This window comes from Gossypium raimondii, chromosome 10 (genome assembly GCF_025698545.1).
Source record: "Gossypium raimondii isolate GPD5lz chromosome 10, ASM2569854v1, whole genome shotgun sequence".
Classification (NCBI taxonomy): Eukaryota; Viridiplantae; Streptophyta; class Magnoliopsida; order Malvales; family Malvaceae; genus Gossypium; species Gossypium raimondii.
This window is the reverse complement of record NC_068574.1, coordinates 7706910-7829130: the sequence shown is the minus strand read 5'-3', so window position 1 is coordinate 7829130 and position 122221 is coordinate 7706910. Positions and strand designations below refer to the sequence as shown.

The 122221-nt window shown below is 32.0% G+C and overlaps 9 protein-coding genes across 9 annotated transcripts; 7 read left to right on the top strand and 2 right to left on the bottom strand.

Annotated features, from left to right (window-relative positions):
- The first annotated feature begins 28151 nt into the window (after positions 1-28151).
- On the top strand, positions 28152-32613 carry LOC105776327 (ADP,ATP carrier protein 1, chloroplastic). Its single transcript, XM_052622616.1, has 5 exons — positions 28152-29165; positions 30477-30731; positions 31298-31441; positions 31543-31890; positions 31979-32613. Exons 1-5 carry the CDS (start codon positions 28413-28415, stop codon positions 32306-32308), a joined length of 1830 nt encoding a protein of 609 aa, XP_052478576.1. The 5' UTR covers positions 28152-28412; the 3' UTR covers positions 32309-32613.
- Positions 32614-33436: 823 nt separating this feature from the next.
- LOC105776328 (root phototropism protein 3) lies at positions 33437-35486 on the top strand. The gene is made up of 2 exons (XM_012598920.2): positions 33437-34357; positions 34810-35486. Exons 1-2 carry the CDS (start codon positions 33623-33625, stop codon positions 35338-35340), a joined length of 1266 nt encoding a protein of 421 aa, XP_012454374.1. The 5' UTR covers positions 33437-33622; the 3' UTR covers positions 35341-35486.
- Positions 35487-54889: 19403 nt separating this feature from the next.
- On the bottom strand, positions 54890-55507 carry LOC105775231 (uncharacterized). Its single transcript, XM_012597761.1, has one exon. It carries the CDS (start codon positions 55505-55507, stop codon positions 54890-54892), a length of 618 nt encoding a protein of 205 aa, XP_012453215.1.
- Positions 55508-63004: 7497 nt separating this feature from the next.
- Positions 63005-64748, top strand: LOC105777036 (molybdate transporter 2). The gene has a single exon (XM_012600080.2). The coding sequence runs from the start codon at positions 63057-63059 to the stop codon at positions 64464-64466; it is 1410 nt and encodes a 469-aa protein (XP_012455534.1). The 5' UTR covers positions 63005-63056; the 3' UTR covers positions 64467-64748.
- Positions 64749-65598: 850 nt separating this feature from the next.
- LOC105777037 (putative disease resistance protein At1g50180) lies at positions 65599-67196 on the bottom strand. The gene is made up of 2 exons (XM_052622177.1): positions 65864-67196; positions 65599-65784 (listed from the first exon to the last, which is right to left on the bottom strand). The coding sequence occupies exon 1, from the start codon at positions 67191-67193 to the stop codon at positions 66567-66569; it is 627 nt and encodes a 208-aa protein (XP_052478137.1). The 5' UTR covers positions 67194-67196; the 3' UTR covers positions 65599-65784; positions 65864-66566.
- A 6722-nt stretch (positions 67197-73918) lies between these two features.
- Positions 73919-77652, top strand: LOC105777141 (uncharacterized). The gene is made up of 2 exons (XM_012600225.2): positions 73919-74068; positions 74171-77652. The coding sequence occupies exon 2, from the start codon at positions 74343-74345 to the stop codon at positions 77529-77531; it is 3189 nt and encodes a 1062-aa protein (XP_012455679.1). The 5' UTR covers positions 73919-74068; positions 74171-74342; the 3' UTR covers positions 77532-77652.
- A 6549-nt stretch (positions 77653-84201) lies between these two features.
- On the top strand, positions 84202-91460 carry LOC105778108 (pleiotropic drug resistance protein 1). Its single transcript, XM_052621616.1, has 24 exons — positions 84202-84944; positions 85056-85176; positions 85274-85362; positions 85460-85544; positions 85623-85782; positions 85893-85969; positions 86144-86197; positions 86301-86391; positions 86482-86783; positions 86874-87155; positions 87243-87559; positions 87678-87838; positions 87939-88042; positions 88132-88288; positions 88390-88461; positions 88558-88709; positions 88801-89133; positions 89320-89610; positions 89697-89780; positions 89885-90018; positions 90112-90339; positions 90430-90601; positions 90701-90955; positions 91037-91460. Exons 1-24 carry the CDS (start codon positions 84622-84624, stop codon positions 91292-91294), a joined length of 4302 nt encoding a protein of 1433 aa, XP_052477576.1. The 5' UTR covers positions 84202-84621; the 3' UTR covers positions 91295-91460.
- Positions 91461-102188: 10728 nt separating this feature from the next.
- On the top strand, positions 102189-103543 carry LOC105775888 (probable inactive 2-oxoglutarate-dependent dioxygenase AOP2). Its single transcript, XM_052622870.1, has 3 exons — positions 102189-102602; positions 102687-103011; positions 103101-103543. The coding sequence occupies exons 1-3, from the start codon at positions 102229-102231 to the stop codon at positions 103341-103343; spliced, it is 942 nt and encodes a 313-aa protein (XP_052478830.1). The 5' UTR covers positions 102189-102228; the 3' UTR covers positions 103344-103543.
- A 3360-nt stretch (positions 103544-106903) lies between these two features.
- Positions 106904-108207, top strand: LOC105774933 (probable 2-oxoglutarate-dependent dioxygenase AOP1.2). Its single transcript, XM_012597499.2, has 3 exons — positions 106904-107341; positions 107423-107744; positions 107840-108207. The coding sequence occupies exons 1-3, from the start codon at positions 106968-106970 to the stop codon at positions 108086-108088; spliced, it is 945 nt and encodes a 314-aa protein (XP_012452953.1). The 5' UTR covers positions 106904-106967; the 3' UTR covers positions 108089-108207.
- The last annotated feature ends 14014 nt before the right edge of the window (positions 108208-122221 follow it).

Below are 122221 nucleotides of genomic sequence, written 5' to 3'. Positions count from 1 at the left end.
ATAAAATTTATGCGCATTCGAATTCGTTTGGATGTGATAATTCTGTTGAAAAGAAAGAAAAAGATTCAGATTGGCAAGGACTAGACTGTCTATGCTCGTTTTCAGTATGAGAAACTTAGTTTATTTTTCTTTATTTGTGGTAAACTTAGTCATGGGGTATTTCATTACGTGCAGTGGTGCGACAGCGAAACGCAACTATGAGCAAATGGCTCCATAAAGCAAACGGTTCAGAATGCAGACTGTTAGATATGGAAAGAGACACTAAAGGCCGAATTTCAGGAGAAGAGAGGGATACTAATCCTAATTTTATTCCTTTAGGATCTGGACAAAAGATACTAAGGGGATTGACAATTGGCGAAACATAGACAGTAGGGAGTTAAATGGGGCTGGTAGTGATAATGGGCCTATGGATCTGGTGTTGGCTGAGGAAAATGATCCACTACTTTCTATGGAAGGCAAGAAAAGACAACGGGTAGTAGGTGATACGATAATTTCTTCGGGGAATAACATTGAAGGAGGTCTTCATGATATAATTGCTAGCTCTGCAGGGTGGAGCAACCAAATGCAATGAAACTTCTAAGCTAGAATATCCGTGGACTGGGAGACCACGAATTGTTAATACGCTTAAAAATAAGTTGAGGGCCATTATTCCCCGAATTTTGTTTCTTATGGAAACAAAATTAAATTTAAAAAAGATGGAAATGGTTAGGTTGAAATGTGGTTTTGAAAACGGTATTAATATAGGGGCGATTGGATTAAAAAGTGGTTTATCTTCGGTTTGGAAAGGCAACTCTTTGATTATATTTAAAAGTTATTCTCATTACCATATTGATATTGATATTCATGATAATGAATGTGGAGAATCTTGGAGGTTATCGAGTTTTTATGGGAATATTGATGAACGAAGTAGGCAGAGGTCATGGGAGCTGCTTAGACAATTGAGACATAATCAAATAGTCCATTGGCTTGTGATTGAGAATTTCAACGAAATCATAAGTTCCTTTAAAAAGAAGGGTGGACGTCTTAGATTAGAATAACAGATGGTTAAATTTTGAAGCATTTTGGATAACTACGGGCTTAATGATTTGGGTTTCATTGGTAGGTGGTATACATAGGAGAGAGGAAGATTCTTGCTAACTAATATAAGGGAAAGACTTGATAGGGGAGTTGTGACCTTGGAATGAATGAATCTTATTTTAAGCTATCAAGTGGAGCATTTGAGTCATACCTTTTCGGACCACCGTTCGGTTTTTTTGGACACAATAGGAAGGCGAAGGATGATAAGAGATATGGGACTTGATATGGTGTTTAGAACAATCTTTCAAGGAGAAAGTAAAAAGGAATTGGGCTGATTCATCCGTTAGTATTTCGGTTAAGCTAGCGAAAGTGGGACAACAGTTCCAACAATGGAGTCGCTTAAAGAGCCGGAAGCAAAGGAAAACCCAAATGGATTTAAAGGAACAGTTGCTTGAACTTTATGGTAGGGATCCATCTGATTAGGTTTTGGCCGAAATTACAGATGTTCAGTTAAGCCTTAATTTGGAGGCTGATAAAGAGGAGATCTTTTGGGAACAACAGGCTCAAGTCAACTGGTTGAAAAATGGGAATCGAATACAAGTGTCTTTCACAAAGTAGCTATTACTCACCAAAATCGTAGTCGGATAACTGGATTGGAAAGGAAGGATGGACGTTGGGTTTCAAAGGATGAGGAGATGTTACAGATTGCTTTAAAGTATTTTGAAAACTTATTCTCGGCCTCAAAGACAGGTGATGATGAAAGGTTGCTTGGGTTAGTGGAGAAACGGATCACAAAGAGCATGAATGACGAGCTGCTCAAACCTTTCACTAAGGAGGAAATTGGGCATGCAATTAAGATGATGGCACCCATAAAGGCCCCGGGAATCGATAGTTTTCCAGCAATATTTTATCAAAAGTTTTGGCATAGTGTTGGACTTGAGATTTCTAGTTATTACTTATCTGTTTTGAAATGTGAGATTGAAATGGGTGAGATTAATAAAACCCATATCGTTTTAATTCCTAAAATTGAGAAACTGAAAAATCATTCACATTTTAGAGCTATAAGTTTATGTAATGTGGTTTACAAAATTATTGCGAAAGTCTTGGTAGAGCGTATGAGTGTAATGTTGGGATGTTGTATTAATGAAGCCCAATGGGCTTTTGTCCCAGGAAGATATAGTTCGGGTAATGTTTTAATCGCTTATAAGGTCTTACATTCCGTTAAAATGAAAAAGAAAAGTAGAAAAAATGGAATTTTGTGCTTAAGCTCGATATGAGTAAAGTGTATAATCGTGTTGAGTGGGATTTTTTTGTTGGAATGATGCTTAGGTTGGGTTTTCATACTAATTGGGTTGTTCTCATCAAAAGGTGCACTTATTTTGTTTCCTATACTGTGGGTATCAATGGGGATACTAGCGATTGGTTTTCACCTTCGAGAGGGTTGAGACAAGGAGATCCACTCAGTCCTTATCTATTCTTAATGTGTGTAGAGGGTTTTTCTACACTACTACATGAGGCAAAACAGAAAGATCTGATGCGGGGTGCTTCAATTGGAAGGGAAAAGCTCTCGATTAATCATCTGTTTTTTGCGGATGACTGTATTTTTTTTGGTGATGCCTCGTGTGAGGGAGCAAATACAGTTTAAAATATTATTTTTAAGTACGAGCAGGTTTCGAGGCACCATGTTAACTTTGATAAATGACTTATTTATTTTGGTGCAAGTGTGAAGTCTAATGTAAAGGAGTCAGTTACCAACATTTTGGGTGTCTGTATATCTACAAACCCCGATAAGTATTTGGGTCTTCCAATGATGGTTGGAAGAAAGAAGAGGTGGGCTTTTGCAAATTTTGTTAATCGATTCAGAAGAAGAATTGATGGGTATAGTTTGCACTATCGATTCAGAAGAAGAATTGATGGGTATAGTTTGCACTATCTCTCGATGAAAGGTAAGGAAGTATTTATTAAGTCAGTTTTACAAGCAATTCCTGTATATGTTATTGAGTGTTTTGCTTTGCTGAAGATTTTATGTCGTAGGTTTTGAAGATGTGGTTGAAAATGTGGTGGACGAGGATTGGATTGCTTGGCTTCAACATCGTTGAGAATTCTTTGTTAAGCTTTGAAGATGGAGAAGGTTCAGAGGAATTTCCATGGTTGGTTTTCAAGGCATTATCCTTCTACCGGTTTGGCTATACGGAGTAGTTGTTGTGGGAGATGAGGACAATGGCTGGTATTCTCTGATGAGTTTTTTTAGTGTTTGGTTTGAGGTGTTTTTCTAGAGTTACTGGTTTTCTGCTTTCTGTGTGCTTTATTTTGCTTTGATGGTTGGTCTTTTGATTTTATGTCTTTTCATTTCCTTGTATGGTGTTAATATGTCAAACTTTCTTGAGCCAAACACCTATTAAATGAATATCAAATTTCTATGCAAAATAAAAAATAAAATAAAATATATTTGTAATATTATTAGTATTTATTTTAAAATTATATGTTATTTTAATTTTTCTAAATATACTGTTATTTTAATTAGGAAGTTGAAGTTTTTAAATTGTTTTAATTTATTTCATAACTTTATAATACAAATTAAATGAATTAATAATCCCAATAGTTGTTTCACTTATGAAAAAACTATTATAAAATTGATATAATTTGATATTTGTTGTAAATCATTTGATAAAATGGATGTCCATAACCCCCAATTCCATCCTATTGTAACCTCTAAAGAATGAATGACCATAGCCCCATAAATTTATTATGTTGTAACCCCTAAATCATTTATAGGGTACCTTAAATATTGGTCCTTAACGCCTTGTAACTTATGGTTCTTAAAGCCCTATAAATAGAGGGCATGTACAAGCTTATATACATCCTAAGTGAAAGTTTAATCATCTTTTATTCATTTGTTTGTCTTTCTTTCTTAATATTTGTATTCTTTTTAGTTTTATAAAACGTTATCAACACAGTTTTGATTAAAGTGATAGTTCCTTCTATCGGCAATGAAAATGATTTTACATCATCATCACCAATTCATTAATCTTCAAACCCAAGGTATGTTTTACTTATTCAAAACCAAAGTTTAGTTTACAAAAATATATAGGCATTTGCTAGTTATGCCATCAACTTTGACAAAAATGCACCTAATTATCCTAGAGTTATCCGGACAAGAATGAGACTCGTATATATCTTAAACATAAGTTATTTTGAATTTTCCTGTGCATATTTTTAGAAGTTTAATTATATTACCAAAAGTCTAATAAGAACAAGAAGTCTTAATTTACTTAAATTTATTGTATTTTAAGTGGTGATATGTTGGTTAGATTTTGTTTTAAAAAATAAATTTGGTTCTCGTTTATTTTATCTTCACATATTCCAACTTAAATATGCCATGGCAGGTAATAACTATTTTTAAATGTATTCAATGGTATGTCCATTTGAATCAACCAAAAATTTCACAAATTCCCTTTGCAAAATGCTTACTAATGTTGGGTTGCATTTAGGTGAACACGGTAAGGATTCCCACCATCATGTATATATCTTAATACAATGATTAATTTACGAGCATCCTATGCTAATTTTTCATTTTATCCTGATTATTTTCCCCTAAATGTTTTTCTCTGAGCTCCGAGCTGCATACTTTGAGAATATCGTTTTAGTACTTTGTTATTCATTGCGTTTAAGGTTGTAATTCGTTTACAGATAAATGCACTGCCCATTCAAACTAAACCTAAGTCTTAGAATTTCAACATCTACAAATAAATATATTTAATCTATTATATATTAAAAAGATGTAAAATTTCAGTGGATAATTAATGGATAGTTTTTAATTTATTAAATATAAAATAAATTATTATATAATATTTAATGGTAATTAACCAGATTTTTATTTTAAGTTAAAAGATATTCGTTTAATACGGATTTAAACCGTATCACCCAGCTCTAATATAATATAAAAAAATAAAATGATAGAATTTAAAGTTATTTTAAAAAAATAGCATTTCAATTTCAACATTGGGATGAGAAATAGCTTTAAAATAAGGGTGGAAATGATGAAAAGGTGTAAGAAATTTGGAATTTTGCAACGTAGAACACTCCATTAAGGAAAAAAGGTATGAAATTTGAAATTTGGATTCCAAGTTCAAATTCATCTTTTCAAGGCGCTAAATTGCAATGCCAGCATGGAATTTTCACTGCCCTATTATTTGTGGATTTCTTTTTTCTAGAAAAAAAAAACCCCCTTTATGTTAAATCTTTTGCAAGAAAACGAATATTTTTCCCAAATGAAAATGGAAAGCAGGGTTGAGTTTAGGTTGGTTGGATTAGAATTTTTAAAACTTTTCGAATATTTCTTCGGTTTTTTCTGTTAATTTAAATTTTTTATGAAAATAAATTCCATTTTATGATTCTTGGATATGATTTAAAGTAATTTTTTATATTAAATTTTTAAGTAAATAAATGTTATTGGATTTTTCCATATAAATATTTTTTTTTAGAAATTAAAAAAATTATCTCTTTAATTATTTTAAATATTAGTATTACAATTTTTAACATATTTCTTCTATGTAGGGAAATAATATATTATGATTTTTTCTCTCTCTTAAATCTGGTTAAAGAAAGAGAGGTTAAAGCTGTACAGCTAGGAAACCTACAAGTGTGAGGTGTCATAAATTTGGTCATTAAGCCAAAACTGCTGTCCAGATAGGCCTACTTTATGCATGTGGAAGAAAAAGTGCAATACAACAACATTATCCCCTCTAATCATTACCCTACCAAATGTTTAACTCTTTCATTTCCCCTTTTTTAATAAATAATGTAAATCGAATTTTAAAAAAGAATTAGAGAGTCAAATCATAAAATTGGTAGATATCATTTTTGAAAATAATTGCATAAACTAAAAAATTTTGGGAGGTTTTTTTTATTCTTTTCTTTTCTTATAATAATCCACATTTCTAATTTGATAATTATTAAAATGTTGGCAACTTGGAATTATGGACTGTCCCTCCACCAACCTTGATAATATGGACAAGCATCGCACAGACAACATATCTACTGCACTCTTTGGAAACTAAATAATTATGAGTTAAGTACCGAAACAATGTCCAACTTTCTACAGCATGGACTGTCATACTTGCAATGAATGAATCATATTCCTAGTTGCCATGGTCGTATGACCCACAAACACTGCCTTTTGTATTCTAATTTGGCTTCAGAATCTCTTATTTTGATGATTGATAAAAGCTCTCCCATTCATATATACCTAACCTTATTAAAAACTATTTTATTAAATGTCATTAAAATTTTAGATGGACTAAAAAAGGTACCTTATATTGACATCTAGATTCATAGAAATTATATAAATATTAATACCACCATCAATCAATATTTTATTTAGTTAAGTTATAGGTCCCTTTTATTTTGAAAAATGACAAAACGGTGCACTTGAAAAACGAAAAGGTACTAAAAATTATGAAAAACCCAATAAAAAATCATAGCATAAAAAAGAGAGGGGGGGTTGAAAAATGAAAATCTTTGAAAAAAAAATATGAAATCTATCTTATTGGGAATAAGAAGAAATTATCAATATGTGTGATTCGAATTCTCGTTAAACAAATAATACAATGGTAAAGCTAGGGGATCTGTAGTGGGCTTAAGATCGAGGGCCGAAGTAAATAGATGTAGAACTACACTATATGTTGCATAAGTAGAATTTGTATAGAACTACGCATCCTCTATTTGACTTTGATTAGAATAAGGTTTTTCAGTCTTTAAACAGATGTAGTCGGAACTCTTCTTATATAATTCGATTTTTCAACACTAGTGAATTTTTTTCTCCTCTGCCCGTGATTTTTTCCCGAAAGAGTTTCCACGTAATTTCTCTATGTTTTATTTTTCTTTCTTGTTACTTTGTAATTTTTTTTTATTGCCATTATCAACATTTATGTGTACCAATCTTGAAATCTATTTTCCAATTTCAATGGGACATATGTGCTTCTTAACAAAGGCATTAAAGCTTGAGTATGAACAGTGGTTAAGATATTGTTTTATTATATTGTCCTTTATGAAGATCTTCTTGTGTTGTGTGGCTTTCACTCATTTTTATAGTCCCATTAGAAAGAAAATTCCAACACATTTTTACAATCCCTTGCACTCTAGGGTTTCCATTCCCCCTCCTAATGGGGTTGATTTGAAGTGATGCAAAGTTTGTGAAAAAGCATAAATGATGGAACCGTTTTGTCCTTGGGAATGGGTTGTTGAGAGGTATGTGTTGCTTGGTGGGGTGGATTTAGAATGTAAATGTAATGTTAGTATTTCAATGAGTAAATTTGAGAAGAAACCTTGGAAAATAATGTATCATCATTCATAGAAGGTTAATAACTGTATAGTGTTGAAGTTTTAATACATGTATTTTCCTACCTTCATCTTTCACGTATTATATTTAGGATATTTTATATTCATATAAATTTTGATATATTCGTGTCATGTTATGTCGTATTTGTGCTATATTTGATTTTCTTCTCCTTTATATTGTATTTGTATATTATGTGACCGTTTCTTATCTGTCATCACCAAATCTACTATGCATTCACAAAAATGTGGTTGTAGGCGTCTTGCGAAGTGAGGCTTTTTGTTGTATACTTAGGGAAAGAGTAGTCTAATGCGCTGGGTTTGGTACAAAGTAGTCGAATGTAGTAATTTGATGCTTCTTGTTGAGGTTGAAGTTATTATTACTGAACATTGTTTAAACCACTCATAATTTCAAATATCTAAAGTGATGATATTATATTCGAATTCACATCTTTTAAATTATTTTAACAGTAATCATATCGATTAAATTAAGACTCAATCAACATAAATAAGTATAATAATAGAAATTGGGCTAAATTTCTCATCAAGGGTTGGGCTTCAACGTGTACATATATTCAAGAAAGGTGGTCCATTTGGGTTAGAAATTAGAATAATGTGACCAAAAAGTTTCTAAATTCTCAATGTTCAAAAAATTGATGTGGCTAATATATGGATACTTTTCCCCTGCTTTAACTTTCAACTATGAACCCAACTAAGATATTCAGTCTGCTTGCTAAAAAGAACAAGAGGAACCACTACCATGCTAAAATAAAAGGACAAGAGATACCAACTTATTATTTGAAGCCACAAAGTTTGATGAAGAGGAAAAAAGAAAAGTAAGTTCATAATGATGCTTTTTTTTTTGTTCGTTTCTATTCTTTGAGGGTGGGAGGGTTGACAGATTTTATTTTCCTCAAATTTGGTTTGGGCCTGGCTTTAAGCCCAAATTATTATCTATAAACCGTATTTTTATTTTAAAAATTATACTTTTATTAATACATTTTTATAATTAATTTAAATAAAAGCTACTTTTTTATTGTCAAATAGTAACCATAATAAACCTGATCATGGTTAGGCCACTCATTCAAGCTCAAAGATTCGTTCAAAATGTGAGAGGATTTAAATAAAAATATAGGCTTGAAAAATTAGTTTGGACAAAAAAAGCCTCGTTTTCTAAACAGACCGAACCTCAGGTAAAATTTTTTGGCCTGGGCCCTGCTTGGCTCAAATTTGCCTAATTTTTTTCACTGTTGTTTGCTATCATTTTGATGTTGTTTTGTTATCATTTGCTATTATATTATTACTATTTTGTTATTATCGTTTAGATATTGTATAACTCTTGTTTTATTATTGATTTTGTTACTAATTTAAATACATTTGTTTGTTAAGTTGCAACTATCATAGTGTTATTTAAGTATAAAACTTTTCTAAATGTATTTTCAGTTTGTTGGTAAACATTTATTTTAATATTTTGAGTGTATTTGATGTATTATATTTTTTAAATTTGTTTATAAAAAAATTTAATACAAGCAGGCCAAGCTCGGGTTTAGCATTTTTTTATTTGGGTTGAGTTTGGGTAAAATTTTAAACCTAATTTTCGAGTTAAAATAACCGATCTTTTAACTCCTAATAATTTTTGCTACCTTAAAAAATTAATATGCGTTTTATTTTTTGAATATTTTATTATACTCATATAAGGTACTTATAATCTTTTGATATTGTTTGTAAAGTTTAAAATTTTCATTTATTGAATATTTTCCTTAATTTTTAATGTTTTGAGTCATTATTCTATCTTCTTTTATCCTTCCCTTTAAAATATTTGTGGATATTAAGTGAAGTATATTTTAATTTAAAATTGATATGAATAGAAAAGTAAAATATTAAGATATTTACTACACCATCTTTGATTTTGTCAACCTAAATGAAATGGATTAAAGAGAAATGTTTCTTTGTGCTACATGTTATATTGGAGACCATACCTACAAGAACCCTTGGTGAAAATATCAATTAAAAGACTTGTGTCTGAAACAAGCCATCTTCCAAGGTGCAGAGAAAATGAGAATAAATATCCCACAAGAAAGAAAAAGAGGGGGGTGGATGACAAAATCTTGAAGGTGTAGAGAGCCAAAAAGTACAGGCGCAGAGGGGTAGGCCAAATGCCCTTTTTAATGATGAGAAAGGTGAAGATTGATTGGTTGGATGTTGGATGGAGAGTGCAACAAAAATAGTTAGACAGCCTGAGTGACGTTTGCGGTGTTTTAGAGGTGAGTGGATTGGGCATCGTGGTTTAAAATATCAAGGCCCCCATGATATTTGCCAAATGCCGTAGCCGTCCCTGTCATTGCCAATCTGCCACTTTTTAGCAACGTGGATGGAGCAGCATCGCTGGTTTGCACTGGGGATTTTGGGAATATGGAGACTGTCAGAATGGCTTTCTGGTTAGGAGGGAGGGACCCTTCATGTCAACTTGTAGCCTCCATTTCCATCCCTTTGATTTTATTAGCATGGAAGTTGGGTATGGTTTGGCTGGTACTTAGTCGCTTTTTTGAATTCAAACGTTTTAGCTTCAATTTCTGCCGTTAAATGTTACAAGTGCAAGTCCCAATGGGATAAATCTAACCGTTGGCTTTAATATACAGCAAATGTATTGAGTTTGAGTCTCATATACAAAAGTAAGAAGTAGAATTAACATGTTTAAAAATAAAATAAATCTAATTATTTGCATTTTAACAAATACAAAATAATGCCGCATAAAAACGATATTAAGTAACGTTTGGTAGTTTTTCATGGTATAATTACAATAGATATAATTGTCGAAAAAGTTATTTTATAACGTTTGATATGCATGAGAAGGTATTGAATAAAATCTCGAAAAAGTTATATTATCATGTTTGATTTATTAAGTACTTTCCTAATGATATAATGATAATTTACTTAATTTACTTTTATTAAATAAAATAATGTTCCTTTATTTAATTTTATAATAAACTTTATTCTTAACAAATATTTGGATTAAATATTTTAATAATAAAAATTAATTGATAATTTTAAATTATTTTTAATTGATAATTTTAATCAAAAGAAAATTCATTTTAATTTTTCTTGCTTATATTTTCTAAATATATTAATGCATATATAAAATTATGAATATATAAAACTTATTTTAAAATTAAAACAAAAACTTGAAATTACGTTTTGTTTTAGCTAATAAATAAATAATTGATTCTAGACATTGCTTTTAGCAAAACTACAAATAATTAAATCGTAGAAATGTAAAACTATAGGCGGTCTAACCCACAATTCCTATACAACTTAAATGAAACAATTCTACCCATATTCTACAAAAAAAAAGTATTTCATACAAATATAAGTGTTAAATCAAATTTGTAGCTCGAAAAAATTAGGAAAAAAAACTATCTGCAAAAAATCCGTTAAGAAATAGAGAAAATCAAGTAGTAAGAAGGAGGAAGGAGGTAATAGTTTTTTTTCTTTTTATGTTTATTAATAAATTAATAACCTAAACCAATATAAAATATGATTAATTTTGTCTTGATGTTTTTTAACTTTCCAATCTACATGTTAAAGCAATTTTCTCACCATTTCTCATGGGAAAGTGACTAGGAGCTGGATAACATTTTACACCTTTTACTAAAAAAGGCAAAATAGTCCGTTAGATAAAAAAACAATCTGGTTATTTTTGTTAAAATGTATTTATTTCTATTATTAAAAATAGTCTTTATATGTTTACATGAGATATATGTGCCACATGTTATTTTATGGTTATTCCGTCAACCATACTAATTTTTAACAATATAAATGGATGAAAATTTTAATAGAAATGATTAATTTGCTTTTTGATTTAATGTACAAAGACTAATTTACCCATTTTTAAGTGGAGAAAGCAAAATACAATCTAACTTCAAATATAATGACCTCTATGATACTTTTACCTAATATTAATAGTTTATGAAAATTGAACCAAGAGTAAAATTTTTGTGTCAAATTACATCAAATCTAAAATTTCATGTCACATCTTATTTACATAAAATATTTAAAGCCAATGCTTGAAATATAATCTATTTGAATAATCTTGATTACAATACATGTACAATCTTAAACAAAGATATGCTATATATTTGTATCGGCTAAAGTATTACATGAAATTAGTCACTCTATTATTAAATAAATTAATTTAGCCCATACATTATTAAAATTAATTAAAAGAGTCCAAATTATAATAGAGTTAACATTTATTGTATAAAAAATGTCTTAAAATTACTTTTTTCGATCACGTTTAACTCCAAACAAAAGATTTTATTTACGAACTATAAAAACTTTAAAAATATTAACTCAATTAAATAGTAAATGATATTTTTAAACAACAAATGTTAACTCTATTGGTCTTATTTGTTTCTTTTTAATAGTACAGGATTAAATTGATTCATTTAATAATATAGGTACTAATTTAATTAGGTCCCTATAATAGCAGAACCTCCGAGGTACATTCACCTATCTATATCTATATAACTGCTTTCAGTATTATTTGATTTTTGTCTTTTCTTTATTTTTTGGATTGCTGAACTATTTTTCTAGTCAAAGGATTTGAAGTTTGATTCTAAAAGTTTGTGTTTTTAATTACAAATACTCATGTATGTTGAATATTGCTTATAATATTAGATATTTTTCTTGTCAATTAGAGTAGTTAAATTTGTAGTTTTAATTGATTCTAATACTCATGATGAATAACATGATTGAGTATAAACTATGTATGCAATTAATGTGATATAATTTAAATGAATCTCGCTTTTTGCATTTGTTAGTTAGAATGAGACCTCTCTCGTTCTTAATGCTATCAGCAAGCTAAATCTTAGGCATAATCTAAATTTTAAGTACGAAGTTATAGCATTGTTTATTAACAAGAGGAATAATTTCAATGAGCTTCTTGTTGGTTATTGACAAAGTAAGGAGAGATAGGTTGGTGGGCACGACGTTGACAACTGGGGATGAATCTAGAAATTTTTTTAGAGGGGGTCAGAATTGAATAATAAAATTTGAAGAGATTAAAACATAATGTATTAATTTATTATTTTCATCATTTTTGAAGGGATGAAACATAATTTTGGAGGTCAAAGTGTGGGTGGAGACCCTTACTTACCTCCCTTCGTCCGTGTTGGCAGCCAATTTATTTTTGTATTGATAATCAAACTTAGAATAAAATGATGATTTTGTCTTTATCTAGAACTCAAACCAATTAATTGTTGCCTTCTTTCTAAAAACCCAATCATATTTAATATACTAAATTTATATCTTTTGAATAAGATTTTATTTTTGTAGGAGTAAATGATAAATAATGAAATTAGAAATTAAAAAGTTAAAAGGAAGACTGAGAAAACTTCGATGCATGGTATGGAAAACGAGGAATGGAAAGAAGTTGAGAAAATGAAGATTGGGAATACGAGTTGAACCCTTGTTTTATTTTAGATGAAATTTACATGTTCCACATATATTTGATGTTTAACTTCCTTTTTTTTATCGCCATGCTGAAATGGATGAAAATTATTTTATAAAAATTAAAATTAAAAATACATTGTTAACAATTGAGTCTCAAATTTAAAATCTACAAATTAAAAAAATTAAATTATTGAAAATAAAAGTACATACATTAAATTTTAAATTTATGAAGAATATATATATATATATATTTATGATATATTTTAACCAAAATAAATTTTTAAAAACAAATCTAAATTCAAGTATAATTTCCCATTTATTAGGAAAATATCTGCGCTTGACTTTATTTATTTTTCCCACTTTTATCACATTTAATAAATCTTACGAAAAGCTGGACAAACGAGGACGATACCAACGAGGGGGGGTGGGGGTGGGCATGGGGCGTCACAGTCAGCGGTGACCATTAACTTTAAGCAACGAACTAATAGGCATAGCTACAAAAGGGCGGCGTTGCGTCCGTGACCACAACAACTTTGGAGTGCGACAGGCAGCCTTATTCGGCGTTGCCATTGCCCATCCCACTTCATTGTGCCATCACCGTCCACCCTATTTTGAAGTGGAAAAGTTGCTTTGAAATTTGCACTTTTATTTCTTCTTTGAAGCTTCTGCTTCTTCAGTCACGTGTTGCGTATACATTTATTTAAACGCGGGGAAGATGAGTCTTCGTCCCCAAAAAATTGAAAAAATTGCAATTTAATCCTTTAAAAAACTTGTTCAACCCCTTTAAAAATAATAAAAGTTCCAATGGGGCCGGCCTAGCGAAGGAGATCATGTCCCAGAGGCACCAGACAAATTATGGAGTGCTGTAACTTGCTTGCCTTGGAACATTGAGAGGGACAACACCCGTGCCTTCTCTAAACTCCTTTAATTTTCTCTTTCGGGACACTTGTAGTTCATCACATCAACTGTCTAAAACAAGCAAAATGCTCGCATTTCGTTTGGATTATAAGAGTGATTGTTATGGAGAGGCTGCATATTTCACAAAATTTAACCCTATACACTCATTTCAGTAATGTTGTAACTAATTGAACTAATAATCCATACATAATTTTTCGATATACCATCAATAATGAAGCAAACAAATCCCTCTACTTAAAAAACGAGTAAACAAATAGTTTTCGAATCTCTAACTTTTATTAATATTAAATAGTAAAAGGGGATGTAAGGAGGGTAGTTGACCAAATCACCTATAACCGATGAAATGAATTTATATGACATCTTTTGTCCCATATAATAATTTAGCAGGTGAGTTTTTCTTTTTGGAAATCAGGTCTTTTGCTGGGTTTTTATCAATATTTTTGAGTGCCTCTTGGTTCTTCTCCTTATGTTTTATTATTTTTATATATATTTTAATTTTATTCAAATTTATATAATAGAATTTGGAATGTGAAACTGCGTGCAAGCCACTTATTTTGACCAACAATGGTGGTGTTCATTTTGAAATGTGAAGCTCAAGCTTAAAAGAAACCCATAATGCACAAGTTTGATTTTTTTTACTTTTTCAAAAAGATGAGATGAAGGATTTATTTGAAAAAGAATGTTTGTTTGAAGATAGAATATTAATTAAATTAAAGATTTTAGGCTGGTGGCTGGTGGCTGGTGGACTGCTAGTTTGGTAGGCTCATGGATGTTAAGGTGACATCTCACATCATCAAAAGCCAGACTAATTATATGATTCACATAAATGGGATCCCTTCTGTCTTCACCCGTCTCGCATTTCACGGCTATTATTTCATGTACTTTGCTCCCATCATTCGTACGTTTAAATTTAGTAACTCATGTATTTATATTATTTTGAATTTAATGTATTTTATATCTATTTAAACTTCCATTAAACTATAGCAAAAATGGCAAAATACTTGCTTTAGATTTTGGGTGAACAATTATTCCGGATTCTAATTTTTACATATTTGTATATTCATATTTTACTTTAAATATGTCTATGAATTAAAAATTATAAATTTATTTCTACAAAAAAAAAATTGTAAAACTATCTGAACTTAAAAAAAGAAAAAAAGACGACAAACTTAACTAACTAAGAGAATCCACACATTCTTACATAAGGTAAAGACTAGAATTTGGGACCTCAAAGATCCCAAGGTCTCAACCTTGTTATTGGCATTATTATTGAGTCAAAGTCTCATTTTTTTATACAATAAAGCTCATTAAGTATGCAATTAAGATTTAACTTGCACTATTAGCAGGTAAAGTGCCAATGTTTGCTGCCCAAAATGGTCGCAAGCCATCGGTTGGCTAATCAAGTACCACAATCCAAATTTCAGAGCCCCTCCCAGCCTTCGATAGGTAGTCCGCACAACCATTTAACATTCACCTTGCGTGTAGGAACCAAATATGCCAATTCCACTTACAACGACCTAAATCTGTTGAACCTCTGATATCAAGTTGGCCACCTCATGTCTAATAAGCACCAATTCAATCAGCATTTCATCCTTATATTCCACCTACATTACCTTATACCTTCTCGACCATACCAAAAACATCCATTTCAACATCAGCCTCATTTCTGCTTGAAAAACACCGGCATCACCTATATTCTACATATATCCAATAATCCAATGTTCAGCTTCATCTTGTACCAACCTTTCAATGGAAGCAACGCCATCAAGAATCCCAACAGAAGCATCCAAATTCAACTTCACCCACCCGGCTGGAGGTAACCGCTATAGATTGGGTAATCCGTATTGGATCGACACATTATCTTTCAACGCATATATTTAGATATCATGTGCCCAAGTTATACTACCCATTAAAATCTTTAGAACAAATCCATGACCATTATTGAATACCCAACCATTCCTATATTGATAACACTCTAGAATAACGTATTTTTATGTATTAATTATGTATTTATTCTGAGTATGATCCTGCTAATTTGAGCTATTTATGATCTTTTATCTCATAGGGACTAAATTTGAAGCAAAAGCAAAATTAAGGGCCAAAAGCGTGAATTTAGAGATAAAATGGGCCAATGTGCGACACAAGGAAAAGTTGGTGCCAAAAGTACAAGCATGGAGGACACAAGGGTTGAAATGCAAAAAGAAGAGATTTTATTTTATTAAACTCTATTTTAATTATATTAGGATAATTAATATTGAGATAATTATTAAGGATTATTTTTAGGATTTTATTTTATCTTTATTTATCTTCAATTAAATGTGTTTATCTTTTAGGAATTTAAGTAGAATTAGAATATCTCCCAAAGACTATAAATAGGGGTGAAGTGACTCAAAAGGAGCCCATCTTTTCTTTTTCTAGAACACTCTCTCCCAAAAGTCTAGGCTTTTGTTCTTTTCATATTTCTTTTCAATAAAATCTTTATTTTTATTTTATTTATTTTCTTTTCTACCACAACCATGAGCCACTAAACCCATCTAGCCGAAGGTTGTCAAAAATCCCCAAAAGGGTTATTGAGGCTTAGAATCCGTACTTAGCCTTCTCAACGAGTATTCATCGTTTCTCCACTACTGAGTGACGCTTCGTCCATGTCCCTTAAGAATTAAGCTTTTCAACGTATGCAAAGGCGGCCGCTTTGTATGTTTTGGGAAGGTTGCACAGTCGGTTCGTTAGCTTATTGCGTCAGAGGTTGGCGAGCCCAAGAGACAAAATGGCGTGGGATTCGCCATTGAGAAGCGTTGATCTAGCATAAGACGATCCCACGAAGTGATTGTTGGCTAGAGTCGTTCCACCAAATTGTAAGTCTAAATCATTGAGCTGGTGGTCGAGGCGTCCTCTTCCACTATAATCGGCTTATTCGGTTTGGGAAGGATCATCTAAAAGCCGAGGATTTAACCCAAGGCGAACGAGACAACCGGAGGTGGAATCTCCCATATGAATTTTCTTTCTCTCAACTCTATTTTTATTTTTTCTAATTTTCAATTCAATATTCAATATTCTGCTTTTATTTTATTTTTCGTTTCTAGATCCAACAATTTAATTCTTCTATTGTTTTATTTTTTTAGGAACGCAGGTTGTCTTGGGCAAGACTCTGCCTGGGATATCACGAAACAAGATATTTTGCAAGTCCAGTCCCTGAGGATTTGACCCTACTTCCCTTTTACTATTCTTTTCATTATTTATTAGGGATAAGATATTTTTGGTGCTTTCAACGACCGCATCATATATTTCTAAAGATGCCAACATAATATAACAAATAAATAAGACCAAGTCGTACCTTCAACCTCAATATGGCCTTCATTCTTTAGATTCCAAATCACCCAAGGAACTAGAGATAAAGAAAAAATGCACCTTGCAGTTGTGAAGGTAACAACGAGTGTCACATACCTTGAGAGGACACGCAATCTCAAAGTACATGAGGCCCCGACTTCTTTACTAGATTGCACTGCGAACACACAACCTGCTGTCATATCCTACGGTACCTCTATGATTAATCAAGAAACACTCATTAGAAAAAGAAAAAAAAGATAAGATGAGTTGATATCAATTTGTAAATTATTGTTACAACTTTATATGAAACTAATTAAGAATATCAACAATAGGTAAAAAGAGAACAAAGTCTTATGATTGCTACAACACATAATATAGAAGTAACTTATGATGGCAGTTCACATCGTAAGGGTGTGAAAAGTCGCTTTATTAATAAGATTACAATGAGTTTTTATAGAATAATATTTCAACCTAGGGCACTATTGGAGCTAATTTGGATGAGAGGAGATGAAGTGTTTACCAAACGTGATTGATTGACAAATGTTATAGCACTCCACACTTGACCCAATTGTCGAGCCGAATGCGTGACACCACATTCGTTGTTGAAGTAACTTGAACTAGCTTCTATTACAAGTTCAATACTACTGTTTATTTTTTACAACTGACTTACTTGTACTAATACATATGATCCCTTGTACCGGTAGAAGTTTTTCAGGACCCAAAACTGACCACCAAACACATATAATTTGGCTGAAAACAACACCATTTCAATTCTAAGCATTATGAAACACCAAATACATGTTTTTAACCTCATATTTGCATATTTAAACACATACAAGCATAATATTATTATCATGGTCATAACATTCCCAATTTCAAACATCAATTTCACCTTCAAGCTATGATTGCAACAATGAAACATAGTATAATCATTAACTTGAAATCACGCATCGTAACATAATCATATAATCATATAATAGAATGCTTATATGTCTATAAAATAAGCTTACATTACAAGTTTCAAGCATAGAAAATACAAGGCATCAAAATTGACTCAAAATACAAGTTTTGACACTAGGTGCATGACATTTTTTTCCACAACATCAAAAAGTACTAAATCATCATTGTTGAGCTGAGAATTGAAACTTGAATGCTGTTGACTTTCCTGAATCCTTAAGACCTAAACGTCACTTGCGTATGAAAACAAACAAATCCATATGCTGAGCAAAGAGCTCAGTGGTGCTAGCATAATTTGAAAGCAATGTAATAAACAAATCAAGTAAATAATTTAGCCATTAAAAACATTTGTAACATGCTCATATCATTAGTTGTTTGTCTCATTACCGTTTTATTCAAGTTATCATATTATTCATCATTCAATTTAAGTTTTAAATGCCAACTTATCTTTTTTGCATTCAAGACTTTATATCTTGATATTTACTAGCTATACTTGAATTTAAATCATATTAACAATATCAACTCAATATTTTTTATAACCATACGACATTCCCATATCATTATTGATATCTCAATTTCATGATACATAAGGCATTCATATATGCATTTTTGTTTTATTTCCCAATTGAATCTATTGATTTGTTACATAACATCATCGACCCTCCGAGCTCGTGAAATCTAAATTGCATGATCTTTCACATGCTATCTTTTAATATTTTAGCATATTTATAGATTACTCAATCAATATGCTATGTTCCACATCCAATGTCAAATATCATAATAAATCATATGTTACACAATTTTATAACCATTATTAACCAGACACGAACTCAAGACGAATACACGAATTGACTAAACATCACATCAATATAATATACATCTTGTGCATTATCGGTACGTCTGAAGTAATATGCAATTCGCACCTCATCGATATAAACTAAAGTAATATATGTGTGTGTAACAATTCATCGGTATGTTTGAAGTAATATGTGCTCTGTGCCTCATCGGTATAAATTGAAGTAAACCATATACATTAATCCTATGGCATGTCAATTATACCAAATTTTATTCGAGACTATTTAATAAAATATTCAATGATTCTATTCATACATGTCCACATATCATTCATATTACTTTTAATCACATTAACATTAGCATATCAGTACCTTACTTTCACATTCCATTTATACATTGTATCACATTTCACTTATTATTCATTTCATGCTTATATTTTCACATCTAAACACATATGCATACAATCACATAGCATTTTCATATCATTTACATTTCTTCATCATGCTTTTCGCTTCACTTGTAACAGCCTGTCCAGTATAGACCATATCGATATACTGTTTCGCGTATAGTAGATTAAGCCAAAGGTAGAAAAAGGAATAGACTAGTGATTTATTCGTTAAATGTTTGGGTGGCGTATTGTATGGATTCAATAGCATACCCAAATGAGGAATGTATCACTAGAATTCACCACTTGGCGGACTCTAGGGTTTGGAAAACTTTTTTATGAGATAATCCGTCAACCCTAAATACTTTGGGAAAACTTGTTAGGTCACGAATCGATAGACTTGTTTTCTATACTTTAACGTGAAAACGATAGCTCAGTGAGTATCGTCAGAGTTTAGTTGAGACCTAGATGGAATTGATTTAGAGTACTGTAGATGACAACTTGATGTGTTTAGGTAACTGAATGACTTATTTAATTGGCTTGTTTTAGTGTATAAGTAACGGTTCACAACTTATTAGGGTGATTAGTGGTAATAGTTGTGTCTGGTAGAAAAGATTGTCTATAAAAGTCATGTATTGCTTTGATAATGGGAAGGAAAAATCATTTTTTTTCATTCCTTGCAAGCACGTTTGTGAGCAAGCTCTTAAGTTCTTTATTCTTTATTAGAGAAGGCGAGGAAGGTTTCTAGTAGCTAGTCAAGACTCCATTATTAAGTACCAACTTACTGGTAATTTATGGAAAACCTTTAGGTTGTTATTGAGGGGGATTTATGTTTTTGCATTAGTGCATGTATAGATTTTTAGAACTGGTTCGAAAGGAATGTGACTTTCTAATTATGGGTTGCATGCAACCGATTCATGCATGCATGATTAAATTTTAGTAAATAAATATCTGATGGTTATAATTGTTTCTTATTTTGCTCAAGAAGCTAGTAAAGGTCCGAGTAATCGAGGTAAAGGACTAGTAGAGTAAATTCTGTTCTGGAGTTTGCTGGTGAGTTCCTTCTTACTCCCTTTAAGTTATGAAGCTTCCATAGTATGTGAGTTCTGTATGGTAAGTTGTCTTTACTGTAAATGGGTCGATATATTGTGTATGAACTTGTGAGTAATAAACCAATGTTGTATGCGTGAGTATGACCATTTTCGATGATAAACACCCTTCTTGTACGAGCCCAGTACCAAACAATTTGTAATATGTGAAAGTGTGGAAAAGAGATTTGTTTGTGGTGCCTTCGATAAGGCAGCTATATTGCAAACTAGACTAACAAATCATGGTTCGACTTTACGGGAGAACACGTTTTCAACTTAACAATGATGTTATAAGGAGTTATGAATATAAAACGAATATGGTTGATATGTGATTCTGATTTCGAAAACATGGGTCTAAGGATGGCATAAGGATGGGTCATTGGTAACATGCATGATTGTGAGAGATATGTATAGGTTGGCGGAATGTGTTTGCATGGGTATTATATACGTTATGTTAAATTGGCAAAGTGTTGCCACTAGAGAACTGTGGATATAAAGAGGCGTTTTGTGTCTGCATGACAAAACCTCGCGAAAAAGTTTTTTTCTTTTCTTATGGGTACTGATGCTTGTTGATTATTGGTATTCTTGTAAATTATTTGTTTCTATTTTTGAAACTCACTAAGTTCAATTGGACTTACTCCGTTACTTTTCCTTCTCAGGCATTTTGATAATAGAAGAAGAATCAGTTGAAGAGGACTATGCCAGAGCTGCGTTTGTGAGTGGGCCACTTGTTTATTTTGTATCATGCATGACTATTTTGGCGGGTGGCATATAAATTTGTTTTGTATTCAACGTGTGTAAATAACTTCGTCATTTATACTATTCCATTTCTGTTTTAAAAAGAATTACCCTTTTACTCTGAAAGTGTACACCTAACCTTGGTGATTTGTTGATTATGAATTTTATCATCTATATGTATACGTCATAGTTGAGCAACAAATGAAAAATATATTTTCCTTTATAATTCCTAATAAATTTCTTTAAAAATGCGTTACAAAATGAAAGAAAATAATAACTTTTAACAAAAAGAGAAATATTCAAAACTATTTTTCTAAAAATTTAAGTTAAGTCGAAAGGTTTGAATCCACTGATAACGACTCAACTTGTTGGGCAATTTGTCTGGATGAATGTTATGCGCCATGTTTTCCTGTAAGGAGTATTACATCACTAATTTCCTTCTCAAGTGCATTTTGTTAACATGCTTACTTATAAAATATAATCATTCACTCATATTATCTAATAACCTTTGTTTGATTCAATTACTTATCATAATCTTTTGTTATATCTTAGTATAAATTGAATCAAATACATATTAACAATAACTCAATAATTCATCAAATCACAATTTCAATTAAATACCAAGTCATAAGTAAAACTTACCTTTCATGAGAAAAACACTAAATATTACCTTATTCAATTTAATTTTCAATCAAGTTATGAATTAAAAATAAGTCATAAAAGCAAAAATTAAATTATGACTACTCCAGACTACCTTCACTTTTTTTTTACTCCTCGACGTCCCGACTTTTTCATTAACTACGTATGGTAAATCCAATCATAAAAAACAATATTAGTTTCACTTGAAACATGCCACTAATTCATAAATTTCAATATATTCAATTTAGTTCCTTTAAGCCTTAATGTCTTAAGCGCTTGTAACTTTCGATGTTCAATATCGAATGAAAATCTGATTTTATATTATTTCATTAGGGACCCCAAACTTTCAATTATTGACATAATTTCCTAGCAACTTTCACTTTATTCAATTTAGCCCCTAATGATATAAAATCAACTATAGAACTTAGTTTAATTCCTAGTTAAAATCAACACTTTTTACTACTTTCTAATATAGTCTTAACATAATCTGAACTCATCCTTCATAAATCCATTACCACCAAGCTTAAATCTCAACAACATCTATCAATGGTTACTTGAATTAAATCACACAATAGACAATATTAATCAATGGGTTAGTTTAACCAAGGTTTCTACATGAAAAATCCTAAAAAATTTCCAAAGAGAAAACTTACAGTTACCATGAATTGTGGTTGGCCGTGGAAGCAACTTCAAGCTTTTTTCTTTTCTTGTAAAATCTATTTTGGATGAGAAGAAACTGATGGAAAAAAATGTATCTTCTCTCTCCCACTAACATATATATAAGCATGTGATATATATAATTAACTAAGTAAAAATTTAATGAAAGACCATGATCTCATTTAGCTAAAATAAATGGAAATGGACGGCTGAGATGATGAATGACCATTAATCACCTTTTAATAATGGTCAAATTACAATTAAAACCCTTAATTGGTTTGCTAAATAAGTCTTTTGCATTTTTCTAAATTAAAAACTCTATAATGATTATATTTTATAATTTAGTCTCGTACTATAATTAATGACTTTCTCAACTTAATTACTCGACCATCTAATAATATATTTTCGTACTAAATAAGTAATTCCATCCATTAATAATTTCACTAGCTAAATTTACAGAATTCAATTTCAAAATAGCGTTTTTTAACACTAGTCAAAATCAGGTTGTTACAAATATTATAAAAACTCTTCCTAATATATATTTTAGGAATTGTGTGTGTCCCATAAGGATGGCATAACTAAGAAGTTATAGTGATTCTATGCCTTGTTAGGTCCTTGTGTTGGTCAACAGGTTTAGTGAGAGGGTTTAAGGTAGAGATATAACAATTGTCCCCATTAGATGAAAGGTAAGTTATAAAGTGGTTTTGATTAAGTCGTCTTTTCAAGTGAAGGTAATGGTCACCTCTCGAGAAGACTTCCATTTTTAGGCATCAACATCATTCCTTTGATAATCTCATCTTTCACTTTGATTATTTTTGAACACATGGTTTCCATTTTTAGGCATCAACATCATTCCTTTGATAATATCATCTTTCACTTTGATTATTTTTGAACACATGGTTTTCATTAATTGATGTTGGGAGGAGGTGTTGTTTCAATTACCTATCATTTTACTTGAAGTATATACTCATTTTCCCACTTCAATGGCTAAAAATAGGGTGTACGATATCTATTCATTTTCCTCTTCGTTTGTTGTCATTTTCCGCTGCACAATTTATAACACCCCTAACTTGTCTTCGTCGCTGGATTAAGGTTACGGAGCATTATTGTACAATAAAAAACATTTAAACATCATAACATTCAATAATCTAAATATATCATACACCATTCATTCTCATACATTCGTCCCTAAATTGAGCCCATGAGGCCCTAAAATAGCTTAGAAGCGATTCGGGACTAATTTGAAACAATTTAAAAAATTTAAGGAAAATATGCAAAAATTATGAAACAGGGGTCACACGAGGCAATGTAACTTTCGAACTAGGGACACACGGTCGTGTCTCAGCTTGTGTCCTCACTTGTGCAACTCTCTAAGTAGGGTTATATGGCTGTGTCACACACCCGTGTGCCAGGCTATGTAACTCACTGACTTGTACCCTTTGAAATCCTCAGATGACAAAAGGTCGTGTCTCCAGGCCGTGTGCCTCACATGACTGAGTCACACGCCCATGTCCCAAGATGTGTGAACCCAAAATTTACCTAAAATCAAACCATTTCAAAACCATTTCATGCATAAAGATTAAATCCAATTATGCACCCTTTCAAGGGACCAAAACATCATCCAAGCACACCTAGAAATGCCATTTTCAAAACCTTAATTCAACTAACCAATATGCCATTCAAAGGCACCACAATTATAATAAAACAACACTTACCAAAACATGTTAACATTACCTAATTCTATGCATAAAGACCTCATTCTATTATGTGCATAAAATACATCATAATTGACCATTTCCAAACCAACATCTTATGCCAAAATGCCATGTACATCAATTATGAAAAAGTGACCAAAAGGACTTACCTAAACAAGTATTATAAGTCCATCAACCATGCATAAACATCAAGACACAAACATACCAAATTATCGTTTATATATTTATCAAAACGCCATTATAAATCACACTATACATGCCATTATAAACCTCGGCCAAAATGCTCAAAAACTATTGAATTGACTGTTGAATAGTGTGATAGGTTTCTGACGAGCTTCCAACCAAATCGAGCTTCCAATGATCTAAAAAAAACAAGAAAAATAATTACGTAAGCAATGAATGCTTAGTAAGCTCATATAAACTTAAAACATAACTTACCATTTCAATAATGTTATTTATAGAATAAGTATAAACTGTTACCAATGACATAAGCTTAGTAAAAGCCTAAACAACATCACCAACTCACAAGTTAGTACACTTGTCTATGATATCAATGAAATCAACCATAAAACATATAAATTTCCTTATGAACAAACATCATTAAGTTCATAAAACCTTTAATAAAGTCATGATTTAATCCATTTGCATACTTACCATTCGTTCCCTTTTCTACTCGTTAAACTATCTAGAATTACATTGGATACTCGGGAAAGCTCACACGAAGTGTGCCTTTACATATAATCGTAACCTTTCCTCTACATCAATGCTCAAATTAAGTGTGTCTTTACATATAATCGTAACCTTTCCTTTACATCAATGCTCACACGAGCTGTGGGTTAGAATGTAAGCTACACGATGCTGCTCACACAACCTGTGGAGTATCTACAATAGATGCAGGACCTCAACCCTCAGTAGGACACTCAAGACCAACACTCGAAACATGGAATCCTTAAGGACATGTCATTCGTATCCTAAGAATTCTTAAGGTTCAATCGAGACTTAATTTTCGTCAATTCATCATAGCATTAGTACATTTGTATATTGATTGATTTACATTAAAACAACACAATAAGAATTCAATTTAAACAACATTAAACCGAATACAGTTCATACGAACTTACCTCGATGACTAGGGGTGTAGAAGTTAAATCGAACTAGTCGAAGCTTTAGCTTTTCATCGATCTAAGTCTGAACGTGACTTTTCTTGATCTAAATAAGTAATTTCAATCAATTAAGTACTTCTAATATTCAATTTAACCCAAATTTCATATTTATGCAAAATTACCAATTTGCCCTTAACATTTTAACTTTTCACAATTTAGTCATTAAGCTCATAACTTAAAATCTAACCATTTTAAACTAAATCCACGTTAACCATATATGCAAGCGGCCTTGATATAACCCATATTTACCATCATTTTACAATAAAACCTATAGATTTATACTTTTAATAATTTAATCCCTAATTTCAAAAATCGTAAAAAACCACTTAACAAAACTTGTTTATTTTTCAACAAAGATTCATAATTTATCAATTAACATAAAAAAGCATTCATGGTAAATCCCCCAACCTCTAATAGTTTTGCAAATTAAACCCCAGGCTAGCTAGGTTCAGCTAAAACGATCTAAAAAATATAAAAATCAATAAAAACGGGGCTTGGATTCACTTACATGCACACTACTAGGCTAGCCAAGCCTTCAAGCCCTAACAATGGCTATTATTTTCCTAACTTTCAGTTGAAACAAAGAAGAAGTGAGGAAGATGACACCTTTTCTTAGTTTATTTGAACTTTAAATATTAATTTACTAATTTACCCTTAATAATATAACTTAAAACTAACATAATTGTGTACAAATTTGTCCATGAACATTAAGGATGATATAATTACAATTTAAGTCCATTTACTTTAAACTTTCATAGCCATTTTACCCTTTTAACTAATAGAACTCAACTTTTACACTTTTTTATGATTTGGTCCTTTTTACCTAATTAACTATTTAAACATCAATATTTCTTAATGAAATTTTACTACGACCTTAATATAATCCCGTAGAAACTAAATAAATAGTAAAATAATAATTTACTCATCAAAATGGTGGTATTGAAACCACTGTTTCTAATATCACTGAAAATGGGTTGTTACACGATTGGTTTTTTGCTTCTGTTTTTTTTCCCTTTTGTATTTGATGCTTCTTTCTCTAAAATGGTCAATAATTTTTTGATAGATATATCGTAGTGGAAGGTGAAAACTTATTGTGGACCATGACAATGGAGGAGATGGTGGCTATGTTGCGTTTATGATGTCTACAACCAGTGCATTATAAGTATGGATTTTCAATGGTGCTGGGTTGTCACTAGATGAGTGACGATACAACATGTTGAATGAGCTTATTCTTGCCATTATATTTATTCGAGGCAGACTTTTAACTAGAGGTGTGCATGGGTTGGGCCAAGCCAAGCTCAACTAAAAATTTAGGCCCGTTTGCTAGGCCCTGGCCAGAAAAATGGGCCTAAAATTTTGCCCAAGCTCGACCCGGGTAAAAATGTTAAAACCCTGGCCCGACCCTGATAAAAATGTTAAAACCCGAGCCTGACCTGGCTCGCCCATATTATTTTTTATATAATTTTAAAATATATATAATACATTAAAAATACTAAAAACATTAAAATAAATATTTCCCAACAAATTGAAAATAAATTTTAAAAAATATGTATACTTAAATAACACTAAGATAGATGCAACTTAACAAGCAAATGCCTCTAAAATAATAACAAAATTAACAGATGTTTTTAAAATAATAACAAAATTAACAATAAAATAAGTTTTATACAATATCTAAACAATAACAACAAAATAGTAGCAACATAATAGTAAAATGATAGCAAAATAATGAGAAAACAATAAGAAAATAATATTAAAAAACAAAAAAAACATATTTTTTTGTCCTTTAGTGAATTCTGGCTGAGCCGGGCCCGGGCCAAAAATGCCTTACTCGAGGCCTGACTCGTTTTTTAAATGGACTTTATTTTTTTGTCCAATCCCATTTTTCGGATCTATATTTTTGTCCAAGCCTCACATTTCGAGCGAACTTTCGGGTTGGATGGCCTGACCCATGAACAGGTCTACTTTTAACTACCACTTCACCCTTGATTTGTAAGGATTTTTTGAATTTACCACACTACTTCTGGGCAACTGTAATAGACATTTTGGCTTTTACTGGTGCTATATTTCTTGGTTTGTATGAAGCATCAAGAAAATTCTTCTACAAGCATATTATCACATATGTAATACCATTTTAACTTTTTATTTTTACATAATATTCAAAAGAAAATCCCATCATTTTAGTTGATGTATTTAATGGATATCATTTGAGTTAGGATTGAAATTTTAAAAGTAAAAAATACAAGGACTAAAAAATTTAAGTTAGAGAGTAGAGACTAAATTTACAAATTACACATACTATATAAACTATTAGCAAAATTTGACCTAATGTTTTTAATCGTTATGATTTGGATCAATATTACAATTTAAAATTTTGAAAATATATAGACTAAAAATGATCAAATTGAAGAATAAAGACTAAATTTATAACTTAGGCATAGTACATCAACTTATAATAAACTTCGACCCAACAATTTAATGATTATTGTTTAGATAATGTCTGAAATTTTAAAATTTAAAAATATAAAAATTAAAATTGACTATGATGTTGTTTGATAAATTGCAATATTAGGTACTGAAAAATTAAGTTATAAAATTTATTTAGTATATTATAAAAATAAAAATATCAACTATTAAGTGATAATTAACTCTTTCTCTACTTATTTAGTACAATATGAATTATCAAACTCATTTAAAAAATTAAATTCAACATATTTGTGATATTTAAAACCCCAAGTTTCATCTGCAGTAAACGATGGAATTTACCTCAGTAAGGAACTCTGATAACGTGGTCTAGAAATGCAATGGAGGAAAAGTGGAAATATCTCAAATTTCTAAAAAACCCAAATTGAAATTTTTAATAAAAAATGGCAAGTTGGTCAAATCTTGGCTTGCACACAGCTTGGGTAGTCGTGTAGTGGAAATTGTAATTGTATAAGATTCTTTTTCACAGTTCCTCATATATCAGTCCATCACTCTCCATCTCTTTCTTCTAATCTGCAAATTGTGTTATTATTTAAACTCTTCTCTTTACCCTTTCATTTATAATCATCTGATTTTAAAAGGGTACTCCTTTGGTACCCATTCTCTAGCTACCCACCTTATCCCTCTTATCTTCCTTCCTCTCTTTTTCTTTTAATTTTTACTTCTCATGTTCTGAAAAATTTCAAAACTTTTTTTTTGGGGATTGATTTCTCAATTCTTTTGAAGGAACCTTACGAGGGACATGGAAGCTGTTTTACAAACCAGAGGGCTACTTTCATTGCCACCTCATCCGACCAGAGTTAGAAGCCTTTTGAACCCATCACAAGGCTTAAAGCACAGGCTTTTTGCCTCAAAACCCTTAGGCCTTAATGGGTTATCTCTGTCTTATAAAAGAGTTCCAAGCGTCGTAGCAAAACCAAATGGTTTATCCCCTAAAGAAAAGAGCTTTATTTGCAAGGCTGAGGCTGCTGCAGCAGCTGATGGGCAGCCTTTGTTCGGTGAAACCCCGACGCCAAAGTTCTTGGGGATTGAGCTTGTGACTCTTAAGAAGATTATCCCACTTGGGTTAATGTTCTTTTGCATCCTTTTCAATTACACAATCCTTAGGGATACAAAGGATGTGTTGGTCGTGACAGCTAAAGGAAGCAGTGCAGAGATTATACCATTTTTAAAGACATGGGTTAATTTGCCTATGGCTGTTGGGTTCATGTTGTTATACACAAAGTTGGCTAATGTGTTGTCAAAGAAGGCTCTTTTCTACACTGTTATTCTTCCTTTTATAGCCTTTTTTGGTGCATTTGGGTTTCTATTGTATCCTCTCAGCAATCACATCCACCCTGAAGCACTTGCTGATAAGCTTCTTGCGGTGCTTGGACCCAGATTTCTTGGTCCTCTTGCTATTATGAGGATATGGAGTTTCTGTTTGTTCTATGTCATGGCTGAACTTTGGGGCAGCGTGGTCATTTCTGTTTTATTTTGGGGGTTTGCCAATCAGGTGATTTATATTATATTATGGAATTGAATGTTTGAATTTTTTTATCTGCATGATTGTATAAGTGTTGATTTTATCTATATGTTGATCTTGTGTCAGAAATTAGTAATTTTTAATAGGCTAGGATTTTATTTTCATCCCTTAACATGCAGATCTCATGATAGAGACTCTTTAAATCATTCCTAATCCATAAGTTGGGATAATTTGAACTTGTTATAATCTCAGTCATCTGTTTCTTATATTGGTTTAAGCTTTTGTCACTATCACTACACATCTAGCCATCTAGTTTGCTCGCTTTCTGTTTTTCAAAACTAGTTAGCATCTTCATTGATATGTTTGCATAAATGATTTTGCTTCTTTCTTTCACTTCTAGTTGAGTTCTGTAATTCAAAAACCAGTTAGCATGTTCAATGACAAATTTGCATCAAAGATTTTGTTTCAATTCTTTAGTTTTGGTTGTATTTCGTTTCTACATCGGCTGCTCATGTTCCGAAAATTGTTTTCTAAATCTCCTTACTCTGTTAAAGTTCAACATTTCATGAATGCCATTATGCCATATAACTTTTGCTTGTTGATGCAGATGAGAAAATATCATTTAAATGTTTTGCTGTCTATATAATTAAGCATTGGCTTATTGAAAATGATTATGGACGATAGTTATGCTGATTTTATTTTGATAAAGTTGTGGACATCGAAGATCCTGTTCCTTTTTCCCTCGTCAAATTCATGCTTTCTCCATATTCTAACATGTAACCTAAAAAGCTTTCTTTCCATTTAATCTTTTAGTGAATTAAGTACACATTAGAAACTTTGGATTTTTTTAAGTATAATCTTATCTTGGTTAATTCTTTAGTGGTTCCATATGTAAAATTATTCTACCTTCTATTTGAAACTTCTACTTGCTGGACCGCTCTTTGTTTGCTAGTGCTAGAAATGAGGAATTGGAAAAGAAAGTTCCATGAGACAGTTGAGAAAAATAAGAAAGCTAGCCGAAATTTCATTAGCCTGTATTTCAAGTTGTAGTGAGATTATTGCTCTTTCGGCATCTCTTGTGGAAAGAGCAAGGGCAAACAAGAAGATAATTGAATATTACTTCTAAATTCCAAACTTCAAATGTCTTATTTGAATTTGCACCTTGTATTTGGCTACTTATTCAGAACTCAAGCAGTCATGATTGTGGCAACCTATTACTTGTATTTCTATGCTTTCTTTTGGCGCATTTTATCTGTTTTAGTTGCATCTCTCTGAAATGATCTTCGCCTGATTTTGAGACTTAAAGCGATATTTACCCACTGTTGCATTTTTCTTGTGCAGATAACTACTGTAGAGGAAGCAAAAAGATTCTATCCTCTGTTCGGTCTTGGAGCCAATATAGCCCTCATTTTCTCTGGTAGAACTGTTAAGTACTTCTCCAATTTGAGGCAAAATTTGGGTCCTGGAGTTGATGGTTGGGCCATCTCCTTGAAGGGAATGATGAGCATTGTGGTGCTAATGGGGCTTGCCATCTGTTTCCTCTACTGGTGGGTGAATAAGTTTGTTCCTCTTCCCACGCGTAGCAAGAAGAAGAAGGTAATCCATTGTTTAACTATTTCTCTTGTTTGGCATATTTGTTTCCGTAGATTCTTAGGCTCCAGGATTTGCTTATTTAATCTCGAAAGTTCATCCCAAACCTTTTGAGTTGTTGACATATTATGAGTTTAAAAGAAAAAAACTTTTCACCAAGTGTCTTGTGATTTACCTATCAAATTGTTGGTTAAAGAGATAATTTTCATAATTCAGTCAGTTTGGGTTATTAAGCTGGTTAATTTGTTCGGTTCCATGCCGTTGTATTTGTGATGGACCAATTATCCATTTGTCTTACAATGACATATAAGTTCTTAACATGGGCCAGGCAAGCAAGATTTGCTTTTGATTGCATGACATCTATTATGCAGAAAAGCTTTTGTAGTTTTATATACAAATTATACCTGCTACTATATCTATTTTACTTTTGGATAATTGGTACATGGAACTGTATCATTTCACATACAGAAGGGGAGTTCTCCATGCTTATGTTGTGTACACATATGAGTGAAGTTGTTTAGGTCAAAACATATATGAAGCCATGTTTCTTTTTATTGTCAATTGGTTTGCAGGAAAAGCCTAAAATGGGAACAATGGAGAGCTTGAAATTCTTGGTGTCTTCAAAGTACATTAGGGATCTTGCCACTTTGGTGGTTGCATATGGTATCAGCATCAACCTTGTTGAAGTTACCTGGAAATCAAAGCTTAAAGCTCAGGTAACATTTTTTTATTAATTTTCTGCTTCTCTGTTGCGTGCTCTTCTATCTTTTATACCTTAACTGGCTTAGTAACTAATGGTTCTTGCTCCATATTGCAGTTTCCAAGCCCGAATGAATACTCCTCTTTCATGGGTGATTTCTCAACTGCCACTGGAATTGCGACATTTACTATGATGCTACTAAGTCAATTTATATTTGACAAATATGGATGGGGAGTTGCTGCTGGAATTACACCCACTGTCCTACTTCTGTCTGGAGTTGGTTTCTTTTCCTTGATATTATTTGGTGGTCCTCTTGGACCAACTCTTGCAAAGTTTGGCATGACTCCTCTTCTTGCAGCTGTATATGTGGGTGCCCTGCAGAACATTTTCAGCAAGAGTGCAAAGTACAGTTTATTCGATCCTTGCAAAGAAATGGCATATATTCCTTTGGATGAGGACACCAAGGTTTGGAATCTTTGCTCACAATTCGAAGTTTTGATTTCTTATGCAACTTCTGGTCATTAACTTGCAGCCTATTTGATACTCTCTTTAGGTTAAAGGGAAGGCAGCCATTGATGTTGTATGCAATCCACTGGGAAAATCAGGGGGTGCTTTGATTCAACAGTTTATGATCTTGACCTTCGGATCACTCGCGAATTCAACCCCATACCTTGGAGGGATACTTCTGGTGATTGTTCTTGCATGGCTATCGGCAGCCAAGTCTTTGGATTCGCAATTCACGGAATTGCGTAGGGAAGAAGAACTCGAGAAGGAGATGGAAAGAGCAGCTGTTAAGATCCCTGTCATGTCTGAAAGCGGAAATGGCTCTCTTGCAAGCGGTTCAGCAGAAACATCAGAAACATCAACTCCAAGCAATATCTAAGAAAAAAAAAACAAGCAGAAACATCAGAAACATCAACTCCAAGCAATATCTAAGAAAAAAAAAACATTCTTCCATTTGTTGCCAACAGGAAGAATAAGAAGCTGATAAGAAACCAGTGCTAGGCGACTGTTGGCTCTAGAATTTTGCTTTTGTTCATACAAAGGATATTAGCTAAAAACGTAAATGCTCGACTTTATTATAAGTCCTCCATTTCTTTAGATGTTGAGCTTAGTGTTTGTTTAGTTATTGTGCTCTTTAGAATTGCATTTGGATCCACACCAATTGAAACCCTTTTTTGATCAAAATTCTTTTTATATATACATTAGAAGACGCGGGAATTAAGCCCAAGATTGATTAGTTGGCCCTTGTGGGAAGGCTGAGAAAAGTTATGCTTCCTTTGCATATTGGTTTACATGCCCAAAGCAGAGTTGCAGTTTTCTATTTCTCGAGAACCGAGGAAGCATAAAAACTAAGGTTCACGTGTTCACTTTACCATATGCAGAAAGTAGACAAAACTTTGTTCTTTGGCTCATGTATATGTCTCATTCTCATCATATCACATATGGACTATTTCCCAGCAAAAGGTTCTTTGTTTTTGGTCCTCCACCTTCGTCTATATTAGCTTGCTTTAATCATTTTCATTAAGAAATATAGACCCAATGGATTCTGATGTTCCCAGGTAAAAAATTGCGTCACAACTTTTTACCTTTTCCCACAATTCATTTTCATCATCTCCATATATCCAACACTTTCTATAGAAAACAAAACCTATTAATTAATTCAAGACCCCAAAACTTAACTTAATTGGTTCATGCAGCAGCATGTTTGAGGTTCGAAGAATATTTACAATCCTTTCTCCTATACAAGAAATTATTTAGACATATTGGTAATGGTATGGTTTACGGTTGGATGATGGTAGATATTGGGAAGGTTCGGAGATTGATGTCATATAGGGCGTGAGTGTTACGTACATAATCCAGCTGCATCCCAAAACATCCATGATAAGGTATATCAGTTTAAGGTCACTTTCACTCTTAAGGTATTGGTATTAATTAACTTTGTTCTCCTTAGGCTGGAGCAGGGAATAAGTTCATGTGGTGTCACACTGTCCCTTGATGTGGCATATTTTAGCATTTAAGCTAATTTGTCTCTACTCTATACCTCTCTTATCCATCTGCAGCCTCAGCCTCAGCCTCCCAAATGACACCAAAGTGAATCAACCCTCAATATCAAGCCCCTCAAATCTTCTCAATTTGAAGCACATCATAGAACTGCTCCCCCTTGGTTCCACTCTTCTGTTACTGTTGAAGGGTCATGTTGAATAAGCTAGCCTTGCCAGAATCCAGCACTTTCCCAGGAAAGCCAATGCCACCCACAGCTGAATGCTGGTTTGATGATGCATGCATCCTTGACATGGACTACTTTGTGAAGACCATCTCAGGCATAAAGGCCAAGGGTGTTCGTCCCGACTTAGTAGGCTCAATCATTGCACATTATGCATCGAAATGGCTACCTGATCTATCCGGCAATGACACCGAAAAGGGTCCTATGAGCCTCCAAGAGTCATCGCCGGAGAGTGTCACAGTTTCATGGATGAAAAAGAGGTTCTTTGTTGAAACCTTGGTGGGAATCTTGCCACCTGAGAGAGATTCCATCCCCTGCAACTTCCTCCTACGCCTTCTCCGGACGGCCAACATGGTTGGGGTGGAGCCTTCCTACAGAGCAGAGCTGGAGAAAAGAATTTCGTGGCAGCTTGACCAAGCATCACTGAAAGAGCTCATGATTCCATCGTTTAGTCACACTTGTGGCACTCTGCTAGACGTTGAGCTTGTTATAAGGCTGGTTAAGAGATTTGCTAGCCTTGATGAAGGCACTAGAAGCGGCATTGCGGTGGTTAAAGTAGCTAAGCTTGTGGATAGCTACTTGGCAGAAGCAGCTTTGGATACCAATCTGAGTTTGGAGGACTTTATTGCACTTGGTGCTGCTCTTCCTAGCCATGCCCGAGCCATGGATGATGGCCTCTACCGTGCCATTGACACTTATCTCAAAGTAAGTTCATATTATTCCCAATTCTTTCTTGTTTATGATATCAGTAGTTAAATCAGCTTCAGCTATTCAATCCCATGTTTTGGAAGTTGGTTCATTCTTTCACTGTCTTTCAACAAGTCCAAGAATCAAATTCCAGTGACATAATTGGACAAGGAAATACCAGGGACATAACAAGGCCATATGGGCCCGTAGAGAAATTGAGGTTGTTGATGACTAGTTCACCGACTCACCAGTAAAAAGATCGTTCATGATCAGAATTTAAAGTGTTAGGTTCTACAGTAAAAGATTCTTCACGATCTCTAGTCCTGTAGTCTCGTGAAGCCTATTATGTAATTGCAAAACATATCTAGGTTTTGGAGTCTTTCGGCACGCAATTTAGGGGCAGCGATTCATGGGACGACGACCTTGTCTTGTTTTAAATAATTAAGAAAACAGTATATTAATTAATGCAGGCACATCCAGGTGTTTCAAAGCAAGATAGGAAGGTTCTATGCAGATTGATAGACAGTCGAAAACTGTCACCAGAAGCATCCCTACACGCTGCACAAAACGAACGTTTGCCAGTTCGGGCGGTGATTCAAGTGTTGTTCTGCGAGCAAAGCAAGCTCAACCGACATGTTGATTGGAGTGGGTCGTTCAACGGAACCCGGAGTCCTAACCCGGCAGGACTGGAAGCCCCGGTTCGGTGCATGTCGAAACGTGAAATGAACGCTCAACAAATGGAGATAAAGAAGCTGAAGGAAGAACTGCTGAGGGTCCAAAGCCAATGCGTAGCGATGCAAATGCAAATGGAGAAACTAGTGGATAAGAAGAAAGGGTTTTTCAGGTGGAAGAAGCTGGGGATAATGCCGTCGCTGAAGAGCAGCGTGAGTGTATTTGAGAAGATTGAAGAAGAAAGAGAGGCTAACTTTGGGAGGCAAACCCCCATTGATATCAAACAGAAGCCTGTTCGTCCTCCCAAGTGGAGAAAATCCATGTCTTGACTTCATTATGCAGGGGTTCCTAATTAATTTGCTGCTAAATTTAATGTTTTATATATATATATGTTCCTTTTCCTATGTTCCATGTCGCGATAATAATGTAACAATAATAAGATTCGTATTAAATAAATGTAGTTTTTCTTTTTGTAGATTATAATAACAGAGAAAATTTGAACAATAAACGCGACTAGCATAACTCGAACTCAAGTCATGCTTAAGGCAATAAACACCCTTAACTATCAGGTCATCACAGCAAACCTTAGGCGTAACAAGTGAACAATTTCAATGTTACATTTATATACAAACTAATTTTGCAGTTTAAATTATGATTTTATATTTAATAAATTTCCAGTTGAAAATTATGGGAAGATTGGAAACTGGAACTTCTACGGAAGCCATATATAGAACGGTCGATGGAGGAGGGTATGTGTGTTTGTATGTTTCATTGTGCCATACCTGCATCTAAAGAGAGATACGTGAACTATCTTGGATGATATAGTTATTATGCAATCCAAACAAAATAAAGTATGCATCCTAATCTATGTAGCATATGAAATTACTAAATCATCGGTCCTAATTAAGCAAGACTTGAATGATAGTAAATAAATATTATAAGTCGTAACAGACAATCTACTAATAACCCATAGCACAATAAGCATTGAATGTTATGCAATCTTAAGAATCAAAACAATGTGGCATGTGTAGTGAATTGAATTATAGCATGTCATCGTGCATAATTAGTCTATATGGTTATGTACAATGCTTGCCATGCAAGAAAATGATTGAATCTTACTAAATTTGCAAAGTTTCGGCTAGGGTTTCTGGGAGGGGTATAGGGATTGTATAGTTTTTGGAGTCCAGTAGGAGAATTTGGGCTTCAGATTTGCTCGGAAGAATGGGTTGTGGATGAAAGATATGAAAGGGGAAAAAAGATCATGTTCTAAATTAGAAGAGGGTTTAGTACTGTTATACCCCTATTTGGTTGGGACACATGGTACCATGAGAAGGTACCAAAGAGACATCCATGGGTGGCCTTCCGCATCACAACACTTAACTCCCCACCTGAAGAGTACCTAGAGGGCATACCATCTTACATCACTTGGCTGGTCACACCCGAGTACCTCGTCCTCTATGTCACCCACTTTTAGTGGGAACACACCCATCTCTATGGGGGAACCACTAAGGGACCATAGAGGTATAACAATCTTGTACTACCTCAACTAAAGAAATGTCAGAACAATACTATGCATGAAGACAATCGACGATCACAACCCATGGATTTATGTACAAGGAACGAATCTGAGTTGTAAGAAAGGTTCAAAATTATACCTTCCTAATATGAGCAAGAAAATCGATTTTAGAAGTTGATGTCCAAAGCAAAAAACAAACCACAACCACAACGTTTAGTTCCATCCTCTAAGGGATGCATCTGGTGTGAATGGTTGGAAAACTCCTTTGAACTTTTCAAAAAATATTTAGAAAAACCCTTGCTAGACTAGGGAAATTCTTATTCAATAGCCATGTAACAACCCGATAGTCAAGGGTATCGGAAAGTGTATTTTCGGGACTCCATTTTCATAAATCGGACTCGTAAATATTTATTAAAAATATTTACGAAGCTAGTTGTGTAGTTAATTAGGTTTTGGTTAAGTGAAATTGTTTGAATTAAGAGTAATTAGGTATAAGGACTAAATTGCATATAGGGTGAAAGTTGAATTATAGATTAAAAATAATTAAAGGGACTAAAAATTAATTATGCCATTATTCTTTAATGAGGCGACATAAGTGTAAAATTATATATATTAATAATTAAATTTAAAATATATATTATAATATGTTTTACTTAATATTTAAGTAAATATATATAATATAATAATAAAGTAAGTATAATAAAAGAATGAATGAATAAAAAGAAAAACCAAGAGAGAAAGGCAACGAAATCAGAAAGGAAAGAAACAAAAGAAAAAGGGAAAGAAAGAAAGAAGCACTCACGGTTAAGGGTTTCAAAATTTTCAAAGTTTAATTGGTTAGTTAATTTAGTCCATTTTTCTTGTAATTTTTATGTTTTTGGAATCTCGGTGTTAAGTACTACCCGACTCATGTCGAAATTTTAGCAATTATTGAGTTTTTAAGTGTTGTTAATGTTGAATAATTTTAGTATTAGGGATTAAATTGATAGATTTTAAGTTAGAAATGAAAAAAGATTAAATTGTAGAATGAATTTTAAATTTTGAGTAATAGGGACTAAATTGTGAAAAATTTGAAATTTAGGGATTTAAGTGAAAATAGAGAGTTAAATTTAGTTTAAAGTGGAAATTGTATGAAAATATAGAAATAATTGTGAAGAATAAAAATTAGTCTTGGTTTAAGGACTAAATTAGAATTTAGGAAAATATTGAATAAAAATTGAAATATTTAATATGAAATTGAATTGTGTTGTGTTGTATTGATGAATTTTAATTGTTTTAATTCCGTAGCTAACGTCGTACCAGAATCTTCAACTAAAAAGGGGAAAGATAAAGTTGACGTGGAATAGCTCGAAATTCCTGGGTTGTATTTCTATAATCCGAACTTAATTGTTAATTGTTGTAATTCAATTTAATGCATATGGTAAGTGTTGAGGTGAGTAATTGATATCTGATAATTGATTGAAATGGATTGAATTGGTAGATGCATATTGAATGTATTAATTATTGAATTGAAATGAATATATGTGTTAATGTGAAATTTGGATATTGGATATTTGTTGTATTTGGAAAGTGAATTGAAACCCTATTAACTGTGTTGGGCTGAGTCGGATATAGATGGCATGCCATAGGATTGGAAGAGTTTAGAGATTTCTTCGACTTCGAGTTGATGAGGCATTGGGTGCCAATTTACTTCGGTTTAACCGATGAGACACTGGGTGTCAAATTTATATAGCGCTGGGTGCAGTTATTACTTCAGATTTATCCGATGAGGCACTAGGTGCCAAACTGGTGTGTTGGTTGGATCTGTGTATTCGTCCGAGTTCGAGTCGTGTTAATAGGGGTAATTAAATAGAGCGGTACTATGATTGGTATTGAATGATATTGTACATGAATTGAAAATGGGATAGTGAATTGAAACATGAAAATGAGACACATGAATTATGTATTTATGAATTGGATATTGTTATTGTTTCAAATGATATGTGGATCAAATTGTGAAAAGCTATTATATAGCAAGTGATGAAAATTGAATATGGTATAAAATGATGTATTTATGTTTTGAGTATTGAATGGTTAATGTTATTGTATGAATAAATGTGGTCTTAAATATTCAAATGTGCTTATAATTAAAATATGCATATTATATTATCATGTCTTTAAATATTCGGATTATAGAAATACCACTGAGTTTTACTCAGCGTACGGTTTTGTTTTCTGTGCGCAAATTAGGTACAGTGATTTTGAAGAGTTGTAATTGAGGTTGTGAGCATCTATCTCATCACATCTCCAAGTGCCAAGAGGGTATAGTTCAAAATTTTGAGTAGAATGGCATGTACTTAGGAAGATCAAGTGTGTTCCAAGCAGTAGGGACTAAAATATAAGTTATGAAAACTTTATTTTTTTTAATGTTCAAATATATTAGTGATTAGCTAAAATCACTTTGGCACCAAAAGTAATATCCCTATATCAGGTTCCTTGGTCGAATCGGGTATAAGGGTGTTACAAGCCAAATCATGGAGAGTGATTTAAGGGAATATTGGAATAAAACGTGATCTTGTTTCCAAAACAATATCAGTTTATTTCCACCCTTGAACATATCTTTTGACTGAAATTATTAAAAACCCTACGACAAAGATATACCTAATTAAAATTATATGAAACCCATTTCATGTTTAAACAACATAAAATAATTAAATGAAAGTGCAATTATTGGGGTTGTAATTATATCTCTTGTAATTACAAAAATTGTAATTCCTAGACGTGTTTGGCTAATATAGTGTAATTTCATTATAATTCTCTATGTTATGTTTGATAGTTAAATCGTACTTACACAGTTACATAATTTATATTTTTAAAATTATTAATTACAATAAAAATTTCTAAACAAGTAACAAAAATTAAAATCAAACCATCATATGTAAAATGTTAGTCCAATAATAGTCGATAATACAATTACTAATAAAAATAACAAAAAGAAATTGAACATCATATGTAATTTTATCTAATTGCACTAACATTCTGTAGTTGTTGGGATATTCCTCTTTAACACTTAACATATACTTCTTATCATCATTTGTTGGTCCTTGATCGAGTTATTCATCATCTAAATCTGTATCATTAAGATTATCAAAATCTTCTTCTTCTATGTACTCTTCAAAGTATGGATAATCTCAATTTCACTCACAAATGAAGTTTTGAAGTAAGTAACATGCTAGTATGATCCAACATTGTTTTTTTATGGATAAAAAGATCTATCCCGTCCCTTTCAATTTTGAAATTAAGCAAATTAGCCCTTCTAAAAAAATGGAACAAATTAATCCACATCTTCCATCAATTGTACATAAATTTGATTGGTACAATAACAAATTTAGCCTTCAATGTTTATATATTTTGTCATTTGGGCCTTAATTCTAAAAAAAATCAACAAATTTAGCCTCAACATCTGTACATTTACACAAATATTGTGGGATAAATTTGTTAAATTAGGACCAAAATGACAGAATGTGTAAATTTTGAGGGTTAAATTTGTTATTATACCAATCAAAATCGTGTATAATTGATGAAAAATATTAATGTCGTGATTTATTATCTTTAGTTGCTCACTTTTGAAATTAGCAGGAGTTAAATTGATTTGATTTTTTTTTAAGAGGGACTAATTTACTCAATTTCAAAATTGAGGACTGGAGAGGTCTTTTTACCTTTTTTATGCTATATTGTGGTGATGTTGTTAATATGATTTTTTTTTAAAACAACAAATGTTCTCTCAACCACATTTTAAATTTCTCAAATTAAAGAATTAATGAGTTGTGTTTAGTACTTGTGTTTTACTCTATTCTCTCAAGTGATATCGTAGGGATTTTTACTAAAATAATACAAAAGAAATAAAAAAAATACCAAAATAATATACAAAAAAATTTATTTACCAAAATAATACAAAAAAAAGACGGCTGAAGGAGGGCAATGGAAAGGCGGCACCAAAGGTGCCTTTCCCATAGGCGGCACAAGACTAAAATATAATGATCTACAGTTTTAAGGACCTGACATGCAAATTTACCATTTTGAATTTTGAAAGTAAATTGGTGCCGCCTGTGGGTGTGGCGGCACTAAAGTTGAAACATGGCTAATAGCCTTCTAAGCCCTCCGTATTTATTATTTTCTTTTTATTCCCCTTCAACTCACTTTTTTATTTAACAAACAAGCCCTCAACCTATTTTTGTAGTTAAATAAGCTCTTAATCTATGATTTTTACTCATAAAAGCCCTTTTATTTTATTATTAAAGTAAATATATTTTACCTAAAGTAAAGCTATTTAAAAAATATATAAACTAATTCGCATTTTATGTATTATTTTAGTAATTTGATGAGAATAGTTTATTAAATAAAAAATTTATGTTTACCAAAGGCTTATAGCTATAATAGTCCATTAAGAAAAACCAAAAAAGTTACTAAGCCCTTGACTTAATTTGAACCTAGTTGATCCCTTATCATTAACCTGAAAAATTAATTAAGCTCTTACATTAATAATTTTCACATTTTGTTACATTAACCATTAAAATCAATTAACGGACCAATTAGATGACGAAATATGACAGTGTGATTTAATCTTTCATATCTCCGATAAAAATCCTAAAAATATCTATCTATAATATATATAAAAGCACGAATCTCAAAAAACTTTTGAACTGACAAAAATATCCTTTATTGTTAATTATATTACTAAACTACATTAGAATAATAATTTATTAATATTATTATATAATAATAAAAAGTAAGATTAATTAAAATAATAATATATTAATGTGAAATTAATTAATTTGGTCATATATTATAAAGGCTTTACTTAAAAAAACATAATATATTATTAATTAATAAAACTATAAATCTATAAAACCATTGAATATAATTGGATGAATTTAAAATAATAAGAATTCAAGTTTTTAATTAAATAAAAATATTTTTATATATAAATACTTTTATAAATTTAAAAATAATTATAATTTAATAGAAGTTGTGAGAATTATATATTTCAAAATAATTATAATTTAAACTGCAATTATTATTAAAAATATTGTGCTAATTTTAAAATAGAATTGTTATTTAAATAGAACTCTAAGCATAAAATATAGGAAAAAGACAAAAAATTGTGATAATTATAATTATAATTTATTGTTATTAGTTAAAAATTTGACGATGCTACTTTTATTAAAGTAAAATAGAGTTATTACTTAATTAGAATTCTAATTATCTTAATTATCACTTAACTAATATTAGATTTAATTAAAAAATTAATAGAAATACCGGGCATGCTTTGTTGAAAAACCAAATGTAATAATAAAACTGATCACCCATAAATATAACCCAAATAGAAAAATAAATTATAATTATAAACTATTCTCATCAAATTTAGTAAATTTTTATTTAATAAACTATTCTTATCAAATTACCAAAATAATACATAAAATGCTAATTAGTTTATACTTTTTAAATAGCTTTACTTTAGGTAAAATATATTTACTTTAATAATAAAATAAAGGGCTTTTATGAGTAAAAATCATAGATTAAGAGCTTATTTAACTACAAAAATAGGTTGAGAGCTTGTTTATTAAATAAAAAAGTGAGTTGAAGGGGAATAAAAAAGAAAATAATAAATAAAGAGGGCTTAGAAGGCAATTAGCCACGTTTCAGCTTTAGGGCCGCCACACCACACCCGGCGAAACCAATTTACTTTCAAAATTTAAAATGGTAAATTTCATGTCAGGTCCTTGAAACTGCAGATCATTACATTTTAATCCTATGTCGCCTATGGGAAAGGCACCATCGGTGCCGCCTATGGGAAAGACACCTTTGGTGCCGCCTTTCCATTACCCTCCTTCAGCCGTTTTTTTTTGTATTATTTTGATAAATAATTTTTTTGTATATTATTTTGGTATTTTTTTTATTTCTTTTGTATTATTTTAGTAAAAATCCCGTATCATAATATTTAGGTTAATGTAGCTTTCACTATAAAAAACTTATATATAAATAATAATATAAAATTTATAATACGAAACATTTATAAAAAAAATTATGAAGTGTGGAATAACATCCATTAATGTGTTTGTAAGGAGCAAGGGAACCAAGACCAGCCTAAAGTCTGCAGAAATAATAAAAACAGCTTGACCGCAATATAACTAATGGTCACTGCAAATTTAGCACCCCACATTGATCCCCTTCTTCAATTTCACACACTTGAGTTATTCTTTCTATCACTCCAGTCCAGATTTGCATCCCCAATTCCCATGAATAATTCATCAATACAATTGAATATATTTTAAAATTGAATTTCAAGTTGAGGGATTAAGTGTTCATTTTTTCCCAAATGGAAAAGTAATAAATTTCTCATCTAAAATATGTGGTAATGATAATAAATGTACCAAATCACGACATTCATAAAAGCAATAATGCAGAAAACGGAATCCCAATTGCTTAAAGTAGAGGAGATTAGATCAAATAGAGATGGGAGCATTTCTTCAAAGCATGGGCAGGTTGCTACAGAAATTGATTAATGCTATTTCTTGTTTCAGCTTCTCAATCTCTGATGTAAGGTGAGCAAGATGTTCATCCTTGTCATTTCTCACCATCTCATTCTCTGATCTAAGCTGAGCAACTTCACCTTTCAACCTTAAATTTTCTTGGTTCAGCATTTCGATGTAACGATCCTTGGACTGCTCTTTTGCTTTGCGACGCCTCCTGTACTTTTGATCTTTGCTTAGTGGTTTTTGCAATTCCTGCTCGGATTCTGCTGCATCAATACCAAATGCTTGTTGATATTAAATAATTTACTTATAACTAGCGGTAAATAGGTGGGTTGGTGCGGGCTGTGTTCGAATTCATATTATTATATGATACGCATATAAATTTTGTATTAATTTTATTTCTATTTTATTTTTTAGTATAACGACTATTTGAATTTAAATTAATTATAAAATAAGTGAACACTCGATGAATAGGTCACACCTTGATATTCATGTAATATTTTTACTTATTTATAGCTAATCTACACTATAAACTAGTGTGTAAGTAACTGTTCTATGCATGATTCTTAAACTAATATATATACACTTTATTATTAATAAATTTATTTTAATGAGGATTTTTTATGTACTCTAAATCGTAAATTAGTGTATTAAGTTATCAAAATTTAAAACTTCAATGTTGAATACATAATGTTCTTACGCGTGTAAAAATCATATTGTAAAACTTTTAAAAGAACCTATTGTGTATTTAATTATTATAATTTTATCCACAAATTATTAAAATGCCCAAATCTTATTAGAAGAACTCAGAATTTAATTACTTATTTGTACGTTAATATACTATATTCTAATTGAATTTATTTTCATAAGTTGAGTTGATTTAAAGTTTAAATAAGTAATGAAAATTACATAATTTTATAGAGAGAGTTTAATAGTTCTAGCATAAATAAATTGTAGAGATAATTTTATTAATTTTAATATAATCTAATATCATGTGAACTATATTTTTTAAATAATAAATTACATATTTAAATAAGATAAAATTATTAATTTATTCGTTCACTTTTAGTAGCTTTGGACTTCATACTACACGATATATATGTTCAGTTTTTGGTGTACACAACCAGATTAAATACATTAATTTCATTGTTTGAGGACATACCTTGATGTTGGTGGCTAACATCCTCATTTGGCTGCAGGAAATCACCATTATACCCCACGGCTTCTGAACTTGAGGATGTAACCACTAGCTGCTCTGTCAATTCAAAATATCACCCAAACTCATAAATTAATTTCTTTTATTTAATCTAATTTTTTAACCAAAAAATTGAATAAAATAAATAGGTATTAAGTTTATTTTGTTTTTTTAAAATTAATATATATTTATTTTTGTTAAAATGAAATCTTCAAATTATCTTGAATTAATACATACTCTAACTATTGATTAAATGTTTAATCTTGAATTGATGACCTTTACAAATGTTATATTATTATTATTCTGAAAAAAAATTCAATAACTTAAATCAATCTAATTCGAAATGATGTGAATAAAAAATAATTTAAATTCGTGTAAATTATACTAATAGTCATTTAATTTTAATGCAGCTGACAAAACAGTCACTCTGGTTGCAATTTAGTCACTTAACTTTTGAAAAATAACAAATCAATTACCCATTAACAAGTTCTGTCATAGCTTTAACGAGACAGTTACATCAAAGTTGAGTAACAAAAATGACTTTCGGTGTAATTTACCTTTTAAATTTAATATAATCTTAAACTCAAAATGTTTTTAACTCAGGATCACTTAACCCAAATGACTAGGGCTTCACTAAAGTATATAATTAGAAAAAGAAAACATTAATTTAATATAAATAATTTCCTACAATATAATTAGTTAATTTTTTTTTAATTTTATAACTTGTAATTACGATTTCGTAGTGTGATCAAATATGCAATTATTTACCCACGTATAAAATATTCTTTGAAATCTATAATTGTAATATTTATAAATTTGAGAAATCAAAGTAAAGTGTGAGAAATTATTATAGGAACACGGAGTATATTTGTTAAATATCAAAATAATTCTTCAATATACAAAATATATGGTTGTTATGATACAAGTTTTAGGCCGGATTTTATTAACATCGTGGACAACTGAGCTCGCAAGATAATAGGTACCTGTATTTTTTTTGATGTCATGCGTGAGCCTGTGCATGAGGCCGCATAAACATGTGTTAGATCTAGAATATAATACTTTTTGACATATGGATGAAACTTATTCCACCTATCAAATATATACTCATTTTGTTAAAATATACAAACTTCACCACTTAAAAACAAATATTTGATAAATACCTGGAAATTGATCCTCGTTTTCCCAGTTGTCTCCCATGATCTCAGCCTCAGCTGTCTATCCAAATCACTCTGTTGCTCCTGTATTTTACTATATTTCATCAAACATATGGAGAGATTAAATCTACTGATTATTAAGGATGGGAGCATCAAATGTTGCTCTTATATTGTACTTAAAAAATCGGCTGTACGTTTCACCCACAAAAAAAATGGCTGTACATGACGACATCGACCACATTGAAATCGACTGATTGACAAGGACGTGTGTGTGTATTTTCGGTCGGAACTTCATCGACCGATATCTGCCATCATCGACCGATAATTATACTTACATCGACTGATGTCACATCTTTGTGAGTACTTTTCTTTGTCACCTTTATCGTTTCTTTTTACAATTGAAGAAGAAAAATAAAATATTGAATTTAATTTTGATGCTTACAATATATTATTTTTGTCAGTAAATTAATAGATTATTGGTATTTTTAATTTTATTTTGTTAGATAATATTTATAAGGCAAAAACATAAATTTTGTTTTAATGTTTATCCATTTTACTACTTTGACTATTTTTTTATCATTTTAGTCTTCAACATTTAAAGTTTAGTTAAATTATTTTTTAATGAAAAAGGTGATTGAATTGTTAAAATTTTAATATTATTGACGTGAGAGTGGCGTGGCAACCTTCATGTACTTCACTTATTAAGACAAATGATTCTCTTTTAAAATCATAGAATTTTTTAATTTTGTTAAATATTCTTTATTGATTTTAAATTTTCATAAAATATACATGAACTCCATGCAAATTACCGCATCAGTACCATTAAAATTTGAATAGGTTAGTTAACTTTTTCATAGAAAGTAATTTGATTAAAATTAAAATTTAAAGGTCGAAATGATTAAAAAGAATAAAATTCAAAATAATATTAAAAATTAAATTTATGAATATGCCTATTTATAACTTTTATAAATATTATTGCAAGTATTAAATATTCCTTGTATTTTTAATTTCATTGTATATTAATTTAATATTCTTAATAATATTTTATTATTCTCACATTATTCTACTCTTTTTTTAACACACCTATTTAATGCATCACTGGTTAGTTACTGGTGATTTTAATTTGTAGGAAGCAAGGGACCAAGACCTGCATAAATAATAAAAAACAGCTTGGCCGCAATCTAAATAATGATCCCCGCAAATTTAGGACCTCCACATTGATCCCCATATTCAATCTCTGATGCAAGGTGAGCAAGCTGTTCATCCTTGTCCTTTCTCACCATCTCATTCTCTGATCTAAGGTCAGCAACTTCCCCTTTCAACCTTAAATTTTCTTGATTCACCATTCCGATCTAACCATCCTTGGACTGCTCTTTTGCTTTGCGATGCCTCCTGTACTTTCCATCTTTGCTTAGTGGTTTTTGCTATTGCTGCATCAATACCAAATGCTTGTTGAGATTGATATACTTGGTTAATCCCACTGATTTTAAATAATGTATTTATAACTAGTGGTTCATGCGGATTGTGTTCAAATTCATATTATTTTGTATGTAGTATTTTTTTATAGTATAATGACTATTCGAACCTAAATTAATCTTAAAATAAATAAACACTCGATCAATAGGCCACAACTTGAGATTAATTTAATACTTTTTACTCTTTATAGATAAACTACACTATAAACTAAATTCTATACATTATTCTTGAACTAATAAAAATATCTTTATTATATTACCACATTTATATTTGAATTATTTTTATAATTAAGTATTGAATATTAAAAATATTTTATTAAATTTATAAGCTCTAAGCCTCTAGTATTTGCCTAAATTGGTGAGCAAAAGTTTATTGAAACTGACTTAACATCTTAAAATTTGATTTGGTTAAATTAATTTCTATTTTAGGTTGATTAAAGAGATCGGTTAAATAAGATAATTAAAATATTGATATTATATTTTTATATATAATGTTATTCCGGCTAATTATAAAATTATTTTAACATTATTAAATATTATCATATTTATATATAAAATTATATCTATTTAATCAAAGTTTTTATTATTTTAACATATTCAATGATATTATAGATTTACAATTTTATTAATTAATAATATATTATGTTATTTTTTAAGTAGAGCTTGTAAAAGATATGATCATATTAATTAATTTCACATGAATATATTATCATATTAGTTAATTTTAATTAATATTATTTTATTACTATCACATAATATTAATAAATTATTATTCTAATGTCAATTTAGTAATTTAATTAACAACAACGGATATTCTCGTCAGTTTAATTTTTTTTTCAAACTCGTGCTTATATATACATAGATAGATATTGTATAACGAGTATTCTAATACCCTCCGGCTTGTGAACTTGAGGATGTAACCAGTAGTTGGTAAATTGTCGAAGGCTCTGAAAAATTAAAAAGAATTCAAAATATTACTACTATCACCCAAAGCCATAAACCAAGAATGATTTTGATAAATTATTTAAAAATTTATATCATTAAAAATGAAAATTTTTAACATTAATATTTTAAATGTGTTTTGACAATTATTTTAATTTTGGTTCAGTTGGAATCGATTGAACCTCCATCTTTTGTTTCAGTTGGAATCGGCTCCGATTCAATTGGAAATAAAACTGGATCGAAATTGTATACTCGTAAGTAGACGGAAATCCGACTAGAAGTTGAGGCTTATTTTCATAGTTTTCTTAAGACAGATTCGGCCGTTCCTTTAGTGCTGGAGAAACGTTGATCAACTGTTTCCTAAAATACAATAATGAGATAAACACGACAGTAGCACGGCTGCAATAATCAACGAACTATAGTCTAACTTCCTTCTATCACCGAAAACAGGAAATTGATAAATGTAAAACAAATGTTTGATAAATATCTCAGCCTCACCTCTCTATCCAAATGACTCTCTTGCTCCTATATTTTACTATATTTCATCTAACATATGGAGAGATTAAATCTACTGATTGTTAAAACAAAAATTATGTGGGATGGGAGTTTAAAGTGTTTGGGATTTAGAATGGGTCAAATTCAGTTATTAGAACTTGTATTTTTATGTATTTTTGGATTGAGTATCTATACATTTAAAATTTTTAAATTTTAGTCATGACCGAATGGTAGTTATTATATTTATTAATTAGATTCATTATTTTTAAAATTTGATCGTTAGATATATTATCACATGTACAATGAAATGTCAGCTTGCTATTTCCACATATTACTTACACAAAAACTAATTAATAATTATTATATTCATTAAGTTAAATTCCATTATTATATTAAAAAACTATAAAAATTTAAAATTAATTAAATTAAAATATAAAGACTAAATCCACCAATGCAGATTACAAAGTCTAATAAGGAGTTACCAATTAGAATGTAAGCTTTTGAAAAAGCTGGAATGAGGTCAGAATGCAAAGATTCGGGCTAGCTAGTTCTTCATTGCTTAAAAAAAGCACTTTTGGAAGAAAAGTTATAAAGAACAAGCTGTTTTTTGCTGAAAATTTTAGTTTTTCCTCTCCCAAAAGTACTTTTGGTGCTTAATTACTTTTTCACCCCTCCAATAACATAGTATTTTCCTTTTTTTTCTTGGTGTTTAATTACAAATGTGTTAAAATCATTAATTAAAAATAAAAAATATATTTTAAAAATACTAATTACAAATATTTAATGGTTTAAAATATAGTTTATATATTCTAATTAAATTTTATAAATAATTAATATTTATTGCTTAAAAATATTTAAAATTTATATTTCATATATTAAAATATTAACAACAAGTTATAATATTTTTTTATATTCTTACTAAAATATAATAATATTAACTAATTTAAATAATATTTAAATGCATATTTATTACTTGATAATAACATGTCTAAAATGAACATTTTATTTCTTAAAAGCACAAACACTTAAATTTTAAACAAAATTTCTCAAAAATACTTTTCCACAACATTTTTTAAAAGCACTTTCCGAAGTGGTTGAAATGCGGGAATGAATTTTGGTGTTTGGCGTTGGCGTCATTGATTGACTTTTATTCATCGCTCACATTTATTGATGCTTTGTTACAAACAAATCAAATTAAATATTCAATCCTGCAATACAATTCCTTGGGTTTGGATGGAATTTTGAAATTCAATTCAATATTCAGTTTTATTGCCCTACAATGTTTCACTTCTTTTATCCTCCCATGGAAAAGGTGTAATACATTCGATATTCAGTTTTTGTTTTATATACTTTTTTTTAATAATTGAGGGAGGGGAATGGAGTTACTTAGAGTTGAACTCAAATTCTCTATGCTCTTATCACTAGGTGAAGAAATTATTACCACCTTTAACTTTATATTTGCTAGTTAATATTTATAAGGCATAAACATAAATTTAGTTTTAACGTTTATCCGTTTTACTACTTTGGCTCTATTTCTTTTTTTTTTAATCACTTTGGCCATCAACATTTAAAGTTTAGTTAAATTGTTTTGTTTTTCTCTCGAGCTTTACACGATTGGTTCACTTCTAATCTTGGTTGTCATGTGAGATTATCTAGTAGAGGGGTTATTTGGTCTTATTGTTTGGCGAATTTAGAAGAATAGGAATTTGTTTATATTCCAAGACATAAATTGGACGGCTCATTAGCTTGTCAAGGTTTCCTTTAGTCGGACACAACAATATGAGTTAAGTCTCTGTGGGGATCAACGTACTAGCCATCTTTCTGGTTCCCATGTAACCTTGGAATGAACGTGGATGCATTTATCCACTGATGGTGCACTGGTAAGAGATACTGGGGATGCTTCAACTGGTGGTTTGTTGAGAGATCAATATGGAGATTGGATCTTGGGGTTTAATCATTACTTGAGAAGATGTACAACTTTTGAGGTTGAATTATGAGGCATTTTAGATGGTTTTCTTGTTTTACTCAACAAAGGTATTAGAAGGGTCATAATTCAGACAGATAATCTGGAGGTGGTCAGAGCTTTACAAGACAATCCAATGGTGGACTCAAGAATCATTGTGCTTAGGAGGATCCAACGGATTATGAGAGCTGAAGGTTAATGGCGAATAAGATATGTTCCCAGAGAATGTAATAAAATTTATACCTATTCATTTTATTTTTATATGAATAAATAAAACTTTATTTAAAATAAATTAAGCATTCATTAAGGTTATACAATAAAATGATTATATGCTCCTGAAGAGCTAATATTGTACCAAACTGTAAAAGCTCTTTAAGAGCTTATATTTTAGCTCCTTGTGATGCAAAATTTTGTAAAATATAATTTTGTTTTTCAGATCAACAAGATTTATGTTGAATAAAACCTTCATGTGTTTTACATTAAAACCATATATATAAATAACATAAGATTCTTATATATTTGTATTATATATATTCCCCAAAGGAATACATTACACTATATGATTGAAATATCTAATTTACTCCTGCAGTAGCAATATTGTGAAAATGACTTTAACAGTACTTTCAAACGATCTCATACCTTCTAGTGGCTAAGCAAAATAATAAGTTACTAATGAAAAACTATGAAGTTCTTCCCACTAGTTTTACTTTATTCCCTGAAGTGAATGTAACAATACATAACAATTATGAAAAATAAAAATATAGAGACCATGATTGTTGTTGTAATTGAGGATGTGATTGGAGACTACATGACAACATGAATAGATAGATTTTGATTTGAAATCCATGCATGTTTTGCATTGGTGATTATGAAATAAAGAATCAATGGAGGCATTTAGAAGTCTATCCTACTAGATTTATTGCATTCTCTGAAGTGAATGCAAACATAAAGAAAATACAAGATATAATCATGGACCACTAAAAGTGGGAACATAGTAATAAATAAGAGAACAATGAGAGTTCTCAAGATAACTCTTCAAAGGGTGAAGATAACTTATGTTATCAATGTAATATGAAAGATTATTAGCCACATGTGGCATATGCCCAAATATTTTGTTTCATTAATATTCTTTGAGGAAGTATATGAGAATGTAGTAATAAATTCTATCATTATAGATAGAAAATATTTATCTTATTTGGTACTAAAACAAACAAATATTATTCCAATATTTGATAGTACAAAATTAGTCGAAAGCTCTAGAAGAGCTAATATATTAATATCTTGTGATGGTTAATCCATTGGTTTTAAAAGATATATAATATATATTATATTGAGATTGTGAATGAAGAAAATATTATATTTCATATGAATCACTATCGTTATAAATATCTATTTTGAATGGATGAAAAGAGAAGATTAGGTTATTAATTTATATTTATGTTATAATCTTTGTAATATTCTTTTGTCATAATCCCCATTAAAGGGTTGGAAGCAAAATATTTGACTGTGAAAGGTCTATTTATGAGTTATAAAATATGATAATTCTATCTAAAGCTTGTTATGGTTGGATGCACCTGAAGTTGCAATTTTTTTTTAGATATTTGAAGATTTTGGCATATTCCCTGAAGCGAATATTGCATATAATTGTTTGGAAATTATATTTATTTTGTTGACTTCGTGACGTTATAATATTCACATTGATTTAGACATTTTCAATAGTAAATGTCACAATTGTACTTATATGTGGATACAAAGTAAAAAGAATGATAGTAAAATCATTAATTTGTTACAATTTAGTACAATTGAAACACATGTTAAAGTAAACTAGAAATTTGCTAATACAAATGCATTTTCTACTTGGGGTGACCAGTTTGACCATCTTGTACCATCTTTATCTTCTTCAACAACCCATCATCTTCCAACTATGTTAATCTGATCAGATCAAACATTACCGGTTTACTCTCAACTCAGCCAAAAGACTTCCATCATTACTAATACTGAGCCGTGCAAACATTGCTCTTAATTCTATTTCAGCTTTTCTACTTAGGGTAAGTTTGGATGGGCGGTGCGTTTACCTGCGGTTAGTGTAAAAACAACGGTGGTGGTGAGATTAAATACTGTAGCGTACTATAGCGTGGGACAAAAAGTAAGCTAAACGCACCGCACCGCACCCAGTCGCCCATCCAAACCCACCCTTAGTGCATCAACTACCACGTTTGCCTTTCCCGGATGATAATCTATGACACAATCATAGTCTTCCAGAAGCTCGATCCACCGTCTCTGTCTCAAATTCAACTCCTTTTGCGACAGAAGGTATTTGAGACTTTTATGATCGGTATATATATAACATTTTTCACCATAAAGATAATGCCTCCAAATCTTTAATGTAAAAATTACAGGTGCTTGCTCCAAATCATAAGTCGGATAGTTACGCTCATGTGGTTTCAATTGTCGAGATGCATAGCCTATTACCTTCCCGTCCTGCATCAAAACATAGCCCAAACCATTTAAATAAGCATCACTGTATACGACAAAATCTTTACCAGATTATGGTAATGTCAGAACTGGTGCCTCGATTAACATTTGCTTCAATGTTTCAAAACTTCTCTGGCACTAATCATCTCAGATAAAAAGAAAATTTTCTGTAGTAACTTAGTCATCAACAAAGCTATCTTCGAAAATCTATTTACAAATCTTCTATAATACCTAGCCAGACTAAGAAAACTGTGTACCTCTGATACATTCTTCGGTGCTTTCCACTAAATAATTGCTTCAATCTTCTTCGGATCAATTCTGATTCCATCTGCCGATACCACATGTCCAAAAAATACAACTTTCGATAACCAGAACTCGCATTTGCTGAGCTTTCCATATAAAAGTTTCTCCCGTAATATCTGTAGTACAATCCTGAGATGTTGATCATGCTCTGACTTTGACTTCGAATAAACCAGTATATCATCAATAAAACCACCATAAATTGGTCTAAATACGGCTGAAAAATACGATTCATAAGATCCATAAAAGCGGCTGGGGCATTTGTCAACCCAAATGGCATTACTAAGAACTCATAGTGGCCATACCTCGTATGGAAAGCTGTCTTCGATACATCACTTTCTTTTACCTTCAACTGATAGTAACCTGACCTTAAGTCATTCTTCGAGAATATAAAAGCTCCTCTCAACTGATCAAACAAATCGTCGATACAAGACAATAAATGTTTATTTTTTATTGTTACTTTGTTCAACTGCCGATAATCAATACATAATCGCATTGATCCATCATTCTTCTTAACGAATAATATCGGAGCTCCCCACGGTGATATGCTCGGTCGAATAAAGCCACGATCTAACAAATCTTGCAACTGTATTTTCAGCTCCTTTAACTCTGTAGGTGACATCCGATACGGAGGTATAGATATTGGTGCTGTACCCGGATACACTTCTATAGCAAATTCAACCTCCCTGTTAGGTGGTAAGCCCGACAGCTCTTCAGGGAATACGTCTGGAAATTCACATGCAGTCCTAATCTGACTACACTGATTTCCGACTGAATTAGAATTAATAACATATGCTAGATATGCTGTGCAACCCTGATGAAGCAACTTATTAACTTTAATTGCTGATATGATTCGAGCTAACCCACTGGTACAGATTCCATTTACCTCAACACTATCACCATCTTCAGTCTGAACATTGAATTTCTTTTTATAATAGTCCAAAATTACCCCATGTTCAGCTAACCAGTCCATACCCAGTATAACATCAAAATCCCAAAAAGACATTATTAATAAATCCACCGGAAAAGTTTTATCATAAATTATTAGCGGGCATTTCAGGCACACCTGATTAACTAATATTGTTTGCCCCAATGGACTTGATACTTCTATTGAGACTTTAGACATTTCTGTTTTCCATTTCCTCGACTCTACTAATTTTGAATTAATATATGAGTGTAAAGATCCAAGATTAATCAAAGTATAAACCGGCTCAAAATGCAATAAAAATATACCTGTCACCACATCGTGAGCATTACCCTCTTCTCGGGTTCTAACTACATAAGCTCTAGCTGAAGCTCTGGCTTCAGATTGTTGTGTTGCTATATCACTGCCTCTACCAGCTCCTCCTCTCCTCAAAATAGAACCTCCTCTGGACATTCCTCTACCTCTGGCAGTCGATATCGATCTCTAAGATGTGACAGGTGTACTATTCTGAGTTTTCAAACAATCTTGTGTTCAGTAGAGCCACAGCAGAAACATCCTCCGATTTTCTTCCAGCATTCACCAAAATGTTTTTTCCCACAATAATCACATTCAGGATTTTCACTTTCTCGGGGCGGAGCTTTTACACTACCAGTGGAAATAGTAATTTGTTTTCCTCTACTTCTGTCACCCCTATCAGACGGAAAGATTAATCTCCAACCACTTCTTGATTCTCTGGATCTCTTCGGTAATGGATTAGAACTGGTAATTCCCATACGTTTCCCAGCTGATTTACCCATTTCTGACTTTTTATCCAGGCCCAATACTTGTTCTATCATTTTTGCTCGCTCAACCAGATCAACAAGTTCAATAATTCTAAGACTTACCAATTGAATCTTGATTTCATCTCGCAGTCCCCGTAGAAATCATTTACAACTATCAGCTTCGGTTGGAACATATTCTGAAGCATACTTGCTCAGTCTAGAGAACTCTCGCTCATAATCCAGTACTGACATATTACCATGTTTCAACACTAAAATCTCTTTCTTTTTCTCTTCAATGTACATTTCCCCAATATACTTATTCTGAAATTCTTTTTGAAACAAGTCACAGGTTACCTGATCATCCGGCAAATGCCTAACCACAGATTCCCACCAGAGATACACTTCTCTTAGTAACAGTGATACAACACATATCAGATTCTCTCGGGGAGTGCAATCTAATTGTTGCAAAACTCTTTTTGTTGATGGCATCCAATTTTCAGCATCGGACGGATTAATTCTTCTTAATCCCAAAAACTCCGTGGCACCATATTTCCGTAGCTCTTTAATCGGGGCCCGTCTGACAGTTGGTACTGATGTAGTAGCAGGTACAGTTCCTGCTACACACAGTAATGCATCGGCTATAGTTCTTAAAAGTTGTGAGTCATCTCTTTCTCTTCCTACGTTAGGAGGTTGAATATCTAACGGATTCACACTAGGTGTAGCAGATTCAGTTTCTTCAAATTCTCGACTTCCAGTATACAATTTCCTGTTCAACATCATAGATTCTTTTATCTGACATTTTATCTATAAAAAAAATCAAATAAATATATTAGCATCCAAAAACTCGACTCAGTTTCGACTTAAATGTGGCATGTACTTCTAAACTTATTTACGAGCTTGATTTAGTCTAAGAATCGGTTAAATCTGCATCTGATACCAATAATTGTAACACCCCCTAACCCCAAATCGTCACCGGAACAGGGTTACGATGCATTACCAGACCTATCAGACAACTTACGAATAATTCATAATTAAAATAACATTCATAGTATAATTTAATAATTAAATCCCTATAATGGACTCTCGAAGCCCAAAACATGTATTAAAAGTAGAACGGAACTTGTTCGAGTATTCTGAAAAATTTTCATAAATTTTTTTTCTTTTTTTTTAAAAAATTTCGACAGTATTTCTACTTATTTTCACATAAAACCCCATTCAAACAAAACCGTATCCATTTCCAAACATAACCAGTTCAACCAATTCAATATAATATCAATTTAAATTTATCAATGTACTAATTAAATTGAAACGGATAAACTTCTTTCATTATAATTCTTAGACTTGTACTACTAACATTTTTAACCATTTATATTCAAAACATAATAACCTTTATATACATCCTATATACATGCCACATTACCAAAAGAAAATATACATAACCAAAAGTTTCTTTGAAGTCGGTTCGACTTTGGATCTTTGATTCGATGATTTGACTTCTACAACTGCATGCGGAAACAACTATACGCTGAGTATGCATATACTCAGTGGTATCACTATAATACAATTTATTTTTAAATACATTAAATCACACACATACTTTTACATTACAATTATCATCACTTAATGAACAATCCAGTCTTTTATATTATCATTTGTTTATACATATATCATTCTTATTTCTTTATTTCATTTCTCACCTTTCAAATGCCATATCATTCAAATTTAGTTTTATCAGTAAATTTCTTTCATTTTCCCTTATTAACTTGACTCGAACTCGGCGGATACACGGATTCCAACCAACATACCAGTACGGTACACAATACCTAAACGATGTCGATAGCGGTAGAGTAATGATTCAACACACAAAACGCTGAATCATGTGATGATATTGGTAATGGTGTTCGACACACAAATTGTTGAATCGGTAACAATAACAGTAGTCGGCACATAAATGCCTGATCAGTAAGCCAGCAAAAAAAACCCGTACTCTTCCATATCCTATGGCATGCCAACTATATCTGACTAGCCTGACTAGTTAATAGAGTATTTAATTCACTTTTCAATACAACTTCCATCTTAATTCAGTATCAATTATAATTCCTTATTGCAATTAGTTTCACAGTATTGCAGTAATTCATTACTTCACTAATTTCACAGTTCAATGCAGTACACATAACAATATTCAGTAACTTCACAATTCAATTCAGTACTCAAATCAATATTTAGTATTCCATAATTCAGTTCAGTATCAGTCTCAATTTCAATACCCAATCATAAATTTATCATTTTACTAAACACTTACCTTAAAATACTTACCACACACAATTAGTAAATTAAACACATAATAATGATAAAGTTTGAATTATAGTGATACAAACCAGAATTCTCTTCGGATTTAATCCTCGATGATCTTTTCTTTTCCTTTTTAGGCCGATGCTTCAGGCTCGATACTAGCTACGAATAATTAAAATAATTTCACAATCATTAGCACAACATAGTTTAATTGCTGAAATTTTTATCTAACTTTTACTTTAATTCCAATTTGAATCCTAACTAAACCTATATGTTTGTCTTTCTCAATTCATACCCTTTTGCTACTCAATTTCTTGCCAAACTCAAATTTAGCTATCTAATTTTATCATATTTTCATAATTTTGAATTTATTTCAATTTAATCCTAAAACTCAAAACTTATAACTTAGTTTACAATTTAACCATTTTATCAATTCTAACTAGAAATTCTATCAACCAAATCCCTAATTTAACAATTTGTTCAATAAAATTTAATGTCTAAAAATCTAATATCTTCCAAAATTTCGACACATACTTGATAGTATTTTGTTCTAGTTTCATAAAAACTCAAAATTACAAGAAAAAGACTTAATTTGACTTACCAATTTGAAATTCAACCTTGAAAACCCTAAATTTCTTCTTTTCTTTTCTTTCTTTCTTTCTCCCTGTTTCTTCTCTGTTTGGTTTCAATTTCACTCTATTTCTTATGTTTCTTTACCTATTTATATAATATAATATAATATAATATAATATAATATAATATAATATAATATAATATAATATAATATAATATAATATAATATAATATAATATAATATAATCTTATTTATTAAGTAACCATATATATATATATATTTTAATCATAAAAATCTTTGATATTTTTATACGTATACCGCCTCAACTATAAAGAATGACATAATTGCCTTTTTAGTCCCTTTAGCTTTTATTTAATTTATAATTAAACTTTCACTTCTATTGTAATTTAATCTTTTTGCTAATTACTCTTAATTTAGCTAAATTCACCTATCTAAATCTTAATTAAACACACAACTAGTCTCGTAAATATTTCTAATAATTATTTTCTAACTCGGTTTACTAAGACGAAGGCTCGATAACATACTTTTCCGGTGCCTATGGATTTTGGGTTGTTACAGAATTCTCATATGTTGCTTGTTCTCAATGAAAATTGATTATTAGAAACTCGCTAGCTAAAAATATCTTGCATTTCTGAAATGAATATGGGCATATTCATCTATCATATGGATGGTTTTGATATTATATGATTTTGAAAGATGCATCTACAAAATAATCACCTTTGTGTTATCAATTTGCAACATGTCGTTTATAATATTGTTTGTTTAAATAATTAATTTTAGATAATGCAATTAAGACAATTCATCTTGCTAATATTGATGAGTTTATATCTCAATCTTTTATTGATTGAGTTTGAAAAACTTTTGTAAAATTTTGTGCATAATGGTTTAGATAAATTATTGATTGAATACCTCTGATTAATGCCTAAACCATTACTTATGACACTACACCAAAACAGACTTTTAGCGGCGTTTTTAGTGGCGTTTGGATAAAAAACGCCGCTAAAAATCAATCATTAGCGGCGCTATCTAAAAAACGCCGCAAAAACCTAAACCTAACGTCGTCTTTTTTTGGGATTTAGCGGCGTTTTTTAAGAAGCGCCGCTATTGCTCTAGTCTTTAGCGGTGTTTTTGAAGAAGCGTCGCGAAAGACCCAAGCATTAGCGGCGTTTTTGAAGAATCGCCACTAATGCTCTGGTCTTTAGCGACGTTTTTGATTTAGCGGTGAAAGACACAACTTTCTATTTCAACATGAGACTATGTTGATTTACGAGTTGTACGCATTAAGCCAATAAGTTATAAATACTCCCCATTACAATTGGTTTTTGATCAAGAGCCAAATATTTCTCATCTTTGAATTTTTATATGTGCGTATATGTTTCAATTGCTCCACCACAACTCACAAAGATAAGTGAATCCTCAAAGAAAGTTAAAAATATATATTAATTACAAGTTTCTTTATATTATTAGATGTTTTGAATGTATTCGAGATTCAATTATGACATGATTTGTGATTACAATTTTGATTCGATAGTTTTCTCGACATTAGGGGGAGAGAAATAATAACTTGTAATGAGTTAAGGGGAGAGAAATAATAACTTATAATGAGTTAGGGGGAGAGTAATTTGAACCAGAAGTTCAATAAAGATAACTCATTACAAGTTAATTGTTAGATGTATTTACAAACTTAATAAAAATAACCAAGTGTTATACACTATCTAATATTTTAATTTGAATCAAAGTCCTAGTAAGACAATCAGTTAGAATAAATAATAGATTGACCGGTTCCAAAGATAAAAATTCTTCTAAATAGTCATATAGTGGAGGCGGGTGCTCCAGAAGAGACCCAAGACATAACTAATAAGTAAAACTCCATAAGAGATTCAGGTACCTGAAACTGAATTTTAAAATAATGAAAATAAGAGATCTCGATAAGTTATGTCAATTTGAGAAAATGTGGAACCAAATAATAAAAGTGGTCGATGATGATTTTGCATGCAATATTATTATTGAAATAATGAAATAAAAGGAAGATCTTGAATAAATCTATTGAGAAATATAGATATGGAATAAAATGATCAAAATAGAAAAACACAACTCAAGTACAATTAAATTTGTAGAGTTTTTGGACCAGTAGTCCAAATATCTAAAAGTATAAAGCCAATGAAGGTGCAATTGAAGTAGTTTTGCAAAAGTGAATTAAAAATATGATGTTTTCGCTAAGTCTTGGCATTGATTACGAAAAGATATAATATTCTTTTGTGGCGGACGCAATAACCTTTAAATATATTATTAAATTGACAATTCATAAAATATTTAACCTATGTCTAATGGTTATTGTTACAACCTTTTATGAATCACTATATAGTAAAGTTTATATTAAAATCTTTGATTTGATTTAGGATGCTAGAAGCATATTGAAATTCTCGAGAAATTGTTCATTTTATGAATTGAAATAATTTGAATATATGTGGTAAATTTGACCTAGTGAATAGTAGTTGAAGGAGGATTAAAATGATCCAAAATACATATTTGTGTTTTATAAAAGAATCATGATTAAAGTTTGTTATGATTATTGTTGAATCTCTTGAAGAGATCAAAATATATTTCCCCAAATTTTCTTCACTCATGACTTTTAAAAGAATAGTAATATGAATGCTTATCAAATACATTCAAATAGTTATTTGAAAAACTAGTATTCAAGATTGAATACGTAGAATATGAGAAAATATGTAATGTTTTCATGATGGGGAGTAAATATGCGTTGCACTCTTTTTCCCTTAACCGATGTTTTGTCCCATTGGGTTTTCCTGGTAAGGTTTTTAATGAGGCAGCATATTATGCGTATAATAGATTGTGTACTCTTTTTCCTTCATTATGTTTTTATCCCACAGGGTTTTTCCTAATAATGTTAACGAGGCACATTATCTAGCAATTGACATCTAAGGGGGAGTGTTATGAATGTCTTATTAAATAGATGTCGATCATGATCAAAATAAAGTTTTAATGTACTTTAAATTCTAATAGTTATTAGAATTAGATTTTCAGTTCTTTTATACTTGTTATGCCTATAAATAGAGAATCTGATGAAGCATTGTAATAATCCCTTTTGATCAATAAAATACATTCTCTATTGTTTTCATATTTTATTTGTTTTTTATTATCTCTATCTCTCCTTATTTTATAACAATTTCATCATTTATCGTATATAATTTTTAAACACAAATTTATATTTACATATAAATAATTTCAAATATTGCCCGAATAAGTAATTTTTGGCCATACAAATGAACAGTTTGAATGCCGTGTCACTCTCTTCGTCTCAAAGTTGTAATTAGACAGAAAAAAATGTCAACAAAGCAAGACAGCAAAATTTACTTGAATAATACGTAGATACGTCTCAGCTATTGATTTATGTGAGTCTATAAGAAAAGTGTTAAAACTTAGCATGCGCATATTCCCTCACATTATTCCAATTTCCATGCCTTTCATTACTTGGAAGGATAAATTCACCAAATTTGAGAAGTTATTGATTTTTTTTATATTTTGATCTAATTTTTTGATGACGCGACACATTAATTTAAATGGTTAATAATCAATTTAGTCTCTAAAATATCTATTTGATACTTTTAAAGTTTTTTTTAATAATAATTTTAAAAAATTTAAAGAATCCAAGCTTTAATGGATTACTATTTTGTTCACCAATTTTATTTTTGTTAATTTAGTCACTTCTATCAAATTAATTGTCATTTTTAATCACTCCACTGTTCAAATGCCTTGGTCACCGAATAAAATACTAACATAACAGTCTTTTGATTGGTATAATGACGCTTTACACTTTTGTAAAGTTGGTCCTAATTCTAGAGGAATTCAACAAATTTAACCCTCAATGTTTGCACATCTTGTCAATTTAGTCCAAGTCTAAAAATTCAAAAATTTTATAATTTTAAAACTAGAAAATATATGTAACTTACTATAAAAAGACATAAAAATATATATAATTACATAAAGACTTAATTTACATTTGGTCATAATTCTAAAAATTAATAAATTTAACCCTTAATGTTTGCACATTTTTTCAATTTAGTCCAAATTCTAAAAATTCACAAAAAAATAAATAAAATATTCAAAAATATAAAACATTCAAAAATAATCAATCAAAACCAAAAATCAAAGTAAGTAAAATTTTCCTAGTTATAATTCAAAAACATGAAAAACCCATAAAATGCTCCTACATTTGATATATGCAATCGCACAACATTGTGGTTAAAAAATTACAAGAAAAAATTTTCAAAATTTTCATTCTTGTTACCATATTTTTTTATTCAACCAAACAACAGAGACATTTTGCAAAACAACATTCATCCCTTCGTTCAGCACTCACCCTTAAACCCACACCCAAAGTCGGTTTATTTTACAGACACACCCAAAATTAATTTCGCATTTTCTTTTAATGAGAAATAGCCTTAAGCATTTGAATCCCTCAAAGGCCTACACTTTACCATCGAAATGGAGCCAGAGATGTTTCTATAAGTAAAGGCTTTCTAATTTGAATCCCTTAACCAGTTGTTTGATCATGGTGCTGGTTGGATTTTGTAGTGATTGGTTCAAAAAATTAATTCAAATGACTCGTTTAGCTTGATGGAGTTTAAATAATAATAAAATATTGATTTAAAAATTTCAAGAAAAATTAAGGGTTAAACTTTTTAGAATCCCTAAATTTTTTTTGTTAAAACTCAAGAAATATTAGTTTGAACCCTTCAACCAAATTCATATTTAAGCCTTTACGTAATTTTATATATGTTTTAATAATTTATATTTTGTCTTTTATAATAAATTTGATATATTTTCAAGTTTTTAAAATTATAAAATTTTTGAATTGAGACTAAATTGACAAAATTTACAAATATTGAGGATTAAATTTGTTAGATCTTTTAGAATCAAAACCAACTTAACGAGAATGTATAAAGTGTTAAGGGTTAAATTTATTATTATACCAATCAAAAATTGTCACATCAACATTTTCTTTCCTGACCAAGGTACTTTAATGGTGGAGTAACTAAAATGTCAATTAATCTAATGGGGACTAAATTAACAAAAAATTCCGTGAACAAGATAGGAACAATATAAAACTTGAGTGACTATTTGAATAGTTTAGCCTTTTAATTTTTAGAATTATTATTAAAAAGATTTTAAAAGTATCAAATTGATATTTTAGTTATAGTTTAGGGGCTAAATTGGCAACTAATCCTAATGAAAATTAACCTGATGAGTGACCAAAATATAACAATTCGATAACTTTAGTGACAATTATGTAAATTTTAAAAGTTGAATAACTAAAATATAATTTTAATGGTAATTGGTGTCGTTTACGCTACTTGAGAAGGCATTTCATTTTGGGATAAAGCTCAAGCAGTCCTAGCTCGCTGAAGTAGTGCTTCGATCATGGAGCAACAATCTCCTCCCGCCTCCTCCTCCACAACCGTCACCAGCACCACTCCTCTCCTCCCCCAAAACCACCCATGGTGGCATCGTCATTTCCACATGAATAATTCCCTCTCCTCCGAACTATCAGGAGCAGTGGGAGACTTGGGCACTTTCATCCCAATTGTCCTAACTCTCACCTTGGTTTCCCACTTAGACCTCTCCACAACTCTAATCTTCACTGCCCTTTACAACATAACCACTGGCCTACTCTTCCACATCCCCATGCCTGTCCAACCCATGAAATCCATAGCTGCCGTTGCCGTCTCCGAAACCCCTCACCTTACCACCTCCCAAATCGCCACCGCTGGTGCCTCTACTGCCGCCGTCCTCTTCTTTCTCGGGGCTACCGGTCTGATGTCGACCCTTTACCGTCTCCTCCCTCTCCCTGTTGTCCGCGGGATCCAGCTCTCTCAAGGCCTCTCCTTTGCCTTCTCAGCCATCAAGTACATCCGTTACAATCAAGATTTCGTAGCTTCTAAAGCTACCACCCCACGGGCATGGTTGGGCCTTGATGGTCTTGTTGTGGCCCTTTCAAGTCTCCTCTTTTTAGTCATCTTCACCGGCTCCGGGGATCATTATGATAGAAATGGATCTGATGACGACCAACCTCGTCGCAGAAACTCAAAGAGGTTGAGAATTTTGGGTTCAATTCCGGCTGCTTTGATAGTGTTCCTACTTGGATTGGTTTTATGTTTTATACGTGATCCTTCAATTTTTGGTGATATTAAGTTCGGCCCATCAAAAATTGGATTTTTGAGTATAACTTGGAATGATTGGAAAGTTGGGTTTTTGAAAGGAGCAGTGCCACAAATTCCACTGTCTGTATTGAACTCAGTTATTGCAGTTTGTAAGTTGTCTGGTGATTTGTTTCCAGACAGAGAGCTGTCTGCTGCCAAGGTTTCAGTTAGTGTAGGGGTTATGAATTTGGTGGGGTGTTGGTTTGGGGCAATGCCAGTGTGTCATGGTGCAGGTGGGTTAGCTGGTCAGTATAGGTTTGGGGCAAGGAGTGGATGGTCGGTGGTATATTTGGGGATAGGGAAGTTGATAATTGGCTTGGTATTTGGGAACTCCTTTGTTAGGATTTTGAATCAGTTTCCTATAGGGATTCTTGGAGTTCTTTTATTATTTGCCGGCATTGAGTTGGCTATGGCCTCGAGGGATATGAACTCAAAGGAGGAGTCTTTTGTCATGTTGGTTTGTGCTGCTGTATCTTTGACAGGTTCTAGTGCTGCATTGGGGTTCGTGTGTGGGATTTTGCTGTTTTTGTTGCTGAAGCTAAGAAAAATGGAGTATTCTGGTTCTAATCCTGGTTTTAGCAAATTCAAGTTTGACTCTACCGTTGATGCCGAAACTAGTTCAATTCCTTAAAACTGCATTTATTTGGGCTGGATGCTGTATGTCGGATGATTAAGCTATGCAGGGTAAGTTGCACTTTCAAATGCAAGTATAAGATCATATGTGTAGATTCCTGTGCAGATTTGATATGTATGTTCTAGACTAGCAAAATACTACCAGAATCATATGATAGAATATAAACCACTGTGATGTATTTAATTCTGGCCTAGCAGTTAGTACATTATTTTATCAGTGCATATTGCCCGATCTGTTGCGACAATAATTGAAGTTTAATGTATCATCTTCCTTGGAAAACTAGTTCAGGTAAGCCAAGTTTCTTAAAACTTGTATCCTAGGTGAAGTTTTCATTTTATTTATAGAAATCATAGGTAGCAGATCATTTGCTTCTATGTTGTTGAATTCGGAGTTCAGAATCTATAGGGACTACCTGCTTTTCCAATAGTTGAAAGGGTAAGAATATTGTTGTCAGTTGAATGTATTGATTAGAAATCTCAAGTGACAAGAATGAATAGTTTTTTACTAAAAGTGAAAGATGATGGTATAACTTTCTGTGGTGGATCAATTTTAAGTTTTCTGTGGGATGCTTCTGCGGCATTAGAAATCAAACCCGAGTTGAATGAGATTCAACGAAATTTACCAACAAATGAAGTGAAAAGTTTTCAAGATTCAGCGATTCCTGAGACTTGATGGAGAGCAGAATGTAGTTATTAGCTTTTGTTGGCAAACATGCTGGGTTATAGCCGTAGGTTATGTTTGAACATATTATGGCTCTGAACTCTGTTAAGCTGAAGCTGAAGTGGTATGACGTAAAATAATTGAAGCTGGAAATCAAGGATAAGGAAGCCATTGCCTGAAGCTACATTTCTGCTCTATATTATGGTATTGGGATGTATCTCACATGGGTTAGATTCTACATTGTTTGTACATCAAAGGTATTTTTGTTGAAGTAAACATCAAAATAGATTAATAAAAGGGAGAGCAGGCAAACGAACTTAAGCCAAATGGCTTACTCTATACACCTAGACCTGGAATTAACAAATAAAGAATCGAATTCAAGTAGGAAAAAAAAAAAAACAGACCCATAAACGACCTATGCCAATCAATGTGGATAGCATACAACAGAATTATTGTGCAAGTGAATGAGCGGCTTTTGGTTTAAGACAAAATGCATTAAACATAACTACGATAAATTAAAATATAAGACCCACAAATTATCGCCAAGTAGCAAGGTGTACATCCAGCCAGCCTTGATGTGAAAAGAAAGGACCACTGTTTTTGGTTGATTTCTTCAGGCATTGAACCATCATGGATTAGTAGATAAGAACCACACCTGCATGTAAAATACATACACGTAGCAATATAATTCACTATTAAAATAATATTTAAAAATGTAATCTGTAAAGTTGTACCTCTACTTCTAATTTAAGCTGTCTAACAAGGTAGAATCACCAAGCTTGTTGGCTAAATATTGTTGTTCAGTGTTGATGATGTAGACATGGACATTTGCTATATTTTGAACTTTCCAATGGTCTTCACCAACTCCTGGTAGCATTCTTCTAACAAATTCTTTGGACATAAGACTAACTTCAAACACACTAAGGCATTTCATATGGCAGATGTCGGATGGCAGCATCTTCAACTGTTGACAAGACCCAATAAAGAGGTGTTCAACAAGATGGAATGCATTTTCATCGATTGCCAATCTATTCAGCCTATCCAATTTCTCAAGGATTAAAATCTTGAGTGCTGGAAAGTATCCACTCTCGAAATGAAGTTGTGTTCCATTGCATCCCTTATAAAGAAAAAGTTCCAACAACTTGGGCAATTCACCAAGAATGTTGAGAGGAATCTCGGATAATTGCGACCAAAGTAGTCGAATTCGAACTAGGCACTTGAGATCGGAAATCCAATGGGGTAACTTTTCCAATCGTCCTTGAAGCCGAAGGCAATACAAAAGAAGAGGAGATCACATTGATTGCAATTGCAGAGGTTCCTCCTCTTTTGCTGAGATAATCTGTAGTGATTGATGGAGGGACGTTTGCTCAATAGCATAATTCTACTGCTTTTGTCATTACCAAACAATGCATATTGTACTTCTCCCCAAGTCTTCTTTTACATCATCGAACACAACAAAATACTCTTCTCCTGCAGAAAGTTTCTGCATTTTTCAATCAGCTCTTCCCCGTCCATTGCATTAACCTCACTGGGATAAGGCTTTTTCCTAGACTTACAAATTGCCTTATCATGGTCTTTAGTAGATCCCTCACCTTGTATCATTAAGACAGTAATCCAAGCATGGCAGTCAAAGTGCCCTGTGGCGATCTGTTCGTCAGCAACTTTCTTGGCCAGAGTTGTCTTGCCAATTCCTCCCATGCCCACCACTGAAATCGCAGTACGATTAGATTCACCATGTATCGGTTCTCTTCCCAAATTTTTTCTCAAAGAATCAATCCCCACAAGTGCATCGTTGTCGACGAAATGGAGCCCCATTCGAGGGTCACGCCAAGTTTTATCCTCGGCACTACCTCCAAAGGTGTTGAAGCTGCAAGGCTCGCTCCTTTCCCGGATTTCACGTACCCGTGTCTTGATATCTTGAAACTCTGAAGCTATTTCATGGCGTCTCTTCACACCCTTTACTAGACAATCTATTTTTGCAAGGAAAGCTTTGAATCCATGCCGGTGGTGGCGGTTTCCCACATGAAGCACGTACTCATCCATTATTACGTATATAATAACCATACGACTCCAATTGCATTTTCTTTCTTTTTTTTTTCCATTTTCTTTTTAATGCAAATTTTTTTTACGCATTATCCATTTATAAATCTATACACTATATGCTATAAATTAATTATGTATCTATAAACTATATATTATAAACGAATTACAAGGTAACAACACTTATAATTCAACAATAATTTATAAATTCAGAAATTAATAATATATTGTGAATGAAACTTTTGACTGAGATACTGAATATTTATATATGGATTTTCCATCATATTTATTGTGTTTATTTAGTTAATTTGAATAGCTAAAAATAATAATATATTGAAAACAAACTTTTATTCTGATCTATTTTATTGTTACAAAAGTATGACTATATCGGCAACTCTTTTTTAATTAGAGATTTGTGATTTAATTTTTCTATAACACAAAAGTTGGGAGTGACTTGTTATGGTAGTTCACATCGTATGGGATGTGGAGAACTATTAAAGTGGAGGCGATTCACATTGTAAATGATACAGAGAGCCACTAAGAATAATGGTTTCTAGAAATTTCATAAGCTTGGAAAGCTTTTTAGGAGAGATTTGGTACCACTTTGGCTGATATTCTAGAGCCACTTCTTTTTGTGATGGAGAGAGCTTTTATAGAGGGGAAGCTTTGATGTGGGTCTTGCTGGAATGATGCCCTACTATATTTAAGGTGACTATAGAGGCATGGGTATAACAACTGCACCCTAGTTGAAGGGAAGATTATAAAGTGATCTTCCCCAAGAAGATGCTTCTTGATAAGGGTTTAAGGTTTTCTTATTGTTATGACGAGTTGTTGTGGGTCTTAAGAGACAGGTTTGGGGATATGGTGAATGTTTTAAGAAGCTAAACTTGACGAATACCTAAAAAGAAAATGATTGTGTGATTTTGGTGATAACATGTAGTTGCATTCTACTTGAGAAATACCTGGAGAGCATGTTTAGTGAAGCCTCCCTTCAATAGGCCTATGCTAGAAATGAAACTGAGGCCTTAAGAGGTCTTACTTGATAGGGAATTAGAAACTCAAAAGGCTCCACTAGGAGCGACATTAGAGCCTTCAATAGACTTCAGCTGAAGAAGAGTTGCTTTCTTAATAGTTATATGGTCGTACTTACCAATCCCTTTGACACACGGAGAAATGAGACACCTTAAAGACCAATTTGGTGAAGCACTCCTATAGAGGTGAAATATGACACCTTAGAGGCAAGCGTGAAAGAAAAATGCCAAAAGTTATGGGACCGTTCACACCTTGATGGTGCCAAGAGATGATAATTTTTTTTAGGATCTAAGATGTTTCCATGCTATTTAGAAGGTTTATATGCAATCTAGGTGGAGTTTTATTAGTTGTAGAATTCCCCTTTTGAATTTGATCCACGAGGCAGGTCCACGGATATGTTTTTCTGACTAACTCCCCTTTTAGCTATAGCCTTACATGGTTGAACTAGATATATATAAGGGAATACATAAATAATGAAGTCGTACTTGAGAAGGGTGCGATTGAATATATGATGTAGACATATAATAAGATTCTTCTTTACAAGGGTACGCCTAGATAAATGAGGTATATATATAATGAACTCTCTCTTGAGATGTTCACCTAAATAGATGAAATAAGTAAATGATGATCTTTGTAAGAATAGATATATGTAGTGAACACTTCAATGAAGGGGTTCATTTGAATGATTGAACTTTGAAAGAATAGATATATAATGAACTCTCCGATGAAGGGATTCACCGAATGAGTTGTTGGACTATTTTCAAATATTTATAGTGTTCCAATAACTATAAATGAATGTGTGTAATTAATCAAAAGTTATATTATTTGATTTTTGAAAAGAATTATAACTATTTAAATAATATTATTTGAATAGTTATAATATTAAATTAATAATTATGTGTTTATTTTAAAGACATTATTATTCAGAAAGACACCTATTGAAAGATGCCTCTATGAGGAGACATGAAAATTCCTATAAATAGGAATGAGATTTCATTTGGAAATCACACCAACAAATTCTAATATTCTTTCTTTCCTTCCTTCATTTTCTAATATTATTAGATTATTCTATAAAGTATTACTGCAAAAATCCTTTATAGAAATTGAGTTTCTTGTCATACATTGCTCAGTGTGTAGTGGGCTATTCTCGTCAGTGCAAAACACAAATAGTCATTGGCTTTATCGTACCCTCGAGGTTAATTTACTTGGAACTCATTTGCACACCGAAAATAGGTGGGGGCGAATATAACCTTAAAGTTAGTAACTTGATACACGCCTTGAAGCCTTGTCCTATTTCTTCTTTTTCCGTTCGAGTTCCGTTTGTGTGTTCTAGATTTTCTTCACCTGAGATTTGTACTAACATGAGTGGATTCCATAAAAGTAGATATGAAATGAACTTTGTGTTATCCATTGAAACCTTAAAAGGCTATGCCTAGAAGGGCTAGCAGTCGCTTTTTAGTAAGCCGAAACCTTAAAAGGCCACGCGTGCGTGATAGGGTGCTAGAGCCTTAAAAGGCTTTGTTCGAAGCTTGATATGCCTATGCTGGAAATGATATTGGAGCCTTTAGAGGCTTTGACCAGCAAGGCACTGGAGCCTTAAGAGGCTTTACCAAAAAATGACAAAAAGGCCTTTGGAAAGCCTACGCCCAATAGGGCACTAGAGCCTTAAGAGGCTTCGTTGGAAATGATATTAGGACCTATCAGAAGCTTGTTGTTGATGAAGAGTTGCTCCTTTAAAATTTGTTAAGGATCGACCCAATTAAGCAACAAGTAACAAAAATAGCGGAATAAATTGAGAAATTGAACACACAAATTTAACGTGGAAAAACCCCTCCAAAGAGGATAAAAAACTACGGGGAAAGATAATTTTACTATAATGGCAAAAGAATGAAGAGTACAAAAGATGGGGATAAAACTAAACCCCAAATCCCGAAAACAAAGAACCCTCAAAACGTAAACACAAAATTCTCTAAATGTGTTATGAGTTTTAATCTCTAAATGGGTGTTTTTTCTAAGGTTGTAAAAGACCTTATTTATAGGCTAAATTCATATGTCAAATAATAATAAAATAATCTAAACTAATCAGTGTTTGATTGAAACAAATAAACAGAGTTTAACTAGAAGATTATTTCTTAAATTTGACTGAAAATAGGAGTCATACTTAACAAATCTCCACATTGACTCATATTTCTTCAATGCCATCTTTGCCAAAGCCCGCCACGAGCCTATCTTGAACTATGCAGGGAATTAACTGAGTCGAATCTGTGCTTAGAAATTGGAAGACTTTTAGCTTTTGACTTGTACACTGCCAAATCAAAACTAACCCGGGTCTAATTTTCATGAACACAGTGCCCTAAATTTTCAAAACCTGCATCCAAAAGAGAACCTCTCTTCAACGAAACGGTCATACATTTTTCCCTCCTATGACCAAGTTTCCTCCACTCCAAACGAGTTGACTTCGACTCTGTAACGGACGAGGGACATCCGATTTCACCGGTCACTGTAAAACCTTCCAGAATATAAAGACTGTCAGTTCTTTTACCTTTTAATAAAACAAGAGCTCCACGAGATACTTTAATGTCGCTTGACTCGATGTTGATTCTGCATCCTTTCAAGTTTAAAATACTCAAGGAGATGAGATTCTTTCGTAAATCAGGTAAATACCTGACATCTGAGAGTGTCCTATCGTCCCATCGTGTATCCTAATTTTAACAGTACCAATACCAATTACCTTACTAGATGAATCGTTTCCCATGCGCACAACTCCACCTTCAACCAAACTGTATGTGGAGAACCATTCTCTATTAGGACACATGTGGAAAGAACATCCCGAATCTAAGATCCACTCGGACATGAACTTGGAGTTATCGCTCGTTGACACTAACAAGAAATCATCACCGCTTTCATCGATCAAATTAGCACCAACTACATCTTCCTCGTTACTCTCATCAACTCTTTTATTTCGCAGTTTATAACAATCTGCTTTGACGTGACCTAACTTTTTACAATAGTGACACATTTTGTCTCGTTTCTTTGATGCCATCAAAACGGAAGCTTGCCTATCTGCCTTGCTATCCAAATGAAGCTCATTGTCGAGTTTGTCTCTACTCAACAAATGACCCTTCACATCTTCAAACGCGAGTTTGTCTCTGCCATAAATCAGGATTTCCCTAAAAGACTTGTATGAATGGGGTAAAGACAACAAAATAGCATAGCTTGATCATCATCATCAATATGAACCTCAATGTTCTTTAAATCATTTAAAAGAGTAATGAATTGACTGATGTGATCTCTAAGAAGCTCACCTTCGTTCATGCAAAACGTAAATAGACGTTGTTTCAACACTAAACGATTAGCCAGAGACTTAGTCGCATAAAAAGTTTCTAACCTTTTCCACAAGGCGGATGAGGTCTTCTCCATCAATACCTCCTGCAATACCGTATTCGCGAGGCACAACTAGATTGCAGACAAGGCCTTTTCATCAAGCTCTTCCCATTCTGTTTTATTTAGATTCTCAAGCTTTTTCCCGGTAACAACCTTTTTCAAATCGGATTGAACTAGAATTGCCATCATCCGAACTTGCCACAAATTGAAATTTGTCTTACCATCGAACTTCTCAATTTCAAACCTTGTTGCTGCCATATCTGAATGGGCTGATCTATGAAAATTGAACTAGCTCTGATATCACTTGTTAGGGATCGATCCAATTAAGCAACAAGTAACAAAAATAGCGGAATAAATTGAGAAATTAAACACACAAATTTAACGTGAAAAAGCCCCTTCAAAGAGGATAAAAAATCACTGGCAAAGATAATTTTACTATAATGGCAAAAGAACGAAGAGTACAAAAGATGGAGATAAAACTAAACCCTAAACCCCGAAAATAAAGAACCCTCAAAACGTAAACACAAAATTCTCTAAATTTGTTATGAGTTTTAATCTCTAAATGGGTGTTTTTTCTATAGGCTAAATTCATATGTCAAATAATAATAAAATAATCTAAACTAATCAGTGTTTGATTGAAACAAATAAACAGAGTTTAACTAGAAGACTGAAAATAAGAATCATACTTAACAACCTAGTAAAATTATTAAAAGATCTTTTAAGTTCTTCACGTCAACTTTTTTCATGTCATACGGCATGCCAATCGTCATATCATTATTTTTCTATGTTAACTGCCATATCATTGCTTAGCAACCTAAAGCTTCAACAGAGAACTATATTTTAAAAGATCAATCATAGGCTTGTTATTTAATGCTGGAGATAAAGGGTGCTTGGGGTTGGATTTAGGCTCAATTTTCTTGTTATTGGGCTTTTAAAGTTTCTTGTCCACTTTCAAAACCCAATGAGAAAAAACAAGAGTGAAATTTGATAATATATATATATTTATTTAAAAATAGGCTTATTTGTCATAAAGTCCTTAAAAATGATAAAAAAAAATTAAACTCTTGTATCAAATTCGTACCCAATTAAGCTCCTGTTGTTAACTAAAATAATCAATTAAGTCCTGTTGTTAATGATTTTCATCATTGATCACGTTATTGTTAAAATAAATTAATGGACCAATCAAATGGTGACATATAATAGCTTCGGTTTAATCTAATATTTTTATCATAAAATTATAAAAATTAGATAAAAGTTATAAAAATTAGAAAACATTATTAAAAAATTAAATATTAAAAATATTAAAATTGATATAAACTTATTAAATATTATAAAATATAAAAATATTATAAATATTATAACATATAAAAATTAATAAAATTTATTTAAAATATTTAAAATAAAAATGTATTAGAATTCTTTAAAAATAATAAAAATTGTAAAAAAAATTATAAAAATATATTAAAAGCTTGAATTGGATCGGTTAGCCCAAAATCGACAAGGGTACCGGTTTGGGGAAAGCCATTAGACCGGTTGGCCTGGGAATCGGGCGGTTGAACCTATTTTTTATTCTTTTAATATTTTTATCAAACCAAAATTTCATTATCCGACTATTACCATATGTCAAAATGAAATATTCTAATCAAGGTTTTCAGAATAAGATCAGTGGTTGATTCGATCAGACCACCTATTTGCAGTTCGATTGATCTGTCCAAATCAATTAAATAAAACATTAAAAATAAAAAAAAAATATATTAAAAAAATTGGTTCAACCGTTTGGTTCCCAAGTCAACCAGTCTAATGGATGATATCTTTGTTAATTTTCGTTTGATTAGTCCAACCGGTTGATCCAATCCGATCCAATTCAAGTTTTTTTTTATGTTTTTTTAGTAATTTTTATAAGTTTATATAAATTTTAATATATATATATTTATAATTTTAAAGATTTTTAGAGAATTTTAATACGTTTTATAAAATTTTAAACATATTTTATTATTTTATAATTTATTAGATTATTTTATATTTTTATAATATTTAATATTTGTAAGTTTATATCAATTTTATATATATTTTAAATTTTTAAATTTAATAATTTTTATATTTTTGATTATTTTTATATTTTAATAATTTTGTGATTTTTAATAATTTGTATGATAAAAATATTAGATTAAAAAAAATTAGCTAGTGATACATCTACCAATTTATTTGAACATAATCAATAACGAAAATTATTAATGAGAAAAATTAATTGAATAGAGAAACTTAATGAAGTATGAATATGGTTTGGGTGAAATTAATTAAAGGCCAAAAAAGGAAAGAAAAAAAACAAAAAAGACAAACAGACAGAAATAGAAGTTGACCTCTTACGCTACAACCACTTTCCAAGTCTTTCATTTTAAGCATTCTCTTAGATCCAAAGTTTCACCAACTGAAGTTCCCAGAAATCTTTGCAACAGCTTGAACTGTCACTACCAAAATTTCAGGTTTGTTTTCTTTCTTTTCTTTTTATTCTACTAAATTTTGTTCATTGAATTTGCAAAACCACCCACCTAGCTATAAGCTCGAATCCGATGCTCTTGCTGTAGATCAATGCTTATGTAGTGACTACAACTTCAGTTTTGGTTCGGACGCAGCAAAACTGCTGTATTCTTCGTTTTGTTCTTTGAGAAATTGGGTTTTGATTTTTAATGGTTTCTAGGAAGTGGGTAGCTGAGAAATATTGAGAAAAGAGATTGAATATTGAAAATTTTTAGAACCATGAGGAGTGTATATGTGGCTGTTGTTGTTGTTTGTATAATGTGCGAGATGTTTATCTTAGGGTTGACAAATTATGTTCCAGAAGTGGAGTTTGAGTTTAAAAAAGAATCTTCTATGGAAGTGGAACACAATTATGAAAGAATTGGTGAGGTAAAGAAACATTGTAAATCAGTTCTATCATCAGCTTCTGAATTCAAAGCTGAAGATAATAGGATAGCTGATATAAAAGAGGAGCTCAATTTCGGGTATGGGGATTGGTGGCAGGATGTTGGTGATGCTCCTATTATGCCATTTGATGATAGAGATATCCCTAAGAATTTGTCACAGCCTCCCTCTAATATATCTTCTTTCTGGATCACAAATGTCGATCACAAACATCGGACTAAGAAGTATGTAAGTGTCAGTGGCATTTTGATGTTGGGCATAACACTGGATACTTCATTTGCGGAGAGGCCATACAAGGGTAGTCCTCGATTTCAGATATGGCCTGCTCATACTCAGCTTGCGATTTCATTCGAAGGGATTTATATGGAAAACAAACGGAATGGTGGAGAAAGAGTGATGTGTTTGTTAGGGGATGCAATGTTGCCATCTCGGGAGTCTGACTCGAGCAATCCATGGGAATGGGTGAAGGACTCTGATCAAAACAACAACCAGGTACCCCTTTTGCAAGATGATCAAATATTGCTTGTTCTTCGCTACCCCTTGACACATACTTTGACAAATAAGGTGATACGAGGGGAGTTGAAAAGTTTAAATCCAAAGTCAAATGCTAAGTACTTTGATCAGGTTCACATTTTGGGACAGATGCTCAAGTCGACAAAATATGAATTTGGGTCTGAGAAGATTGTATCCAAGGCATGTGATCCTTATCCATATCGAGATAACTTGATGAGTTCTGGCATCAGTGTTTACAAAGGAGGTAGTTTCTGTGCAATTCTTGAGAAAGTTACTAATAGTGGACCTTTCACTGTTGTGCCAAACTGGAAATGCGACGGCGCAGACGACTACTGTAGTAAGCTGGGTCCTTTTGTATCAGATCAAGAGATTAAAGCCACAAATGGGAGCTTCAAGGATGTCATGCTTTACATGCAGGATGTCAGGTGCAAGCCAACTAGTGGGCATCGAAATGATAGTGTGGCAAGAGTTGCTGCAGTTTTTCGGGCCACTCCTGCATCGGAGGATCAGTATAGAGTGCAATGGAGGTCTGGGCTTAGCAACATGACTCTAGCTGCTGAAGGAATCTGGAATTCTTCCAGCGGGCAGCTTTGCATGGTTGGTTGTCTTGGCATAGTAGATGCAGAAGGGAGTAGCTGTAACTCTCGTATATGTTTGTATGTTCCTCTGTCGTTCTCCTTAAAGCAGCGAAGCATTATTTTTGGGAGTATTTCGAGTATTGATAGAAGTAATAAGCAATACTACCCTTTATCATTTGAAAGGTTAGTGAGGCCCTCAGAGCTGTGGAATTATTTCAGAGTGTCACATCCTTATTATAGTTACTCAAAAATCCAATCAGCTGGTGCAATCCTAGAAAAAAATGAGCCCTTCAGTTTTGGAACTCTTGTCAAGAAATCCTTGCTGCAATTTCCTAAACTAGACGACACTGATGACTTTTTGTCCAGCCTTTCTTTTCTTGCAGAAGATCTGACCCTTCAAATCTCTGCTGTTCCTGATCCTTTTTCAAATTCTCATCCTCCGAGAGTTGATATTCAGATGGATATTTTCTCAATTGGTCCTTTGTTCGGGCGCTATTGGTATTCAAGAAATGTGACAACTGCAGGAGAGACACCTTACCGCACTAAAGCTGAATACACCGAAAAGCAGCTCCTTTTGAATGTATCAGCTCAACTAACCATTATTGGAAAAGATTATAGCAATTTTTCTGTTCTTTTTCTGGAGGGTCTTTATGATCCGCATTTTGGAAGGATGTATCTTGTTGGCTGCAGGGATGTTCGAGCTTCATGGAAGATCTTATCTCAGACCATTGATCTAGAATCGGGGTTGGATTGCTTGATCGAAGTCATAGTGTCTTACCCACCAACTACTGCACGGTGGTTGTTCAACCCAACTGCAAGAATCTCCATATCTAGTCAGAGACCTGAAGATGACCCACTATATTTTGGAATGATTAAGCTTCAGACTCTGCCAATTATGTACAGGAAGCAGAGGGAAGATATTCTCTCTCGGCGGGGTATTGAGGGAATCCTCTGTGTTTTGACTCTTTCATTTGCAGTTGCTTGCATTTCTAGTCAGCTGTTTTACCTCAATCAGGATGTTGATTCCTCTCCTTTTATTTCCCTTGTTATGCTGGGTGTCCAAGCCCTTGGGTATAGTCTTCCTCTTATTACTGGTGCCGAAGCTCTCTTTAAAAGAGAGGCTTCTGATTCTTATGAAATGCAATCTTATGACCTTGAGAAGAGTCAGTGGCTGAATTTGATTGATTACACGGTGAAGCTTCTCGTGCTGGTGATGTTCCTTTTGACTCTGAGGCTCTGCCAGAAGGTGTGGAAATCTCGGATCAGATTACTTTCACGATCCCCACTTGAATCACATCGTGTCCCAAGTGACAAGCGAGTACTTATTGCAACCCTTACCATACATGGCATTGGGTACATAATTGTTCTGATCATTCATGCTGTTAAAACCAGACAGATGCCGCTTCAAACCGATAGGTTTATAGATTCAAGGGGCCGTTCCCGAACACTACGGGAATGGCAAATTGAACTAGAGGAGTATATTGGCCTGGTTCAAGATTTCTTCTTGCTCCCCCAAGTCATTGGTAACTTGATGTGGCAAACCGATTGTAAACCTCTGAGGAAACTCTATTTCATTGGGATTACAGTGGTCAGACTTCTCCCTCATTTATACGACTATATAAGAGCTCCAGTTCCCAATCCTTACTTTGCAGAGGAGTACGAGTTTGTAAATCCGACATTGGACTTCTTCTCAAATTTTGGGGATGTTGCCATTCCCATCACAGCAGTTTTGCTTGCTGCAGTCGCCTATTGTCAGCAAAGGTGGAACTATGATCAGCTTAGCCAGATTCTGACCTTCAGGCAATGTAGGCTTCTTCCTGCAAGATCAAGAGCTTATGAGAGGTTGTCTTCCAAGCCTTTTGAAGCTGAGCTTGCCTCTGATGTTAACCAGAGTACCTCAAATAAGCTAGAGGATGAGGATGATGAAGAATAGTTAAATTCCTTCTCAACATTACTGACAGAAACATGTGTGAATGTGTTTGTTTTCTAAGTATAACATGTTGGCATCTATCCTGCATATTTTAATCAATAGAAATCAAAAACAAATTTCTGAACTTGACCTTGCCTTTATCTTTTGTTTAATATCAGGATATTATTGCTGCACTTCTGAGGGTGTATTTGCAAATTCTACTTGGAGTTGTATCTAACAATAATTAAAATGCTATCCAATATGAAACCTATTATGCTATGATCTATTGTTGATGATATGGTTAATTTTCCCAGGCAGTGAATGTGTTCTATAAAAAATTAATCCATATATATTCTGTTTCTCTGGAAATCTAAACTTGCTTTATGATAGACTGCAATGTGTAAGCCCAAATATCACTTGCCATACTTTGCGAAATCTATCATCAAACATAAAATAAAGCAAACCAGTTTATGGGTTTGGTGGCACTTTTCCATCCAAATTCAAATTAAATAATATAATGCTTTAAAAATATTAATTTTTCTTTTTGTCTTTTTGATATCTAAACTTGACAATTAAACCTATTTTGACAGTCTTTAAACTTGAAAAATATAAAATATAATATTATATCATGTTATTATTTAAAAGAAAAATATAAGTACGAAAGTGAATCTAATTACTTATTTCAGAGATAAAAACTTGCACTAACCCTATTAAATTACTATAACAAATTATATAAAACATGTAACGAATAAGTACAACACAAACACAAAATAAATAAACAAATTAGTTTTCAAATTTAACCACAACAAACTATGCAAATTAAATGAAAAATAACGTAAATATAACATCCATATGGAAATGTGTCAAAATCTACTTAATATTAATTTATATTTAATATAGTCACAATATATTTTCTTTAATCCACAAAGAGATTTAAAAAATTATTATTTATCTTTTTTTAATATTTATTTATACATTTATAGAACACTTGCCAACACCCTGACTCTACTTGTGAAGTTTAAAAACTCCACTAGCACTGTACCAAATATTTCCCCTATATAAAATAGTATAAACACAACCATGATACAAAAATAACATACACATTTTTAAAAAGGAAAATTATTTGATGCAAACTTGGTTAGGAGGTTGATAAGTTAATGATTTAGTAAAATATTAAAAAAAATCTAAGAAGAAACACATGGCAGTTTTCTTAAGTTCCTTGGGAATTAAAAAATACTAAATATTAACCTTTTAAAAAAGTATAATAAAAACAAAAGACAATTCTATAAAGAAAAAGAAAAAAAAGTAATTCTATGCAAAAGTATCATGGAGGTTCTTGTACTAAGAGTTAGATTTTATTTTGCCCCCTATATTCAAAAAATTAGTCATTGTAGGTTAGATCAAAGAGCAAACTGATCATTTCTGTTAAAAGTTTTAAACATTTTTATAGTTAAAAATTAGCATGGTTGACAAAATAATCAGACAATAATACATGGCATGCCAACGTCATGTCTACCTCATTCTGACATATAAAGACCAATTTTTAATAGAAGAAATGAATGGAATTTTTAACGGAAGAATTAATTTGTTATTTAATTTAACATTCAATAACTAATTTGTCTTTTTTTTGGTAGAAGGGTCAAAATGCATTCCAATTCTTAATACAAAGACTTCTATGGTATTTTTACCAACAATCCTCCCATGAAATCACAACTTCTTTATTCTCCTATGAATACACAATATGATAATCAAACCAAATAGATATAAATAATACTGGATTATACCACACCTATGATGGGAATAAAAAACTATATAATAACAAAAATTAAATGTGACTTTAGTTGAAATGACAGTTAAATTTATAAATATAACGAGATCTTCGCATAATAAAGATATCACTAAGTAACTAAAATTCGATTAAGCCAAAACATTTTAAAAGAAATTATAACCATAATTTCATATAACATTTATAAATTTTGTAAGTTAAAAAAACCTATCGAAATACAACTTAAACTTTCAATGGTCTAATAGCATCAACAATCTAAAAATTTGAAACTTTTTGAAAATTTTAAAGAAATGTAATAATATCTAAAATCACCACACCCTCCACTTCCCATGACTAAGACTAAAGTCAAAGTTACTCAGTAAGCAACCGACATTTCCTTTGGTTGGGTTAAGTCGGAATACAGAAAAAATATTTAGTTAAAAATACAGAAGTGCAAACTTTATAGGCAATCTGTAATAAAATAATTCAAAAACATATTTCGTGTCAAAACTATAATAAATACAAATTAATAGTTTCTAAATATATCAATGGATAAAAATCAACTCCTTTTTACAGCTATGTTCACCCTTAATCCCGGTAACGAATGTCAAAAATCACAATTAACTTTAGTAACAATAATGCAAAACAAAAACCACAATTAACCCCAATGGCATGGTTGAAACCAGTTCTAAGCACAAAATACATGGCCAACATTTAACCCTATTGATAGGGCTAGAAAATATCATATTAATACTTGTAATGTTGTAAACGTATATAAAATATATTCTTATACAAAAACAATTAAAATAAAATTTCGATAAATTTTAAACTTCATGAGTATTTAGCTTACTTGAAACCATTCAAACTCAAAATTTATTTGATATTTCGACAATGTAAAAAATGAATTTAAAAATTAAATACAGTACTAAAACTTTGAATTTATTTTCTTAAAATTGGTTACCGAAATCATAAGTTTTGAAAACCAAAACATTGAAAGTCATCACAATCTATCTAGATTTTCTAGGTTATAAACTTAAAATTTTATATGTTTTAAATGCTTCCATTTAAAAATTGTTGAGTAAATTAAAATATAAAAGAAGAACATTATCCTCAAAATAAAATTTTTTCTTTATAAAACATAAATATTTTTAATAATTTTATAATTGAGTTGTGCAGGCTAATTAAATTTATTAGAGAAGGGTGGGGTTTGAGTTTCTTTTAATAAGTTAAAATGCTCAAAGAACCCAAATTTTAGGGTTATTTACGAGGTCAAACTTTTTAAAATGATTATATAAAGGTCGTAGATTAAAAGTTAAGTTAGAATAAAATACATAACAACTGAATCATATGTTACTTCAAAAGGAAGAAAAAATATAAATATAAATTGAAACTTGATATACTACATTAGAAAAACTCTTATTTAAACACTTTCGAAAAAATGATAATTATTTGAACACTTTAAAAAATTTAGCTTTCATTTAATTACTTTCGTAAAAATTCGATTATTATATAATTAGTTTATAATGTTAGATGAAGGATGAGTGGGATTTGGGTGCATTTGATAGAATCCTAAAAGTTAAATGTTTAAATTAAAAGGGTTGGCAATTCCCAAACAATAACGAGGAGGACGGTTAAGTTAGATGAATTCCCTTGCAAGAAGGCATTGTCGGTATCATCATCCATTTTAAGGACTAATGTTCAAATCCTATTTTTATTATTCCTCTTTATGCATAAAAATAAATAAATATAGATATGTTAAAAAATATTTATATTAAATAAGATTACAAAATGGGAAAAAAATGCAAAAATGAAAAAGAAAATATAAATTATGAAGAGTTCCATTTAATTTGCAAGATGGAAGTTGGGAAGTAGCATTAATTGGGAGGAAAATAAAAAGTAAAGAAAATGGCGTGGTTGTGTTTTCCATTAATTTCCTACCTTTTCTTGTGTTTTTTTTTTTCTTAATGTTCATATTGATACGACCACCTGCTCACGTGACTTATAAGGCCGTTTGAAAAGGTATGTAAAAGCTAAGGATAAATTAACATTTAAATCTATCTCTCTTTATCTATAATCATGGCAAAATAAGCCTGAAAATTCGTTTACGTCAATCTCATCTTGTAACGATTTGAATATGCAAAAATATGAATTTAAGAGAGCCCGAGCCTAAAATCGACTTGAGCCCAAGCTCGAGAGAGATCTAATCTAAAACCCCAAAAGTCTGAATTTGTAACAAATTAACATCAATAATTAGGTTAAAATATGCCATAAGTCTTTGTACTCCTCACAAATTTAAAATTTAGTCACTATATTTTTATTTCCAATAATTTAGTCTAATACTTTTCGATTTCAAAATTCAAGTCTAATTGTTGATATTTTGAAATAAATAAAAATACTCATTTGTAAGTCATGCAACTAAAAAGTGACGTTATAATAAACTTAAATTGAACAAAATAAATTTAACGATTGAACTTGAATTTTGAAATCGAAAAGCAAGACTAAATTCCTAAAAAAAGTACAAGGACTAAATTCTAAATTTACAAAAGATAGGGACTTCTAGGATATTTTAACCTAATAATTAATCTAATTATATGATGATATTTAAAATAAAAATGATAACTATTAAATTTATGAAAATATATTTTAAATATTATATAATTATATTTAGATTTATAATTAACAATAAATCTTTTATGTTAAATTTTAAAATGAATATAAAATAAATTTTAATGCAATTATTATATATGCATAATAAGTATTCAGAGTTGCAAAATTTAATTTTAATTATTACATAAAATATATAATGATCCAATATATTAATTTAATATATGAAATCAAATTTACTTACCAAATTTGTTAAACTTTGGGTTAATGAAAATTTAAAATTTGTATATATTTATTGTACCCATAATTCATATGAAAAATATCATGAAACCCTCTTAAAATAATATTTCTTGTTAAATTGAGATATTTTGATGAATATTAAATTATTTGAATTATGAAACTGATCAAATAACACGACTTTTGTATTCATTTTAGTAGCCTCTAAAACCGTTATAACAAAACAAAATGGGGTATACAAGGGTACATGGACAATTTTTATTAATTACTGATAATCATTATGATTTTTAATATTTTTTATTTTAAATAATTTGTTACAGCTTCTTAAAAATTTTATAATTTTTTATGATATCTTGAGGGACATCTAGAATGAACTAGACAAATAAATGTCTATATTCAAATAAACTTGGAAGTTTATTTGTCCAGTTTCATTCTACGTGTATTTTTTAATTTCTTTCCTTATAATTTTTAGGATACTAGTTTTTTTAATGTATATGGTATGTGGCATGCCACATGTTAGCTTCTAATTGATTTTGTCAATTGCATGTGTCTATTAACAATTAAATTGATCAATGACGGTTTTCATTATCGAAGGGCGTAGTTGAATCTTTTATGAATTTAATTGATTTTTTTAAAAATTCTAAATTTTTTAACTCTTAAGACTAAATATAATAAATATATTTTAATATTTAAAATTTAATAATAAAATAAAAATATTTAAATGTGAACTTAGTAACATAATAGATAATAAAGATTATTTTGTCAATTTAAAATTTTACCGAAATTCAAATTTGTGCCTTATATAAATTCTAGATAATAATTCAAATAAATAAAAATTATATATGTATCATATAACCATAAATGTTACCTACAAATAAACAAAAAAATATTGCATAAAAGTTGATATACATATCATATAATAATATTAATTATGTTTATAAAATTATTATATCTTATATTTTTAGTTATGTTATATACAATTTTCTATTAAAATAATATATATAATATTTTATCTATAAGAAGTGAATTTGTATGTGTTATCGTAATGTTAAAGTAAAAGTAATTATTAGGTTTGAAATATAATTTATAAAACATCAAAATTATTTGAATCTATTCAAGTCCACCCGCCCAACTTGAACCTCTGTTGAATCCGGAACAATTAGAGTTTGAAAAAAAATCTAAATTTGAAAAGACTTGAATCTGGAAACCCTAAGCTTGGAAAGAATCTGAGCCTGAGAACATTCGAGTCCGAGCTAGTCCAAACTCGAAATAATTTGAATCTGAAGACAATCTAGTCCAAATCTATATGAGCTAAAATATAATATTTCACTTGTTAAAAATCCTAATTAATTATTCATTTGAGTGGATTTTAAAATAAAATAAAATATTAATTATACTTTTATTTTTATTAATAAAATTTATTTTATATATTATCTATGGAAATTTTAAATTTCGAATGGCAAATACCACTTTAGAACAAGTGACTGTATAACTTTATTTTGGGCATCCATGGTACAAAAGAATTTGACCTTTTATTTTGGGTAAAATTTTAAAAAGTCCCTCAAATATATTGCTTTGTTTAAATAAGTATTTATATATTTTCAAGTAAAAGGTTAATTTATGTTAAGATGAGTTTGGAGTTTGTTTGAGTGCAGATTAAATGTTAGGACTTCTTTAAGTATTGAGTTAAAGACTAAAGGTTTATTACAAGACAAAAGTCTTATATAAAAATTAAGAATATTTATTTTGAATAAAATAGTTCCTCTTATTTTCAATTTGAAGATAAATGTTGGAAAAAGACAAGATCGCATATCTACACAACTATTACTATATACATATATATAAAACAGGAAGACATTCCTCATTCCTATTTTTGATTATACAATAATCATCAGCTTTAGTATTTAATATCGAGAGGAATTAAAAGGTCCTTTTACGTTTTTAATTTTTTTTATTTTAAACAAAAGACTGATATAAAGTTTAAAAAATTATAAACATTAGATTACAGCTAGCCATACTAACTTATTTTGGTTTCTACAAGTAACAATAAATGTTAAAAATGAACCATCGAGTGGTGGCAAGGAGATGAGTCAAAGATGGGCGGTTCTTCAGTTTCCACACGCGACAGACCACCCATGGACTTTCACAAGTTTTTTTTGGGAAAACTCCTTGTTTTATGAAGAAAACAAAACTAACAGACTTTATAATACTGTGATTCTACGTTATTTTTATTATTTTAATGACAAATCATATTTTTCTAAATTTCATAATTTTATTCAATCTCTTCCTCTTGGATATATATATATATAGCAAGAACTAACAAATTTTTTTGACAACATACATCCTGTTTCTGTTTTCAAAGTTGTAGTGTTTTTCCTCAATTTAAATTCTCTCTTTTTTCTTGGTTTTATACATGGAAACTAAAACTACATTCTTTTTGCTTTGATTTGAGCTCCTGCAACGTGAAAGTTTTTGATAAGTTTTGGGGGGTGTTAGCGTATTTTGGTAATGCAGGGTGCTGATATTTATAGAGCTAGTGGTAGTTTACGGAGGAGTCCTTCGGCATGGAGAAACAATGATCTGGAGGTATTTTCAAGGTCTTCTCGAGAAGAGGATGATGAAGAAGCTTTAAAGTGGGCAGCACTTGAGAAACTACCTACTGTTTCTCGTCTCAGGAAAGGTATATTGACTAGTTCTGAAGGTGGTGCCAGTGAAATCAATATTCATGACCTTGGGTGGGTAGAACGGAAGGCTTTGCTTGAGCGGTTGGTTAAAGTAGCAGAGGAAGATAATGAGAAGTTCTTGTTGAAGCTCAAGAACCGTGTAGCTAGGTATACAACTTTTTCTTTTTAACGTTTGGTTACTAGGAAAATGCAATGGAAAGAATTAAAGATCCAGTCTCATGTAATGATAACGGTATGAAATGAGTCCTTTTTTTTCAGGGTTGGCATTGATTTTCCCACAATTGAAGTCCGGTTTGAACATCTAAATATTGAAGCTCAAGCTTTTGTTGGGACCAATGCTTTGCCAACAATTCTTAATTTCATTACTAGTTTATTTGAGGTAGCAACCTGGAAAGACACTCTTTACTTTTTACCATTTAAGAGTTCTGTTTTCTTAGTATCATTTCTCAAGTTTCACTTTGTATTGTAAATTACAGGGTTTCTTGATTGATATGGGTATTCTTTCTAGTAGAAAGAAAAAGCTGACCATCCTCAATGATGTCAGTGGCATCATTAAGCCGAGCAGGTAACAATGGTGATATTATTTTTTATTTTTATTATGAAATTAAAAGTTGTGGCGATTCTAGATTTACTCTGTCATTGTTCTCATGTACTTATTACAGGTTGACATTGCTTTTGGGTCCTCCAAGTTCTGGGAAGACCACTCTTTTGTTAGCTTTGGCTGGAAAACTTGATCCTGCTCTCAAGGTGCTTGCCTTTTGCCTTTTGCGTCAACTTCTTTGTCATTGTTTTGATATCTAATTTGATAGTGGAGTTCTTTCGCAGTGTTCGGGGAAAGTGACATATAATGGGCATGGCTTGGATGAGTTTGTGCCACAGAGAACAGTTGCCTATATCAGTCAACATGATCTTCACATTGGAGAAATGACTGTGAGGGAAACTTTGGCCTTTTCTGCAAGATGTCAAGGGGTTGGAGACCGCTATGGTAAGTTTGATTTCCAACACTTTTGTTCTTTTTCCCGCTATTGGAACAATATGAATGTTGTTTTTTTAAACCTTTAAAGCTTGAAAATTTGTTGTTTTGGGGGTTTACAGAGCTGTTAGCGGAGTTGTCAAGAAGAGAGAAACAAGCGAACATTAAACCTGATCCTGATATGGATGTTTACATGAAGGTAAGAACTAAATTAAGATATGGATTGACATTTTCATTCATGACAACAGGAAAGAGTTGATTGATAATCAGATTTGGGATTTAAATTAAGACTGAATCTGTATGACAAGGATTTCCATATATTTGAGAGAACCATGTATTCTTCATCATTTACTTGTCTTTTCTAATATTTCAGGCAGTAGCAACAGAAGGTCAGGAAGCAAATGTAATCACAGATTATGTTCTAAAGGCAAGAGTTATAAAAATTTGAAGTATATTGAAAGACTTGCAAGAAGCACTGTTATAGATGAAAATTTCGTTACTTATTGAGTACTTTGCTATAAATTTTGTAGGTTTTAGGACTAGAAGTATGTGCAGACATTATGGTGGGAGATGAAATGTTAAGGGGTATCTCTGGAGGACAGAGGAAGCGTGTCACAACTGGTAAGTCATGATATCAATTAATCCATTCATTCGATATGTAAATTTCTCTAAACTTTTTATCATGAAATTTGAATCTGTTAACCCATTTAGGTGAAATGCTGGTTGGACCAGCAAAGGTACTGTTTATGGATGAGATATCTACTGGTCTGGACAGCTCCACAACTTTCCAAATTGTGAACTCCCTCAAGCAAACTGTTCACATCCTTAATGGAACTGCAATCATCTCTCTTCTCCAACCAGCTCCAGAGACTTATAATCTTTTTGATGACATCATTCTCCTTTCTGATGGCCAGATAGTATATCAGGGTCCTCGTGAACATGTGTTGAGCTTCTTTGAATCTATGGGCTTCAAGTGTCCGGAGAGAAAAGGAGTGGCTGACTTCTTGCAAGAAGTAAGTTTTGATGGAGGTTTTGATCCTTTTTTCCCATTGGGACCAAGTTGTTCTTCTATCGCATTTACCTCGACTTTTGTTCATTCGCAGGTTACATCAAGGAAAGATCAACAACAGTATTGGGTACATAAAGATCAACCTTATAGGTTTGTCACAGCCAACGAATTCTCTGAGGCATTCCAATCATTTCATGTGGGAAAGGAACTTAGAGATGAACTTGGTGTTCCATATGAAAAAACAAAGAGCCACCCAGCTGCTTTGACGACCAAAAAGTATGGTGTTGGAAGGAAAGAGTTGCTCAAAGCTTGCATCTCAAGGGAATATCTGCTGATGAAGAGAAACTCTTTCGTGTACATTTTCAAGTTTATACAAGTATGTACTAATGAAACTCGATTCTTGTACTACAATTATCAAGGTTTAAACAACGACTCTTTAACTTTATTTTCTTTGTGCTACCAGCTAACAATAATGGCATTCATTACTATGACGCTCTTCCTGAGGACTGAGATGAGAAATGATTCAATTGAAGGGGGAGGAATCTATATGGGGGCCTTGTTTTTTGGCTTGATCGCAATCATGTTTAATGGGATGTCTGAGATTTCTATGACCATTGCTAAGCTTCCTGTCTTTTTCAAGCAGAGAGACCTCCTATTCTTTCCTTCTTGGGCATATGCTTTACCAACATGTATACTCAAGATCCCCATCTCATTTCTAGAAGTTTCCTTATGGGTGTTTCTTACCTACTATGTCATTGGATTTGATCCGAATGTTGAAAGGTAAAGAAAATGAATTGACAATAAAAATATCGAGAACTTGACTAGTACCATTTATAGTATAGTTGCTTGTTTATTAGCTCTGATCTAAATTTATGTGAAAGTGATTTGTCTGGCACAGGTTGTTTAGGCAATACCTCATCCTTGTTCTGGTGACCCAAATGTCTTCAGGATTGTTCCGATTTATTGCTGCAGCTGGTAGAAACATGGTTGTCGCTAACACTTTCGGAGCTTTTGCTTTGCTCATACTTTTTGCATTAGGTGGCTTTGTCCTATCACGAGGTACATATGAGAAGTCCTAAAAATAGCTCAAAAGATTGAACTTTTGATGGAAAATGGAATTTGTAATTGATTTTCTTTGTTCAATGTCACAATGTCACAGATGATATAAAGAAATGGTGGATATGGGGCTACTGGATTTCCCCTATGATGTATGGACAAAATGCATTGATGGTTAATGAATTCCTTGGAAACCAATGGAGAAGAGTAATGCTTTGAATTTGTAATGTCTACTGATTTCTGAATATTATCTCCTAATAATCTAATGATATTTTATGTCTTCTTTCATATTGAAGATTCTTCCGGGCTCAAATGAACCACTTGGAATTACAATTTTAAAGTCTAGGGGTTTCTTCCAAGATCCACGGTGGTATTGGTTCGGAGTAGGGGGATTGCTTGGATTCATAGTATTGTTCAACTTCTTTTATACTATGGCGCTTGCCTATTTAAAGCGTGAGTATAGCTTTATTGGCAGCTACTTATAGTCTTAAGAACTTATATTTCTTTCAAATTGAGTGTTATTTTCTTACTCGTTTTTGCAAATAAATATGCAGCTTTTGAGAAGATTCAGGCTGTAATATCAGAAGAACTCGAAGAAAAAGAGCAAGCTGAAAGTAGCTCAGGTGGTGTAACTAGTTCAAGTATTAGAGCTCATTTAGTTTTTACATCCTTGTGTTTGTGTACAAGTTGATGTGTATGTTCTAAATATAATCGAAATGCAGAGGTTCAAGATGACACTAAAACAAGCATCTCATCCAAGTCATCGTCTATGGATGAAGTAACCACTGGGAACAAGAAAAAAGGAATGGTTCTTCCATTTGAACCACATTCCATCACATTTGATGACATTATCTATTCAGTTGATATGCCACAGGTAAGATAAAGTTCCAATGTATGAATATCATATATTTGTTCAGTTTATGTCCTAATAAGAGAGCGTATTTGATTGGATTGAAACTATACAGGAAATAAAAGAACAAGGTGTCAATGAAGATAAATTGGTGCTATTAAAGGGTGTTAGTGGTTCTTTTAGACCAGGAGTTCTCACAGCTCTCATGGGTGTTAGTGGCGCTGGCAAAACCACTCTGATGGATGTGCTTGCTGGCAGAAAAACTAGTGGTTATATCGAGGGGAACATCACTGTTTCAGGTTTTCCAAAGAAGCAAGAAACATTTGCTCGAGTATCTGGATATTGCGAGCAAAATGACATTCACTCTCCTCATGTCACTGTGTATGAATCCTTGCTCTATTCTGCTTGGCTTCGACTACCGGAAAAGGTCAACGCTGAAACCAGAAAGGTTGGCATTCATTGCATCCTAAGCCTTTTCAAGTCTCTTTCTCTACTTTGTTACAAGTTAGAGGTTTTTACTGAGGCAATAACACATTAATGATCCTAAGAGCAGAGGCAAACGAAATAACGCTTTTTCCTAATGATCACCGTGGCTTGAATTATATTGATGTTTTATTTCACCTTGTGTTATTAGATGTTTATAGATGAAGTCATGGATCTTGTGGAACTGAATCCATTAAGGCAAGCACAAGTCGGTTTGCCTGGTGTAAATGGTTTGTCAACCGAGCAGAGGAAAAGGCTTACTATAGCTGTTGAGCTTGTGGCTAACCCCTCTATCATCTTCATGGATGAGCCAACTTCAGGGCTTGATGCAAGAGCTGCTGCAATTGTTATGAGGACAGTTAGGAACACAGTGGACACTGGAAGAACAGTTGTCTGCACCATTCATCAACCGAGTATCGACATATTTGAAGCATTTGATGAGGTGAGAAGTGAGAACTATGAAATATTAGTTTGAAAATAAGTTGGTTCTTTGCTTAATTGTATTACTGAAAAAACATGCCATTGCAGCTATTCCTTATGAAGCGGGGAGGACAAGAGATATATGTGGGGCCATTAGGATACCATTCCAAACATCTTATTGATTATTTTGAGGTGAGATAAAATGAAATACCAAAAATTACAAAGTTTGTTAACGTATTCATTTCCCTGTTCATATGTACTATATCTATAACATGATATATGTTCACCTACTTCAGGGAATTCAAGGAGTTAGCAAAATCAAAGATGGCTACAATCCAGCAACATGGATGTTAGAAGTTAGCACGACAGCACAGGAATTAGCTTTAGGTGTTGATTTTGCTGATATCTACAAAAAGTCAGAGTTATACAAGTAATAATCAACACTGCAATAATCTGTTTACTTTAACTCAAACATAAGATTATATGAGCTTGAATTTAAAACTGATGAATGTCAATTGTTTAGGAGAAACAAAACTCTTATTAAAGATTTAAGCAGACCGGCTCCTGGTTCAAAGGAACTCTATTTTCCAACTCAGTTCTCTCAGCCATTCTTGACTCAGTGTGCCGCTTGCTTATGGAAGCAACGGTGGTCATATTGGCGCAACCCCGCTTATACTGCTGTGAGATTACTTTTTACTACTGTCATAGCATTGATGTTTGGGACACTGTTCTGGGACCTCGGCACTAAAACGTAAGCTATAACAAGCAAGTATAAATGCTCAGCTTCATCATTGGACTTTTATCATATTCATATATCTATTGACACGTTGTAAATTTACAGGAAAAAAAGGCAAGATCTGGCCAATGCAATGGGTTCAATGTATGCTGCTGTTCTTTTCCTTGGCATCCAAAATGCTGCATCCGTGCAGCCCGTGGTGGCTGTTGAAAGGACAGTCTTTTATAGAGAAAAAGCTGCTGGAATGTATTCTGCCATGCCATATGCAATTGCCCAGGTAAGTCTTTTTCCTTTTTTCGTTGAAGAGTTCACTCTGGAAAGAGAATTGTTTAAAAATAGGTGCATTAGAATTGACTTTCACATCTTGCAACTGCAGGTCTTAATCGAGATACCTTATATTTTTGTTCAAGCTGTTGTGTATGGCCTTATAGTGTATGTGATGATTGGGTTCGAATGGACTGCTGCCAAGTTCTTGTGGTATCTCTTCTTCATGTACTTCACCTTATTGTACTTCACCTTCTATGGAATGATGGCAGTGGCTGTCACTCCAAATCACCACATTGCAGGCATAGTTTCCTCAGCATTCTATGGAATATGGAATGTCTTCTCTGGATTCATCATCCCACGCCCGGTAAGTGTTGTTTTCTCAAGTTCTTAATATATTCACTCATTTTCCGGATAACTAACTTTTTCCCCACTCCTTAATTTATAGAGAATTCCTATATGGTGGAGATGGTACTATTACATTTGCCCGGTATCTTGGACCTTGTATGGTTTGGTTGTTTCACAATTTGGAGATATTCAGGATGTCCTTGAGAATGGTGAGACAGTCGAGCAATACTTGAGAAATTATTTGGGTTTCAAACATGAATTCATTGGAATTGTAGCAGTTATAATTATTGCTTTCGCAATACTCTTTGGTGCAATCTTCACTGTCTCCATAAGGTTGTTTAATTTCCAAATACGCTAGAGTTTTCTTTCAATCTTTCTAGTGTTTAGCAGATCCATCTTTATAGTGCTAAGATATTAGAAAAGAAGCATGTCTACACATATTTTTCATTACAACCTACAATTTCTTACTTCCATTGTGACATATGTATACCATCAATCCATGATTAAAAGTTCTTTTGTTTTTATTTAACAAATCCAATGCAGTCTATTTTTTTTTCATTTCTGTATTTGTAAATGATAAAAGAAGCAACTTCATGGCTGAAGGTTTTTTTTTATTGCTATGAGAACTCGTCTTGTTCAATTATGATCAAATCCAAATTTATCGGTAAACCTTTGATTAAAGGTTTCAAAAAAAAAAAAAAATCAAACTAAAAAATATTCGAATCCAAAAAGTTGAATTTGACTCCAATTCCGAGGTCAGTTGATTTTATAATTTATTGATTTTATAATAATTTATACTTAAATAATTATATTGATGAAAATTTTAAATGAATTTAAAATAAATTTTGTACTTGTTAATTATTTGACCAAATATTCATCATAATGTTCACTTTTCAATCTGATAATTGTGTATTTATTAATTGGTATTATTTATAAAATTATGCTACACCCAAAATAAATTATTTAACAAATATATTTATATATAAAAAATGAGACTTTATTTTAAATGAGAAAGTAGAAATATTAAAACTAATATCAACATTTGATAAGAATATTATATTGTAAATATAATAGTTTGGGTTGAACCCCAAACAATTTATTTTCCATCACAATTATCCAAAAAAAAAAAAGAGGTCAAAATTAAAATTATATCTTCTTTAATGGACTTATTATTGATGAAGTTGGATAGAAAGTGAGATGATTATAAAAAGCTTAATAGAAAAATAATATTACAAAATAAAAAGCAATCTCAACCGACAATTAACATCAACTGTAGAACAGGTTCAAGAGATCTTGCATTCAAAGACTTGGTCTACACCAATATGCCCCCCCTCAAGATGGGTAGTATGCGGCAAAGCCTAGCTTGAATAGATGGCGATCAAATGCTGGTTTCTCAAGTAGCTTGGTGAATGTATCTATTAACTGATTAGTTTGTTGGGATGAACACGCATAAACAACGAAATAGAAAATGTAGAAAAGATCGAACACAAATTTTACGTGAAAAACTATTTCGAAGAGAATAAAAATCATGGGTAAAAGAGGCTTCGGTTTTTCACTAAATGAGTAAACAAACAATAGTATAATATAGAGAAAATAAACTTAAATGTACTAAACGTACAAATCCAGACCCCGAAAACAAAACTCTAACTCTCATAGAGTTCTCTAAAAAAGGGTACAAAATTCTCTCCATAATTATCACAAAAACTCTTGTCAAAACTTATCTGCGACTAGATCTTGTCACCCCCCAAAGAAAAAGCTCTACAGTACTACTAAATGCCTTTTTAATTGGCATATCAAAACAAAGATAGAAGACCCCTTTAAATAGACTAAGATTAGAGGTCTAATCATACTAAAATATCCCTAGAGAATCAGAGTTTAGTTGAGAAAAGATAGCAGAGTTTAACTGGGAGAAAAAACTCGATTTATGTGGGGGAACACGTCGCAACGTCCCCATTCACGTTGTCAGAACATCGGGAAGCTTCTCGTCGTGACGTCATCGTCTATTCAGCCGAATATACAAGGTACACCCCACAAGTAGCATGAATATGTTTCATTCGATGCCAAGTTCCATACCTTTTACAACAAGTGATCCAAGTCAACAGTTTAGCAACTTCACTTTGTTACCTAAGATCTAGATCTCTCTTCTACATTTTCCTATTACAAACATAGCTTGAAAACCAAGTAATTTGCTCGTTTTCGCATTCAATGCACTGTCAATTACAAGTTCCTTAATGAATGTATAAGTGCTAAAACTCTCTATATAGAACTTATACAAATCTTAAATATTTAAACTACTTTCAACTTACTAACATACTAGATTAATTACAATCAATCTTCACTGGAAAGGAGGAAGATAATCAACACTGAGAATATCTTCAATAAGTCCAAGATAAGTCTTCAAATCTTCCAGATATGTTACCATGTTACCTAATTCGATTCGATCCAATCCAATCTCTTAAAGCGGTGAAGTTGATTTTCTTGATCCAATCCAACATAATCTCTAAGATACATTTCTATAAATGGATTGAACATCATAGATGAGCTTGCACACATCGAAAATATTAGCAAAGATCACAACTCAGATTTTGTTTACAAAAATTGTCAATCTGTAAATATGACAAGTTATGAGGCTAAGCAGTGCTAGACGCAGTGGGCACTAGACTTGTTCATGGGTCTAGCTATGCACCAAGCCCGAAATTTGGGAGGGTTTAGGCAAAATTATTAGGCTAAAAAATGGGCTTGGACAAAAAAATTAGACCCATTTAAAATATAGACCAGGCTCGGGCCCGAGCTTAGCCTAACTCGACTCGTTTTAAGTAAAGTTTATAATATTTTGTATTATATTATATTTTTTTTTGAAATAATACTCAGATTGGGCTTTATTTAAACTAGTAATAAACATATAAGTTTTAGAAACATAAAATAGAGCAAGCCCAGTAACCAGACTAGGCCAAACGAAAGACAAGCAGAAGCATAAATAAAAGGAAACCTAATCACCTAGGAAAAGAAAAAAGGAAACAAAAACTGCAAAACATTAATTCAGCCGCTCCACCTGCCCAATCAGTTTCAAAAGCTATTAAACTACCTGTCTCTTCACCTGTTTTCCTTCTTCAAGACGTTTTGAACCACCCAAGAGCTTTGAAAAGTCACTTTGATATTTGCTCTTCACCATTTCCTTCCTTCCAATTCTCCCTTTCCCCGTTTCAATCTGGTTCTCTCAGCCTTTCATTTTCTGCTTGAAATTTTGCACCATCAGGGACTCGTCCGACCAGGTAATCCCCTCTGTTTCGTTTATTCGCTTCTGTTGCTAAAATATGCGCTAGGCTATTTGTTGATCTAGGGATATGCTCAAACTTGCATTCTTTAAAATAAAACGAAAGCTGATGGATGTCATGGATAAACGCACTCACCATTGATTTATCTGGGCTTTTTGCTTTGCACTTTTTTATTATTGATAAAGAGTCTCCTTCGATAATAACTCTTTCCCACTGTTTGTGAACGCCGATTTGGAGAGCTTTCCGGCACGCCATTGCTTCCGCTCCAAAAGCTGAGGAGACCCTTTGATGAACCTCCGAACAAGATAAGAGAACTAAACCCTCTTTGTCTCTGGCTACAACACCGATAGCCGCTTTATTCTGTCCTTTTTTATATGCTGCATCAAAATTGATTTTGGCAAAGTTATCCTCTGGTTTTTTCCATTTTGTAACAGTAAATGGAGTTTGTCTACTATTTTGACCAACCAATTCTAACTCTGAAATGTATCTGTTAACAAATCTTCCTATGTCTTTTCCAGATTTACTCCCTTTATTATGCAGTCTGTTATTCCTATCACCCCAGATGGCCCATACAGCAACACAGAAGGTCCGATACTGAAATACCGAGCTTTGTTTAAAAACCCAGATTAACCACTGAAGAAACCCCAACTGATTTTCTTGCATATACTTATAAAATGATAACTCTTTCCACACTGAAATTGTAACAGGGCATTCACGAAAAAGGTGATCCATAGATTCAGATACAGATCCACACCGAGGACACATTGAAAAGTTTGTTAGTCTTCTAAGAAGCATATTAACTCGAGTTGCTAGGAAATTCCAAAAGATCTTCCAAACTGTAATTTTTATTTTTGAAGGAAGATCAAGAAGCCATAGCTTCCTGTAGAAGTCCTTATAGTCATCTTGTAAAACATAAGCTCTAGGATTATTTTCAGTGTTTTGTAATAGTTTATAGGCACTCCTGACTGTGAACTCACCCGACGCTTCAGCGCTCCAGACTTGGAAATCATCGTGTGGTTTTTCTGCTAGCAGAATACTAAGAATCTTCTCGGCAACATCCTCCGGAAAGGTATACTCTATCAACTCTTGTTTCCATGTTCTACTGCTTGATTCAATTAAATTCGCAACTTTACTAACATTAAAATTCGAAGTTAAAGCTGGTAATTCATCTCGCGATAAACCTAGAATCCAATAATCATGATTAATCGAGATATTTGTACCTTTACCCACCCTCCAGCATAATCCCTTAGCTAAGACACCCTTAGTAGCCCAAATACTCTTCCATGTATATGAAGCATTATTCCCCAAATGGGAATCTAAAAAATCAACATTTGGAAAATACTTTACTTTTAAAACTTTTGCAACTAGAGAATCCGGGTTATTCAAAATGCGCCACCCCTGTTTAGCTAGAAGGGAGATATTAAATTGAGCCATATTTCTGAAACCCAAACCACCCTCATCTTTAGGACGACATAGATATTTCCACTGACACCAGTGGACACCTCTTCTTCTATGTGCTTTTTGCCACCAAAACTTAGCAAATATATTTTCAAATTCCCCACAAAGAGTCTTTGGTAGTAAAAAACACGACATAGCATAGGTTGGAATGGCTTGTAACACTGATTTGATAAAAACTTCTTGGGATAATAATCTAGTACTCCACCCATCAATCCGAGTAACAATCTTCTCTTTTAACTACTGAAAATATTCCTTCTTGCTACGCCCAACCATGTTTGGAAGCCCCAAATATCGTTCTAAGTTTTTAGAGGTCCTAATCCCCAACTTTGCTGATACTTCTTTCTTCTTCTCATCAGATGTATTCGTACTAAAAAATATTGTAGACTTATTAAAGTTAACACATTGCCCAGAACACTTTCCATATATTTCCAAAATATCCTTTAGTACCCTAGCACCCCTATCTGATGCTTCACCGAACAAAATACAATCATCAGCAAAAAGCAAGTGTGAAATTTCTGGTCCTCTTCTGCTGGCTTTTGCACCTTTTAGTTTTCCGGCCACCGAAGCCATTCTCATCAAAGATGATAATCCCTCACTGCAAATCAGAAAAAGAAAAGGGCTCAAAGGGTCCCCTTGACGCAAACCTCTAGACGGTGAAAAGGTTCTTCCACTTCTTCCATTGATATTAACTGCATAAGATGTTGTGGAAACACAATTCATAACCAACCTAACCCATTCTGATACGAAACCCATTCGTAACATTACTTACTTCAGATATCCCCACTCAACCCTATCATAAGCTTTGCTCATATCAACTTTAACCGCCATATATCCCTTTTTCCCTCTGCGCTTCTGTCGAAAAGTATGCAAGATCTCATAAGCTAGAAGCACATTATCAGTTATTAACCTTCCCGGAACAAACGCGCTTTGAGTCGCATCAATACATCTTCCAATAACTACTTGAAGTCGGTTGGCAATTGTTTTTGCGACCATTTTGTAGATCACCGAGCATAAGCTAATGGGTCTAAAGTTAACAATGCTTGAGGGATTTAGAATTTTTGGGATCAGCACAATATCCGTATGATTAAAATTACCGAAAGTAGCACCATTATTTAAGATATCTAGACAGAATTTAGATGTTTCCTCACCTACTATATGCCAGAATTTCTGAAAGAAAATAGCTGGGAAACCGTTAGGTCCTGGAGCTTTTGTAGGTCCCATTCCCTTGAGTGCCGCGTATAACTCGTCTGCTGTAAAAGCTGACAATAAATCTTTATTAATATCTGTTGAAATACTTTTCTTAACTCCCGATAAGAGATATGAACAGTCCCCATCTTCTTTTGTCGTAAAGAGCTCCTGAAAATAGGAGGAAGCTACTTCATTAATCTCACTCTCTTCATTAGCCTCTCCTCCCTCTTCTTTTTCCAACCTGGATATTGAATTAATACGTCTGCGGTATGTAGCAAACCTATGAAAAAAGGCTGAGTTCTTATCTCCTACTTTAAGCCAATTCGCCCTTGCCCTTTGTTCCCAATAAATTTCGTCTTTGTCAATTTCCATATTCAAATGGATCTTGGTGTCAATAATTTCTGCCAGCGTATTATCATTCCTTTCTTCCCCCATTAACATATCAAGCTGCTTTGTTAACTTTTTCTTTAAGCCTTCTCTTCCTTTTTTAATTGTTCTCGCCCAAACTAATAAATCTGCTTGTAGTTTTCCAAGTTTCTCTTTAAATGTACCTACTCCTGACTCCCAAGAGTTTCTGATGGTTATTTCACACGTCTCTTCCATCAACCACCACGCCTCAAATTTAAACTTTGAATCGCCTTTGTAAATATTATCGCCATCTGTAGTAATAAAGATTGGACAATGATCCGACATTGTGTGAGAAAGATGGTTAACCCTACCTGCCGGAAAGAGGATCCTCCACTTATCATTTATCACCCCCTATCAAGTCTTTCTCTAATATTTGTTTCTGGTAAATTTCCCCTTTCCCATGTAAACCATACTCCTGAAAACCCCAAACCTCCAACTGACAGTTTTCTAATGTCTCCCGAAATATTTGCATTCTGCTTTCTTCCCTTGGGGCGCCCCCACATTTCTCAAAAGAAAACATAATCTCATTAAAATCACCGCTTACCAGGCAAGGATAGTTCTTATCTTGCCCCAACTTCATCAAAAGTTCCCATGAATTACTCTTATTATGAATATAGGGAGATCCATAGAACCCTGTAAATCTCCACTCTTCTTTGACCTTCTCCTCTTTAACCAAAACATCAATATGGGATTTAGAGAAACTCCGTAAGCTGACTATCAAGTCTCCTTTCCAAGCTAAGCATAAACCTCCTTTTGAGCCTTCAGCCTCAACATCAATTCCATTCATAAAACCGCAGCTTCGTCTAAATTTTTCCATCTTTTGCTTATCAACTTTAGTCTCCATTAAGAAGACCACTTGGGGATTGTGCTGCTTTAGAAAATAACGCAGTCTTCTTCCAGCTCGTGGACTCCCTAATCCATGAACATTCCAGCTTACGATTTTCATTATGTCCGTTGGCTTGCTGTTGCGTACCGCCGATCTCAATAATTCTTGCACCCCTAGTTGCTTACCATTGTCTGTCATCATCACTGAAGAACCTTCATTATAAACCTATGGAATATCTTGTTTCATTCTTTTAATTCCATCTCTGTCAACACTTTCTCTAAAACAGCTTTTAAAAACTCCATCTAAGGACTTCCTCTTCCTCGTGTAGTTCTCATCTTTTATTATTGTTTCGCCAGCTTGTGTTCGTAACCCGTCTGCATTCTTCTCTTGGTCTGAAAATTGACTCTTTTTTTTGATAATTTTACACACCTTCTCAGTTTCCCCTAATCCTGAAGTACTATTCTGTTCTTTTAGTATCTCCCCCGCTTCCTTTAATCTAAAATTTTCCTGTGAACCCCCTAACTCAGTGATTCCTTCCTCAACACATATTGTAGCATTGGGCTTCTGACTTTCCCTTCCAGTATAAGAACTTTGCACCCTCTTCTGCTTCATCAAAAAGTTGAAACACATACTTTCTTTTCCAATTAATTTTGATTCTGCTTTTAATGCCACCGAATAAGGAGGATTTTCACTAATTTTAATTTTCCTTGCAGGTGATATCTGAGTGCAATTACTCAACCCATGCCCCATTCTTCCACAACCAAAACAGAACATTGGCAGGTTTTCATACTTAAAGGGGATCCATACTTTACTAACATAATTAGTAACGACAAAAATACCTCTTCTAAGTGGTTTCTGGACATCCAAATTAATTCTGAGTCGACAGAATTCTTCACTAATTTCATATCTGAGAACCCCACCAAAAGTCCCACCAATCGCATGCAATAGATCTTTCTTGTCGATCTCGGGGAAACACGTTTCAATTTTTATCCAAAAAGGGGATGAAATAAGCCTGATCTGGTCCCTCTCCACCGCTTGGCATAATCTGTCGAATAAAATTAAGCTTTTTCGGAAAAGCCAAGGTCTTCCTTCCAAAATCAGTTCCAGATTGTCTTCCATCTAAAAAATTATTAAGAATAAATTTTGACCAGCCACCTGTATTTCAAACTTTTTCCTTGTTTTCCATATGCCTTTCATATGAGCCCTAAAGCTATCTGTGTTATACAGCTTTTCTGTCCAAACCGTACATATCAATGTAGGTTTAGAACTTGGAACCACCATCGAGCCTTTGATGATAATCGAACTAGTTCTTCAAAGAAGAAGAGATCTCATCCTCCTCTCTCGGTCATCACCACCGCTTGCATCCATCCCAAGCCGCAGCAGTTACTGCTATCTCTAGGACTCCTTAGCAAAGCACTCTTGGGAGCAGAGAGAGTTTAAGGGTTTTCTATATTATATTATTTTTATATATTATGTAATAGAACACATTAAAAAATAAATCTATACTAAATATATAATACTATTCTAATGTAAAGATTAAAATAATGCTAAGATGATTATATAAAAAATTTCAAAAAAATAAAAATGTATAAAATTATTAAACATTAATATAATATAATATAAATATTTTTTAAAAATAAAAATATTATGGGAGGGCCTAAAATAGGCTTGGGTTAGCCTTTTGCAAATATGGGCGAGTTTGAACAAGTATAAAGTATGTTAATATCATATTTAGGCCCGATTCGAACCGATTCATTATCTCCTCTAATGGGCATCATGGTAGTCAATCTTGCATCGGTTTTGGTCATACTGGCTAGTGCACATCGTTCCAGTGCTAAAAGAGAACAAGCAACACTCCTTTCTGCACTAGTGAAAATTTCGGTTGGTACCGATCGCATTGGCCGAAACATGGTGTATTGGTAGATGCATAAATAAGATTAAAAAATATAAAATTCTTAACTATTATTATTATGCTAAAAATGTAATTGGAATGAATTGAGCAATAGAAAAAGATTACACAGAAAAAAAATTTAACGTTTTGAGATATACTTTCACATTTAAAATATAGAAATTAAAATATAATAAAATAACCCTATCACCTAATTATCAAAGGAAAAGAAACTGCATCACTCATCATTCCTCTTCATTTATTGAAAAATCCTCTCACCCATTGACTTCTTTTTTCTTGTTAATTTTGAATTTATTGAATGATAGTTTTATTTGTGGAGTTTATTAATGAGTATTTTATATTATTGATGGATATTTCATATTAAAATTTACTTAATATCATTTATTTAATATTTGTAAACATTTTTTAAAATACCGATAAATCTGAAATGATATATTGAAATAGACCGATATCGATACCTATAAATTCCAATAAAAAAATGGTGCATCCATCAATACGATACTTGCTACCTTAGTAAGTACTGCTCGTGACACAAATCTCATAATTGCCTCAACATAAATTATTAATTATGACATTCATTATTGATTACAATAGTATTAATATGTCAATTGTTAATATATTGATCATTTATTAATCTTATTAATCTAAATCTTGTAATTAGTATCACAAGTAAATTCAATAAATATTATTATGGGGAATATTTTTTTATATAAAAAAACATTTAAAAGAAGAAGAATATGCTTTGTCCTTGTGAAACATGACAATCGGGTTGTTTTCGCCAGATGAGTGAGAGACAAGATTGATGAAATGGAGAGTTTGTTTCAACAAACTTTATTCTGTGAAACTTAGCTCCTACAGTACAATGATTAAAATTATTAAAAAGAAAACACATCATTTTAATTATATTTACTATGGGGGACCAAATTAATTGGCAGCCTAAAATGATATATTGAACCTGGCTCCAAACCATTAATAAATATCAAAACTTGACTGAGTTTGATTAATTAGAATGAATACGAGTTTGAAAAAGACATTTCATCATTCAAAACAATCAATGAGATCATCTTCCAACAATTTTAATAATGATATCCTTAATTTTTTATATTGAAATGTTGCCTTATTTAATGAATATGCTTAACTTTGCGATTAAATACATACAAACTTGATAGCTCCGACTATATTTCAAAAAAAAGAAAAAGAAAAATGTAATTATTTTTACCCTTATGGTGTGTGTTTACTAGTATTGTAATGAAGGGAAGGCATGGTGTGAGAGTATAATTTCGTTGAGACCTAAGAAAAAAAACATTAAAATATTGAGATACAAGGGCTGTGCCTATGAACATGAAATCACACTTTAATACTAAAGCATTAAAATATCTTCAAAAAACATCAAATAGCCAAGTCACAACATTAAATGCTTGTAGAGGAGTTAAATTTGAGAACTTGGACTGCTACATTTTTACACGGCTCAAAGGTTCCCTTTGCATCGTTGCTTTTTAAAGTCTAGAGACGAAGATGCTAAGTTCTCCTCTTTGCTACAAAAAGAATGCCCTCACCCCTTTTTCACTGTTCCTTGCTTATGCTTGTAAAAGAACCTCTCCTTAACTTCCCAGGGAATTCATCTTTTAAACTAGAAAGATTTCCCCCATTTCCATCTTTTCAACCACATCTACTTGTAATATCATATTATCTACTTTATAAGTTATAGATATAACCAGTTAACCACACACATATATATCTTTAATTTAATTTAAAAGTTATATGAATTAACCTTTTCATTTTATGTAGAGTTAAAATGTCACGTGGCATTAAACAGATATAAGTTGAGAATTAAATTTATTATTATATTAATTTTTAACCGTCACATGTAATTTTAATAAGAATGACCAAAATGACTGAATTATATAACATGGGTGTTAAATTGTAAATTTTTTATTTTTGGTATCTAAAATAAAAATTTTGATAATTAGGTGACTACATATATAATTTAGCCTTTAAAAATGCATATAATAAAATAATAGTTTAGGTAAAAATGGGAAAAAAGAAACATTACGTACCAGTACATAGTACCTTCAAGGAATATTAAATTCTACCAGCCTGCACAGTGGAAAATAAGCTTGCTAGAATTTTATTAATTTGTTTGGTTTTTTATTAACACCTATGGTCCTCTATAAGAAACATGAAACTTGAAGAAATCTTAATCTTATCTGGGTTTGAAGGCATTAATTATGGGTTCCGAATCAACGCCCACTCTTCCAATTCTAGATTTCTCCGATGCAGAATTGAAGCCTGGAACAGATTCTTGGTTGGTAGCATGCAAAAAGGTTACACATGCACTTGAACAGTATGGTTGTTTTATAATAGAATACGATAAATTTCCATTACAACTTCACAATCAAGTGTTTTCCCTCTTGGAAGAACTGTTCCTTCTCCCAACAGAAACGAAAATGAAGAACCGATACGAAAAGCCCTTGAATGGCTATGTCGGACAAATCCCCAAGCTACCTCTCCATGAAAGCTTGGGCATCGACAACGCTACTTCTGTAGAGGGAACTCGGTTCTTCACCAATTTAATGTGGCCCCAAGGAAATGATCGTTTCTGGTATTCATCAAGATTGTTTCTCTCTCTCAAGTATGTTTTGATTTGTTACTAATTGGGTTTTCTCTTTATTGCGTTGCTACTTAGTGAATATATTTCCAAGTATGCGAAGGTAGCAGCGGAGCTGGATCAAATGGTGACCAGAATGATATTTGAGAGTTATGGTGTGGCGAGATACCATGATGCTTATACTGATGCAACCACCTACCTTCTACGGCTGCTGAAGAATCGAGCTCCACAGCAAAGTGAGCCTACTCTAGGGTTTATTACTCATACTGACAAGAGTTTTACGACGATACTTCATCAAAACCAAGTAAATGCTTTAGAGGTCGAAACAAGGGATGGGAATCGGATTAAAGTTGACTTCTCATCCCCTTCATCCTTTGTGGTCATTGCGGGCGATGCACTCATGGTGAGTCTGCGTAACATATTATATGCTACTTGTAATCTTGTCCTTCCTATTTATTATCATTGTTCTTTTTGGTGTGTTAATTAATTTAGGCATGGAGTAACGACCGGGTACTTTCTCCAAGACACCAAGTGGTAATGAGCGGGAACATAGACAGATATTCACTGGGGCTATTTGCCTTCAACAATGGAACAATTCAAGTGCCTGAAGAGCTTGTTGACGACCTACATCCCCTCAAATATAATACCTTCGACCATTTGGGGCTCCTTCGCTTCTATCGCACAGACGAGGGATACAACTCCAAATGTCCTATTAAAGCCTATTGTGGTGTTTGATTTTCTTTATATATATATATATATATATAGTTGATGTAATAATAGAACTTTGCCGTGTGAAATCTCTAATGTCTAGTTCGTAAATTCCTGGGTGTGGCTCTGGTTCCGTATATGTCCTCAAACTTGTATGAATGCTGCAATGGTTTTGTAAGCTTTTATATTGCAATTAATAAAGGACTTCAAAAAATTGGTAGACTTCACTTTTACTGCCGTTATGGATTATCATTATTTTATCTTTTCTTTTATTCTGCTTCTCAACTAGGTAACAAATAATAAAGAATTTATCAGCAAAATTTTGATACGTTGGAAAAAAAAAAATTGAAAGATATTGATTTAACATGAACATATAAAACCTATATGCAAACTAGTTGAAAATGGAAATAAAGGTTTCTAAAGGCGACCCAAAAGAATAAAAGGTATACAGTGTCACTGCCAAATATGCCGAGACCAAACATCAATTAGTGACTTAAAACAAAGGCACAGTAATGTCTAATTACTGGTAAAATCATGCTGTGAATTACATTTTCTTTTCCATTTTTTTAGGGGCGATCATCAACTGCCAATAACAACAAAAATTGATACAGTACTCGTGCCTCTTGGGAAACCCAACATGTGTCCTCCAGCAGAACCTGCATATTCAACTCCCTAAACTGTGAACCTTAATTAGGTAAATCTCATGTAACGTCATATCTTAGGATGTTAAGATCCTATTATCAAATCTCATAACACGTTACGTTTTTGTCTTTTTCTTCTTCCTAACTCTTTCCCTCTAAAAACCGGTTAATAAAATGTAATAATGTTGTTTGGTTCTCCATCAATTCATATGATATCATTGTACTTTTAAAAGCGTGGTCCTAATAATTATTTACACATTATGTTTAATGAAATAAGTATATGTTAATGCCGCACTTGCTACTATAATAACAATAATTTTTTTATAGAATAATTAGTGTAACACAACAGTACATATAATTATGTCGCCAATTTTAACTTGTGTTTACTTTTTTAATATATTTCAAGATGGGTAAATTGTTAAAATAGTCACTTTTGTTTGTCTCAAAGTTACATGTTACGTTTTAATCACTTACGTTATCGTATTGTAATATTTTAGTCACTAAGCATTAATTATCGTTATGTTAAATCACCATTTCAAACAAAAATTTTAGGTTAAACTTTATAATTAGTCCCTATATTTTTTCGTTTTTAGCAATTTAATTTTTTCTTTTATGTTCTTTGAACTTTCCTCTTTTTTTCCTTTATTTTCCATTCTCTTTTCCTTCTCTCTCTATTTCCTCCTTTTCTATTTCTTTTAACATAGTTTTTCTATGTTTTCTATTTGTTAAAACTAGTCTCTATACTTTTATTTCTTTGAACAATTTAATTTTTTCTTTATTTTCCTTTTCTTCTTCTCCTTTATTTTTCTCTTCTCATATTCTTCACTTGAAACATAACCTTTACCCACCAAATAAACCAAGTTCTTGTTTCTTTCACATGATTCCTAAATTGAATTTCACTCAAAACCGAATATCAATAATTCTTAATCAAATCTCGATTTGAATATAACCTAATTTTGAAACTAAAATTGGATCTAACTAATCAATATAAAAAACCATATCCTTAATCAAATCTAAACATAAATTGAATTATTTATATTCAAAATATTTTTTTTCTGTTTCCAAACTTTTACAGAATTGTGTAGATTATTCTTTTTTTAATTATCTGACGAATAAAATTAAGCAAACGACAAAATTAATCTAAACCTTCTTGGATATTCCCAAGCAAGCTTGATTGGAAGCCGAGCATGGATGAACCGAAGCGAGAAAGGGAGCATGGAACCAAACTAGTTTGGGTAAAGTTGAGGGTAAGTATTGTATGGTGGTCGTTTTAGTCATTGAGAGTGTAAAGCTCGTTTGAAGAATCCGTGAAACAAAGTAGTTCCAAGAGGGCGAGAATGTTGTAGATAAGATAGATAAAGTGGTCGTGGGGGTTGGTTAGGAGGTTAAGAGAACGAGATCAAGAAACTTTGTTGAGGGTGGACTGCCATAAGTCACAACTGGCGAGGTCTTCGAGTGAGGCGAGCTTGTGGACTAGGTCATTGAGAGATCCAAATTGGTTCGTTAAAGCGATGATGGACGATGAGGGTTTGTAATTGTGGGGTGAGAATATGCGAAGCAAGTTTTATTTTGGCTTAAGCTTTCACCTTTTTCTTTCTTCATAAAAATAAAAAAGTTCTAACAAATGGAAAATATAGAAAAACTATGTTAAAAGAGATGGAAAAGGGAGGGAAACAGAGGGAAAAGCTTAAGAGAATTGAAAATAAAGAAAAAAAAGTTAAAAGAACATAAAAGAAAAAAATTAAATTCCTTAAAATGAAAAAATATGGGGACCAATTGTATAATTTAACCTAAAATTTTTGTTTGAAATGATGATTTAACGTGACACGTCAGCTTACCATTACACCGTTAACAGCAATTAACAACCCAGTGACTAAAATGTTACAACACGTTAACGTAAGTAACTAAAACGTAACATTTTAAACATAAATGACTAAAATGTAACCTGAGGTAAATAAAAGTGACTATTTAGATAGTTTATCCATTTCAAGATTTATTGACACTAAATGAAGTGATTTGATTTGTAGTAGGGGAGTAGATCATAGAGTTCTTAATTAGTGAGGTATATATATTTATTCATAGATAAAAATATGGTTGATTTATTATGAGATTATTGATTTTAAAGGGATTATTATGTGAAAGATTACCTTGTTGAGTTTAACTACTCAAATTGAGCTTATAAAAGAGAGATTATAGTCTTCCATAAAGATTTCGCACTTAGAGCATCAAATCTATTCACCAACAAGTTTTTTTTTATGTTAAGATGCATGTGTAGGATTGTCTCTTTCATTGAAAAGAATGTTAGACTAATATAAGTAATCCTTATGTATTAGTTAGTATATTTAACTATCATTCTGTTATATGTTTAAATTTAAAAAATAATTGTGCTAAAAAAATTAGTTAGCAAATAATAACATGCCATGTGGCATTTTTTAAACTCTACATGAAATTAAAAAAAAATGATATATTTTTAATTTAGTTATGTTGTTATATACAATATCCATAAATCCTTCTTAGCTTATCCTAAAAATTGATCCTAACGGAGTGATGGCATCATTATTTTTAACTTGATTGATTAGTGACTAAATTAATAGGTTAGGCCTGCATTTTGTTCCCCAGTTGAACCCATTCTTCTTTGGTCCCCCAAAGGCTCTATCAGGCTTAAGAGTATATGGTATAATTTGGCATAGTTGTCTGAGAAAAATAATAATTTATAGTACATAGATATCATTTATCTATTCATCTCTTCTTGAATAAACTTTCTAGGACAGGACATAGTTTGAAGATGGAATCTTTTCTCTCCCGATTCTTAAACCTAAAATAATATTTCATTGAGATAATATTCTTTTTTCATATTTGATTTTATTGTTGGATGGAAACTGATCATCATCTTTCATTTGTCCCCTAAGTATACAAACATCGGCGCACCTCTATATATGGTTCATTCTTACAAGACACTTCTTCAAACCTAATACTACCACATACATAAAAAATTGTGTTTAGATCAGAAATGGGGTTCCAAACTCCTCTAAAGCTCCCAGTCATTGATTTCAGTAAGCCAGACCTAAAACCAGGCAGCAATGAGTGGGATTTGGTGAAAGGGCAAGTCCAGCAAGCTCTTCAAGAGTACGGTTGCTTCGAGGCTTTGTTCGACAAGATCCCTCTCCAGCTTCGAGAGGCAATATTCGGATCCTTGCAAGAGCTTTTCGATCTCCCTTTACAAGCCAAAATTCGGAATGTTTCCAATAAGCCTTATCATGGTTACGTCGGCCAATACCCTCAAGTCCCATTATATGAAAGCATGGGCGTTGATGATGCAAACATTACTGAAAAAGTTGAAGCCCTGACTACTACCTTATGGCCTCAAGGGAATTCAAGTTTCAGGTTCTTTCCAATAATTTTAAACCAAACTCGGCTTAACTTTTGCTTTTAATTTGTCACCTAATGTTTACTCTTTCTGGACAGCAACACTATACAATCTTTCTCAGAACAATTGTCGGAGTTAGATCAAATTGTTAGAAGAATGATATTGGAGAGTTTTGATCTTGAAAAATATATGGATGAACACATGGGTTCAACCAACTACCTGCTCAGGGTAATGAAATATAAAGGGCCAAAAACCACTGAAACAAAGCTTGGATTACACAGTCACACCGACAAAAACATTGTGACAATATTGTACCAAAATGAGGTTGATGGATTGGAGGTTCTGAGCAAAGAAGGAGAATGGATCAATGTGAAACCCTCCAAACAATCTTTCACTGTTATGATCGGGGAATCTCTCTATGTAAGTCTCTTCTAGTTTTAACTGATTTGGATCATCGACAAAAGTTAATAAATTTAATTAAGTTCATATCAAAATTTGTGCCATAAATGTTGCAGGCATGGTTAAATGGTCGAGTGCACGCTCCTTATCATCGTGTCATGATGACCGGGGACAAGGCAAGGTACTCCGCCGGACTGTTTTCGGTCCCGAAAGCAGGTTACATAATAAAGGCACCAGATGAGCTAGTGGATGAAGCACACCCTTTGCTCTTTAAGCCCTTCGATCACGTTGAATTCTTGGGGTTCTACTACACGGAGGCTGGTCAAAAAGCTGAATCTGCTCTTAAAGTTTTTTGTGGTGTCTAGTGTTTGATTTCTCTTTACAATAGTTTCTTACGTGTTTAATGTCGAATGATCAACCCCTTGTTAAATAAACAAACTGTGGGATGAAATAAGGGTTAATCTAGCTTGTTCCTGTTTCTAAATTGAGCTTCCGTTAAAAACTATAATGTGTAAAATCCAAATAAACAAACAATTAGGATTTGAAAGCATCATAAATATATAAAAGTTGAAAATCAAATATTGTTGGAAAAAATGTGTTGCTAACAACAGAAGCATCACAATCAAATTAGTGCCCGAGATACTCTTTCAAGTACCAAACGGAAAACAACAAATAAACATAATATAAGAAGGTGCGCAGCTTAACTCAATGAGATATATCTCCTCTTTTCAACAGTTATACAAAGTGAACTTACTCAATTACACCCTATGACAATTTCCCTCACACTTGTACTTTGAAGACTTGATACTCTTAATAGTAAATTCATCCCTTAAGAATTCGGCAAGTAAAACCACAATACAAACGACGAAAGCACTCTACTGGGCTGACACTGACGCTGAGAGACGAAAGCTAAGGGAGCGAATGGGATTAGATACCCTAGTAGTCCTAGCCGTAAACAATGGATACTAAGCGTTGTGCGTATCGACCCGTGCAGTGCTGTAGCTAACACATTAAGTATCCCACTCAGGGGAGTACGTTCGCAAGAATGAAACTCAAAGAAATTGACGCGGGCCCGCACAAGCAATGTAGCATGTGGTTTAATTTGATGCAAAGCGAAAAACCTTACAAAGGCTTGACATGCCGTGAATCCTCTTGAAAGAGAGGGGTGCCTTCATGAACACGAACATAGGTGGTGCATGGCTATCGTCAACTCATGTCGTAAGGTGTTGGTTTTACTATCAATATACACTCATAAAATAAGGTTCCTCACTTAGAACATATTAAGTGCTCAATTCTCTTTGCACAATTTCCTATACAAGTCTCTCAATTGTATAGAATTTATCGAGACTTGCTAATATAAGAAGATCTATCACAGTCTCTATAAAACAACCACTATATAAGCCAAATACAATACGATAATAATGAACACGATAAACAAGGATTCTTGGCAGTTAAGTCTTTAGTGATTCAATCCAATCTAACTTCCTTGATTCAAGGGATTAGATAAATGTAATCTTATTCAATCCAATCACCAATATATATATATATATTTGATTTTGCTATATCCGTGTATTACTTATCCTTACGAAATATCAAACGAAATAGAACGATTTGAGAAAGGATATAATGAAATTCTTTGATTGGTTTTTCCCAGAGAGAGAAATGCTCCGTTTTATTTGACCCATGGGTCCAACAAAACCAAATCATTACACAATTAACAATTCCAATTAAATTAATATTTTTTACTATTTAAATATTCAAATTGAATAGAAAATCGAATTTAATAATTTTAATGGTACCGTAATTTATTTAATTAAATTAAATATTAAATAAATGGATTTAATAGAAATTAAATAGAATAAGAATAGAATTTAATAGAATTCTCTAATTTCTAATTCAAATTTTGAATCCTAAAACTAAAATAATAATAAATAAACAGAGAGCTCTTGTTCTTATTCAAACGCCGTGATCTTTAACCAATTCTGCGCTTCAATATAATTACCGTGAGTAAGCGCTATAGCTTTGTTTCAATACTCACCGCTTGATCGAACCAAGCCTCCGCTATTTCGAATCCCCTGTCGAATGGCCTGTTCTCCCCGTTAAATAGGCGGTTCACTTTCTTTCCTTTTTATTTCTATAGTGGAGATAGTCGCATGCGTAATGACGATCACACCATATTATTAAAAGCTTGTGGTAAGAACGGGTTTCGTTCTAGTGCTCGAAAATAATATTCTAAAGCTTTTGTATGCTCTCCATTACTTGTGTGGATAAGGCCTATGTTATATAGTATATAACTTCGATCATAGGGATCAATTTCTAGTCGCATAGCTTCATAATAATTCATAAGGCCTCCGCATAATTTCCTTCGGATTGAGCCGACATCCGTTACGGTCGTCATTCGATTCAAAGAATTCTCCGTTCCAAAACCGTACATGAGATTTTCACCTCATACGGCTCCTCCTTTATGTGCATAATGAGAATAATCCATGGAATTAAAAAAAAGGTCGAAATATTGTCATTATGAACTGAGCGGGGCTAATGTTTTTACAAGAAATCTCTAGCCAACCCTCTTGCAAAAGATCTTTTCTTACCATCAAGCGTGTTCGTACTAGATAAAAAAGTAAACTCCAACAATTTCTTTGTTCTCAACGCTCCTTAATTTCCAGGAATTAGTCACTTCAACAATCTTCGATGGTTATATGGGTATCCAAAGTACGAACAAGATGGATGTTTGTTGTCCCAACCATTTCTCTTAGTTCCGATCCCGATAAAGAAAGGGAATCATTAATAACAAAGTTTTCGTGTTGTTGATTCCTAGGCGTAGTGCTTCAAATTCTGGGAAGAACCAAAGTTCTAGATTCGGTATAGGATGACTTAGTATTTCTTCATTCAGTCCCATCCAATCAAAATGGCTTCCTTTTTTATTGGATGGGTTGCTTTCTTGATCTTGATAAATTGTGAAATAAAAAAGGTCCATTTTATCAATTAGTTGATAATTCTTAACCACAGTCTTAATATTTTGTTACTCTTTGTCTTGGTATCGACCGGGACTCAATATCGACCTTATTTCTAAGACAAAATGAAGAATTCTCCAATTAAAAACTTTCGTGCGAAAAATTCCCCATAGCATCTAGGATATCATTCAAATAATATGAAAATAATCAACATAATATGATCTTTCATAATGGGCTAGATATCATTCGTGTAATCAACATATCCAAATAATCAATTCAATAAATTGCCAACAACTTAAATATGAAAATTGTCTCCATACAAATTTGGTGGGCAAGGGAGTGGGGACTCCCTCTAGTATTTTTCAACAAATATCATTATTTCAATAATAATCTCAAGCGATAAAATAGTAATAATCTAACCTCCAACCATGACACTTGATTGATGTAGAATTCGTATGCTCAAACAACTTTCAATAAATCATAACCATCGTAGAGATGGAATTGGTTGAATGATTGTCCCTATTTTACATAAAATTTTTACAAAGAACAAAACAGATAGAGAAGTGTGGTTACCATCAAACTTTCTCTCACCTCCAATTAACTCAATAGCAACTTTATTAGAAAAATATTAAAAGTTAATAATTAAATATTTAATAAATATTATTATAGGAATTTTTGTAGTTTCATGCATTTATATAAAATTTATAAAAACATTTTTACTTGAAAAAGTAATTGTTGGAATTCCAACTTGTGCAAATACAAATAATTTTTTACATTATTTAGTTATTCTACTTTTATAATGACATTAGATAGTCTAAGAGTTAACGTTAATAACTATTTCAATCAAAATGGCAAAGTTACTTTTCTTAAGAAAAGTATTCGACAATAATTAATTTATCATGATGATTTGAATGAGTGTATTTAAGGGGAAAAACCCTAATTAGTATTTTCAGTATTTTTTGGTTAAATGACTGTCAAGTGAAGTTTTTTTTTAATTTCAAAATATCATACTAGAGAATGTAATAGAAGAATTTTAATGAAGGAAGCAACTAGACCTAAATTTTAAATCTGAAAAGTAAGGACTAAATTTCAAATATACGGAGTATATAGGGACTTAGAGTAAATTTTAACTCAAACTTTTAATTTATAATTTGAGACGAAGGTGAAGTGTGGACAAAATATCATGTCTTTGTTTTTTATATACGTGCTAAAAGATGAGTAATAGACAAGATTGATGAAGGTTTATGAATGGAGAGGAAGTTAAAAAGTTACTTTCAACAAACATTATTCTCTAATTAAATGTCCTATCAATTATCTAATTTGTCTGATTTTGTTCACATGATTGAAGCAATTAGCTCCACCATGCATGTATGCAATAGTATACATTCTCATTTTTATCTAATGAAACACGTGATTAGGACTCAATGATATCATTTTAACGATCCTGATTGTAATTACTTTAGTAATAATATAATAAACGAAAACGAAGCATTTCAGCTCTTCTTTCTTGCATTATTTAGGTCCTCTAGTTGAAATGGTGCTTTCTTGGGCTAGAATTTACATATACAAACAAATAATAATAGATATCAAAACTTGATTAATGTTTATGAATATTTTATTAAGTGGATGTCCATCATGATCAAGTTATTAGAATTAGATCTCTATTTCTTTTATACTTCTTTTGCCTCGATAAAGCATTGTAATCATCCATTTGATCAATAAAGTACATCCTCCATTACTTTTATATTTTCTTTATTCTTTATTCTCTCCATCTCTCTCTTTTATAATAATTCATAATTTATACTTTAAACCGCAAATTTCACATTTTTTAGAGTTTCTTATAAGGGTAAGGATGGAGAGGAATAGTTATAGGCATAAGTCCGATGGTTTTAATCTTAAATTTAAGATTAAATTCGTTTATGTTTTATTATTATTAATTTTACTACTCTTTTCTTTCTTGTTTTGTATTTTTATCATTTATTTTATTATATTTATATTTATTCTTTAATTATTATATATAAAAAAAAGGAAAAAATTACAAAAGTCCTTTGTTATATCCAACTTTTTTTTTCCGTTTTGCTAGGCTTTTATATTAAGAAAAAATCCAATACAACAGGGCAATTACAGCCGAGCAAAAAATCCAATACGTACCCACGAAACATGTAACAAGAGAATCTCATTCAACCACCAAAGACACCCATTCTCAAGATATATTATATAATATATGTTGATATATTACATAATACGTTATAATTATGCATATGCATCTGTGATATTATTATTATGATGATAATTGGGAGTAGGGTGGGATTGCTAAAGATTGAATTCAAACTCTCCTACCATAACACAAATATTTTTATCACTAGATTAGTAATTTTACTTTGAATTCAAAGTATATGTTATATCTTTAATATCTTGTAGTTTTTACACATGCGTGTGTTTATATCTTTAATATATAGTAATTTTAATTTTGTACATATGCATATGCTGTATTATTACTTGTTTCAAACTATATGTTATATTATTTATATTGCAATTTTTATACACATATAAATTTCAAAATACAATTTCTACATACATACGTGTGTGATAGACATATTAATATTAATATTATATAGTATATATTATAATTTTGCCTGCTGATATATTATATAATATATTTTATAAATATATTTGCATGTATGTGTGTGCGTTTGGAGCTTGGGAGGAAGATAGATCTATATATAACTCTATATTACATGTACGGGGTATATAAATACAACATAGGTGAGATTATTTTGGAGGTCTTTATATTAGAAGATAGATTGATTTTTGTTACCTCTATTAAAAAAATGGGTAAATTTGTATGTTAGAAAAAAAAATGTAAATTGATCTTTCCAATAATAATTCCATATTGTTAAGAGATGATTTGATTTTTTTCAAAGTTTTTTTTTTATGTAAGTGGCATGGAATTAAAAGACAAGTAGGATTAGGTAAAAGTACCATGGAGGTCTCTGTACTAGGAGTCAGATTGTAATTTGCAATTTGCCCCTCTACTCAAAAGGATGAGCAAATTAGTCACTGTACATTAAATCAAAAAGCAATTTGGTCTTTCTGTTAAAAATTTCATCTATTTCTACTTTTAGGTGATGACGTGACTGACGGAGCAACCAAATAGTGACACAAGGTGTGCCATGTGTACCTCATTCTGATCTGGTACATTTTGCCATCTTAAAAAATATTTAAAAAATAAAAAATCTGAAAAATTAAAAAGTACATCCAATATCAATCTAGACAAATGGTTGCCCATATTCAAATGAACCTAGGTAAATTGTTGTCCAGTTTATGTGTGGTTTTTAAATAATTATAAAATTATAGAAAATATTTGAAAATATTAAAATTTATAAGAAACTATAATTTTTTAAAATTATAAAAAATGTCTAGAATGAACTTGGACAAATTGTTGTCCAAGTTTAAATGAGACTAGACAACCATTTGTCTAAGTTCATTATGAAGTTGTTTTTAAATAATTATACAAAATTATGTATAGAAAATTATTTAAAATTTATTAAGAATTATAATAAATTAATAAAATAGGACTCATCAACTTGATTAACTAAAAATATCAACTAGATTAAGAATATGTAGGGGTTTATATTTGAATTCTTTAAACATGCTGTAACACCCTGATACCCGACTCGACCACTGGGTTCGAGTTACATGGTGTCACATTCATTGTCGGAGCAACTACAATCGATAACATCCAATTCAATGTCAATATACATTTAAATACAAGTAATTCATGCTAACTAAACAATTCATTATCAATTGTAGGCCTTACACAAGCCTAAAAACGCTCTTTTATTAACCCAGGGTCGAAATGGATCAAATTGTAAAGGTTACAAAATATTGAATTGATGTCGCGACTTTAGGGTTTTCCTTGTCGCGACGTGACTCTCTGACTAGAGTTCGTTGTGACCTCAAGGTTACGTTGTCGCAACGTGAGCTCTAAATTGATTCTTGTCGCAACATTCAAGGTATGTCGTATCGACCTGATACCTGCAATTCAAGAACTCCAATTTGGTACCTAAATGAACCTTACCAAAACATCATCAACCACATAGATACTAATCTCAAGACTTCAATTTCAACCATTCCCCATTAAAACAAGCCTAAAATACCACGTTCAACATTAACACATCTTTTATAAACATGTACAAAATAGCAACATAAGTAAGTTATAAACATATGTCAAGACTATGTATGAGATTATGCACTCAAATCCAAGCCATTGTGTTACAAAATATCAATCATTCTTACCAATTTACCATACATTAAAACATACATATATTCATACTTAAAAAACTTGTCCAAAATCACCATGAGCATGACCAATTCCATATAATTTGCCAATTATCAATATTTAACCCTATACTCACTTAATAGCATTCATGAGTCAAATTCACACTTTTGTTTACCTTTGCTAGCATGATGTTTCATACCATATTTGATCTAATATCATTTACCTAATCAATTATCTTTCAATCCCTTTCCTAGAGTCGTTTGACTCGTTCATGCTCATTTTCGACCTCTAGGGCTTGTTTTCAAACATTTTATACAATAGCTCATATGCTCTTTCTATCACCATTCGCATAAAGTATAAGTGAGACATTATCATTAATTATACCATTTCACAAAGTCATTTGTTGAGCTTACCATTCATAACCCTATTAACACGACTTAGAATCGAACGGATACATGAATCATCCATCCAACACACCAAATGGGCACTGAAGTGCATCATCGATGAACCGAAAAAGGGTAAAGAGGCACGTAAAGTTTATACTGGCGCACTAAGCGCATCCTGGAACCTGAGGTGCATCCTGGAGCATAAGCCCATAATCCTGTACACAATCAAATCCTATGGTATGCCAACTATGTCTAACTCGGCCCGACTAGTTAATAAGGTACCAAAGTGCAATAATAATATATAACATGTACATATAACATTTCACATTCATGTGCATATCCATAGCCAATTTAATCATCAAATGTTTATAATTCATATCATGTTATATGTACGTAACCTATCTCATTTCAATTCTCATTTTACCTATCACAATTCAAATATTTCAAGCTATTTTCCATTTTATTCATTTTAGTCCTCTAATACGATAATTTATATCACAACTAATCAAAATCATTCACAACCTCATCATTTACTTACCTTAACATATATTCATCAAATTAACACATATAATCAAGAATTCAATCAATTCTAAATTATAAAAGTACAAATTGAGGTTTCGCGCGTCACTCGTCGATGATTTTCACTTTTTCTTTCCCTCTCGGTTGTTTGGTGTTGTCGTTAGCTAAAAGTAGTCATAAAACATATCACATTATCAATTTCCAGCAAACTCATAATCAAATACAAATTTCACATATTTTGCAAATTATTCAATTTAGTCCCTAAAATCGGGACAAGCATAACTTTTAATTTAGAGCTTTGGATTAGAATCTGATTTCACCAAAACTCATTAAGGACCCTCTATTTTCTATCCCTACCAACGATTCATGACAATTTTTCATTTTATTCAATTTGGTCCCTAATGTAAGAAACTAATAATTAAACTTTACAATTTAGTCCTTTTCATATGCTAAGATTAATTTCTAATAATTTCACACCAATTTCATTCAATTTACAACAATGGAAACTTTCAAAACTTTAACAGTAAAACAAATTAGTACATGAACTAGCTAAATCAAGCTCACATGACCTCAAATCTATAAAAATTAATGAAAAATGGCTAGGGACTTGGAATTAGAGGCTGAAAGCTTCAAACTATAAAAAATGGTGTTTTTCTCTTAGGTTTCTTCTTTGGCCGATTGGAGAAGATGAATCTATCATCTCTCCTTCCACTAAGCTTCCTTTTATACATGGTTTAATAGTTAATTAAGCTTTGTTTACTTAACTAATCATATTTTCTTAGCTATTAAACTTTTATTTTCTTAATTTAATTAATACATGCATTACCGTCCACTAGAATATAATCTAAAATGGTTTATTAACCATTTTGGCCTTTTGGATTATTACAATTTAAGTCCTTGAGCCTTATTATAATTAAAAATCTATAGTGATTGGACTTTTATGAATTAGTCCCTGACTTTAATTTCTCACAATTTCGGCTAAATCGCTTAACCAAATTTCAATTCATCAATATGCTAATTTCGTAAATATCCCTATTAAATATTTACGGACTCGATTTACAAAAATGGAGTCTTGAAACTACATTTTTAGATACCATTGGAAATCGAGTTATTACACATACTATACGTGTGTATATATAATTTTTATAATTTTTAAAACTTTTAAAAGTTATTTAAATTTTCTTATAATTCATAATAATTTTTAAATATTTTTATAATTATTTAAGAAACCACTCTAGAATGAACCTGGACAAAATATTGTCCAGGTTCATTCGAGCTTGGACAAACATTTGTCTAAGATCATTCTAGACATTATTTTTAATAATTTTAAATTTTTAAAAAATTAAGATTGGCATGAGGTACATGAGACACACCATGTGTTAGTGCTTCGTTTCTCCATTAACAACATCAGCATTTAATAGTAGAAATGGATGAATTTTTTAACAAAATTACCACTCTACTCATTGATCTAACGTATAAGGACTAATTTTCCCATTTTTTGAGTAGAGGGGGTAAAATGCAATCCGACTCCGAATACAATGGCTTCCTTAGTACTTTTACCTAATCCTATCCACCATTTTATTCTAAGCCATTTATATATAAGAGAAAAGGCCAAATCATCACTCACTACACCAAAAATGTTTTTTCTTGACATTTCAAAAACATCACAAAAACAACACAAAAAGTCATGAAAAGGTAGTTTTAGAGTTTCATGATGTTTTGGGTGAAATGTAGGAAAGCGTGACGCATGAAAAATAACGAAAAGTTTGTGACGCTTTAAAAATGTAAAAGAAATGCTCTTTTGTAACAATTTTAAACGTCACAAAAAGTTAAAATGGCACGAAAAATTTTAAATTTTCTTTCTCTTATAAGTGTGACGTTGACCAACCAAAATATCATGAAAATATTATCTATTTGCTGATGTTTAAAAATGTCATGAAAAGTTAGACAAAAAAGCGTCACAAAATATTTAATTATTTGTAATGTTTAAAAATGTCACGAAAATTTAAACAAAGAGGACACAAAATAAGTATTTTTAGTTACTTTTATTTCTAATCTAAAGTAACGATATAATTATAAAAACATCACAAAAAGCACAAACTCATAATATAAATAAATCGTCACCAAAAGTCATAATATAAATATTAAAAGTCACCAAAAGTCATAATGTAAATAAAGTAACAAGTTGTATACAATATGAGAAGATCATGAACTATCCACCACAAAACTAATAGAAGGAGTATCTTAGTTGGGGGTCTCTGAAGGCAAAGACATATCAATACCTTGAGAAGATGGAAGTACTACCCCTTGGTTCAAAAGATGTTATAGTGTTAACTGTCTTTCCCATCCTTTTTTATATCGAGCATGAGAATCTGCCTTTAGAAGGATGGCTTTGAAAGGCATGACTATTGTCATAGTCCATGGTAGAGAATGAAGTGGGTGATAGGAAAAAATGGTGGGGTATGGCTTTTGTTCTTCATTGTTTTCTCTACAGGAAACATGATAATTAGATATAGAATAGACATGAGTACCAGTCAATTATGGAATTTCCAGTGAAATGAGGTCTTAGCAAGGTAGATTTACTACAATACTTGCACCCAATAATGTATAATTTTGAAATTCCTCAAAAATAAAACAAAAGAAATATGTAGAAGAAATAATAATAATAATAAAATAGAGTTATAAATCTTCTTACAACAAATCATGAAAATATAACTTCAAACGGGATAACTAATGAGGCAACATGAATAATATAACTCATAAAGAACAAAGACAAATTTTATGACCCAAAGGTTTTCAATAAAAATGACAACTTGTTCTTGGTAAGGCAATTCCTTAGGATGGCACAAGTTATTTTTCAAATTATATTTATGCAAAATTCAATCTCAACAAAATAAAATAAACTTGAAATAAAATCCCTTCAACACACATATATACATATAAATAAATCATGTTTTTTATATGACTTTTATCATAGTCAATATAACCGCAATTAAATTTAGTACTAATATTGAAATTAATTAAACCAACACGTACATACTCCTAAAATACATTTTTTTTGCCATCATCAATTTTTATCCAATTAATATATATTATATCCAATGTTTGGGTTTGTAGGGTTAATAGAGATGTCAGTGGAAGAATAAGCCATGGTTTGTGATCCACGCTCACCACACCAATTGTTGATATAGGGAATCAGTAAGGAGGAGACAAGAAGGAGAAGGTGGTGGTGACTGGAGGATTGATTCACCTGCGACAAGTGAGAGCCAGAATATAATGCTAAGGGAGATGGAGAAAAGAGGAAGAAGAAAGGAAGTGGCTGGGGACTTAGGGTTTTCTAAAGAGGAAGAATGATCAATCCTTTATTCCTGCGAGTTTTTGAATGGGATCCAGGAGGTGTGTAACGCCCCAAAAATTTAAGTTTTAATTTGTTGGTTGTTGTCATGTGATGTGTTCTAGTTGGGTGGTTAAGTGCTTAATGTGTCTGCTTGTGGTTCCATGCTTGAGTTTCCGTATGTGTAAGGAATATTTTATTTTTCTAGCAAGCTTGTGGAAGATTTTAGATTTTTATTAAACTCTTAAAAATTTGGTTAGTTAAAAGTGGGATAAGATTTAAATTCTTTTTGAAATATAAATTTATTTTATTTTTATTTTTATTTTTATTTTTTTCCTTCCCAGCCTAGTGTCACGTTGGACTTCTTTTATTTTTATCATTATTTCATTTTATTCTATTTTGTTTTGAATTTCCAAGTAATCTGCTCCCATTTCTTTTTTTTCCCCACGTTTGTTCCCTCTTTTCCCGTTTTCACGCCGCCATCTACCCTGCTTTGCAATCGTTTGTTTAGTTCCTTTCTATTCTTTCTTTTGATTCTTGTTCTTTTGTTTTGTTTCTATTTTTATTCTGGTTGTCATATTTTTGTTATATTTGATGCTTTCCTCATTATTTTCAGTTCGGGTGTTGGGTAAGAGATCGGTTCGTCTATTGTATGTTTGGTATTTTATTTTAATTATGGGTTGTTATATATGTTCAATCGAACAAGGGGTTGTTCACTAGGTTTTGTTTGTAATTTTACCGTTGTGCTTTTAAGAGATGATCAAGGGGTGTTTGGTGTTCCTCCAAAGACTTAGGATTCGTGTAGTGCTACTCGTTTAACGGTAAGTGTACGGATAGGTTTGTGGAGTGTCGTTTAAGCTCGATTGTGGTTAATTCTTGGTCAGATTTCGTGAATCATTACTAAAATTAGTGGTGCTTATTTAACGTGTTTAGGTATTGGAATATTCGATTTTGAACATACATCAATTTTTTTTCCAAGGTGTGTAACAAACAACACAAAAATAGCGATCGGCGAAAGTCGAAAAACTACACAGTCAGCGCCACACAGCTGTGTGCCAAGCCGTGTGGTAGGCCGTGTGTGACAGACAGTCGTGTGACAGACTGTGTGATGGATCATGTGTGACACACGGTCTATGCCATTTGAGTGTGTGGGCTACACGAACGTGTGGGCTCAAAATTCTGAAGACTGTAAACATCATGTTGATCGATCATAGGCCTTTCATAGGGTCGGTATGTTATAAATTAAGCCATAAAACTCGAAATTTGATCATCTATTAGCGTAAAATTAGATATAAATATGCATGTTTGATATGATATAAGATAGGTAATATGCTATGAATGAACTGAGAAATGTTGTGTATGATCTGATATTCAATAAACATGATTTGAGTTTGATATTGAGCACGTATGACAAATACATATATGGCATATGATATTTTTGTATATGCATTTGGGTTGGGATGGTATATATGGAGGAAGTGTGAGCAGTATAATAACCTGTCGTATTTGGTGGCTCAACCACACATATTTCTATAGATCTGGCAGCTAAGCTACAAATATTTTGAAAAATGTCATATTGACACTAAGCTGTGTGTAGAGTTGGATGGATATTTAGTACTCTATATGGTGTATAATGATAGTCAGAGATGGTGTGTAACGGATGGGGGTATGATTGAAAATATGCATCTGATTCTGTTTTTGTATGTGATATATGTTCTGTGTCTGTTCTGTTATGAGATATGCCTGAGATTTAATCTATGATACTAATTTAATGAGTTACACACTAAGTTTTGAAAACTCACTTTCTGTTTATTTGTCTCTTTCAGGTAACCTTCAGACTTAGGCGGATCGGTATGCTGGGAGCTCGGTTTGTAACACCCTTTACCCGTATTCGACACCGGAATAGGGTACGAGGCATTACCAGAACACATACACTTATAAACATGTTAAACCGAGTTATAAAATTTCATTCAAATTTAAACTCTTCAAATTTTTAACATGCTTTTATAAATCTTCACGTTATAACTTCAAAATACTATATTTGTAACAAATAGAGCTTCTGAGACCCAATACATACTCATGCAATTCACTACTTCATTCGTATCTCTTTTTATTCCAAAGGTTCATTCGAGAATTTTTCACTTTTTCTCACTTTTCTTTTTATCGATCAATTTCAATTTCTCGTCTTTGTTGATTTATAACAATACATTTAACTTATATAACATTCACACTATTCCTTCCAGTCTAAAAATCATACTTTGACAAATTTACATTTTTGCCCCTAAAGTTTCACAAAATTATGATTTTGCCCCTAGGCTCGTAAAATAATTTTTATTCAATTTCCTTGCATTTTAGCCGAACCATTTTATGACAGTTTCCATTCACAATTTTCACTTATTCACACAATTATGACACATTTTATAACTTTTACAAATCAATACTTTTAGACATTTTTATCAAAAATTACTTAGTACAAATCGTTTATCATACTCCAAACATTCATATTCTTCCATAGAACATCAAAAAACATGCATATTCTCCATGGGTAAATTTTTAAACATCAACTCTAGCTCAAATAAATGGTAGAAATAGGTAAATCATATTACAATAATCTCAAAAACGTAAAAATCATTAAAAACGGGGCAATGATAGACTTACTATTGAGCTTGGAAGCTTGAAAACCCTAACCATGGCTTCCCCCTTGCTAAATTCAGCCTTATGGAGAAGATGGACAAAAATTGGCTTTTAATTTTGTTTTTAATTCATTTTAATAACTAAATGACCAAAATGCCCTTAATGAAAAACTTTGGAAACATGCCTAACCATGCCCATTTTTGTCCACCAACCTAATTACCATATAAAGACCTCCAATTTAAAATTTCATAACAATTGGATGCCTCTAACATATAGAACTCAACTTTTGCACTTTTTATAATTTAGTCCTTTTGACTAAATTGAGTGCCCAAACGTCAAAATTTTCAAACGAAATTTTCATGAAATCATTTTGTGAAATCGTAGACTAT

What these genes read in the sequence shown, in the direction of transcription:
- LOC105775888 (XM_052622870.1), top strand. Translation starts at nt 102,229, where the DNA reads ATGGGTTCCGAATCAACGCCCACTCTTCCAATTCTAGATTTCTCCGAT. An exon ending in CAAGGAAATGATCGTTTCTG is followed by an intron (nt 102,603 to 102,686) that starts GTATTCATCAAG and finishes GTTGCTACTTAG; the next exon opens with TGAATATATTTCCAAGTATG. An exon ending in TTGCGGGCGATGCACTCATG is followed by an intron (nt 103,012 to 103,100) that starts GTGAGTCTGCGT and finishes TAATTAATTTAG; the next exon opens with GCATGGAGTAACGACCGGGT.
- LOC105775231 (XM_012597761.1), bottom strand. Translation starts at nt 55,507, where the DNA reads ATGATGTTGAACAGGAAATTGTATACTGGAAGTCGAGAATTTGAAGAA.
- LOC105776327 (XM_052622616.1), top strand. Translation starts at nt 28,413, where the DNA reads ATGGAAGCTGTTTTACAAACCAGAGGGCTACTTTCATTGCCACCTCAT. An exon ending in CGCGTAGCAAGAAGAAGAAG is followed by an intron (nt 30,732 to 31,297) that starts GTAATCCATTGT and finishes ATTGGTTTGCAG; the next exon opens with GAAAAGCCTAAAATGGGAAC. An exon ending in CTTTGGATGAGGACACCAAG is followed by an intron (nt 31,891 to 31,978) that starts GTTTGGAATCTT and finishes TACTCTCTTTAG; the next exon opens with GTTAAAGGGAAGGCAGCCAT.
- LOC105774933 (XM_012597499.2), top strand. Translation starts at nt 106,968, where the DNA reads ATGGGGTTCCAAACTCCTCTAAAGCTCCCAGTCATTGATTTCAGTAAG. An exon ending in CAAGGGAATTCAAGTTTCAG is followed by an intron (nt 107,342 to 107,422) that starts GTTCTTTCCAAT and finishes CTTTCTGGACAG; the next exon opens with CAACACTATACAATCTTTCT. An exon ending in TGATCGGGGAATCTCTCTAT is followed by an intron (nt 107,745 to 107,839) that starts GTAAGTCTCTTC and finishes TAAATGTTGCAG; the next exon opens with GCATGGTTAAATGGTCGAGT.
- LOC105777036 (XM_012600080.2), top strand. Translation starts at nt 63,057, where the DNA reads ATGGAGCAACAATCTCCTCCCGCCTCCTCCTCCACAACCGTCACCAGC.
- LOC105777037 (XM_052622177.1), bottom strand. Translation starts at nt 67,193, where the DNA reads ATGGTTATTATATACGTAATAATGGATGAGTACGTGCTTCATGTGGGA.
- LOC105777141 (XM_012600225.2), top strand. Translation starts at nt 74,343, where the DNA reads ATGAGGAGTGTATATGTGGCTGTTGTTGTTGTTTGTATAATGTGCGAG.
- LOC105778108 (XM_052621616.1), top strand. Translation starts at nt 84,622, where the DNA reads ATGCAGGGTGCTGATATTTATAGAGCTAGTGGTAGTTTACGGAGGAGT. An exon ending in AACTTGATCCTGCTCTCAAG is followed by an intron (nt 85,545 to 85,622) that starts GTGCTTGCCTTT and finishes GTTCTTTCGCAG; the next exon opens with TGTTCGGGGAAAGTGACATA. An exon ending in ATATGGATGTTTACATGAAG is followed by an intron (nt 85,970 to 86,143) that starts GTAAGAACTAAA and finishes CTAATATTTCAG; the next exon opens with GCAGTAGCAACAGAAGGTCA.
- LOC105776328 (XM_012598920.2), top strand. Translation starts at nt 33,623, where the DNA reads ATGTTGAATAAGCTAGCCTTGCCAGAATCCAGCACTTTCCCAGGAAAG. An exon ending in CCATTGACACTTATCTCAAA is followed by an intron (nt 34,358 to 34,809) that starts GTAAGTTCATAT and finishes TAATTAATGCAG; the next exon opens with GCACATCCAGGTGTTTCAAA.